Consider the following 121,896-nt stretch of genomic DNA (forward strand, 5'->3'; position numbering starts at 1 on the left):
AAAGTTGAGTTAGGGGACCCTCTTGTTGCATTGAAAACTGAAATTACTAGTATTCATGCCTGTATGAGGAATGTATTTATTGCCAATTCAAATTTGACCCAGTTTCTAAAGTGCATATTTGTCCCTGGCGGTACCAGGTAAAAATCCCCCCCGTTAAATCCCCCCCCCTCCCCCCGTTAATATCCCCCCAGTAAATATCCCCCCCCCCCCGGTAAAATACACAAACGGTATTTATAGAACACATAAATGTGATGATCGATGCCACCACTCACCAACAATTCAAAACATAACGTCGCAAATCAGACTGATTTCAAACTGGTGTAAAACACAAAGTTCTATTTAATTACACATTGTGTCGGACAACAGCTTGTGATATTCTGAATTGACTGACGGTCTTGTCGTGCGCCATTAAATACTGTAGTGTCAAGTATGGGTCATGTACCAACCCCAACTATAGCTGGCCTCACTCAATGGTAATGCAAAGTAACATGAAAAATACTGCTATCTAGTCAATGGTGTGGCTTTAACTAGAGACACCAGTAACTTTGAAAATACTTTATTTTGAAATAATGTTAGATAAACTAGTATAAAACCTCAAATGTATCATTGTTGGTCTGTAAAGGGTTAACATTGTATCTAAATCAGATAGATTTATGATAAAATAAAACAATTCAGGTATAAGAATGAAGAAACCTAGCATCTTCATGATTTATGACAGGATATATTGAGCTATTTATAGGAACTACAAATACCCCGAGCCAACGGGCTACAAATACCCCGAGGGTACCTTGGTCAGAAAAGTGTCTCTGAAAAGTTAAATTTTAATAATTACATCAAATGCCGCATACAACATTCTCTTTACTCAATACTGATCACTTGAACCAAGTTTCAAGTACGTATATCAATGCTCTATAATTGTGGAAAATTCATACTGGCAAAAAGTTAAATCCCAACTTTTTTTGTGCATTTGTCTGATTTGTTTACTTCTTATAGCCAAAGCTCTTACATAACATTTTGCATAATCCCAAACTATTCATGGTGTGATACTTAAGAGCTACCTCCTTCATATCCATGCTTGCGTTTGCTAAATAATTCCAGGGTTACCGGAATATGAATCAAAAACATTGCCAGGGGCTACAAATACCCCGTTTTACCTTATATGGCTATCGTATGGAGGTCAGCGCATGTGCCCAAAAAATATATGAGCCCGCTCCTTGGTACCCAGTCGGGCTTATTTGGTGTGATTTTTGATCGTTTGTGGGATCTGGGTGGTGTCGAAAGTAGCGCTTCCTATTGGTCACAAAACCAATTAGTTGCCTCGCATGTGCAAGAGAGACCTTCCCTAGGTCTCTACCTACCCAAAAACGTGTAGGTTCTTGTATTTAATGTCAAAAATTTGGTCTCTGGATCAATCCAGTACCATGCGTCCCGCAGCAGGAGCACACTTGACGTCACACCCCGAGGTGTCCACCGCACTGGCTAGTGAGACCTTAACAACCACATATGGTCAAATTGAAAGTACAAGGACCGGAATCCACTGGGACATGATTTGAAACCACAGGTAGCCTACAGGAAGTTACCTAGAAACCGATTTAATACCCATGGAGGTATTTATTATGTCACTGGGGCCTCGCCAAGTCGTTGTGGCCAAATCTGCGTTTTTCACTAAAAGTCACGCTTTTCAAAGGATTGTGAGGAGTGCCTAGGCAGGACAAGCATCATGTATTGGAATGCCACTGGAACCCTCCCTCTTGATATATATATCAATCATGTGACATACCAATACCATTGTGCTTGTAATTGCCTCTAGATGTCATTTCTGTGGTAAAAAGTGGCGATATCACCTAGATGTTAAGGTCTCACCAGCCAGTGTGAACGAGGTCTGTTTTGTTCTCCCCAATAATATAACTTTTCAGACGCATGCCGTTTCCATGGCTATGAATGGGCCTGTCCTGTTCCAAATACTATTTACTTTAACGTCATGATACAGAGGATACTTTGGTGATTTTATGAGGCCATCTTCTGTGAGTTTGGGACCAAGCCATCGCACTCTGCTTGGCCTCATACGCGATGACAAGTCCAAGTCGCCGGGCGAGGTTTGTCCAAGTTCACTGAGGGAGAAGTATCTTGGTACGTGTTCTGGGCCATTGAGTGAAAAAATGCTGGGATGGGGTACACATTATGCAATGAACCTCCAAAGTGTATACATGTGGTTTAACGTATGGAGGTCAGCTCATGTGCCCAAAAAAATCTCCTCTGCATGGTATGACCCGCTCCTTTGCCCTAGTCGGGCAAATGTGGTGTGATTTTGACTGTTTGTGGGATCTGGGTGGTGTCGAAGGTGGCGCCCCCTATTGGTCACAAAACCAATTAGTTGCCTCGAATGTGCCACAGAGACCTTTCATAGGTCTATACCTACCCAAAAATGTGTAGGTTCTTGTATTCAATGTCAACAATTCGTCATTTGGGTTAAATCCGGGACATGCCATGCCTCCCGCGGCAGGGGCACATCTGACGTCACGCCCTGAGAGATCCATCGCACTGGCTAGTGAGACCATAGGAGGTTTGGATTGCTGTCCATATGATTACCAGAAGCAAAATCAAAGTTTCATCATCATATGCTAATGATAAAATGACATGTGTTAGCGGGTGACGTCATCGATATTCATGTTAATTGTCATTAACTAATCACGGAGCTTATATTTTTAAATGTGTCCAGGGGTTAACAAGAGTACCACCGGAAGTGGAGAGCGCATTGACCCCTTGAAATAGGAGTTGCATAACTATGATAGACTACCAGCAGGCCGCAGTGGCGCTACTGTATTCACCAACAGAGCACTGGATCTGGTGCATAGACATGATAGATATGAGCATCAGTTTATTTATATCACTATAAGTGGCCATTGCGACCTCGCGCGATGATTGTTTTGAAATCGAATGCCACCTCATCCACCCTGGAAAATCAATTCCCCAAATAGCCGAGCATCTTATCAGGCCATCCAGTTGGCCATGGGAAATAAAAATTAATTTGATAACGTTAGAAAAACTGCGTTGTTGGGTCCTCCAACGAAATATTGTTGCATTCAACTGGTGCTAGGTTCTTCAAGCATGATTCGCATCAAATAAAGAGAAACATGCACTGCTGGTTTGTACTATGGAAAGCGAACGAATTGTAAAATATGCATGGATGGATTTTGTGCGTGCACCACACAGTTACCCGCTGGTTAATTTACCTCGAAATTTACTAGTGCATATGATGACAGTTTTGTCCATGTTACCGGATAGGCACAGTTTACTTCAGAAAATTTACCAACGTCGCACACTTTGGATGTTTTTCTTGCGAGGCTGCCATTCTCTCAAGCCTCAAGGAGCACTATCCAGGACAGTTTGCTCGGTTAGTTGGAAGGCCTGATAAGATGCTTGGCAATCCGAGGGTTTTATTCTCCAGGGTGTCATCAGATAGTACCTCAATACACGCATGGTTTTGATACTAGCAAAGCGGCAAATGGTTTTGCACCTTTAAAACTCGAAACATTTCTGCGTGCTCCAGTAATCATCACAGGGTGTCATGTTCATCTCATGATTATGTATCTTATGAATTCACTTTTCTAATAAAGGCCACTTTGATACTGAAAATTGTATAGAGCTCATAGAGATTCCACGACGTCTGTTAATATTTGCAGCCCCAAATCTGATCACATCATGACGACCTGGCAAACAGTAGACAAAGATATACTGTAAAGTTTGCGATAAGCGGTCGTGGCGCGAAACCGGCAATATGGAAAATCAATAATAACACATGTTCAGGGCCGTTTACATTCCAGGTTAATACGCTATGAGGCACACTGTGACATGAACCTCTGGGCCTACAAGTTCAATGGAAACGAACGAGTAGTTCATAACAAGGCGCTCTTTATTCGAAAGAATGGGTATTACAGCTCTTCGTCGTCGAGAAAAGATCATTGTCCTCGTCATTATGGTCATCAAAGTGTACAATGTCCTGGTCTACGTTCATCAGCCTGAAGCAGGCCACATGCTCGCCAGGCGGTGTGAATTGCCTCAGCGGTTATCCGGGCCCAGGATTCGCCAATCAAACTTAACACTTCACCCCTTGTTATGGGAGGGGAATTCCCTCGCTCATCGTTATGCTCAATCTTCCACGCTTTCCACCTTTTGCGGAGATTACTTTTGAAAGATCTTATAATCGTCTTGTCCAGTGGTTGCACTAAAGGTGTGCACCTCCCCGGTATCATCTCAATGAAACCGGGGGCATCTTCAATTTCCTGACGGATTTATGCATTTCGGTGAGTGGGGAACATGTCCCATATCAAGAGAAATGGGAAGGCGTCACCTACAAAAGGAAGAAGGCATACGTTGACCCAAGAAAGAATAGTCTACCAACTCGCCCAGCCCGTTTCAGATCCGCTAACTTGTACATTTTCAGGAGCGTTTTCCCTCAAATTTTGAATTTCGTCGCCATCTGCGACGAGACCCTTAAAAATGACACTTGCTGTCATTTTTCTGTCATCGAACGTAATTCCAAGTGTTACGGTGCAACCTAATTTAGAATTGCCGCGAGAAGTTCGCACGTCAATTTGCTTCCTGCCCTTGACATCGTACGTGTACTGGGGTGCCATATCCCAAAGTGCAAAAGTTTCATCCATGTTCACGACTTGGTTGATTCCATTTTCCTCAACATTCTGAGCTACGTCATCCCTAAAATTCGCCACAAGTTGCCCAGCGTTTTCTGGTATTGTTTGCGAATCTTTGCATTGCTTCCTGAAGCTAAAGCCATTTCTTGCTAAAAATCCGCTCAGCCATCCTTTGCTTGCTCTGAACTCAACCAGTTGAGGCCTACTATCCCGGTACTCTTGCTGCCGCGCTGCTGGAAGCTCTGCCCACCATTGATTGAAAAACCGTTGTCCCTTCTCCATCAAGTCTTCACCGGAAACGGGTACTCACTGCTCCCGCCTAGTCTCTGTCCACTCTCGTACGTGTCTGTCCACCTCGGGCCAATACGCTGAAAGAATAAAGAGTACTAATTTTCCAAAAAAAACTGATGCTTCCGAATTCTAAATTTTACATAACCACACTCCTCTGTGAGAGACTAGTTTTGGCATTTTCATCGAAGGTAACACTCACCAATCCCTCTCTCTCTTTGTCTCTGCATGTGGCTCTGCCTTGTCGTGGCTACCCGATGTCTATCTCGGAGAACTTCCTCGTTAAGCCATCGGCGCATAGTTGTTGCAGGGATGTTGTGAGCTCTTGCAAACTCTGCCGCAGTCACGCCGCGAGGAACCCTGATGTTTTCATTTTGGTAATCATCGATTAGACGATTTTTTTCTTGAACTGAATATGACCTATGGCGGCGAGGATATTGTGCCGCGGCAAAAACTTCATCATCATCCTCAGGTTCAGGATCAGCATCACCAACAGCGTCACCTCCGTTTTCCATAGAAAAGGCCAATTGTGCCAGGAGGCAAAAAACACGGATTACTTTCTTCAGATTCATGGTACAGTACATGTACTTCACGAAGAGTCGCATGGCATACAGTAGGGCTTACATTTTTCCCTTTCAAATTACGTGACACTAACTTCATTACCTTATCGATTTTTATTTACAAAAGGTGAATAGCCAGTACCCCTAGTTTTACGCAATTGGCCTGGTTATTCCAGTGCATTCAAATACCGGCCCATAACATGAACATTCATAGATCTTCTGTATTGCCGGTTTCGCGCCACGACCGCTTATCGCAAACTTTACATGGGACCACCATAAAAAGTGAAAGTTGTTATCCTATCTAAATTGTCACCTGCCAATGATTTTTCCGGCTCGCATAATCGGCTTACTGGACTTTGCGCAATATTTCGCCAAAAAACTAATCTACGCAACGGTACCTAGGTGACTTTTCCTATTCATAATACACAGCCTGTCCGTCCTAGATCGTGGTTACATGGGGAGTAATCGTTGTAAAATTAGGCCAAACGCAAATACAGTTTACGCGGGTACCACTATGTTTACGATGCGAACAAGCCGTGTAAGTCATTATCCAGCATTTTTTCATTGAACATTTGCGGGTACAGCGTCACAGGGAGCAGCATTGAACGGTAAACAGGTTCACATCATATTCAGACAACGGCTTGTAACGGCCATACAGGAAACGATTCGTATCAAAAACCGACGATCACAACTATTCGCTTGCTGAGAGTATACATTACGCGCATACATTACATTCAGACATTTGAGCTTCCAATAATTTTGTTAATTTACGTGAGTACATTTTCAACCCCGAAAAGTGTGATGAAGTTATGCTTTTATTTAGTAAAAATCGGTAGGTATGTCCAACAAGACATGTGTCTCAGCTGCCTGGGTGGGTGTGGGTCATCACTCAAAAGTCGTTCTCTGCAATGCATGCAAGCACTGCGTGTGTGTTTGATTTGTGTACACAATGTACGTTACCCTCTCTACTTCAAATGAATGAACCTCATAAGGGTTTGATTAATAAATTGTTTGTCGTACCTTCTTCGATCGAAGGCTAGAGTACCGGGGTAAAACATAATGGTCGCTCCCCCATTTCGCTCGTTTCATTTCGTTGCGCAAAGTCCAGTAAGCCCGCATAATCACAGGTCACAGCAACAAAAACCGCCCGTTTGAAGGACGCTTTCGGTTAATAATTTGAAATAGGAGAAGGATTTTATAAACTATGTTTATGAAATTTTTTGCGATCTTATGAATGATTTTGTGTTGTACGCAATATTATATGCACAGTTTACACAAAACACCGGAACTAAATGGTCATAATCATAGCTAAATAAGCCACATTTATGAGTGCCTGGTTTACAAGGTTGTTTTCAGCCCTATGCTGGATGGCTGTGACTTTGAGAGGTGGGAGATGCTCAGAGAGGTTCCTGTTCCTTCCACAGGAAATAAGAAAAGTAAATAATAGATTACTTTTACACAGATTCGAATGCAGACAATCGATGCATGTATGATGATACGCCCGAAGCTTCGTGTTTCAGATTAAGCACTACTGTAGCCTACTAAATGTTATGTAGCAAGTGTGACCCACTTTCCTAAATATGTTATTATAGCCTAAGACTGAAGACCGGATGTGTATCAACTGTATTCATACACTTCACTAAGACGCTAATCTGGTGGTAGTGATTAAAGCTTTCATTGGCACCAAAAGGAATGCCCCAAATTATCGTGGCGTCGGCATAGATCCAACAACATTTAAAATCCAGAAGTATCAAGGTAGAGGGAAGGAGTGGGCGTTTGTGGTTTCTGAGTGTGAGGGGGTATAGTGGTGTGTGATGACTGTGCTTTAAGAGAGACTAGGCATGATGGCAGTTTCTCTTAAAGCACAGTCAACAGACATGTGGTTTCAGTATTAGGTCTTTCATTGTAGCAGTGCAAAAATGTAAGTAATTTTGGTTAGGTCATTTATTATGACCAAGTAGCTTCTAGAGTGACTCAACCACTCTCTTGATTACAGCGGCCGCCTCAGAGCCACCACACGGGGCCTAATGGTATTAGGCTAAGTAGCTTCGTGCGATTTGCACCATTCTGGGAAAACTCATTGAGGAAGTATGCTCATTAGCATAATCTATTCTTAGCTCCAGCTCGGGGTAATCTTGCGCAGTGGTTCTTCGGCCCAGATTCATTGTGGTGGAAAACGTCTCGTACAAAAAACGCCTGGCTTGCGCCAGACTAATAAGTGAAGAAGGTCTGGCTGCGCGAGACGACTGTGATAAAAATGATCATTGCAGAGACTCTGTGACGTTGGCATATACTTTTTACAATTAAAAGTGCTCTCAAAAGACGATAAGGAATGATTATTTATTAACATTTCCTGAACTATATACCTTCTAATTATTACTTCACATAAACAGGTTGGCGTTAGGTCGCGCGCTTTTCTTTCCTCGTGACAATATACAGCAAAATAGTTACAACCCCATAATCGCGCTATAAGTCCATAGTTATCACCCCACCGCGCTCAATAGTTTACAGCTACCCTGTGAATGCATCTTGCATCTTGAACGCTAGTGGGCTCAACCCAACACAAGCGACACAAGCACGCTCCACTTCTATGGGAGCTATATCTAAAATGACCTTTGGCTGTGAAAGTAGGCGCGAAAAATCCGCCCAACTATAATGAACATTCGAAATAAAGTCTCTCATTCACAACTGGACCGTCATTTTGGCATGGCCACCGATCGCTATTTTTTTGGCACGAAAAATTACCGTTTTTTTTAGGCGCGGGCTCCGACGTTTGTGGACCCTCAAAACCGACACTTTAGGCGCTCCGTCATTTTAGGTGCACAGCAAGCGTCTCTGTTACCTATCTCGTCAATAAACTTGTTGTTTGTGTAGTCAAGTGAGACCAGTCGCTTGGTGTCTATCATGCTTCAAGTGCAGTTGGTAGTTGCTTGGTGGTCGGGCGTTTGTCTTAATAAGTTTGCCGCTAGGGGTTTTATGCTTCGCATGTCAGCTGATTGTGGCTACTGCTCTTGCGCAATCGCGCCCAATTAGTGCCTCGCTAGCATTGTATTCTAGGAATTTATATTCAATTCATCACTGTAGCAACGATATCCAAGGTTGCATTTTCATTGGTTGTTATATTTTACCGATAAAATAAACCCGTCAATTCCAAGATACGTAATGCAACTCGATTCTATGATTTCCGACTGGCATTTCTACTGAATACAAATCATTAGAACTACTACGACCAAAGTTGGCAGGACGCTGGCTTAAGTGCGCATCTGTACTTCATCAAATGAGGGGAGATGTCTCAGGGGCATGTGTGCAGGGACGGAGGAACTAACATTAACCCCTGATGATTTCCATCCTCAGGATGAGTCAATCATTTGGAAGTCTCATCCTGATATTAAGGTTTCTGATACTCCTACCTTGTATACAAAATATTTGAAATATCGAGAGGCGGAGCGTATTGAAAACCACTGGTGTAAGGGTGTGAACGTCTCGGTTGTAGGGCTTAAAGTTGGGCTTAAAGTTATGTTTAGCACTAACATGACAAACGCTTTCAATGGTTGGCGGTCTTGGAATATTGTTTGTAAGAAATAAAGCAAAGAGCAAGCCAACCTAACGTAACTAGAAACTCTTCAAAATCTGGTGCAGACCATATTGTATCACGTGTTTTCTAGTGACGTTCTGGACACCACGGCACTATTGACCTGCAACACTTTGCCATTGTAGTCTTCCAGTAGGTCAAAGTCGAGATGGCTCCCAACTGATACAACATCACGTCGTCTGTAAAGTGATATTAAACAATGCTCCACCATTCTACAACCGTTTGCAAATAAGTGATAAAATGATACAATAAGAAATATGTCTGTAGTGGATGCAATCTCAGCGTTAATTTTTTCCTCATTTTTAATGACCATTTTCTACGGAACCTCGCACACGATGCATGCCCCCTCCTCAAGGGCTTCCTAACTTTGGTGGACACTCCTAAAAATTACTTAGAATAGACATTGAAAAAAAATCCCGATTTAGACATGTTGACAAGTAAACATGAGCGAGAACGTGTATCAGCTTGACCGAAAACTTCAATTTGGCACTTCCATTTAAGCAGACGACACTGTATCATATCCTCAATAATCACCTTTGAATCAAGGATTCATAAAGTATTCGTCAGTCGCATTCTGATACTTTTCTTCACCGTCACAGATGGTGGCGCTTGCATCGAAACAGGAAGCGTTTGTCTTAGAAACGTGACATCACTTCCAATATACTTTTTTGCTTGCATTTCGCAGACTATCTTGTGTAACTTGAGTTGTAATTCCTCCATTTCTTTGATAATCCGTTTGACTTCATCTGGGAGGTTTCCAGCCTCCAAAGCCAGTGGTTTATTTTCGTCCAGCCACGACGTCTGCGTCCCACGTTCAGGCAACCGGGACGTAATTTCCGCTTCCTCTAGCGTCTTTTCGTCAACCAGTTTTTGATCGATCAGCAGCTGCTTACCTCGCATTATCAGGCGTTCCTTTGCATCTGGATAATCTGACAATGTGGACCAAAGGGCCTCTTTGGCCAAGCAAAATAGATCTGAATAGCCTTCACTCCGCACGTTTGCAGTTCGTCTATTACCCGTTTTATTTCCTGGTATATCTAGAATACTAATCTCTCCAAAAACGGAGCCTTCAGTCAACGTTGCAAGTTTATGTTCCCCGTCATCACTGACCACACTAAGGCACCCACGTTTTACTATGTACATCTCCCGACCCACATCCCCCTTACGACAGACGTAATCACCAGGACTAAACACCTGCAGTTTTAACCGAAGAACAAGTTCTTGCAGCAGACCGGGTTCGCATCCCCGGAGAATTCTGACCCTCCGTAAGGTGTCCAAGTGAACGTTCATTAGAATCTCAGCTTTTAATTTATCAGGTAACAAAGCCAAAATCACTTCTTCGTCCATCGATTGCCGATTCAACCAGAGGTACTCAAACCACTGGAAAACCCGTTTTTGAATATATTTGCTAACCTTCCTGAATTCCATGTAGCGCTTAATTGCATCCACCTTCCCCTGGAACTCAGTCCTGGCGATGTTAAGATTCCCAATCATGTTGCCAACGCTGCCCACGATGGTTGCAAAGATGAGAACACCGGCCAGAAAACTCGTTATCACAAATAAATACTCCAAATCCGTTTGTGGAGTGGCAATCTCGCCAATTGTGGTCAAGGTCAAGGTTGACCAGTAGAGACAGTAGACATATTGCAGTCCTACAGATTCATAACGAGGGTCAGAAGTATTCGGAAATACCCACGTGTCTGCCCCAGTCCCGATGTACGTGCTCAGTGCAAAGTAGAGACACGCAAACCAATGCATAATAACGAAGATGTAAAAGATGAGATGGGTGATACGAAAAGCATTTGGAAAGTTTGTACGGGTCTCTGTCCTGTCTAAAGCCTCCCTCAGCCTTGGGAACTTCAACAGTCTGTTCAGTCGTACAATAGGGTTGTAATGAGAGGTCCCTTGTATGATTGCGGCCACCACATCGGCGGGGATGATGCACAAGATATCCAACTTGAATAAGTACGTCTTTGCATAAAATGCCATGAGTTTCTTCCTGTCTCGCACCAGCTGGCCCTGTTCGAGGTAACCTGAAACACAGTAAGATTATTCGTTAGGAGATGAGGACAAACACGCTACGTTTGAAACCTGTATAGCAGCTAAAAAAAAGTCCACACATTGGTCAACATTTGACTTATTACATCGCAAGTTATCGCATTTATTGTCGAATTTGAAATAATTTCATATAACACAATGTATCAGTGATCAATCAATATTGAAGTCACCTCCATAAGTTAATGTCATTCCGGGTTGTCGGGCTCAAACTTCTGTGGTAATTTCATCAACATTTGGATTTCGTCTGATCTTATAATGGGAACTATGAGGATTTTCGCATTCAAGTAACCGCAGTTACTAGTCTTTCTGTATTGTTGTACAATTAAGAAGTGCACTGATTTTTACATTTGCAACGCTGTACCGTTAAGTTCCGGAAGAATGTTGATGAAATGGTCCATTCGTTTCTCTTGAAACGCACCAGGTGTCGTGTACACATGATATTATTTCTTTTGCCTTTGCCTTGGTCCTCCCCTCTATCTAGCATCTCAAGTAGATCACTTGCTGTGCATTGCGTGGTGATCAGGGGTCTGAGGTCAGTGAGCGTTGGCCGGGGTGGACCCCGGGGATGGGTTGCTAGGCATCTTTCCTACCGGTAATGAATTCCCGTCCCCAATACTTAACAGTACAGTGGAGATCACACACGAAGCAGGTGACACTGTGGATATCATCAGTAAATATTTGGGTCCAGAATTTCTCCAGCTTTGGTTTGCCATATTCATACTACTTCGTCCACACAGGTCATGTTTACATCGCAGGGTGCACTTCCGAATGCAATGAACACTCATAAACCTGACCAATAGCCGATGCAGGTGCACTTGCAGTCATACCAGACGACAATTTACCCGGGATTACACGTCACTCGAGTCAATTTATTGGCGTCACTTTAGAACTTATTATTGTCAGGATTGCTAGAACTGTGGAAGGAATATCCACCCCCTTGCCTAATAGAAATCTACGTGGAAATTAAGCAAGATCGATTTTGAGTATTTTGTATCGACATCACCCACGTGGTTGAGGCGTTTCCAATCTGAAAATAACCCTCGGCATTGCAATAATCATAATATCAGGATTCCCCCACTGTTGGCTTTCGACATCGGCGTGACTGGATCTCTTTAAGCAAACTTCTGTACGAAGGCTGTTTGTATGTATGTTTTCGCTTTGCCTTTAGTTATTTTGCAACTGTTTTATCTGAGTTACCTAAGTCTAAAAAATGCTACCCACTCTGCTATTTCGCTAGTCAACACAGGGTTGAGTTCATGTCGCATTTACATAGGTGATTTATCAGAAGATAAGACTGAGTTCTTTTCTCGGGTTTAGATTACTGCCCTAGTAACAACAATTGCGGCTCTCTCTGAGATCTAAGATTTGAGTTTAGAGTGTGAGTTTTGATCCTTTCAGATTTGAGTCTACACTGCAAACGTGACTGGACCATCTATACTCTGCAAGTTTTGCATGGTATACACCGAATTTGTCACGTGAAGTAATTCATAATGACTTTCTAGGTTTGATGGGAGTCCACCGCCGGAGGGTCTCATGTGGACTGTGCCAGAATTAAGTTAATAGTGTCCACTTTCTGTATCAATATTTGTAAAATTTGTCACAGCACTGCACTTCCACACCATGCACCATTTAATGTACTGACTGTACTTAGTCTCGGAACCCAGCTAACGAAACCAAGCCAAATTAGAGAAGGAAAATAAGAACGCTTCAATTTCCAAGGCTTACTTAAAGAAATCCAAGCACAAGCCAACATAACATGCACTGCAAATCATATGCCAGACAACTACAAGTCGAAAGATAAAAAATAATCATGATTTTACTTTAAATAATTGGTCCAAAAATGATGTCATATCACTCTGTGGCTAATGCTAAGAATTCCCGAAGAAAGCTATTGTGAAAATTTTATTTCCGCTTTGTTATATTGAAAATTTCAAAATTTGGACGAAATTTTAATGCTATCAGGCTGGGCTCTCACAGACTAATCACATTGACTCCAGCTGATTATGAGACAAGACCACCAATGAATATTCATAGGTTGGAGGATTGATAGGTCTGGATCCTCCAATCAATTAGACGCGAGTATGTTTTTAACTGTCAAGTGCATATTTGGAGAGGTATTGAAAATATATTTGGTGTGGCAAGCCTACTGATATAAAGAAATTATTTGATGAAAAAATTAATTTTGACTTTTGGTAATTTGGCAATAGGGGGGGTGTTTTGAGATTTAACTGCCAGTTGGCTGAAAAACGTCTATCCTTTTTGTCGATTATCAAGAAATTTCCGTGGTCAACTACCAGTTTACATTTCACCATTTACTTGCCCGACTGTCCGGAATATCATATCAAAATTTCAGATTCACAACCCCACGCAGTATTTGATGCAACGCGGTCAAACATTGACAATTTTGCTGCTAAAACTTAATGGTGGTCTTGTCTCTTATCCGGGGGGCCATAGGGGGAGTCCATCATTTGAAAAATTAGAGAAAGAGGTGCCAGTTGATATTTACGATAACTCATGATATTTTCAAAATGAAAAGGACTTTTTATGTAATTTATTTGCAGGATCACTTAAAATTGATCATAAAATACTGTGACAGCAGTTTGCAATCAATTATTTGAAGAAGGAGTCAGTTCGGTTTTTTATGACATTTTCAAATTGTAATAATATATACATGTATATTCATAATACTTTGTACACATTACATCACATCACCATTTTAAAGTTATTTTAATAACTTTAGCTTAAAAGTTAAGCCTAATGTCAGGCAGTCAAGCAAAGAATAGACCAGAATGTTGCATAGAAAAGGAAAAACCCTTTCCTTATGGGGTGTTCCAATACTTTTGCACGCTACTGTATATACATGTATATGCTACTTTCATCCGGGCAAAAAATTGATATTTGTTTCGTTCATGAGATAATAAGCTCTTTTGTTTTACGAGATTATCAAATGACAAAAAAAAATCGTTTCCGGACAACACCATCGTAACCGCTCGGCGGAGAGCACAGCCACTTTCAGGGATGAAGGTGATATGTTGTAGTTGTGCATTTGGGTCTGATTATTTCTGTTACGTAACTAATTTGCATAATAATGAGCTTTAATGGTTTTCGACTTGTTAGATCCCAACTCGGTTATCATTAATGATATTGTCATTCAATTTTTAGGGAAGATGGATCAAACGATTTGAAACAACTTTAAGTCCAGGCAAAAGTTTGATATTTTGCTTTGTTCAAGAGATAATGAGCACTTTTGTTTTAGGTAGTTATTAAATGACAAACATTTGTTTCTGGACAACTCCTCCGTAGCCGCTTGGCGGAGAGCACGGCATTTTTCAGGGATGATATGTGATGTTGAAGCCGCGCATGTGGGGTCTGACTTTGTTCAGTTACGAATACTAGATAATTTGCATGAGAAAACACTCCGGGGAAGCCTCCGAGTTTGCTCCGCGGACGCCGGACACCTGCACCTCCAGTCTGTATTTTCCTTTGTTTCTGGGCAATACCAGCCTTTGGAATAAGCTCCTTTTATTTAAATTTCGTCCTCGAGCCCGTCAGCCTGGATGCAGCATCCGCATTCTTTCTGCTCAAGGGTTATGTTAATAAGTTCCCTTGGAATTGACTTGATGGACAGAAAGAGCGTTTCTTGACAAAGATGAGTCTGACCATGGTTCAGTGGAACCAATCACCTAGATTCGTTCAGAGCAAAGAGTTTTGGCGAATCAAAATTAGTGAAAAAATAAACCTAGTTAGGTTTAAACATCATTACACCATTACACATTGGTAAGATTGATGTAATTCATCCAGTATGATCCATGTCATCTCTTATCTTGTTGGTGAACATTTGACACTTTTCGATCAGTTGAGTAAGGGCTTCAGAAATCTCTATTTCACCGATCCTTGCAAACAATGCAGAATCGCGTAGTTCCGTATGTATTCAGGCAGTTTATAATTTTTTTCAGTTTATTTTGGGGTTTTCTGCCCCAAATTCTCTTTACCCTCAACGTGTGACCCCAACCACACCTTTCTCTAATCTAGTCATTGTTATGAACAATCCAGTAACAGGTCACTTCTCCTTCAGATGACTTCAAAAGGTTACAGACTGGTGCTTGCAAGACTGCCATTTTTGGATTCAGCAGAAAATTCTGCTTCAAGATCCCGCAACCCAAAACATAAATATGCGTGCAGTCCACCGCCCTAGTCACGCACTGATACCAGGCCAAAAAATGCGAAAGCCACTATCAGGCATCTTCTTCGGACCGAGTACCACCGACCAACACTCAACGCACTCGTACAACGTATACACATTCAAAATTCTCTCGGATGAGACGAACAACCGTGGTCCCTTGTACCTGAGTGTCTATGCAAGGGCAACTAAAATACCCCACACACATTGGTGGACAGTAGCCTATAGTGGACTCCATAGCTCCGGCAAAATTTCAAAAGGGTCACGACGCCGGTAATGATACATGTATGACTGAGATATGATATGGCACCATTCGCATAAATCCAGGCGTGCGCTAACCGCATGAGAAACTAGTTTGTATCATTCGGATTCAGGGGACCACATCCATCAGTCTTGTCCCCCTGCAAGTAGACTCTCTATCGATTAGATTGCCTCTTTTATTTATATACTTATCTTACACTACGACAGATTACATTCCGGCAAGGTCTTGTCGGAGCTGTTTACAAACCGAAGAAAATATACTATGGTTACCTCTGAATCAGGGAATATCCAGGTCAGGGCTACATACCGGTGCGAAAGCGGACAATCATGTCTGCGATGTAGATGCCGTCAAACATGTAGTCGAATGTAAACCACATAGGAGTGTAGTCCCTCTGTACGGATTGGAACACGGCCCGAGTGATGATGGTCAGCATGTTATACACTACCGCGATTGAGATGACGATCAACCAGCGGTAGTAGATGTTACCATACGGGTTGACGATCCACCCAAAAATACATGGACAACTGAAAGTTAGACAGGGAAAGTGTTTAGAATGTTGTCAGCAGTGCGTTTTTCTAGTGACCGGATCGCCGTTTTTTTACTTTATATATCGGCCAGATTATTACCCAATTACAGCTGAAAGGATTATGCGATTCAGCAGGATGGAGATTCCTCCTATCCAAGCAATGGAATTCAACGACATACCATGGACATTACATGCATTTGCCTTTGCTGGTTTAGGCCAAGGACCCCACATGAAACGACTTTTATTGCGTTGATGTTATCATGATTGCCCCTAGGATGATTCATTCAATTTGTGTATCTCGGTGATTTTTCCTGCCATCTGAAGAAAAAGGAAACAACATTCTGCTGCGATGCCACGTGGAAAATGAATAAGTTTTTAAATTTCCAAATTGACTTAAAATAAAGTTTTAAGAGTAATCTAGAAAAGAAAGATTGACCGTTTTTACAAACCGTTTTCTATCGATTTATGCCAGCGAGCTGTTCCGACCTGGAGCCTCGCGCCAAATATTAGATTTGGCCTGCGATGCGAATACTTGAGACCAATATTTTTGCCTTATTGATGCGGTATTGACACCTATTTTCTCAGCCATATGACCTTCCTCGGCGTCGCTCAGGCAACGAAAACTTCTTTTTGTTTTGTTTTTAGTTTTATAAATGGATCATATTCTTGCAAAATTGGGCGAAAAAACTGAAACGATCCCTCGTCGTCAATTTTGAAAGAGTAGAACGCGCAATGATATTGTGCGCATGCGTATCCAACCTTAGACACGTCCCATTATGTCAATTGTTGGCCGTCGATTGTTCCCATTGTTGAAAGGTGGCTGGGGAATCAACTGCAGCAGAGTCAGTAGATCGACATCTTGACTTTCATGCGTTTGCGTCACCACTATCGAGCTCCAACAACTCATACGGATTCCATCGATTTTCCTGTTTTCTCTGCACGCTATCAGCGCGTCCCCCAATCACAGCACTGATATAAAAACTTTTAAAGAGGGCAAAGGTCAACGCCGATTGCAGGTGTTCAACATCGTCGCCTGTTTTGGCAACGGTCCAACTAATCCGAGTGTTAATGCATTTTTAGAATCCGCTTAATGGGCGCAGGTTGTGGGCAGAAATTCGTTCTCCTGGGATAGCCAAGTAAAAAACTATCTTTAACTCCACAAATGCTAAAAGTACTTTTCATCTACCTGTTTCCCCTGCGCCATGGCAAAACATGAATTATCTCAATTTTAAATCGTATTGTCGTGGATATTTCAAATCGTATTGTCGGATACTACTCTCTAAATGTAAAATAGTGAACCCAGAGTGTAGTTAGGGACCACTCTTGCAAAAGAGTGAAATTCCACTCTTTTTGGAGTGAATTCCACTCTTTTTGAAGTGTAACTCACTCCGGCAGAGAGTGAATTTTCACTCTGGCCAGAGTGAATTTCACTCCAAAAAGAGTGGAATTTCACTATTTTGCAAGAGTGGTCCCAAACTACACTCTGCAGTTGCCGAGATCGTTCCGTAAGATATCTTCTTATTGGTCCAAAATGGAGGCGACTTGCCTTGGCCAAAAACAGCTTCTGAGGCGGAAAATATCAAGAGTTTGGGTGAGTGACTTAGCGATCTCAAAACATTGCTGGTCAAGATGGTAGATCGAGTGAGACTTGGCAACGATGATCACCATTGACGACGCTTGGAGAATGTGCCCGACCGTCGGTAACTCCATGACGTCCTTCTTAAATTTTACATGGTATGACGTCATTCTTGCCTACACGGCAGACGTTTGTTTTTGGCGCCAAGATGTTTGTCCATTGAATGGCCGATTTAAAAGCCCAACGTTTTTCATGTGGCAATATTTATGCACAGAAATTTGGTCAGTTTTGATTCATCTCGCTAGTGTCTCACAAGTAAACTGCAATTCGAACGATTTTAAATTCTACACATGTATACTAACACTTTAACGGAGTCTCTGATGGTTTCGTTGTCATCTAATGGGATATTCATAACATTTTTTTTTGACCGACGACAACGAGATTTTTAGCTGGTTTAAAATTGTGTTCGTGGTAAAGAAACGAAAAATTGTATGAAAAACTGCAATGTCTTAACTCGTCTTCACAATTATGTGTTTTTGAAGCCCAGTGTTTTTTAAGATTAGGAAATGCCTCATTTCTGATTAATGAGCTTGTTTCGGAAAGCGCAAAGTGGTGTGAGGCATACCGTATCAACATTGTTAGAAACGTTTGGCTTAAACATATTTTATGATATGTACATTAATTTTGAGTCATCTTATAAGATATAATTATAATATATGGGCCTGTCACAAGTTTGCCATACTTTAGAACTTAAATGTGGTCTTTTTATAACAAATTACAAACCGATCAGTGAGTGCACGCTGCTTCATTGCGGCTTCATTGTTGTTTTATTTTTTGCAATAAGCAACTTACGAACATTTACTGAGACAGTTGCCTAAATTGTTAGCTCATTCACATTGATGTATTTTAACAATAATTATTATTGTAGGTATATTTGTTAGCCGATAGAATATAGGTATGCTGCATGTGTATGGCAAGCCGTTCGTCCAATAATTAATAAAACCTAGTTTACTTGAAAAGAACCTGGTTTTCTTCTTGAAAAACCTGGTTTCATGGAAGAAAACCATGTTTTTTTTAATGAAACTAAGTTTTTAAAGAGGAAAACATGGTTTTCTTCCCGAAAAGTGTGTTTTCAACAAGAAAACTAGGTTTTCTTCCAGAAAACTTGTTTTTTTAAGAATAACTTATTCTTTTTAGATAAAGTGTAGGTTCCATGATTTCTCTTCAAAACCAAGTTTCGAAAAAAGAAAAAAAACATGTTTTCATCCAGCCATTTGACTAATAATTAAAACAACCTAGTTTTTTTTCATAAAAACCTGGTTTTCTTTTAAAATAACCTAGTTTCGTTGAAGAAAACCTGGGTTTTTTTCCATGAAACTCGTTTTTTTAAGAAGAAAACCTAGCTTCGAAAGAAGAAAACCTGGTTTCGAAACAACCTAGTATTTTTACCTCAGCACTCGCGTGGCTCCTTTGGGGCGAGATTGCTAACCCGGGTAAGCAAAGTCCAACCTTTCCCCTGCCATGCTTGGGCCAGTCCGGGACGAAGTGAAAAGACTAGGTTTTGAAAATAACCTGGTCTTTTTCATTAAAAACTTGGTTTTGAAAAAGAAATGTATATAACCTTGTTTTATTCCACAAAACATAGTTTTTCTTCCATGAAACTAGGTTTTCTTGGAAGAAGCATAGGTTGATTTTAAAAACCAAGTTCTCTTGTTAAAAAAACAGCTTTTTTTAAAGAAAACTAGGTTTTTTTAATCAACTTATGCTTCTTGCAAGAAAACCTAGTTTCATGGAAGAAAACATGGTTTTCTTCCATGAAACTAAGTTTTTTAAGATGAAAACCAGTTTTTTTTCAATAAAACCTGGTTTTCTTAATTATTAGACAGACGGCTTGCCATACATGTGCAGGGTATATTTTCATCGAATTACGGTCGTTCTATTATTGTTTTGCACCTCAGCTCAGTTTCTAGCTGAATTAAAATGGGCTTCATCATGGCTTCCAGTTAATTGCCAGAGTGAGCAGCTGTGGATGAAAGAAAATGCCATGATCTGACTCTTTATTTGAAAGACCCCGGCCATACGCACCTTTTAAGGTTATTCCAAGTTTTCTCGAGCTTGGTGGGTTGTGCCAGTTGGTTGATCTCCACGACATGGCTTGAGGCTCCGTTTGACTTCGGCTTCATTTTCGCCTACCCGTACATGACTGCTTTCTCCAACCCACGGCGGCTGTAAGATAAAAAGAAAAACACCTGTGAGTAGTCTATTCAAGGATATGATGAGCAAGGACTCTGTTATGCTTTGACTGTTATCAATCGAAGCAACTGACTGGATTATTAATGAACGCTATATTTTCATTGACAAGTCTTTTAAGTTTTTACTACAAAATCGTACGTCAGTAATAATTGGGATGAAAGGGTCATAGGAATTACATTGTTATTACCTCAGGCGAAACATGCACCAAGTATATATAACGAGATGACAGTCATAGGTATTCCTAAACTGAAAGGGCCAGGTTAATCAAAACTTCGTTAATAAAATAGTCTGATAGTATGATGGTTGATAAACAAGCTTCAAACACCAAGAAACTGAGGTGGTTGATATTTTTATTCATTTATCTTCGGTTGGTTTTTTTAGACATTGGCAGTCAGGCAACGAGTACGGTGCCAGAAAGGCCCGGTTGCCATGACTCCGGCCATCTATCTTATCGTCGGAATACGTGTGCAATTAATGCCACATCATAATACTCTCAGCTGATCCTCTTAGCAGAAATGATGCAATGATGAGCACTCCATGCCAATGATATCCTAGATTATGCATGTACGTCGTCAGGGGAACGCTGAGCACTGTGAAACTCAATGTCCGTTAAATTAATCGGTCCCTACACAGAGGTTAGGGGTATGGGACTATACATCCAACGAAAATGAGTTATTTTCAGTCAAAGTTGTTGTTTGTTCACGGAAACAAAAAAAAATGAAGTTTTATTCCCTTCGAACAGCGAAGAGCTTCAGAAATGGGACCTTACATCCTGGAATGGAGCCATACATCCCGGAATGGGACCATACAATGTAAATCCAAGCAATGACGGAAGAAAAATCATTCATGCGGTTTTTTGGCTTGCGTTTGTCCTTCATACTCGTATAACGGGACGATATTCGCAAAACTGCCTCCATCAAGCAAAGAACGTCTGATTTAGTTACATGATGATACCAATAATGTAGCATAACATGTGTAACGGAGAAATCGGGAATCTCAATAGTATTGGCGGCCTCCAAAATTTATATCGAGTGCGTTCCAGTGTGACGAACAGCGAAATTAAGTCATAACTGTGTACATGCGCGTCTGGGTGGAAAAGTGCACATATCAATTCCGACGGGGTATGGCCCATTGGAAAATAGCCGACTCGCATTGAAATACCCTTTCGTAACAGAATAATGTGATCAGTGGACAAAGTCTGGGAGATAAAGCATGCTCGTTTGTACACTGTGGTCATGTAATGCTGTTTAATGATGATTTTAGATGCCTCTTCAATCTCGTGACTCGTTGGCCTAGGCGGTAACGCTGCCAGCAGTTGTTCTTTGGATCGATCTTGAATGGTTGCATAATCATGGGTTCGAGTCCAACCTCGGCCACACTGTATTTTCATCTTAAAATGTAATGTAATATTACCCTCCCCCAAAACTTTGTCATTGTATACTCCTTAATTCTCTGGTTCCAAACTTCACCCGTGCCTATTCTTGTCATTTTTTTAGGGAGCTATTTGATAGGGCCATCAAAATAAAAACACATATTATAGGCATTTTGAGAATAGTTCGATTACCATAAATGTCCGAAAAGCTCTTCTTATTATAGCTTGAACAAAATTCTCTCAAATATTCATTGGTAAAGCCATGCTAAAGCGCCTGTGTTGCCAATGCATGTCTTATCATATTGACATGTATATCCTATACCAGCCAAAAGGGTTAGCGTTATTTTCGATGAAGAGGCCCGAGTAATTTCTTTTCGACTTCAAATTAATCCAACGTACTCTTTTATATTAAAGCAAATAAACTAAAACAGCTGAAGTAAAATGATATGTTGAAAAAATATTTAACAAGTATACCGCAAAGCGGCCGCAATGTACGCTCGTCGCTCCGCAATCCAGAACTAACCACGAGATGGCAAATAGATTGGTAATTTATGGTTACATGGTGTAGGTTTAAAACATTACATGTACTATCACTAGAGAATGTGGCTTGAACATCATACATTATGTCGCTGCATTGATAAGACATGGTGTTATATTTTCATGATGGACGTCCACCACAAGGGCAGCTAGATGGCCATCTCGGATTTCAGATCAGACCCAAAATAATATGATAAAGCACCTTGTTACAAGCTCTGGTTATGGGTAACAAGGAATAAATAACGACGGGCGTAATCGAACGAATGTATTAGAAGAAAGCCATCTTGGTACACAACGAACAGGATTGTGGGCGGTCACTAAGGTCACGTGACTTGCCTGGCGCGATATACAAATACATTAAGTGCATATCGTAACACACCTCTCCCACCCCACCCAATCATGCCACAGAGAATTGAAAGCCGGCGGTTGTCATTTAACAGTAACAGTCCGGAATGCATGAGCCAGGATGGCCACCTGGAATTAAGCCATTGGATATCGGTTAGGGCCAAAATTCGATCGGGCATCTATCCAACCCCTGCCCATCAATCATCAAGCCAAAGAAAATGTCAAGCCCATGAGGCAACTTGTTCTGCAGTTACAGTCCAGGATGTAAAATCAAAGATTGCGCCTGGTAGCCATCTTTGATGTTGGATCGGGCCCAATATCAAAGGTGACCTCTCCCATCCCACCCCCATGTTGTTCTGCTCGGCTTCCCCTTGTCCTGTGAAGCTTTATTACACTCACCGAGTTGACTCCGATCACTTTCTGTCTAAAACTGTGACAATTTTTCTTTCACGGTTTTAGTTTGTAGGAGTGTCCGAAAGTAGGTACCATTTGCTCATTGGGACCATTGTGACCACGTCCGACTATCGGAAAACTGAAATCATAATGCTTAGTTGTGTGTCTGCCCAGAGTCTTTCAAATAAAGAGTAAGGCAACTAGGGAACATATGTTTCAATATCAAGCCACCGACCATGCCGAAAGATGCGCGTTGGGACAGAGCTCTCTTGGGTCAAGTGGTACACCCAACCCAATTCCGCACAACTGGACTTAGAACAATTCTTCGATCAGCTGAACGTGGCCGTTACAAACACACCGTTTTAAAGAAAACGCATGCTTCAAAGTCACTGATACTCTATAAAACTATTTAGATCAAAAGTCAAAGATAACATTTATATTAAAAACGATATGTTTCGCATTTTTCTTTTCAACAGTTTTGAGGAGAAGTGGTGGCACTGGTTTGAAAATAATTTTCGAAAAGCGTGTTTCTACTCCACATCATTACATATTTTTGTGGTTAGCAGTTAAATATTTTGTCGGTGCTTAATGGACCATCTAAGGGTATCACATGGTTCCATTTTTTGTCATCTAATGGGATATTCATATCTTAATATGTAAAGTCAAGGACTTAGTGAGCCCCCCTTAGGTGGGGGGAGCTCCCCCGAACCCCCCTACGAGCATATGTTAAGTGCAATCTCTAACAACTACAGCTGTTACAATGGGGGGACACCCCCAAACCCCCCTCCGTCCACATAGGTTTTTACCAGTGCGTTGGGGGGAAGCTCCCCCCAAACCCCCCCGGTGGACAGTCAACTAGAACTTCTGTGTCATACTGCTGGAGGGGGGGGGTGCGATGGGACCATCCATATAGTTCCTTCCGACACATTTTTGTTTTGGTAATGTAATACATTGTGATTGTCCTTATTCACGGGAATCGGGCGTTTCCAGTGATATACGACACAAATGGGTTGTCCTCATGCATTCACTTTGGAAACGCATTTTAAAATAGATGTTACGTCCTGTTAATGGGGCACGTCATCATCGCGTACATTTGGGAAAAACTCCCTAACGAGACCGGACGGCTGAAAGTAGTTTAATTATTGGCCGCTAGGGTTCAGAATGTCGCTCACCCGAATTTTTCACGCAACTTTTGCTAAATAGAGCTAGTTCTAGTTTGTAATTCATTTTGATACTTCAGATTTGGGTAGTAGACTAAAATAACTTAGTCGTCAGTGTGGTTTTAAGCAGGAAAAACGTATTTGTTTTTCTTAAAGTGCCTTTTTTGGACGGGTGTGTGCGATTATTTTGTTTATGTCACGTGACCTCGACCATGTCGACACAAAATTGAAATAAACCACCCTTTTCTGTCATTATTTAGGACGGATATTTCTCTAATAAAAATATCAATATAATTGGCCAATTTCTTAGGCATATGTAGCGAATTCCCATGAAGATTTAAACTAGATGTTCTCGTAACCTGTTACAACTGGTCTGATTTATAATTCAGCGCTACAACTGGTCTGATTTATTTATTCAGCGCCATTTTGAAAAACCAAAAAAAATTGTTTGTTGGATATACAATAGTTACTCTCTTTATTTCTCTGCATTCATTTACATTATATACTCCCGCACACACGTGTATCTTAAGAGCCCCTCCTAAGAGGGGGGCTTATTAATGTTGACCCACTACAACTAGTTTTATAGCAGGTTTAATTTCGCGTTCGCGGTAAAAAAAGAAAAAAAACATTAACAAATGCAAAACGTCTCGTTTTTTGTGGTTAGATGTTCACATGTTTAGAAATCCTATTTTATTGCTATTAATTTTTTTCTAAATTAATGTAAATGTTATTTAATGGGATATTTGACAGTTTTGCGATTCTGAAGCCCAGTTTCTGGTTTATTTAGATTAGAAAACGGTTCATTTTTCCATCAATGAGCTTGTTTTGGCACACATATAAGCGTAAAGTGGTGTGAGGTATACCGTTCGAATATTGTTGAGCACGCAATGCTCAAACCCTTCAAACATTTATGATGTGTACAACCATTTTTGAGTCACCTCATGAGAAACAATTTCAATATATTTTGCTATTGATTAAACCTGATTATGGATTTTTTTTAAAAACAAATTGCAAACAGATGAGAGTGCATGCAGCTTAATTTTGGTTTGATTATTGTTATGTTTGGCAATTAGCAGCTAATTAACACATCTACCGTTTTCATCAATATAATTTATATTGTATGTATTTGTAACCTGATAAATCAATGTGTACCTCATGTGCAGAGTAAATATTTTTCGTTGAATTTTGGTCGTTCCATCATTGTTTTGAACCTCAGCTCAGTTTGCAGCTGAATTAAAAAGGGCTTCATCATGGCTTCGAGTTAATTGCCGAGAGAGCTGTGGGACCAAAGGAAATTTGCCGTGACCTGACTCTTTATTTGAAAGACTCTGGTCTGCCTTAGTCCAGGTCGCTAATCTCAGAACACCCAAATTTTTCTAGTGCATTTGTATGTATTTGCATACCTGGGTCTTTCAGAGATTGTTTTGGTTTCGTTGCTCTTTGCTAGTGATTATTATTTTGCCAATTCAACTCATGAAGATTTAGAGATGATCTTCTATGGTTCAATTGTTACATTGGCTGGAAACTACTTCCCCTTCTGTGTATTCTCATCTCTGCTTCCAATGTTTTTGGAAATCCATTTGGAATCCAAGTTAACCCTTCGGGTTTCTACACTTCAAAATGTCAACCCTTTCCCTCAAAGGGTATATAATGAGGTATGCATACAAATTTCTTTGGTTTTGGAGCATTCACCATATTACATTGTATTGTTTAGTCCAGACACTTTACAACACCTTTCGAAAGCAATTATTCGCCCAAAATTACAAACATGCACGTTCTGTTCATTTTTCTAGAATGTCCAGGAATTATCGTCCAAAAAGGTAAAGGGCAAAGAAATTATTGGTAAAATGTAGCAACAGTTTTACTTCCAAAAATCCAAGATGGCAGAAATTGCATCAAATGCATCAATTTATAATATACTTAAACTATCATAATGTATTTCTAATTCAAATCTTCGATATCCCTTATAATAAGGTAAGGTAATACAGACAAATTTATAAGGTAAAATGGGGCAATTATAGCCCCGGTCTAATTGTAGCCCCTGACTATGTTTTTGATTTAAATTCCGGTAACCATGGAATTATTCAGCCAACCCAAGCATGGATTTTAAAGAGGTGACTCTGGAGTATCACAACATAAATAATAATAAGTAAACAAATCAGACACATGCATGAAAAAGTTGAAATCGAACTTTTTGCAGGCATGTATTTTCCACACTTACAGAGTATTGACATATTTGAAACTTGGTTCAGGTGATCAGTATTGAGTATAGAGAATGTTGTATGCGGCATTTGTTGTCATTATTAAAAGTAAATTTTTCAAAGACACTTTTCTGACCAAGGTATCCGCCCTCTGGGTATTTGTAGCCCGTTGGTTCGGGGTATTTGTAGCCCCTGTAATTAGCTCAGTATTTCCTGTAATAAATCATGAAGATGCTAGGTTTCTTTATTCTTATGCCTGAATTATATTATTTGATCATTAATCTATCTGATTTAGATACAATAGACACAATGGTAACCATTTATGTACCAACAATAATACATTTGAGGTTTCATACAAGTTAATCTAACATTTATCATTTCGAAATAACATATTTCAAAGTTACTGTTGTGTCTAGTTAAAACCACACCATTGACTAGATAGCAGCATTTCTCATGGTACATGTGCATTGCATTACCATGAAGTGATGCCAGCTATAAGAGGTCCGTCGCGTGCCAAATCGTCGGACGGGTATTGCATGTATGATATACACTAATATATGTCTAACCCTAACCCTAACCCTAACCCTAACCCTAACCCTAACCCTAACCCTAACCCTAACCCAGCAATCTGATTGGCTCCAACAATTTGGCACTAGACACTAGTGATAATTGGGGTTGATACATGACCCATCCCTGAAACTTAAGTTTTTAACAGCGCACGACAAGACCGTCCGTCAATCCAGAATATCACAAGCTGTTGTCTGACACAAGGTGTAATGTACAACAGAGGTGATAAATAGAACCTTATGTTTTTACACAAGTTTAAAAAAAGTCTGTTTTGCGACGATATTGTTTAAATTGTTGGTAAGTGATTGCATCGAACATCACATAATGTGTTCAATAAATATTGTTTGATACTAGCATAATCACGTCATCATCCTAGATTGGATTAAAACTAAATGTTTTATTACCAATAAAGACTATAAACCTGTGAAAAAAAGTGTTTTTATGCACAAAAAACAAGTAATTTGAAATTTTAGTCAGGGGCTACAATCACCCCAAAGCCACGGGGTAATTGTAGCCCTTGACCACAAGTTTTGTATTGTCTCTCAGAAGCATTGTTTTAGATAAAATGCTCTGAATTACAGGCAATATCATTGGAAAAGGTGCCACTACAAGATCCAGGCCAGTTTTTGTGTATCTGCAGCGAAATATCTTGCGTAACCTAACTTATAGGTGAAAAAGGGACTACAGTTTCCCCATTTTAACTTATTATTTATAGTAAAAAATCCAACACCAGCCTGATCTATGTCAGTAAACCTGCTGCCTGACTTTACTTAGAAACCTAACCAAGGCTATTACATAACATGTAAACACAACAGTTAATTTGCTATATCTCTGGACTGGGTGCTTCAATTTTGATCAAACTTGATTTTATGCGGAGCTTTAAGTCCCGTCTTTGAGGATTTGTACATGTCATGCAATCATAAAGCAGGAGTCATGAACTTTAAGCGACGTGGACAGCCCCGAAATTAAGCAAACCAAGATTGACAGATATATGAGTATGCTCAGTGTTAATATGCACAGTGTTGCTGTGGAAGCACGTTGTGTTTTTACAAGTAAGCCCAAAAAGATGTATTGGTGTCCACAACTGCAAAAAATTAAAACCAGAAAAAGACTATGTTGGAATATATGGGTCCAAAACGACCGTCCGAGGAACGGGGTTATCTTTGATTGTTATAAGCCTGTAAAGAAGCAATTTAGACGTGTATCTCGGAAGTGTATTTAGAGATCAGTTGATAAAAATTTCAAATCCCTCTCTTCCATGTTTAGTCTTGGTCGATCGCGACTCTTTTGGAACCGAATAAAACAAAGTCGTCAACCTAGTTCTATGACTCACTCCGTGCTGCATGCCAGTGATTTCTCAATTTTTTTCAGTGGCATAATGCCAGAAGATTATACTAAGCTGACCGATTTTCAACAGATGGCAAAGGAGCATATCATGCGGGTGCGATCCCATTGTAATAAATGTAGTCCATGTTTATTTCACCGCAGAGTATTAACGAATCATTATCTAAATTACGAAGAGGCTGCGTTGCTGGTATGGATGGTATTACAACTGAACATCTGTTTTATTGTCGCACTGTAGTTTCTATGTGAACATTTGTCCTCTGCCTTTTCAGCATTTTTTTCCTTTGGTATTGTACCTTACTGCTTTGCTATAGGGACTATTGTTCCAATACTAAAGAAAGCTACTCTTAATCCCAATCTACCTGAAAGCTACAAACCGATAACCCTGACATCAACATTTGCTAAGCTTGCAGATTGAGCTGTTTTTAAAACCTGATGACAAAAAATAAGGCTTTTCAATAGTCAGTACGATTCAGAGAAGGCAGGGGAACAGCGTTTTATACCGCTATGCTGAACGACATCTCTATATTCTGTAAATCACAGCATACCCCGCTGTATATATGCAGCATGGATGCCGAAAAATGTTTTGATAAAATTTGGCACCCAGGCTTATTACAAGCTACATATGTACATGTAATTGGTAAATCCCTACCAAGGGTGTTTTTATTTAGGTGGTACAGTCAGCTTAAAGGATCGGTTAAATGGAAAGGAGGACATGCCCCTGTGTTTGCTGTAACTTGTTGCACACGCCAGGGCAGTGCTCTTTCACCGGTGTTATTTAACATATTTATTGATGACCTTCTACTTGACTTGGAAAAAAGCGGTAACGGCGGCATCAAAACATGCGGATACCTGTTTAATCTCTTTAGCCTATGCGATGATATTACACTGTTTAGTATCCCCGTTACGGTTCTCCAAGAATTAACTGATATCTGTGATAAATATTCGAAAACTTGGAGTTTTAATTTTGGTATTAAGAAAACTAAATGTATGGCAGTTGGTACTAGTCCCGAAATGGACATTGTCTGGTGACGTAATAAAAAGTGTTGATTTCCTTGATATTTTGGGTGTCGCCTTTAACAAATATTTTACTGGTGCTAGACATGTTGAAAGCAGGGTCAGTGCGTGCTGTAATACCTTTTATAGTCTCGCACAATGCGACATTGAATACCCAAGTGGCCTGGTGGCTGAGGCTAAAGTAGAACTTTTAAAATGTGTGTGTATACCGACACTTTTTTATGGCTGCGGCTCAAATAATTTTAGTAAAGGCTGTATAAGAAAGTTACACAGTTCTCAGGGTGGTATTGTGAAAAAAACGTTTGGTCTCAGCAAGATTTGCACCACTCATCAATTTTAAGTGAAGTAGGCATAGATGAAGCAGCCAAACAGTAGTTTCTCGCATAGCTAGCCGTCTGACCCAGGCCCGATTTGAAAATGTTTCTAAGTCCAGCGATTTTTTACTCTAACAATAGCGATGATGTCCATTTCACACCAACACTAGACATTGATGACCCGAACTATTAAGCGACCTGCGGGTTACAGAATACTCAGTTATGACAGTCCTGGAGGTTACTAATGTTTCAACATGTTACATTGTACATTCCTACCAGAAAGTAAATATCCACCGTTTTTTTTAAATATTACATAGATAAAGTAAGATATTTTAATGCGGTTTTCAGCAGAGTATGGTATATTTAGTTTGTCATATATCTGTTGTATTTGGATGCACCTAATTCCATCCCTTCATTATGTAACAGGCATTTTTAAAAAGGCCAACAAATCATTTTTTTTTTATTTCATGTGCCTTTTCAAAAATTCACATAAGCCCATAACAGTGAGTGCTTTATGACCATCATTTTTTGACACTTGTAATTCCATAAAATGTGTTCAATAGTGACAAATGCACATTTTTCCTCATGATTATTTTGTTATGATTTTAATCTCTTCCATTACCTTTGATAAAGACCCCCAACCTCGAGTTGGCCAAGGGCCATGCAACGTGACTACAGTAAAATTAACTCGCATTAGATTTTCTACTATTCAATGGGTTCCTAAGTAAACTCTTCCTACTTTTGTGTGGCCATCAAAAATTTAAATACGATTGAATCTAATCATCGGCATGTTAGGTTTGTTTGGGAATCAGTTAAACCAGACAGCCCTGAATAACTCTCTGCTAAGTATTGTAATTGAACCATCAATTGTGTTGAATGGCCACATTCATAAGGACCCTGATTGACTACATTGCTCACCATGAGGGAAATTCTCAATGGTCACCAGCTGTCTGAAATAAAAAATCACCAACAGCGAGCTAAAATTAATCTTCAAAATGAAGAATTTGGCAAGCATTTTCAAATGAAAGCAAAAAACCTTTGTTGCATCATAGTTCACCGATACATTGTGAAAAAGAACGAAAATAAAAGAAGATAAAAAAGACAGTTTTCGGACATTTTAAAAATTGCCCGTTACATAATGAAGATACAGGATTGGCTGGCCTGAAATATAACAGATGCATGACCAACTTAATATACCATTCTCTCCTAAAAATCGCATGCAATTATCTTATTCTATCTCTATGATATTTAAAAAAACCTATGGTCATTAACTTTCTGGTAGGACTGTACATGTGTTGTCAAAGCTTCAGAACATTCGGCTTGTGGACTATCCATGTTCGCCTAAAATCCTGCAGCACTCAAAACGCAAAATCAAAGCTGCTCTTAGAAATATTGGTAGTGCGTTGCAACCGTTGAATGCTCACGATGGATGAAATGTTGCTGCGTAAATGAAGGGAAGGCAGATACATTATTTCAATGCCAACTTGCCATTCATTTCACCGGGATATGGATACATTTTAACTGATGAGGCAAAGAACAATTTTGTTTATTCTTGATAATCTAGCTCTTCATCTTAAAACTGTAAATCATCTTCCTTGTCACTCTGTTCAATTTCAGCTAATTGTTCAAGTTCTAATCGTTGACCTTCATTGTCGTCAATAATTGAGCAGACGGCTATCTCCAGCTCCAAAAGTGCGCACAGCATCAGCACTGATCCTCCCCCAAGCTGATCATTTTCACGACCTCTCGAAGTTCGATTTGGGGACTTTTCCAATCATCCTCCGATTTTCCAGGCTTTCCAGATGGCACGTAGTTGGCATTTAAAAGCTTTCATGGTGCCAATATCTAGAGGTGTTCTATGACAATTCTCCCCCCGGACACCCCCCCCCCCCCCCCAAGTCAATTTCCGCCCGACAACTACCCCCAGAAAATTGCCGCCCCCAGTAAAATAACCCCCTGTACAACTGCCCCCCCCCCCACCCGTCAAGTGAAAATTCTCCTTTTGAGCAGAACTCTTTCTTTACAAAGGCCTTTTCTCCTCCGTTTGCATTCCTTAGACTTCCTCTCTCCAGCCAAGTCCTATGCAAACCCAGCTAAAGATAAGCTTTCGACGCCTCATAGTGAACTCCATTTTCCAATATTGTCTATGGCTATGACTACAAGGGATCTTGAAACAATGTGACAATCGGGGGGGAAGATCATCAGGTTAGTGACGATGAGAATTTGCATTCTTTGACGAAGAGTCGGAATTATAAAACCATAAACCAAGTGCAATGTCTTTGTTGTTTCTTTGAAAATGGGTGTGCATTTTGGGTGACATAATAGACAAGGGCAAGCATGAAGCGAAGCGGCTACTTGATGGGTGTATTCGACTCCCCGTTCTCGAACCCAGAACGGTGTTCTCGAACTAGTCGAACACGCGAGAGCGCGGTCTTTACAATAGCACAGTGTCCGTCGTCGTCTGTATCCTGTTTCAAAAACAGTGGCACGTTTCTTAACCGCTAAAGCTATGAACTTGAAACTTTGTACACTGGACCCCCCAAGTCAGGTGACCTCTGACAATGAATTTCGGTCCGATCTGATTCTTGACTTGGCCACCAAGGGGGCCAGAAGCGGAAACCTAACAAGAGACCCAAGGGCCTGGCGCTCAGCTGAGTTAATATCATTAATATCTTCCCGGTGTTTAGTTCATTATGCATGAAAATGGCATGCTCCATGGTATTTGATATCCTTTTGCGTTCACTACGGTACCAATGTTTTTGGTTGACATAATTATGCCACTGTTCATTCCTCAATCCTGACCATAATTCGGGTCAAATCATCGTATGAAAATATTTACCGAAACATGAAGTTTATGCCATGAATGAGGATACTCATTGTCATAGCCTCGTTTACAAGTACGAAGTATTTTCCCGCGAATATTCAAAACTGCTTGGCTCCTTGCCAGTTAAATAACATGTGACTATACACAAAATAGAAAACTTTGATGGAAATTGTAAATCATTTTTTTATCTATCAGGGGAAACAAGCTGATGACTAGTATTGGGCAATTCGCCTAACAGCAAATTGCAGACCATATCCCTGGTGAAAGTATTTTGTCATGTTGAGAAATTAGGTTTGCACCAGGATATAACCAGATAAATCAGAGGCAAATAACCCTGAATAACCAGCTGAATTAGGTTGTGACAGTAGGTGCATCATAAATACTAGAATTAGCGATGGTTCTGGGACTGCAACAACTCAGCATATGGATGGTCAGAATCCAGCAGACAACAAGCAAATGTAATCTGAATCTCAACATCTTTCGTATCTTTTGATGAGTTTTCTGGTCGAGTGAGGGAAACCAGTTGGCCATCTGATATGGCTGGTGGGGATGAAAGCTCCCAATGTTGGGACGACCAATAATACATTGCGTCTCCACAGTATTTATATTATAATACCTCCCTCCATGCACACATGGTTCTGCTGCCAATTTTTTCTTCAAATGATCTAGGTGTCAATCATGCACTTGTGGGTACTGGCACCACGTAGGTAACTTCTGATCTGATCTTAAGTGGCAGGTTTTTGGTGCTTTGTCCTGGTGCTCATTTTTAAGATGACAAAACACTATCACCAGGGATATGGTCTGCAATTGCTGTTAGGAAAGTCACAACCTGGGGACAAAAAATAAATGTGATTTAGACTTCGCATTCCTTTGAAGTGTAGGTTGCAACATCCCAGGCCATTGATGCATGCTTGGTCACAACATAGGGGCAACCGGGAATCATGGCAAGGATTTTTACAACCATTCTTTTGAGGTGTAGATTGTGATGTGAGGGAAGTGTCTTGATCTCTACATAAAATTCCTTCGACATGGTGCAACAAACCAGTCCAGTAGATATATACATGGTCATAGCATACGGCATCGAGACAACCAGTATGCAAGGTTACGGCCAGGCCCAAGGGGTATGACCGATCAGCACTAAGAGTAAAAACGTAAAATGCAATAATATCTTTTTAAACTAACTGCCACAGTAGGTTTATTTATTCAGTCTTTTTGAAGTAAAAGTATTACAGTGAAAAGAACGAAATACGGCTGGAATATTATACTGGTTTGTCTTCGGACGGCAAATTCAGCACTGCACCGATGTCAAGGTTAAGACGGTTATACGACTTTGCCTCATCAGCTCCTCGTGGTCAAGGCTTCTATATCCGTGACTGATGCGGTCGCAGAACAGAGAACAGATGCTGATCATCCCCGTCACTGCGTCAGGCTGTAAAACAGAGCGAGGAAATATTTTAACTTCACCAGAAGTTTTATCATTCATTATTCAGACCAACAGACACTGACTACCTGCTAATAGTCTATGAATTTCATTGTCATAATTCAGAACAAACACTTATCACCTTTGCTGACAATATTTTCAGAAGGTGTGTACATTCGTGTGTCCATTTACACTGCACGTGTATACGTGCTTTACTGTACATTTCTACAGGAGTGAGCAGGATGTACAGAAAAACGATCTCCAAAACTGTTGCTTTCAGCACTCGCGACACATTAAGCGAGGTTTTAGCAATTATTTTCAGTGAAGGTATATCTCATGTGTAGAGTCTCGGTGATTTTGAGACATTCTTAGGTGTTTAAGGCGCACAGTTTGATGAAACTTGCCCGAATTCGTAATTTTTTTGATGAATGTATATCCGCCATTGCGGGGATCTGGAAACTTTCGGATGACAAGTTTGCCTCAAAAGATGGACGTGCTCCCTATAATCACCCAAACTAACAGCGAATATATATTCTTAAGATCCTTTTCTTGACCTCTGATGAGTTAATTTTGTCTGATGCAGTGTTTCAACACAAATTTGAGGGCGATTGCAATCACGAAAAAATCACACTCACCCAGTCTAGAATGCGTAGACGAAATGTCTGTTGGCTCTTCCATGTAGCGGGTATCCTCCCACCTGTTCAGGTCGGGACAGATCAACGTTGAGCAACTTGCCTAATCGGTAAAAACGCGGGAGGCAGTGCTATTACCGGAACGGTTCAGAACCGGCGATTTTCATCAAAAATCACCCGAAAACTAAAAAAGTAAGCAACGGCTGCAAAAATAAAGTACACGTTGTTCGTTAGCAGGTTATGAAACGTAACCTAACCAAATTTCAGGTCGTTCCGTGCGGCAGTTTCGGAGATACGTGTCGAAAACCACATCCCTCGGGTCCTGGCGATCGGCTCAGTAAAAACAATAGACCATATCCACGGAGTTGTGGATATGGTCTAATGATCAAATAAATCATTCATGAGAAATCGTTTTGTTGCTGAAGCTTGCATGACGAAGTTAATGCTAAACCTTTTCTTGTGCTCTACTGCGCCACCGTAGTTTTCTATTTAGACCAGCGATGACGTCATTTCTGGTGATTCCCTACGTTGTCCAATGAGCGCTTTTTAAAATGTTCCATTTGGTATTGTACAGTATGCAATGTATTTTTTCAGCGCTGCCAGTTGCCGAACAGAATGCCGTAGCTCCCTCAATTTCCAATCAATTTTTATGGGAGTGACATTATTGTATTGCTTAGAATGTCTACTTTTTACTCATGAAAGAATCGTAGAACTAAAACATAATAGGCGAACAGAATCATGCCGATTCACTGCACATACTGTGGGAATTCTCCACTTCAAAATACATCGGCGATGTCATCGCGAACAGAGCATGCACTTCCGATATCGTTTTCACAGAAATGTGGCCAAATTTTCAAGAACTAATTTCTGAATTTAGTCCCTAAAGACCTTATGACTACCACTGAAACGAACTAGTGATAATATCGCCTACCAGACTACTTTTTAAGCAGAAAATTGGGTACTTGAGTGTCATTGACATTGAGCTCCAAGATTATTGCACATGGCGTAAACAACATGCCGCCATTTTGTCTCCGCTTCGGTATTTCGTACGCCGCTTATAATGCACCTTCTCAATTAAAACCAACATAATAAGGCCTTACATCGTTGATTGAATAGGAACACCACACAAAACACAATAAAGTGGGGGTACAATCGATTACGAAGCTGAAGTGAACAGTGATTTATTCCTGGAGCTACTGCTTTTGTTGTGCAGCTGCCATGTTTTGAGAACTGGCAAATAGGAGACTTCATTGATGGCTGACGTCATCGGGCGGGAATTTGAATCGGCAGAAATAATTAAAAGGCAGGTAGCGCCCTCTCCTGTTAAAATTTTGAACTTTTTCTCAATAAAATAGATTTTCAAGAATTTTATCTTAATATTAGAGCATATTTCGACTACTTCTGCTGCTCCTAGGCCGATATAGGCCAGTTTCCTTCGTGCACTCTCGCGCGCAGGAAGTAGGTCGAATGGCGACAAATTTTGTTTCGAAAGTAGAGTTTGACCAGAAGTATCCAGAAATGCAAAATTGAAGTCTCTAGGTCTTACGGTTACAAAATGTGCACCATGGGTTTAACGGACGGATGGATGGACAGACGGACGCCACTGAACAACTTATTTGACAAGCTCGGCTGACTTAGTCAGCTGAGCTAAAAAGTGTGATATCTCTCTTATGAGTGACTCGTTTTCGATAAAATGTTTATGGTAGGTTCTCCTAGCATGGATACATCACATACTAGACGTTAAATATAGGAAAGCTCAGTGATGGGACATGGGATCATGTCAATAGCCGATTATTATTTTTGGAAAAGGAGAATAAAGGAAACTATAAATCCTTTTCACTTGTTTCGGTGTCATTTAGAGATGACAACAAGTGGGGGCAAATTGCCCGAGTTCCAGGTTTCAAAGTATTGTTTCCAGCCCGCCCACTTCCAGCTCCAATATTAGCAATCAGTACACATGGAGTACTTCTCATATCTCGCACATGCTACACCAGAGAGGTAACTACAATTATTCATCACTTCCGCATGGTGCTTGGACATGACTGATCGTCTTCTTCTTAGGCTTTCACTCTGCACTTGGAGGTGACTTTCCCCAGGGAGTATTCCAAGGCAGGATGAGTGTTAATGTGTGCCACTGCCAATTGGGTTTATTGGCCGAGAACAACCAAACACCACAGGCCTTATTACAGGTGGTGTGAATACATAAGCGAGAGGTTGAGTTCACGCAAGCTGCCCATGGATCTCTCGGTTCGGCCTTTAAACCGATCTGACATCGACACCATACACAAGGAACCTGGGTTTTAACTCGAAATTTTAGTGCCGGTGTAATGTTTTTGAGTGTTTCTGTTTTTGAGTGTTTCCCCTCATTGTTTGGGAACGCTCAAAAATAGATTGACAAGTTTTTCTGTGTATCCCCCCTATTGAAAAGTCATGGTCTCTCTAGCTGCCTATTGTTTGGAAACACTGACACATGGGAAACAACCACAGATGTTACACCGGTTATCCAGAAATACCATCCTGGGTATTTCCATGGATCGAACCCTTTTGCGTGGTAGTCAGCAGTGTTAAACACTAGGCCATGAGGCCCTCTTAGATCGTATTCAAATTGCAAGATGCATTACATATGTTTCATTATTTCCTCCACTCGTATTGTTGACGGCTTTTGTTAAATCGAATCGTGGTTATTGATTTGAATGCATACAAAATCAAAACGATTTTTTTAATACTTCGACTTTCGATATCTGATACGTTACACTATGTGCATTTGATACACCTATACGTGTATACAGGACGTAAATGTCATAACTTCTTGTTTAAAAACGTTCCTTTTGGGAACTATGCAAACGTCCGTTTTAGCTAGCTTACAAAAAATAAGCCTTCATCTGGACAAACTTCTGCAGACCAACCCCACCCCACACGCACGCACCCGCACACCCAGACCAACACATGCCGAAGGCCTGGGCTATACACATCATTTGAGCATTGACTAGTTTGACTCAATAAAGAATTAGGACGTCTCGTCTAAGAATGCTAATATGAGAGAGATAGGAACTGGTTTGTCATTAAAGGGACAGTAGACCTGCGTAATGAAATGCTGTCAACAATTAACATAGTATAAAACCGTCTTCAAACGCACTCACGGAGCGGCATTCGGTGAACTTCATACAGAACTTATTTTAAGTGATATTATGCCCGTCTTCAAACGCACACGTATTCAGTAGCGCATTTGTGAACGCCATGCAGAACTGATTTAAGTGAACTTATCCCTGCATTCTGGTTGTGACTTTAGTCATCGAAATGCTATACATATACAATGTACTTGCAACTGAACACAATGTTGTTTTGTTCTGTGTTGCACTGAAATGAGCTTCTCCCAGGCCTGTCATGTTATATCTCTGTCCTAACACCGACCGCGGGATACATGATGAACTAATGCTGGGATACTATGAATCGTTTTGATTAGAGTCTAATGCGAACTCGCCGAATCCGGTGTGGCGGTAGAAAACGTCCCCGGCCCTATTCTATTGTTATGGTATGTGGCTCTATAGAGGCCATGGTTGGCATTATAGCTCAGAGATCAAAGCGCATACGGGAATCCCGGACATTCTATCTTCGGACGCAAGGAAACTGCATGTTCATCAGTGGGCAATAAGGTTGCTTGTCAATGAAATAATAGGGCAACTATCAGTGGCTCATCAAAACCGATCTACTATAAACAATAATCATAAAGGCCTATGCCCCCTCTGCCCGGTGTAAAACAAATGCAAGTCCCCCCGGAATCTAAGTCCGGTCATTTCTGTTAAACTGAATAGAGTCGCCGAGTTCCTTTGTTGCAGATTATGTAGCTAACCCTAACCAAACCATTAACCACATTCGATGACAATACACAGCTATTGTATGGGGTCCTACATTCCTAGGGCGTCCATTCCTTGTACACCTGGCTTAAACGTGACATAGGTAGGCCATGGCTTAATATGCACAAGCGGGCGACTCTGACTAATGTCCGTCTTATTGGCGGAAAAAACTAATCCATATTGAACTCTTGGTGTGATAGAGCCATGGTGTAATTGGGAAGTCTGTAATTAGAATACAAGTCTGAGAGGGATTGAAACTGGTTTGTCATCAAAGGTACACTTGGCTAATGAAATGTTGTCAACAAGTAATTACTCTAAATCCTTGAAAGAGAGACTAGACAAAGAAAAGAGGGTAGGCCCGCCTTATCCATGATTATTCAGAGCCCTATATGACACCAATATGACCAGCAATGCCAGATGTCCTTTCTGGGAGGCGATTTCCATGAATGGTTTGGTCTGTCAATTTGGATGATCAATAATGTAGATTTCACAATGCCCGATCATGGTGCCATTGCTATGGGTCATCTTGAAACCTGGTCTTAACAGTAGTATTATGCAATACATTCCTAGGCCCGTACAGTTTTACTACTGGATGAATGTGAAGCTCAGCGTCCACACTGGACGTTTTGGAATATCCGGTACCGCTAAGATGCAGGCTCAGGTAGCTGGGGCATTAGCGAAAAGGTGTAGGAGCTACCACGTGAATGAGAAGTTAAGAAAATTGGCCTTGAGCGTCTAGAGGAAGCTGCTGAGGATGGCTATGGAAAAGTTAGGAAAATTCCTTGTCGAGGGAAGAATCAAGGACGTTGGACTGATGTGGAAAATGATGTTCATGAATGGTTTCTTGGAATGAGAAATCGACGTTTGCCAGTCTCTGTTCAGAAATTACAGGATAAAGCACTACAATTGTTCAGAGCATGGTGGGCAACCTTGGATGAAGGGAGATAAAATGAAGAAATGGAAGCTAGACCGATTCTTCACGAATTTAGGGCATCAAATGGATGGGTGTGGGAATTCATGAAACGCAAGAACATTATAGTTTACGGCAATCTAAAAAAACACCACCACAATACCAGCTGATGCAGCTGAGCGAGTTACAATGTTTCGCGATAGGGTACTGAGAACGATTGGAGATTTCAACATTCCTTTCAATTTCGTCTTCAATATGGACCAGACATTTTTCCTTTTCGACTGTCATCCTTCATATACCTGTCAAACAAAGGGATCCAAGTCTGTTGACATTCGCACTTCGCGAGCCAACAAGAAAATTGGCCGTTACGGTGTCACTGTGCGTCTCCGCAACTGGAACAAAGCTGCTCATGTAACACTCCCCAAGAGGGGTCTTCTGCGTCAGCTGGACGCCTTGAATGAGCATAACATTCTAGAAAATGTTCGAGTTACATCCTCCCAAACAGGATAGTTTCGACAGGATACGATCGGCAGTTGGGTGAATGGAGTACTTGCTCCACATTTGGAGGCAGAGAATTGCGATCAGTACTTTCTTATTGTCGATGTGTACCGAGTTCACGCGGAGAAGCCTTCGGCTATGCCATAATGGAGCTTGGTGGCATGCTGAACTTCGTTCCAGCGGGCTGCACATCTATTGCACAGCCGCTAGATGTCGCAGTGATGCGGTCGTTCAAGGAAGCAGCTGGGCAACAGTGGAAAAGAGGGAAATCAGAAAACACTGACAACGATGGAAACTGTGACCCCATCTCCTTGCTTGAGGTAATTGGCATCATCAGTCGCGCTTGGGAGGCCGTCCCTAACCAGATTGTCATAAATGGTTTCGAGGCAGTTTTCCACCCGCAGCCTGTTGATGTCGGCCCTTTGGACATTCAAGATCATGCTCTAGGTGATGAGGGTGTTGAGCCCGGCATTGAGTTTATTGAAATGGACAATGAGCTTGTTTTTCTGGTTTTCCTGAATGTCAATAGTGCTATTTTGTAGGGACATCCTGTAAACTTTCTTCAATCAATCCGATTAAACTTATGAGAATAGAAAGCATCCTGTCAGTTTTATTCAAGCCGAAGTTCGAACAATAGCATGGAATGTGTCCATTTCAAAAGAAAGCCCCGAGTATAGGCCTTTTATCAGCCAATTGCCAAAGCTTTTGAAAAAAAGTAGGCCTGCCTGAAGTTACTAGGCGTATCTGCAGGTCACATTAATCGTGAGCTCGCTGTTTTGGGGCGGAGCTCCCAGGTCTCTCTTTCAAGGATTTAGAGTATATACAGTATCATACTGTCTTCAAACGCACTCCCGTAGCCGCATTTGGTGATCTTCATACAGAGCTCATTAAAGGGATATTAAGCCTGTGTTCTGGTCAAAATAATTACGAATTAATATGTCTCATTAAGAATGCTTGTCTGCCGAGTATAGGAACTGGTTTGTCATTGAAGGGACAGTACGGCCGAATCGGTAGATGTACCGTTTTCAAGAACCTCGTCGGCAGGTTTCAAAAGTGCGCGAATTTCAAACTGGGTAACTTTTAGTGTCCTAAAAGGTACCAAGGATCGTCCTGGGTAACTTTTAGGGGTACCCAGGTTGGTCCTGGGTACCTTTTAGGAGTACCCAGGACGACTTCTACCGATTCGGCGACAGTACGCCTCCATAGTGAAATGCTATAAACAATTAGCATATACATTGTACAGTTAACCGCCTCCAAATGCACTCTTGTTCATGATCAGTGCCACATTATTTTGGTGAGCGCCATGAAGAAATTATCAAAGTCCACTTTTTCCTGCATTCTGGTTGTGACTTTGTCATCAAAGTACTACGTACTTAAAACCATGATGTTATGTCGCTCTGTGTAACACAGCAATGAGCTTCTCTTAGGCATGTCATGTTATCTCTTTCTCTACACAAATCACGGGATATAAATTAAAGCTGGTACACCGTGAATCATTTTAATTAGAGTCTAATGCAAACTAACAGAATCCATTGTAGAGGTAGATAATGTGCCCCTGGAAAATGTGCCCGGCCCTATTTTATTCTCTGACGGATTATTCTGTGGATGCCATGGATAAACGTCATAAGCTCAGATATTAAAGTGTATAAAAGAATCCCAGACATTCTATCCGCGAACATTTTTTTACTGGACACAAAAGAATGGCCGCAGGGAAACTGCATGTTAAGCATTTGCCATTAAAGGTTTCTTTTCTTTGCAGTTATAGGGCTACTGGTTCATCAATGATTCACAAAGCCCACGTAAGTAGTTACGAGTGCGTAACCTACTCTGAGTGATCACTTAACTGTACAAATGGGGTCAAACAAGGTGACACTTTGAGCCCCCTTCTTTTTTAACCTTTTCATAAATGACGTTCCTACAAACCTGTCTCAAAATATCTATGCTGAGGAACATATTCCTTGCCTAAATGGCCGTTTTATCGACCATCTTTTTTATGCAGATGATTTAATTATTCTGTCTTGAACTGCTAAGGGACATCACTCAATGTTAAAGCAACTTGAACCTTTTTGTAATACTTGGAATTTAGAGATAAATATAAAGAACACGAAAGGGATGAAATTATGTGGAAATGGACATGTAGGTAAAGATTCTTTCTTTTTCAAGGGTGTCTTGTTGGAGAACTGCACTTCTTATAAATATTTGGGAGTCGTATTGAGTTCTTCAGGGTCTTTTACAAATGCTAAAATAAATGCTTCTTGTAAAGCTAAGAAGGCTCTATTTAGTATACGTTTGGGGTTGATCCCAGTATTACGTAGGCACGTAATACTGGGATCAACCCCAAAAGTGGTTTAAGTTTGTTTGACGAACTCATATCTCTCATTTGTACATATGGGGCCGAAATTTGGTTTGCCGAAGATCTTCGGAAAGGCAAGTTTCATGGAGTCTGGTCCACTGAACAGAAGTGGTATGATTCTGTCATTGAACATGTTCAGTCAGTTGGCCGCGCCCCCATTTCCGCGTAATTCTCTCTGCGCTATGACGTCACTGCATATCATTACGAGCTCATTATCGCGTACATTTAGGCGTGAAAAATATGAAGTCGGAAATCGATCCTAAACTTGCCAAAATCTTTCTGAATGACATGTAAACGGAACATATTATTCTGGATGAAGCATTAATTAGTAGTTTCATCAAGAAAAAGGTGTAAAAAGTCCTGAGGTTTGCTGTTTACGTGACTTTGAACATCGGTCGTCGCCCGAAAATTTGCAATTTTTTCACGTAATTTTGTTGAATAAATGCACCTAACTCATCAAAAACATCGCGCGTGCTCAGAAGTAATGACTGATATTTATTGTTATATGTATCTTTGACTGAATAACACGATAGTAAAAATGATTATTTCTGTCGCACGGCTGGAAAATACGTTTAAGTTGCCTTTGATTTTTGTCAGAAAATGTTGCAGCCGGATTTAGGTTCCGACCACACCCGAAGTTGAGCCGAAGAGGCCCGAACACTAGGATCGCCACCATCGCTACAAAACGTGTTCTAGAATACTGATTCTGAAAACTTGTCCAATAGCCCATCCTGCCGTCCCATCCCTCCTTTCATGAGACCACCATTGCCCAAATTTAAATGACAAAATGATGCAAAGAAGAAACTTAACATTAAAGATAACTAATCCTCTCTTCTGCACCTTGAAACTCTTTAACAGTGAAACGCTAACATTGAAACAAGAACACCAATATCAATAACAAACAGACAGTCAATTGTTGAAGGGTGTAAAACACAATGCCAAATTCAAATTCTTGCAAGTGGTGCTGTTGAACTTTTCAAGTGGAAGGAATCAAACTTATTTTCATTCGTGACGTTATTTGCTAATGATTGTTTACACCATTCAACAGCTTGACATGTTCATCAAACCAGATTGACTGAAGAAGTGAAAGTACATGTATTAGCTGAAAGATAAAGCAGATTTTTCCTGAATGACAACAGCATGGATGTACAACAGTCAAATTGATGACAAACTTCAAGTTAAACCAATCACAATCTTGCAGGAAGATGTCCTGTAACAGGTTAAGTTTACACCTTTAACACTGGCATTGGTCATGCTGCTTAAATTACATACTTTATCAGCTTTTTGGTATTATCTTTTACTGATACAGCAACTCTAAAAATGAGATGATGGCAAGTTCTGTGCGCGATGTGTGGCACAAAATAACTCTTGTGGGGGTACTGATGAGGCTATTCCCGGCTTTATAAGCATCATTGATGGCTTGGAAGCCCGTTCAGACCAAGGCCAGGGTCGGAAAATAAACTATCCATCCAAAGGTCGTCCAAAATTACCAGACAATGCCTATTATTGAGCCATGTCACCTAGTAGGCCCTGGTGTTTTGGACCGTGAAGGTCCACATTGTAATGTGTATATGATTTCTTTTCCTGAACTATGGCAGCCTTTTACAGGCAAATCTGGCAAAAAAGTGCCTAAACATAGGCAACTAAAATTACCAAACAAACAAAAGATATATCATTATGAGAAAGTTTATTTTCACAGAGGATATATAGAGAAATTTCTGAAGAATCAGCCGGATTGCCCAACAGTAGTAGTAGACATCTCAGTCACCTGGATCTTTTCGGAAGTGAAGCATCATGGCTCATGCTTTACTGTTTGAGCACATCCACACAAATCGATAGTATTCCTGGTCAATATCAGTGACGATATGGTGGAACACATGACATACCTCCACTCCAGTCTCATAACATAACATAACACTCACTCAGTCACTGTCGCTCTGACATTTCTGACGACTATTCTACCAGTAGTTTTATCAAAAGACTCAAAATCATCTGGTCATTTGGCCACAAGTTGTAGAAATTATAGTCAGACTAAGCATATTCATCAACAGAACTCAAACAGGCTACCATCATGCCATTCTCACTTTTAACCACAATTTTTTTGAGACACGCTGTGCATTAAAATATTTTTACAATATCGCGTCGTGCACGCAATTGCCGCGAAAAACGGCTTGATTAACATCACGTGATCCAAAACGTCATAAATATTAATGAGATTTCTTCGAAAAATCACCAAATTAAGTGCCAAAAAAGAAATATTTAGGAAACCGGGTGCTCAAATGTTTTAAAAGATATGAATTCATTTAGGATTGGTCAACCACTTCGCAAAAAATCAATTTACCAAATATCGCCGCAAAGCTGGAAAATATCTTTGAGTGAGGTATGTTCAGCGAAGATTGCGAAAATATCATCTTTCGAAAAATTGATCAAACTCGGTTGATTTTGCTTGGAATTTGATGAAATAAACACCAATTTTTTCTTTCAATAACTAACAATTTCGCCATCTTTGATCAATCGCTCTCCCCGAACAGTCGTGCATGCTACATAGGTTTTAGTCTCTGCCACAAATATGGCGCGAGTTAGTATCAAACTTTTACCGATAGGTGACAGTAGCAGCGCAACGCAGAGAGAAACGCTCTTTTGGCGCAGCGAACGGGGGCGCGGCCAACTGACTGTGTTAATATTAGCTTTTGCAAATTTCTTCTCGGTGTAAATAAAAAGGCTGGTAATATTCCCACTATGAGCGAACTTGGGAGATTCCCTATTGGGATTGATATAATATGTAAAATCTATAACTACCACACACACCTGGATAATACTGACAATCCAGTTTTAAGAGATGCTTTTACTGAATCAAATTTGTTACACTCCAAGGGCTTTTACTCCTGGTTCTCTTTTTATAAGGAATTGTCGAAGAAAATCAATTTTGATTTATGTAATCCAGACATCTCCTCTAAAACAATCAAGAAACATATGAAGGAGCGTTATAAATCGTTCTGGTTTGAAAAGTTCTATCAGAAGTTCATTGGTTTAAATGAGGGAAAATTTTGTACATATGTAGCTTTTAAAAATAGATTTTGCTACGAAAATTATCTCGATGATATCCAAAATAGGTAGCACAGGTCCCATTTTACCAAATTAAGACTGAGTAATCATTGTCTTTTAATCGAGAAAGGCCGCTACTCTCGTCCTATTATCCCCAGGGATGAGAGATGGTGCCCTCACTGTCTATCATTGGGAATCAAAGAAACTGAAGATGAGACTCACGTTTTGTGTTCATGCCCTTTGCTCTCTAACCTTCGTGATAAATATTTGAGCAAAACTCGAATTGGGTTAACAAATGAACTTTCAAATAGAAATCTATTATTATATCTTTTAACTGCTGAAGACAGTGGTATCTCGCCAAGTTGTAACGCTGATATTACAATCTCTGGCAGGACCTCTCTCTGATCCAATTCACATAGGGCACTTAGAATATCGACGACATTTGCTTCCTCAGCCGACCTCGTCGTCGAGGTTTGTCTCATCGTCTTTTTCCCTATAATGTTCATATCGCATTTGTCCCAGAGTACGTGTTTTGCCTCAATTATAGCGTCACCGTTAAAGGTACCTATCACTACCTTTTTTATATTCTCAATCGATGCGGATTGCATTGCGTACACCACGTATGCTAAAATGGCGTTATTAATAGTCACCTTGGTCGATCTGTTATCGGCATCTTTTTTGACATTCTCACAGTCAATATCCCCGTCATTTGACTGTCCTTTGGCCATTTTATGCTCCGGGCTAATCCCTTGTACTGGACTCAACATGTCCTGCTTTCGTTTATTGGTATCCTCATTCTCTGCGGTATTTCCACCCCTGATGTGCAATTCACCAAAAAAAACCCGCTATGCTAGGACACAACTCCTCTCGCCAGTCCGCACAATTTATCAGTGCAGGTAATAAAATAAAAGTGTCGTAATCACTTTAAGATTAAAATGGAAGGAGAATCAATACATGCCGGTACTTGTCTCAATTAAGAATGAGTGCCGGTACACTTTCAGTGTATTTAATTAGTTTCATTATCAGTAGGTGGCGCCACCTTCAATACTCCCCGAATCCTGCCAGGTGGCCAAGGATAAAGCAAAAAAATATATAGTTCTGCCAAGTCGGCGCCCTATATACTCGAGGGAAACATTGTCTGGCACTTTAGATAGGCAATGTACATTCCGATTTTAGGTTGTTCAAAACAAGTGTTGTCCCTCAAGGCCTTCATATACTACATGACAAAAGTAGAAATCAGCGGCTTGTGGTATTCGACTCGATGACTCGACGACGCGATGACTCGATGACGCGATCAAGTTGGAATCTTTTTAAAGAATATCACTGCCTGGACTGTAATTTATACATAGAATCATAAGTGGAGGAAAATAAAAAAGAACTGATCATTACCAACCCCTTTCCAGCTGTTTTCACCGTATCTAATCCGACCATTTTTCGTTTCCTACAAGTTCGCATTTTTGATAAAACCATGCGCCATGTTGCTATGCAAGCTTACCGTCAATACAGCTGAATACACCTAAATATAGCTGGTTCAGATCAACCTCCTACCCAGGTTCTTTACGAGCAGAAATTCCAATGTTAAAATGACACGCGAGTTCCTGGAGACAAGGTTGGCTCTGGACGCAAGGGCCCAACGCGCCGCGTAGCGGCAAAAAAGCGAAGCTGGCGAAACATTTATAACGGGTCACCGTCACTTATTATTGGACTTATAGCGCATTTACGGGGTTGCAACTATTTTGCTTTATAGTGTCACCAGGAAAGAAAAGCATGCGACCTAACGCCGATCTATTTGTATAAAGTGATAATTGGAAGGTATATAGTAGGAAATATCAATAAAATAATCATTCCATGTCGTCTTTTGAGGGCATTTTTGATTGTAAAAAATATATGTGTACGTCACCGTAGTCTCTGCAATGATAATTTTATCAGAGCAGTCTCGCGCAAGTAGAAGTTCTTTACCTATTAGTTCTTCACTTATTAGTCTCAACGTCTGGCGCAAAGCCAGACGTTTTCCATTACGATTTCACTACGATGTTTGACAAGAAGGAGCAGTGCGCGAGATATGCTAATGAGCAGACTTCCCTCGCTTGAGTTTCTGAAGAATGTTCCATATCGCGCTAAGCTCATCACTACTGATTATGACAGGCGTGCAGCGGTAGGTATCTGCTCCCCAACTTCCACCCTAATACGGTACAATAAGTTACCGTTTGATGGGAATGGGACAATGCCCTCACTGTGTATGGAGTCATAGGGATAAGAAGACATTATTCATTAGTGTTGGTACAAGTGATTTTGCCCAAAAAGCATGCGCATTCAAAAAACAAAATATGCAAGGTTACGGTATCACGTATGTATATATGATACATGACCATGACGACGTGCAGAAAGTGCACTGGCCAGTGCATACCCTATGGCTATGTACTAGTAAACATGGTAAACATGAACAACATCATTATTCATCGGCAGTTCATTTTACTCCGAGCTTTTCCTGAAACATAGCCATGATGATTAGGCCTACCATGTACCATGACCAATAACAGCACTAGATCATGTAGATGTCAACAAGTTCACATGAACCGTATAATCCCGCATGGCGCATGTGGGGCATGCGTCTAAACCAAAGCCCCAAAATCACTTGTTTTGGTCTATTTCACTTGTGTTTCCCCCGTCTCCCAGTCCATAATACATTTACAGTTTACAATCCCCGATCATGGCCCAACAAAAGGTCATCGGTTGACTAAAGGAACACAACTGTTCAATGGATTTATAGTTGAATGCGATCAAACTACGTCTTTTCAATCGTGGATTGTAAATTTAACCCCATGGGCCTAGGGAAGGCCCTATAACAATACTTTCGACACAGTTATTATCTCCGCTGCCTCCACCATGTTACACACAGTGCTCACTGCTGATTCTAAAATGCGCCACCTAGTCAAAACAGGACATATGTTCTTCTAGGAATAGATCTCTTTCCAATATTTCGTCATTCCACTATCGTCATCACCTCATCATACTTTCATTGATATTACAGGCACACATCCACAGAGCACTCTTCAAATCATCTACACAGTGGTTATCCAACTAGGATTATAAAGGTAATTTCTTAGCCCTAAACAGTGGGTTTCAGTCTTGATAAAGGGGCACTATTGCTAGCAGCTAGGTAGGCAAGATAAAGTTAGACGAAGTAGCCGATAGGGGTCTCTCACCCCTCAAAGTCCGTCAAACAACTATTCAAGCTTGTACAAGGAATACATGCAGCGCTGACTCTAACAAGACCCAATGGGAATGTCGCACAGTCATCTGTCAAAAACAAGACCTATGTTGCAGTATGATCTCTTGCCAATATTTAATAATTGCACTATCGTCATCACCTCATCATACTTCATTGACATTACAGGTACACATTGACATAGACCACTGTTGCAGTCAACGACACAGTCGCTATCCAAGTAGCATTATAGAGGTAATTATCATTATCATACCTCATTAGCATGTGAACCAATCACGTCGCGTCCTTTGCGATCACGGCAAAGCCTCATGGAATAATGTCTTTCACCGTTGAATAATTTTTCATATTCCATGCCTACAACTTCAATTTCTTCATATTCCATGGCTAGAAGTTCAATACTAATATAATATCCAAGATAAAGTTACAAGAAGTAGTCAATAGGGGTCTCTCACCTCTCACTGTATGTCCACACTATTCACGCTTGTACGAGGAATACATTCAATGCTGAATCTAACAACACCCAGGGCCCTTACTCTGTATATTAGTCACTGGAAGATGGCCCATTTCACTCCTTGCTTCTACTTCACCTATAGTCTCATTGCAAACGCCTCAGTTCTATGATATCACATTCACTTTCAGCTGTCATGCAACGCAACAACTGTGCTATCTGCCATCGCACATCAACGAAGAAGTGCAGCCGCCCACATTCCACCTCACGTCTGTCCGACCAGCTGCAATCCTCGAGGATGCCCCACTGTACCACGATTTCACTACGATGTTTGACAAGAAGGAGCAGTGCGCGAGATAGGCAAATGAGCAGACTTCCCTCGCTTGAGTTTCGGAAGAATGTTCCATATCGCGCTAAGCTGACCACTGCTGACCATGACAGGCGTGCATTGGACTGGTACAGGTTGGAACTGAACATTAAATATGCTGGTGGTGACGCTTTCTGATGAGAAGTTGGTCGTGACTGATGCAGTATCCTTGGACTTGTCCACAGCATCGTTCAATCATTGCTCTCTGTGCTGCCTTGATTCTGTACTTACCCAAATACTAAGACCAAATGCCTGTTGACTGTGCTTTAAGAGAGACTGGCGCCATGCCTAGAGATATGACTGACCCCTATTGGCAAATTTGTATGACTTTATCTTGCCTACCTAGCTGCTGCCTATAGTCTCCCTTTAACTGCGGAGCACTTCAAAGTCGATAAAATGCCATGTTCCACCTTTTAATGTGTTCAGACCGCCATTTTCAAAATAATCAAGTCAGGACACTACCTTCTAGTCTCATAATAAATTTTGCTTTCCTCAATAATAACATTTCTTCTTCTTCAATGCTTTCATCATTCCAAACTTCTCCTCCTCTGACTTTTACAGGGGTACAGTCATGGCAATCAAAACCCAAATACTGAGACCAAATGCCTGTTGACTGTGCTTTAAGAGAGACTGGCGCCATGCCTAGTCTCTCTTAAAGCACAGTCAACAGACACCAACCCCCTCAGACTCAGAAACCACAAACGCCCAACCCTTCCTGCTACCTTAATACTTCTGGATATCCGTTCAGCACGGCAATATTAAATGTCCTATACACCTTTCCAGAAATGGGCCGCTGAGTGTCCGAAATAGTGATGTCATAAGGGGAAACTAGGCCTGTGGTGGAGGGACAAAGGAGATAGTCATGGTTGACCAACACACTTGGATGCCTTTAATGACGGACAAGGGGGAAAAAGTTAGTTCCAATGCAAGCCACCAATTTCGGAAAGCATGTATAGGGGCTGATGTATTGGGGGGGGGGGGGGGGGGGGGGCAGATGTCAAGGGGCGGAAGAGGGACTGAGTGACTGAGTCTAAAAAACTGCACATATGCGAAATTCCGATTGTTGACAGACTACCACATGACATCTGACATTGGCCACTAGAAGCTTGTTTGTCAATTAAATCTCCGGTCATTTTGCATGCTATGAAACTTCCGCGAGTCCTTTAAATATCAAAATCAATCGCGGGGACCAATCTTCAGTGGCCATGGCTGGGGGGGGGGGGGGCACATCCTTCTACATACCGTAGCTGGGTATGGGAAGGCCGAGCTAAAACCTCTGCTGTTGCAGCGGTAGCCCGGAGACCAGGATCATGGGATTCCGTATTTTAGCAAAATCCATAGCAACGATCGCGTCATCGAGCCATCGCGTCGTCGAGTCATCGAGTCGAATACCACAAGCCGAAATCAGCTGCTACAAAAGTCACCTTCGACATTCCACAGAAGTCGAAATTTCTCCACACACTGATAGACATGTGGACGTGCAAAACGCAACTGCGACATATGTTTCCAGGTGACACTCGACAATAGTCAATAATGTAGCACACATTTGCTACAAAATGATCCCGACAGGCCACAGAAATCACCATTTGCCACATATATTTTTGTGACTTTTAACAGTTGTTGACTGGTCACTACACATTCATGACATTCCACGTCAACAATGACCAAAACTCTTCTACACCGACGTCACACTTCATAACCATGGCATACATCGAACTGGTCGCATCGGTATGTCTGTCTCTCATTAGGGAGTTTCCGCATCGCTTACGATTACGATTACGATTACGATTTCAAAGTCGTAATCGTAATACTCTCAAAACCGGCATGAACCAGAAATTTTGTTTCCGCATTCACACCAACGACTTGGTGTACTGTAGTATAGGCCATATACTCTACTCTCATGCTCTGGGTGCACTTTTCTCGGCGCTAAAACATGATCAAAATCGCCGTTGATCACATTAAATGCAGTTCCTATGTTTGATAGATAGGTTCTAAAGTATTCTTCAATGAATATTTCACCTTGAATTTGATATGTAGCGTGGAAAATAGGCTTTTCGCTAATCCATGTGATCGTTTTTCGACTTACGAAGATCAGCCGGAATCCTCGTAAGAACGAGACGAAAGTACCATCGACGATTTTGCTGGGGATGACGTAGCACCAAAAATCGATGACGTCAAACACAAATCGTAATCGTAATCGTAATCGTAATCGTAAGCGATGCGGAAACTCGCGTCATCTGCTGTTAGCATAAACAACGGCGGGTATTAAAACAGTACAAGCACTCAAGTATAATCAACATGAATGAGATTTACATTTTGCCTCAGAATATTTGGACTATGGGACTGTAGCCTGTGTACCACGCAAAGGGAAGTGGCTCCGCGTGCGATTTGCTCTGTCCTCATTCTAATTTAAACGACCAACATAGATTCATAAGTAGTGGATGAATTGCAATCCAAATCACAGGGTTTACACCCAATTTTCTTGTATTGTCTTCCAAGCAAATAATATTAAACTGGATATTGATATATTTTGTTCATTTATTTCTTGGGTAAACGTGTATTGAAATTGGTCGGGGCATATTTACCAACATTACCAATGTGAACCTTACCGGTGACGTCCAATTCAGTAGCGATTTCGGCTATCTTTTTCCTCTTTTCGTTCCTAGCGTGGTACAGAGGGCATTTGACGTTGAAAAGACATTCTTGCACCCCCCAAAGATCACAAAATCTTGATCATCATCATCATTACCGGTGTTGTAACCCTTTTGGATTTTTGCCGGAGGTATGGAGTCCACTATAGGCTACTGTCCACCTATGTGGGATATTTTACTTGCCCTGGCATAGACACTCAGGTACAAGGGTACAAGGGACCACGGCTTTTAGTCTCATCCGACAGACCCTCAACTATTTCATACGTTTTTAATGTACGTGTTGTGAAGAGCCAGGAATTTTAGTTCCATGAAAGCCACGCCGGTTCATCCGGAAATACAATCCTGGGTTCTCCCCGGGATCGAACCCGGGCCCTATTGCGTGGTAGCCAGCAGTGTTAACCTCTAGGCTATGAGGCTGGAGCGGCCACCTGAAACGCGGTCACAATAGTCGTAATCATCTACACACCTATTGACTTTTGTGGTTAACGTTTTCAACTTTCAACAAGGCGGGACATATGGATACTTCGTAACAAAAGTTCCAATCGTATACACATTGCAAAATTTTTGGGGAAACAAGCCACAAAATGACTTTTGTCATGCAGTGTATGGAGGCCTTGGCCCGTATTCATCAAGCTACTTAAGTCAAAGTATGGTGCCTAATAAGGTACCTGAGTTGAGTACTATACCTAAGTGGAATTCTCCAAGCTACTTACCTAAAGTATCGTACTCAAATCCACCCCTAAATCTAAGACACCTGTCGGTGTGTCCTAAGTCGAAGTGTGTTGGCTTTTAGAACATAAATGCTAATCATTTCGTAAAGAAAGCTACTTCGAGATGGCTGCGTTAATGCTGTTGGCGCAAATGGACATAAATTTGCGGCGCGCTATGAGGCGGGAAAGTGTATTTCGGGACATAGTGCATCCATTGGAATCTTGAACTTTATCAAAGATATCGGTTTGATCATGGTACTATTTTAGCCCGTGCGTTCATTGCCTCTGTGATTCGAACCCATGCTTGGTGCTTTTTCTGAGATGTGACGTTCGGCCCGAATTTGGATACAATCAAATCAAATTCCTTTTCGTATTCTTCCATCAATCTCAGCTTTTCAGCCTCTGTAAAGTTTAGTTTTTATGTCGACTTATCCATTGCGTCTATACCGCTCTAAACTAGTGGATACCGGCCAATGCACAGTTAGTATAGGCCTATCACCAAAGCCTCACCCAAGATGAACTCGGAATCGTAATATTACACAGTTCACCATCGTGGTCATTGAGGCGCTCGACCCAGAACTATCCCCAATCCACAGTAATGTACATAAAAAGCCTGTGAAATGTGACATACACCCTTGGAATTGATATTTGGACACATCTAGGCACCATACCTAAATTTGAGTATACTACTTAGCCATGTAGGTACTTAAGTCCAGTTATGAATTCCAACTTAAGTACGGTACTTAGCTCAGCATGGTACTTAGAGCTTAGGCATTCCTAACTTAAGCTGCTTGATAAATACGGCCCCTAAACGCTGGCGTTAACTTAACTTGGCATTAAGTCTAAAGGGCTTAACTGAAGGAGATAACGCCATGTTAAGTTAACACCAAAGTCAGTGACAAAATTTGTTTTTAACAACCAGGCCCTGTGTCAAAACGGCGCAAATCGGTGTATTCGTCCGTTGATTCAGGAATCCCTCAAAACACATCCGTCATTTTGACGAGCCGACGCCAGGCTCTGTGTCACTACACACCATAGCCGCATCACGAAATTATTGCGGAGGCAAATCTCTGTTGCTCTACCTCACTTAAGCTGCTCTGCATAATAAACTAACTCGATTTGTAGACATCGCACGGCCAATTCAAAGGAACACACCCTTTTTATACGTACATATATAGTAATTTTCAAAGCTAAATCGGCACAATCCACTCGCTCACGAACGCTTTCACACCCAAAAAGTTCCATGCAAGTCAGTCAAACCGTGAAATTTTCGCTGTACGTTATGTTTGATTAATTCAATATTGGGGGAGGGGGTCTGAACATAGGCGGCGCTTTTCTCCGCGTCACTACTTATTGAGATGTATGGTTCAAAACGCCAGTTAGCAACATGTGCGTGCGTAGTGATACCCGATATAAATTTAGGAGACCGACACTATCATGACTATTGAAATTCCCGTTTTCTGAAATGCACGTACGTAATTGACATTATCATAGGCTCAATACGACATTTCTTGTTTGATGGAGCCAGAATGCGAGAAGGAAGGATAAATGCAAGCAAAAACCTTATTAATATATTTTTTTCGTCCGCAATTTTTTGATGTACGGTCCCATTCCGAGATGCACGGTCCCATTCCAGGATGTATGGTTCCACAATTCCTAGATCTCTTTGCTGTTACGAAGGGAATAACCATTTTATTTGCTTCCGTGAGCAGACGAAAATGCCTCGCTTTGACTGAAAATGCCTCTTCTTCGTTGGATGTACGGTCCAATACCCCCCCCCCCCCAAACCTTCCCCCACCACCACCATGTAGATGCTGGTTCCACAACAAGCAAGTTTCACGGAAATGAAGTGATCTGAGGATTTCCGTTTTAGATAATGTTTCCATGACCAAGAACAACAAACTTCAAGGTGATGACAGATTCTGAAAGAGCATCCTCGATCACCTCAGTATACATGCTGGTTCCAGGCTTATACTAGTTTCGTGCTAATGCTCGACTGCACTTCCCTTTAAGGCGACATTCCACGTGAGAGTTTTCTCTCAGAAGTTCACTCTCAGACACTCTCAGACACCAAGTCGCATGTGGACAAGACGCTGCGAGCAGCTGTCCGAGAGCGATCAATAAATGTCAGAAGTGTTTAGCTGGGCGATCTTATGTCATGTGGACGGACCAAAGGTAGGTCATTTCGGACACTTTTTGTGATGTCAGATAGTGCTCTCAGTAAATAGGACTGGTTCTATTTTGCAATAAACTTCCAGCAAGTATTCAATGCATTGGTCATTTGGCGCATATGCATAGCTACCAGCAACATGGACGCAAGCAAAGAGTGGAGTCGGAACGACACGTTCCAACTGATAGCTGCAACTGATAGCTGTGTTTGAGGGCAACCCGTGCCTAAGGGATGTGCAATCTAATCTCTACAGAGACAGGGGAAAGAAGGCGTTGGCGTGGAAAGAAATTGGGGCAGTTGTGGAGAGAGATGTTATAGAATCCCAACCAGTATTGCCAACTCTTCGAAATCAGCTGCTGTCATGCGCAGGAAATTTCGAAGATGCTTCGGATCTTCAAGGAGTAATTCCTGCTGAAGAGCATGATAGGCCCCATAGGTTTCTCTTCTCATCAGCCACTTGTGAGCCCAGATCTTGTGTTTCCTCTTCGGTTTCCTCTTCGTTTGTAGAATAATGTACACCGCAGCCGCGGCTGCTACCTCCGCGGCTGCTACGCTCTCTTCGAAGGCAGCATACTAAATGACCTTTCCCAATAGGCCTAACTAGCACGTGGAGGGATCAATGACCGTCCGATGGCTGTTTTCTAACAGTTTTACTCTCACGTGGAAGAAGCTACGAAAACATTCTCTCGAGAGAAACTCGCGATAGCTTGAAATCATCTCTCCGATAGGAACTGTCAGTACGATTTTCTCGCACGTGGATGGATCAACTATATTTATGTCGACAGTCACTGAGAGAAAATGTCGACACTTTCTCTCACGTGGAATGTCGCCTATGTTAGGAGCTGTTCTACCTTGACCTTGACCGGTATATTTGCCTGTAGCTAACCCGTGTGTGCAGTTGTTCCAGTTATTTCACACCAACACAGTCTTTTGATATCAAAATAATCGTCACAATAATATACTCATCAAAGAAAGTTAAGGACCACTTTTTATTTTTAACATACTTGTTTTACAGCACATATTAAGGACCAGAAAATGCCTAAATATGAATGTCCTGTATGACCTCCAAGACACAGTAATCAATTCCACATGTGGTTTGTTCCAGTTGTTGTATAACTTCTTTCTAAACTTGTCACAACCTGAAAATGGGTGTTTTGGTGTGTCAAATTTTTCACAATTTTAGCCTAAATGTCTTGTCATCAATGTCAGCATGGTCAGTAGCGAGTATGACCTCCCCCTGCTGCAATAACAGCCTGACACCGCTGTCTCATTGAGTTTATCAGACGATTAACCTCCCTGACATCAATTGCGTCCCATGCAGCCTCCAAGGCCACACCAAGCTGCTGCAACCCATTTGGCTGCACCTCAAGCGCTTCAACACTCCTTCCAATCATATCCCAGACATGTTCTATCGGATTCAAGTCCGGGGATTTGGCTGGCAAGTTCATACGCTCAATTCCATGATCCGCCAGGTACTGTGTCACCACCCTCGCTGTGTGGGGACGGGCGTTGTCGTCCATGAAAATTAAATTTTCCCCAGTGTTTTCTGCAAACGGAACCACAAAAGGTTTCACGATTTCATCTCTGTACCTCACACCTGTAATCGCTCCCCCTGGGACCACATAGAGGCGAGTGCGTTGGCCGTAGCTGATTCCGCCCCACATCATGATGCTGCCTCCACCATAGCGGTCATGTTCAGCGATGCAGGCATCTGTAAATCTCTCTCCCTGTTGTCTCCAGACTCTAACACGTCCATCATTGTGGTCCAGGCTGAATCTGCTCTCATTTGAGAACAGAACACGGCGCCATTGCTGGTGGGTCCATCCCACATGATCACGAGCCCAATTGATTCATTTGAGAACAGAACACGGCGCCATTGCTGGTGGGTCTATCCCACATGATCACGAGTCCAATTGAGACGGATTCTTTTGTGAGCATGAGATGCATTGCAGTGGCCTCCTGGCATGGATGTCGGCTCTGTGAATTCGGTTTATACGGATGGTTTGATTTGAAACAGTCACCCCAGTTGCAGCAGTGAATTGGTTATATGAGTCTGCGAGCACTACTGACGCGGTTGCGACGACAAAGAGTCACTAAGTAGCGGTCATCCCTCGCAGTTGTTGCTGATGGGCGGCCAGTAAGGGGTCTCTCTGAGTATCGCCCTCTCTCCCGGTGTCGTTGGTTAGCACGACTGATGACACTGTGAGACACACCCATCATCTCAGCTACTCGTCGCTGACTGAAGCCAGCTTCCAGCATCCCTATGGCTCGTGCAACCTCTACTTCACTCAAGTGGCATCTAGGCATCTCTCTTGTCAGAATGCTGCCTAAGCTTGGTGGGAAATGCAATAAAAAGCACTTGCATGGACTTTTGTACCACTTTGTGTGGTCAGCTGACATACCATAAACACCTATTTTCAGGTTGTGACAAGTTTAGAAAGAAGTTATGCAACAACTGGAACAAACAACATTGTGAAATTGATTACTGTGTCTTTGAGGTCATACAGGACATTCATATTTAGGCATTTTCTGGTCCTTAATATGTGCTGTAAAAAAAATATGTTAAATATAAAAAGTGGTCCTTAACTTTCTTTGATGAGTGTATATTCCTAATATCACGTAACACATACACACGTATTAGAGTGAAGATATCAGGTGGTAATACAACCCTTTGACGGTGCCAATTGATTAATGGGGTCCATTAACACTTGGTTTGAGCTTTTTGCTTGCCGAGAAGCAGTGTCACTGCGAGGGGGTACATGAGCTGCTACAGAGGCCGAGAAACAGGGTGTCATAGACACACACACCCAGTGCCATTATCGAAATGACTGATTTACACTATAATAAACAGTACTTGGCGGTAGGTGATAAAGCTTGGAACCAGTGAAACCTTGAAACCAGTGATAAACCTTGGAATCAGTCCTAAAAATGCATAAAAACATGAAATAATGCCATTTGAACCTAAGGTGGTTACGAATCAATATTTGGAGCTTATTTTCACATGATCAGATCGGAATTTGACGGTAGTTTAGAAATCAGTCGCATATCCGATTCAATAATCTATATTTTAGAACAACCCAGTCATACCTCGCCTCCAGTGTACATTACTGATCTCCTAAATATAGGCATGCACGTCACGACACGCCCACCACACACCCATAATATGAACCAATCAGCGCTCTGCTTACTACGCCACTACTCGGGGCTTATTTGAACTACGGAGCGGTGTGATCATACAGGGTGATACAGAAAAGATTGACTACATCATGCAGTACCGGCTGGCACTTATCCGTAGAAACGTAGATGAAGGTTTATTACCGAAGGTTTAAGCCGGGTTGGGAGAAGAAAAATGTGAATAAATTCCTTCGCTGTGAGCGATTTCGTACATATTCATGTACGCATCGAGGGATGTAGATATATTTTCGTGATATAACCAGTTCTAAGCGGACACATTTTTTAGTGATTCCCGTGTGCATGTTTGTCATATCTACTGAGCTTTATCAGAGCATTTTATATACAAATGATTCTTCTAATAAAAACGTTTTATTTTAGTATATGGAATACAAAACAATCACAAAAGCTTACTTTTGCTTTCATCGAAGAGCAATAATTAGATATTTGCAAATGGCGGCCCGTCATGAATATAAGTTTATTTTTTAACGACAACAATACATTTCCGATGCATTCAATGATGACGTCATCCTCCACAAAAAGGTTGATTCTGGAACTACTGGCAAACTGCTATCAATAAAGTCAGCTGGGACGAGATTGGCAGTTGGGAGGGTATAAATCGTGGAAGGAACGCGCCCGATTTCACGCGGTACTTGCACAGTGATTACACGGTTTAGTACTGACTATTCCAAGGTTTATCACTGGTTACATGGTTTCACTGATTCCAAGCTTTAATTACTACCGTACTTGGCAACGACACTATGAGTCGGAGATAAAGAAAGACTGGAACACCAATCAGTGGTACATCTCTAAGGGTTATGTTATCGGACGCATTATTCAGGGCAATATTACCCAGCTGTCGGCTGCCCAGTCACCTCCTATTCTACTGAAGTAGTTTCCATCAACAGATAGCACACAAAAAGGAAAAATTCAAAATCTGATTAAATTATCGCGCTTTTCCGATGTTGACACCGATTTGACCCGATTGTACGAAAGCCCAGAAGGCTCATTCGACAAAACTTACTTCGACAAAACTCACTTCAACAAAGACTTCGAAAAAATTGATTTCGACAAAACTCACTTCGACAAAATCGACCAATCAAATCGTGTTTTACATACCTACCTATGTGTTTTACATAGGTAGGCCAGAGGTCGGTATTTAGGTCATAGGCTAGTAGCTATCATGGCGGTCAAGGATCCACCCAACACGAGGGTATCAATCTCTGATGAGCAAAACTCTTTCGTATATATTTTCTGCTTCACTACATTTCTTGTGGACATGTATCTTACATAGACAGATGCTTTATGTGTATGGTAGCATATCATGATACATACAAACAGACATCCGTGTCGTGATTTTACAGTAATGACAGCGTCTTACAATTAACGCAGGCCGTTAGGCCAGGCCCTTACTCATAAAACTCATTTATAAGTAGTGTACTTAACAAGCTCTTCTACCTTTAGTGACTCGCGGTTTCGGAAAATAAATACGAACGAGTTTTGCTCATCAGAGATTGATACCCTCGTGCTGGGTGGATCCTTGACCGCCATGATAGCTACTATGACCTAAATACCGACCTCTGGCCTACCTATGTAAAACACATCGGTAGGTATGTAAAACACGATTTGATTGGTCGATTTTGTCGAAGTGAGTTTTGTCGAAATCAATTTTGTCGAAGTGAATTTTGGCGAAGTCAATTTTGTCGAAGTGAGTTTTGTCGAAATCAATTTTGTCGAAGTCTTTGTTGAAGTGAGTTTTGTCGAAGTCAATTTTGTCGAAGTAAGTTTTGTCGAATGAGCCTTCTGGGCTTTCGTACGATTGAGCTCTCCACGTAGAACGATGCACTAGTAAGGCGTTTCCTGGAGCAAGGATCTACCCCTTGACGTCATGGTGCTTATATCGAATTATCTGACGTCACGCTAATGGCGCTTGGATTACCTGCTACGAATGGAAATGACGTTGCGTCTTAGGTCGCATTAGGGACTTTTTTGTATTCATGCGCGGCCAAGCCCTAACCGTAGTTCCTAAAATCATTGATTCTTCGATCCTCACAGTATGTCAGTGTTGATTCAGCAGTTGTTTTGACAAAGACCTTTTTTTTTGAGTTTCTGAAACCTAGAGCACTACTCAATAGGCGGCTAACAAGAAACTACCCATTTACTGTTGTTGCCGACGTATGTGTACACTGAACTTGGGATGTGCGTCGTCCCCGTGTTGGAATGCCGTCCAGTGCAAGTTGGTGCGTTTTTCGCCGATTTGTGCAAAATTCAACATGTCGCAAAAGTTTAATGGTTGACCCTCGATTTTGTTTGATTTTTGTGTAGCGTAAACAACTGTCTTTCATGGGAGAATGGTCACTGTAAGAATTTTTCAGGAAGAAATGTATAATATTTGGGGGTTTTCGTGATTGTCCGGCCCAATTGGCAATATTGCCATTGGGATGGTGAACAGAGCTAGGAGCAAATGCGACGCTTATGATTTATTTAAAGAAATAAAATGCCCGATTTAACATCCTGCAGAATCAGGGGAATCAGGGGAAGCAGGGGAATCGGGCGTTTCCAGTGATATACGACACGAATGGGCTGTCTTCATGCATTCACTTTGGAAACGCATTTTAAAATAGATGTTACGTCCTGTTAATGGGGCACGTCATCATCGCGTACATTTGGGAAAAACTCCCTAACGAGACCTTTAATAGCTGGGTGACGTGAGCTCAGATCTCGGCGTGCACTCACGTCGCGGGAAAGATCTTTCGCGTCAGGGAGTGCCTAATCGGAGAGCCACGAGCCCAAGAGCCCAAGAGCCACGAGTCACAACGTAATATGTCATCGCTCTTCACCGCCTGGAATTAATAGATGTGAAATTACGACTGGTCTCCTCTTCCACCCATACACTTTGCATAGGAAGTTTTGATTTCCTGAATCCCTTTCGGTTCTCATCACCTACATGAATGTTATGAATAGCTGAATAAAGACATCAATATATTTTCTTGTCATCTTTGGTACATGTAAATCCATAATGATGTCTGAACGTCAAGGATCAGTATTCAAGTATTCAAAATATCAATCTATTCCCAGCCCTGATAAGATTCCTCTCCTCACAACTGAATTGGCTGGAGGTGACATGGACGAAAAATGGAGAGATGCCTGTCTACTCCAGACCCTCCGATGTTACCACGGTTAAAAATCCAGTACACCGCAAGTAAAACTGCAGGGAACTGGAGTTCCAACTGTCCATGTTGGCATTGGTGTGGGTTCGAGTCCCGCCGAATCTTACTAATATTTTTTCTCTAATCCTTCTCACACACCAAAGGCAAAGATTTTGGTAGAGTGACTCTGCTTCATAGGGACTACATCCCCTTACGCACCAAACATTTTGGTAGAGGGACTCCGCTTCATTGGGACAACATCACCTTACACACCAACCAAATTTCGGTGTAGGAAGCAGTCTACTCAAAAATCAATAACGGTTTTCCAGACGGTGCTCGTAGCATTTTTACAACTCATGACTCTCACATTAGGTTTTACTTAGGTGGCTCGTGGCTCTTGGGCTCTTGGGCTATTCGGCTATTCGGCTCGTGGCTCTCAGATAAGCACTCCCTTCGCGTCAGGACTTCCGCGTACTGAAAATAACGAATAACGTGCTTTTCTACCATCTAAGAGCTGAAAAAAAATTGGAAAAGCATCAAACACGTCCAGAAAAATAGTTTACTGATGAACCAGAAGCAGAACAAACATTCTGCAATAAAAAGCCGACTATTACTTTAATCATGAAGTTTTGAAAGGAACCAGTTTTGAACCCACTGAAGGCCAATGTCCAGAAACGGGCATTGGCCTGTGTCCAGTAATGGACATTTGCCTACAAATTTGTATGCTAAGCATATGACCCTTATTCACGCATTGGTAAGGTTTTGGCAGAGTTTGGCAGGTTCGCTATATAAATGCTATTTGTATGTATGTATGTATGCTTATTCCTCGCCCCAAAAGAATTCATTTGTTTCTCATAATAAGGAAGATTTGTGAACCTGAAAGATTGTTCCATATCTTCAACATTGTTTACTGACGCCAAATTGATAAGCCCCCCTCTTAGGAGGGGCTCTTAAAGGGAACTGCCCGGGAAAAAAAGGGGAGTTTTGCACGGCCCGGTCAAAACCTTAGGCGGGAATAAGGTTTCATTGATAAATATAAGGAGTTTCAAGGCCCCCAAATCACTTGTAAGGTTCAATAGATACTGGCCTTTCATTGGTTTACCGTTTGCGTATCATTTACATACTCTCATTTTGAAAAATATGACAATATTTACGATCACGTTATTGATTTTTGCAACATTTTCGGTAGCGCGCCCCTTGCGGATCTGTAAGGTACCATTCGGATGCTTGACAACTGCCTCGTCTCGTCGATTCGCTCGCGGATAAACGCATCAGGTTGACTGCAGCAACTTTTAATTGTTGGAGACAGAGAAGGAAGGAATATGATTATCAGTTTGATGAAAACTTTGCAAAGTTTCTTCTTGGGACTCGAAATCCATACTACTATTCTCTCCATTTTCCATTTTCTCCTCTCTCCAACTTACTACTATCGCTATTGACTGCGTAACATACACTAACATTCTTTCGCTATCATTGCTAACTTCATTTACTAGAACACTGGCTTCTTTGTAGCCGATTATGTAACCCATAGTGGAAACACCTGACAGCGCCGCCCGGCATGATCCACGTGCTACTGGCATATTTATAACTCGTAGTAAATAAGGTTGTAAAAATATGCAAATGAGATGCCGTATATGGAAACCATGACGTCACTAAGCAGTTCTTATTTCTGCTACGGGTGACGCTGTTGCTTGCTTCTGGAGGCGCTATTCAACCTCTTTAAGATACACGTGTGTGCGGGAGTACATAATGTAAATGAATGATGAGAAATAAAGAGAGTAACTATTGTATATCCTACAAACAATTTTTTTTGGTATTTTTCTGAATTAACTCCGTTGAGTTTACCGATTTCTCCGCGATCTTCCGGTGGTGGTTGCTATCCCATTGGTTGAAATTAATTTAAATTAAATTTAAATTAATTTAAATCTTCATGGGAATTCGCTACATCATATGCCTAAGAAATTGGCCAATTATATTAATATTTTTATCAGAGAAATATCCGTCCTAAATAATGACATAAAAGGGTGGTTTATTTCAATTTTGTGTCGACATTATCGAGGTCACGTGACATAAAAACAAAACAATCGCACACACCCGTCCAAAAAAGGCACTTTAAGAAAAACAAATACGTTTTTCCAGCTTAAAACCACACTGACGACTAAGTTATATTGGTCTTCTGCCCAAATCTGAAGTATCAAAATGAATCACAAACTAGAACTAGCTCTATTTAGCAAAAGTTGCGTGAAAAATTCGGGTGAGCGACATACTGCACCCTAGCGGCCAATAAATAAACTACTTTCAGCTGTCTGCTCCGGTCTCGTTAGGGAGTTTTTCCCAAATGTACGCGATGATGACGTAACATCTATTTTAAAATGCGTTTCCAAAGTGAATGCATGAGGACAACCCATTTGTGTCGTATATCACTGGAAACGCCCGATTCCCGTGAATAAGGACAATCACAATGTATTACATTACCAAAACAAAAATGTGTCGGAAGGAACTATGGATGGTCCCAACACGGGGGGGGGGGTTTCCCCTCCATTGTACTGGGTAAAAACGTTACGCTATCGTAGGGGGGTTCGGGGGTGCTCCCCCGACCTAAAGGGGGGCTCACCAAGTCCTTGACTTTACATATTACTTGATATGTTAGCCAACAGCATTTTTCGTTTTATTTTATGAATTAGGTTTCAGACTTGTAAATATTCACCCAGTGTCTCTCCGCCTTAACCAAAGATGACAGCAATGAAATATCCCAGACACATTGTGCTCAAATAAGGCAACAATACACAGTAAACAGCTCTTGGAATAATTAGCGTGCTACCATCCTGAATGTTTAAAATCAATATATCTAAATCGACATCGGCGCCTCGAATGGCTTGCTACTTACATTACCCGAGTGGTAATATCACAGACGACTCCGAATTCCTTTTTTATCGATAATGTCCTAGAGGAAAGCACTCGAAGAATCAGCAGAAGGCTGTCATAATCGTTAACTGCGTTTACACTGCAGTGTAATCAATGTTAGGTTGCAACGTTTAATGTGCGAGCAAAACACAAAGACTGTGGCATTCGGTCCGTGGCTGCAAAATAATCCATTTGCCGAAGCTCCGGAGCCAAATCAACATGCATTTGCATATATCAACGCGATGACACAATCTCCGATGGCAAGGTTATGAGTTCGTTGTGCTTAGAAATGTTCCTGGCCGAATCGGTATCTAACTTGCACCGCGTAGAACCCGGTGAAGTTGGTATTTAACGCCATGTTGTTCAGCTTTGTTACATCAGGCCAATGGGACTTTGTTAATCGGAACAAACCTCGCCCTAGGACTTTTCCTAGAAGTGCCCAATTAGGATTGCAGGAAAAGCAGTAAAACAGGTTGCATACGATAACAACCAAGGCCTGAAAAGTTGGATTGATTTTCCATCAAAATCTTGTGTTCCACTCCGTTCCGCAAAGTACCAATATCCAGCAAGATAACGGTACTTTGAGGAACGTAACAGAACACTATACAACAGCACAGGAAATCATATAAAATGCTTTAAAACATGTTAAATACGACGATTTGGTGTTGCTATGATAGTGAGAATGGAGTGACGGAGAATGTAAGGTAATTAACACAGGTAATAAGGTAATTTTATGTCTTGCATCGTATAACTAATGAGTAGCAGTGGGCATCTGAGGAGATCGTCAGTAACAATAGTTAACGGAACGGAATATAGACAACAGCACAGGAAAGCACATAAATTGCCATGTACATTTTTTGACGGAAAACCCTCATGCCAAGCGTTATATTGAGAACGGAAATCCCTCAACCACGTATATATACACGTGTGTGTTGTCACTACAAAATGCTCCATACGGATTTATTAATAGGCAAGCGGAAGGAACGCCGATAAATTACCTTCTTCGACGGAGCCTCATAGCCTGCTGGCTACCACGAAAAAGGGCCAAGGTGTGATCCCGGGGAGAAATCAGGAATGTATTTCTGGATGAACTGGCCTGGATATCAAGGAAGCCACACCGGTTCATCCAGAAATAAGAAACTAAAATGTCTGCCTTTTCCCAGTCCTTCGAATGAGACTTTAACCGAGGTTCCTTGAATCTGGTGTCTATACCAGGGCAGGTTAAAGACCCAATTGAGAAACATGAGTAGCTTGCGATGACTAAGCCTCTCGCCGAAGTCGGAGTCACTAGGCCAATAAACCTGATTAGCGCATAACCGTAGTGGCACGCATGAACAGTCATTCCGCCTTGGAGGAGCAATACTCCGTGGAGAAAATCATCTCCAGGTGCAAGACTTCTTTGGCTGGGTGACTGCGTAATCCCGGGTAATTGTCGTTTGCTACTTTAGTATGATTGCCAGTGCACGTGCCTCGGTTACTGGTCAGGGCCCATATTCATAAAAGTTCTTACATACTGTGCCATAAAATCCTCAGTGGCCAACTTCCCCGAGTGTCCCACCTAACACTAGTGTCCAGTGCCAAATCGTCGGAGCCAATCAGATTGCTGGGTAAGGGGTTAGGGTTAGGGTTAGACATATATTAGTGTATATCATACATGCAATACCCGTCCGACGATTTGGCACGCGACAGACCTCTAAAATGGGGTTCATAAAAATACTCATCTGTCCACTTTGCCAGATTGACCGCTTCAGGTTAGAGTGCACCACAAATTTTTCTTCAAAAGACACAACACGTACTCGTGTCATATTTCTCGCTGATTTGTGTCATTAATTAATTTCATTTTTTAATTTTTTTCATTGATTGTCGGCATTCAAATGGGCAAATAACAAAGCATTTTCTGTACATCATTGTATCGTCGTTGCCCGAGAGTGGTAAGGTTAAAAGAGGGTTCACCAACCAAGGCCGCAATGGATACCCGCCCACTGTTACCGAGGATAACCCCATCCGCTTTCTCAGAGCACACGGAGTGGCCGTCGGTGCTATTTAGACAAAACAATGATAAACCTAAAATGTGCCTAAAAACAACCTACACATTAATGGAATACTAGTTTTTCCTGGTCCTAGAGTCCAAATATGCGTTTTATCGACCATACTGATAACACCGGGAAAAAGAGCAATCTAATAAAAGTAACCTGTTGGAATCGCAGCGTTAAACCGAGCAGTCACAAAGCAATTTCAACTCCAGGCAGCGCATAATTCCCCTCTGTTTCCGATTCGAGGTCATCTCTCACAAGATCAATCAATCGAAGAATTGTTTGCCGATCAAACCTATATCGTTGAAACAATTCTATGTCGAGGTCCAGTGAATACGGCGATCCGATGCGGTCACAATAGCTCTTTTTCAGGTGAACTGGAATTATTTGAGGTTGAACTGATATCATTTTGAGTTAAACCAAAATTGTTTTACGTTTAACTGAAACTTATCCTAGCATAACACTGTTACTGGAATCATTTCCTACTAAAAATATAGCGACTGCTAAAGTTCCTTCCCCAAAATCTGCTATTTGGAATCTTCTAAAAAAAAATACTCGAACAACTTCCGACGCTGGAGATAATCCCGAGAATTTAAGTACAACTAGATGCACAGTCAATCGCATATTGTTTTTTTTAGTGAAATATATTATTTTTAGTTGAACTGAAATTATTGGGAAAGTCTACTTATATGGGCGGTTATTTCCGCATAAATAGAGGTTGTCTGAAATAGACATTTTATGTCGTGTTATGACTGGAATAGACGTTTGGTGGCGCTCGTTTTAACGGAGACGTACCTGAAATAAACATATTGTGTCGTATCTCAAATAGACATACACTCAAATAGACGTTTGGTGGCGCTCGTATCTCAAATAAACATATATTGTCGTGTTTTCAGCTTTTTGTTAATAACTCAAATAGACGTTTGGTGTCGCTTTTCAAATAGACATACACTCAAATAGACGTTTGGTGGCGCTCGTTTCTCAAATAAACATATATTGTCATGTTTTCAGCTTTTTGTGTAAAACTCAAATAGACGTTTGGTGTCGCTTTCCGCAAAAATGGAAGTTCCCCAAATAGACGTGGTGTGGCGCTTACCGCAATGATAATGTGCAAAAAAGCCAGTTGAGCAGAGACTATGTTTGAACTGCGAGTATAATAAAGTAGAAGACGAGAAGCATCTATTACTGGAATGTTCCTTGTATAACCAAGAACGAATTGAACTCTTTTCCTCATTGAATTCGTTCACATCTTTCCAGTCCCTTAATAACGAGCAAAAATTCTCCTTTCTTATGTCATACAATCACGGGGACTCAGAAATTGGTAAATCTGTTATCAATTTTATCATAGCCTGTCTCAAAAAAAGAGCACTCAAGAATCCTACCTAATAATTCTAGTTCTCAAAAATTCTACCCGGTATTCTAGTTAGTCACAGGATAGATCGATTCTTTCTGACTAGGCCTACTGGTACTAGATAGTATTTAACAATATTATTGTAAATTATTGTATGGCTTCCCTTGGAGTAAATAGAACGTTCTATCTACTCCAACATTCTGTTCACTCCAAGAGCTTCCGAACAATTTCACCGGTCTCCGTCTTGTACATTCATGTAACGTTAATTTGTTTATCATTGTGTGTTCTACTGTTGCATTGTCTATCTTGTTAGATTGAGCAATAAAATTACTTACTTACTTACTTACTAATGTCAGTATCGCTGTTGCCGTCGTTAAAATTGATTCCAGCGCCACACAACGTCTATTTGGGGAACTTCCATTTTTGTGGAAAAGCGACACCAAACGTCTATTTGAGAGTATGTCTATTTGAAAAGCGACACCAAACGTCTATTTGAGTTAAACACAAAAAAGCTGAAAACACGACAATATATGTTTATTTGAGATACGAGCGCCACCGAACGTCTATTTGAGTGTATGTCTATTTGAAAAGCGACACCAAACGTCTATTTGAGTTATTAACAAAAAGCTGAAAACACGACAATATATGTTTATTTGATATACGAGCGCCACCAAACGTCTATTTGAGTGTATGTCTATTTGAGATACGACACAATATGTTTATTTCAGGTACGTCTCCGTTAAAACGAGCGCCACCAAACGTCTATTCGAGTCATAACACGACATAAAATGTCTATTTGAGACAACTTCTATTTATGCGGAAATAACCGGGCATATACTTACCCGTCGTTTGGTTTGGCTCATTATCATAATGCAATTTCGGAACCGAGGAGCGCCACTATCGGTTCTGAGACAAACCAGGCTGCTGGGCGAGAAATTTCGCAAGGTTTTTTTTGGCGGGAATAATTTGTACTGTGCAAGATGTGATATGGTCATAAAATAAGAGAGAAAAGTTAACCCGCCTGGTAAGGGCCGGTGCTAGAGGTATGGGAGTGGGGGGGGGGGGGGGGTATGGTGATATGGGGTACGGGGGTATGGGGTGGCCAATCACTGTCCTATAATTACAGATTTATTATCTCTTTATTACTGCATTAGGGGCAAGAAGAAACTTCAACTGTCTTATTATCCGGGATCAATTGAATCTTAATTATAGGCACATGTTTTTAGGGGTCGATGAAGGGGCGGGGGGGGGGGGGGGGGTACCTGCTGCGTGTTCTCGCTTCAAAAAACTTGATTCAATTTCCCAAACGTGTGATTTCTAGGCCACGTGCTTGATGTAAAAGAAAAAAAACCCTCTCATTAGTCAATGGCTTTGGCAATCATCGGAAATATCCGAACCAAACCAAACGACGGGTAAATAACTCTTCCCGAAAATATTTTAAGTTAAACTTATAATATCAAGTAATTGTGACCCGATTGAATCGCCAGAAATGGATGGAGGCGATAACGAAAAACCCTTTCCCGGTAAATTTTCCCCCTTGAGTACTACTTCAAGTTGCCAAGCCAACATCAACACAGCCACCTCCGACGAGCGCCATGCACAAAATGAACTGAAAGAACCAGTCCACATTGAGTTAAGACTGCCTTGGAAGTGTGTCAAATCTAAGATTCGATTTGAGTGGTTTATAAGTAACAAAGACCTGACAGCGTCCTCGTTCATTTGGAAATATACGAATCTTGGCCAGATTTTGACAGAATAAATCGAAATTAATGCTGTCGGTTAAAAGAAATCAATATCTTTATTATTAGGCCAAGAAAGCGTAGATTAGATAAGATGGCGTATTGCTTTATAATTATCTGAAGAAAACGTCCAAATTACGTAATTCTAAGTGAGACCTTTATGTTTCCTTCTGTGTATCACAGCAATGAGCTTCTCCCTGGTTTGTCATTTATTATCTCTGTCCCTTCACTAACCCCGGGAGATATCAAAACTAAAGCTGGAACACAATGAAATATTTCGATTATAGTCTAATTATGGAACACACAGAATCTGGTGTAGAGATAGAAATTGTCCCCCAAGAAAGAAGTATCCGGCCCTATTCTAATCTGACGGATTATGGCATGTGGTTCTATAAAAACCGTGAACGTCATTAACTTGGAGATGAAAGCGTATTAAAGAATCCCATGCGTTCTATCCTACGACATTTCAGATGTCTACTCCTTGAACACATAAGGTACTGGGAAACTGCATGTTAAGCAGTGGTCACTAAAGGTTGTTTGTCTTTGCAGTGATAGGGCTACTGGTTCGTCAAAACCGATCTACTATAAAGACCTAGGCCCCTCACATACCCAGGACTACACATCCCTGCAACATTGACTGGTTCCATATTGAACCGTTCGTGTGAATACGCAAGCAAGCTGATATATCAATGGTGTAATTAGAAGTCTTCTTTAAGAAAGCTAGTCCGAGAGGCATTGGAACTGGTTTGTCATTAAATAGACTGTACAGCTGCCTCATGAAATGCTGTCGACAATATTGACAGAATGTACAGTAACTTCTTGCAGAACTTATCAAAGTAAACTTATCCTTGTACTCTAGTTGTAACGTATTCAGTATGATACATGTATATAGTACTAGTCAAGTGAAGATTATGATTAAACACTGTGTAATATGACTGTGTATATTGTTCTGTGCAACACCACAATTTTTGAATAGGGAATGGCGGCAATTGCAATCTTGCTACGGCCCTGTAGAGTATAATTTTCCATAGATCTTCTTCTATTTCCAAGTGTAAATCAGAACAGCATTTAAGGTGATGACAGGCAATTGAAATATATACATGTAGTTGGTGTCCAAGAGTAAGCTTGTCTTTTGAGCTATTTACACCATTTGGCTACAATCAACTGTGTTGGGCAATTCATCAAAATACTCGCTATGCCAGGAGGCAACTGTGCTTGCCAGTCTGCAGAGCGACAGCTTGAAAGTGCAGGTAATTATGACATAAAAGTGTCGTATACACTTCAAGATAATTTATTGCTAATTTATAGCCAATAAAATATTAGCTAATTTAATTAGTAATTTAATTGGTTATCCCAGGTGCACGGACACAGTACGGCGAACGGCGGTTCAGCGTTTTCACCGCCAAGCTCTGGAACCAATTGCCAAAGGGCTTACAGAAGGCACCCAGTCTAAACATCTTCAAAAAAATGCTCAAAACACATCTTTTCAACTAAGTGCCTTCTGTAAGCCGATGTAAGCCGCAAATTTGTCTCATGGATGGATTCTCCATCATTTCTTAACGAGAAGTGGACGCGTTTAGGGATAGCTAAATGGCAATACTACCCCCCCCCCCCCCCCCCCAACCCAACCACCACCATCTTAACTTATGTTAATTATTTGACCAATCAGCAGTGAAAGGGTTCATCTCAACCTTGGTGCATTGCTGCCACACATGAGAAGAAGGAATTATAGGAACCTCCTATTTTTTTTAATTTTTCCTGGTGGGTCTTAGTTTATTGAAGTCTACTTTATATTTAAATATTGTCAAAAAGCTGTCTGCCATAGTTGTGCTGCCGTGGACGATACCTGCTCGGAATGCTGTCGTTGTGTGTTATTACTTGACTCGTGGATGAGCCCTACCTTAGGAAATCAATTGTTTAAGCAGAGACGTGGATGAGCCTAAATGGGAATCAGTTGTGTTGTGTGCTAGTGCGCCTCTCCTGATACGGTCGATAGATGTCTTTTACGTTATATAATCGTGGTCATGACAAGCTTTCTCGCGTCGTCACTCGACTGTTTCAGGCACTCAGGATTGTGTAGCTGTTACTTTCATGAGCTGAGTTGAGAGATATTTTGAGAGTTGTTGACATTGTGACATTGAATTTTTTTCTGGTATGTGAATTTTGGCTCTAGGAAAATTCGTCCCCGGAAAATTCGTCCCCGGAAAACTCGTACCCGGAAAATTCGTCCCCTAGGAAAATTACTCCCCGGAAAATTCGTCCCCGAGGAAAATTTGTCCCCGGATAATTCGTCCCCGAGGATAATAATTCGTCCCTGGAAAATTCGTCCATTAGGATAATTCGTCCCTGGGAAATTGGTCCCCGAGGATAATTCGTCCCCGGAAAATTTAACAAAAGTTGAACGTTTCTGACATTACTTTCTAGTATTAACTACTACTTACTACTTTCGACTTTTCACATTCAGTGTTATATCTCTATTTACTACCCTACTAGCTAGTTATGGCCCTGTCACACTATTGCGTATCGTACTAGCGTACGGCAGCGTATGAAAAATATAACTCATACGCTGGTATACGCTGACATACGTTAGGCATCGGTTGTATACGTTGCAAGCACGGTCGCATAAGGTTGCATACGCTGGTATACGGCGAGGCAGACAATTATTTTTAAGCATGCTTAAAAATGTTGTGCGTATTCGGACGTACGGTTTATACGCTACCAAACGCAACGCATACGATCTGAATACGCGAGAGTTTTGCTAGAGGTACGTTACTCATAGGTCGAGTACGCTGGTCATACGCTAGACATACGTTGACATGAAAGAGTACCGTACAGCTAGCGTATTGACAGCGCATAAGTAACGTACATTCAACGTATGTGTGACGTATCTGCAACGTATATTGACATCTTGGCGTACGCCTGACGATTGAGTAACGTATTTAACGTACAACTAGCGTATGATTGGCGTATGGCCAGCGTATCCCCAGCGTATTGCCAGCGTTTTGAGAAAATGTTTTTATAGGCTCCCATTTTGAGATCTTCTTCAGTTCTTCGTGGACCTCAGACGAGAGAGGATGGAGGTAGCTCTTCTTCAACATCAGTATGATCTGATCGATTCGGCTGTTCACCACATCCGATATTTAAGAATAAAAAGAAGGAAGAGAAAAAGAAGAAGACGTGAAGTCTGGATGAGACCATGTATCGGAAGGCGAAGGCAGTTTGGCCTCTATGACCAGCTTCTAGTGGAGGTCCGAAACGAGGACCAAAGATCCTTCAAGAACTTCATGCGGATGCCTCGATGAGTACATGCCTGAGGTGATGACCTGTCCCAGCACTCCTGAGGGATGGCGTGCCATATAGATCTGACAAGTTCCTTCAGAAGTGGAACTTCCCCCATTAATGTGGTGCACTAGATGGGAAGCACATTGCCTGCAAGTGTCCTCCAAAGAGTGGTTCCCAATACTTTAACTACGATTTTACTCTGTTGTACTCTTGGCCCTTGTAGACGCGGAGTACAAGTTCATCTGGGCAGACCTCGGTGGTACAGGATCAGCATCAGACGCACAGATCTACAATAACTCTGAAATCAAGGAATTTGATGAATACGGTACCATCGGATTCCCTGCCCCAGATCCTTTACCCAATGACTACCAGGATGATGATGGGGTATTCTTGCCTTTTCCTCGGCCTCGGGTAGACGATGTCTTCTTCTTAGGAGGCATGTTGACAGTTCGACGTCTACTGCAACAATGCTCCAATGTGGAAAGGCCGCCATTTATATGGGCACTTTGTCACATGAAAGCGGTACGCTGGTCATGCGCTGGTCATAATGCTACTCATACGCTAGCCATATACAGACTAAGCTGGCCATACGATGGTCATACGCTGGACATACGCTGACACACGCTGGTCATTCTCTGTCATACGCTGACATTCGTTGACATTCGCTGACATTCGCTGTCATACGTTGGCCATACGCTGGCCATACGCTACTCATACGCTACTCATAGGTTAAATACGGTAAGTATACGCACAATTCTGCATTTTCAAGGGCTTTTTTGTGCGTATGAAAGTTATTTTATGAATTTTCATACGCAACTCATACGTTCCTCACATACGCAATAGTGTGACAGGGCCATTACCTACTCCACTTTTTTCATAGTAGGTAGAGGTATTTCGCCTGCCTACCTCTACCTACTATGAAAATAGTGGGGTAGGTAACTAGCTAGTAGGGTAGTAAAGAGAGAATGTTACACTGAAAGTAGTAGTTATTATACAGTCCATTCGAAAAGACTTAAAGCGAACTGGAACCGCCGAGCGATTTATTCAACTTTTCGACTTTCACCGCCCGAGAAAGTCGAGTTTAGATTTGTAGCTCCGCCCCCAGTGCCCGAGCATGCGCAGTTCAATTTGTTATTATTGAGAATCATGTGAGAATCACGTGAGTCATGCGATCTTTCATTCATGAATTTTCGTAGTAAATTCCATAGTAGTGACGTCACTGAATGATTGACAGCTAGGCGCCATGTTTCATTCATGCCTCGTTCTGATCACCAGATACGCGGGAAATGAAAACGAGGTCATACGAACTGGCTTGGCGGTTCCAGTTCGCTTTAAGAGTCTTAGAAAGTAAAGTCAGAAACTTTCAACTTTTTAAAATTTTCTGGGGACGAATTATCTTCTGGGACGAATTTTCCGGGGACGAATTATCCTCGGGGACGAATTATCCTCGTGGACGAATTTTCCGGGACGAATTTTCAGGGGACGAATTTTCCTTGGGGACGAATTATCTGGGGACGAATTATCCAGGGACGAATTTTCCTGTAACCGTGAATTTTACCCTAAGTGGGTTGAAAGTATGAATACTATTTTCGGGTACAGAAATTAAACTCATTTTGTATTAACCAGTAGTCATATTTTCTTGTTCTTGTTCTTGTGGAGCTACGGAACAGCTACGAGCTAACAAGGTAAAACACAATAGAGCTCATTGTTATGCAAGTTAGTTAGATAACTGGAAAAAATCAAACCCTTCAACACATCGCCTATCAGCCGTGAAAGTTTCAGTGCTCTCCACCAAGCGGATACGGAGGAGTTGTCCACGGAAACAAAAAGCGCTCATTATCTCATGAACAAAGCAAATATCAATATATTGCCTCGAATGAAAGTTGTTGCAAAGCATCTGATCCACTTCCTTGAAAATTGTATGACGATAGCATTCATAATTAGTGAGCTACGAGCTAACGAGGTAAAAAAACAATGGAGCTCATTGTTGTACATGCAAATTAGTTCCATAACTGAAGAAATCAAACACTCATTATCTCATGAACGAAGCAAATATCAATATATGATGATGATGATGATGTTGGGTTCTTGTTCTTGGGAACGGGCAAAACATAAATGCGAGTAAAACATATCGGTCATTCTACTCCGTTCAAAATCAACTTTTTATGCAATTTCAACGGGCAAAATTAAATTTTAGTGCAAGTTTAACGAATCGGAACGTGACAGTGTGGTAATAAACTAACGAGGAGTAAGGATAGATACGGTATCGAGGGAAATTAACGAACTTTTGAAGTGACTAAAAACTTGTCGGACATTTGCCTGTGCTATGCACTGAGTGTACAGGTAATATAAACACTCTGCACTGTAGGGTCCTATACATTGACTATAGACACTTCATATTAGTATTGTGCGTCACACCTAGTGAACAGTATGAAGGTGTGTGCAGGAATACCGAATGGGCCTTGTCCTCACGAGGACGAGGACAATGGGCAGATCGAATGGAGTTTGTGCGACCTATGGCTGTGTGCAAAGTGCAATAAGTCCCGCTTCCCTGAGCATGGAAGGTCAGTGACGGGGGCCAATAAGAAGAAGCCGCTAGATCTCTCGGAGCTGTTGAAGCTAAAGGACAGTGCTGACTTTGTTGATGTGTTCATTCAGTCTATCGAGACTACGTTTCAATATAACCAGAATTCCGTACGGGAGGCTTTGACTACACTAGAACTGAACACTCTGACGGAGATTGGGAAACTGCTGTGTGAGGCCTGTATTGGCCTTATTCCGCAACATAAGGAAAAACGGCTCATAAATAGGCAGGTGAAACATAAACTTGTTGAGGATATATTTCATCTGGGTTACAGCGTGGTGAACCAGATACCCTCTAAGGAACTTGATAAGATCTACAAAGGGGAAACGGTCTGCGCTTCTGAGGAACAGCCCGTTATCCAACTTGCGGACTTGATATCGGAACTAACAGACTTAAAACAGAGAGTCGGTCAGCTGGAGGTTGAGACCAGAAACTTGAGAGAAGACAATAGGCGTTTAGAGCAGGCGCTCCAAGATAGCAACCTCAATCCTGCAGATGTGGACGAGGAGGTTACTGATATTGTCTCTACTGTCCCTGGTCTACCAGTGGAGACTTGCGAAGATTCCTCTAATCTGAGGAATCTTCTGAGGACCCCATTCCCGACGAGGTTGGTCCCAACGACTTTACCATGCCAAAACGTAAACGCAACAGGAGAAAGAAGAGTAAACTGAAGAGTGTACTGAAACCTGCGGTTGATAAATCCAGTAAGAGGCCACTGGCTACCAAGGAGCCTACGCTGCCACCGACGAAAGCAGCCTACCTTGGTCGAGTGAACCCGGCGCATTCTATACAGGATGTCGCTGATCACATTGTCGAGATCGGGGTGAAAAACTGTGGAGAGAAAACGATGGATGGTGCAGGGAATACGATCCACGGTCCACTGGCTCTTGGGGTAGGGAATATGATTCCTACTACACCCAGGACTGTGACTACGACCGCGGACACTGGTATACCCAGGTCGACAATCCGTGGAGAGAACGATAAGCATTCCGAAGAAGTTATTTGTGAAACTTTTAACTGTCACGGGTTTAAAGCTAGTGCACCCTATATAGCCGAGAGGCTTCAGAACTGCTATGTCATGTGTTTGTGCGAAACGTGGCTAACGCCCAGTGAACTGTCTTCGATTCCGGATGCCCTTGCTGCGGTGGACTCGCGCTTTGAGCCATCATCCTATGTGGTGTTTGCGAAATCAAGCATGACGGACGTGGTGCAGCATCACTCTGGCCGCCCATATGGTGGGGTAGCTGTTATATGCAAGAAACTCCCAGGTCTCTCCTGGCAAGATATTGCTATTGACAATGATAGAATTATCGCTGTGTTACTGAACAACCGAGCTGGTATACGGCAGACCATTGTGAACAACTATATGCCCTATTTTGAGGTGCCCGGAGCTAGCCTAGCCCCATTTATTGAATGTTTAGACGGGCTGCAGTCGTGTCTGGATAAATATGGTCCTATTTCTCCTATTCGAATATGTGGTGACTTTAACGCCCAGTTGCCTCATGGTGACACCCTTTCGCGTCACTGGTACAGAACCAGAAGCTTCTCCAGGCAGTCAAAGCTACTATATGACTTCATCACCTCGAATGACCTCACAGCAGCTGACATAGGAACGCCGCAGTCAGTAAAGTACACGTATTCTTGTATTAAACGTGGTGTATACACCTGGATTGATCATGTGTTGACGCCTAGATACGATAGTTGCGATTGCGTGATCGTGCCGCTGGAAGATGGGAATGTGAGTAATCATCTCCCCTTGCAGTTTTCCTTTAACGTCCACGTTGATGATTCTGGAACGCCTGAAAGCTGTAAGCATAGTGGCCAAACGGGCCACTGTAACTGGAAAGTGCTGTAATCGTATTGTATTTCAATGTATTCACCTTGCATTATTCCTGTTAACGAACAGGTAGGCCCTATGCAGGACCCAAATAGGTACAGGTGAGGGGATTTGAACTGACTGCGGCATTGCAGTCCGCTGCTGGCCTCCTGATTGGTGGCGTATTCGTGGTGCAGTGGCGCAGTGACGTGTGCGTGGTGCAGTGGCGCATTGCAGTTCATTCCCTGTCTCCTGGTTGTTTTGGTCCTGGATATAAAACTGCCTCTCCCTTAGCAGCGAGAGTTCCATCATAAGTTCGCTCTTGGGTAATTAAAAGAGTACGTATAACATCTTAATCTCGTGTGGATGTTCTTCCCTGATTGATCCCGGAGTAAGTCCCCAAGACTGAAACCCCCAGGAGATCAGTAATGGAGCCCCCCCCCCCCCCCCCCCCCGATAACAGTGCCGTCCAATCGTCTCAAATATCGATCGATTCTTGAGGACAAGCTAAAATTTGTTAATGTATGCGCTCCTAGTCATCCGGACAGAAAGTCGGCGCAACAGTACGTTGATAGCATGTTTGCTGTCCTCAACGATAGCATTCACACCGCAGCTCGAGAGTCAAAATGCTGTGCGGCAAGCGCATTTCGTCCTAAGGCTCATTGGTCTGCAGACCTGAGCTATCTCCGCGATATCAAGTCATTCTGGTGGAGGCTGTGGGTGATGAACGATAGGCCTAGAGACGGTGCCGTGTTTGATTGTTGGAAACATGCTAAGAAACAATTCCGCAAAGCGTCTGGAGTAGCCATCCAGAATGTGTGTAATAAGACCATTCGGACATTGAATGGGTTTTTCCGCTCCGGAGACAGTGGAAAGTCCTGGAACACTCTTAAGCAGACTTATGCCAAAAACTGCTCATCTACACTCACTGCCAATGAGTTTGGGTCTCATTACAGTGTTATAATGACTGATACTTTAGATCTGGATGAGGAACAAACTGAGATCAGTAACTGTGTCAGAAATGAACTTCGTTCACACTGCAATAACTATTTTGAATGCGAAATATCTAAATTTCAAGTAGAAGCAGCTATTTTGTCTCTGAAAAAGGGTAAGGCAGCTGGTGTTGATTTAATCAGTTCAGAACATCTGCAGTACGGACTCTCACCAGTTCTCTGTAGCTTTCTTGGTCAGATTATTACTGTGATGCTTAGCCGGCATGCTGTAGGTGCTGACATGCTAACTGGATCTATTGTACCAGTGTTAAAGAAGCCTACTTTGGACCCTAATATACCGGGTAATTACCGTCCAATAACTGTGAGCACTTGCTATTCCAAACTGCTGGAATGTCTCATCAAACCCGACTGTGATAATTGCTGTGAAACTCAGTTTGGGTTCAGGCCTGGCCTTGGCACTGATCAGGCATGTGTTTTCTTACATGATACTGTAGCTTATTTCAATTCCAATTCAAGTCCTGTTTATGCCTTTGACAGGATCTGGCATGATGGTCTCATGTTCAAGTTATTACCTCGTATTCCGCTTAATTACTGGCTAATTCTGTATGAATGGTATTCCCGCCTGAGGGTGCTGGTTGTATTGAACGGTCAACACAGTGTTAAGTTTAGAGTTACCCGAGGTATACGACAGGGTAGTATACTGTCACCGCTCCTTTTCATAATGTTCACTGATGATCTACTTAAGGAACTCTCCAACTCTGGCCTTGGACTGCGGGTATCCCAGTATCTATTTAATGATTTTGCATATGCCGATGACGTTAATCTGATGGCCTTAAGTGCCCCAGGGTTATGTGGCGGTTCCTCTTTGGTTTTAAAGGGGCACCTGGAGTATAAATAGTGTGGGAGGGGATGATAGCATGCAAATGTCTGCCTGTTACTATCATGAAGAGAGCTCCTGGGCTTTTCACAATGTTTTTAAAAAATTCTTTGTCACTATCAAACACATTTGAATGAATTTGATATCAGACACTTTTGAATAACATAGGAACATGATGTATTAAAATCAACCTGAGAAATCGTCTATGTTATGAGATTATGGAACTTTTTTACACAGCACTGTTGAAAAGCCTTGAAGTTGAATTTACCAGCTTGAATCTGATTGGTTATAGCCCTGGTGATGCATTATTTACAAACATTGAGCACATGGCTAATAATCATGAGTGAGCATGCAGGAAAGAACTAGATATTCTAGAGATCATGCATAGAGTTTCCTACCAAAGTGATTTTGGTCTGTTTTCTGTATCCTTTAGTCCTTATTATCCTTATCCTACTGAATAATATATATTCTAATCCTACTGAATAATGTACATTGTATATGATACTAATAATCCAAGTCTATAACTATGTGATGTCACAATCCTACTGAATATTGTTTTGTTTAGATGTATCCATGTCTATGATAGGGTAGTCTACACAATTCTATAATTCTAAATTTGCTAATCCGCATAAGTATTATGATAGATACCCATGGTATCTATGATGGAAACAAGGAGCAAAATCCTAGTATCCTCGAAAATTAAAACTGTCACAAATTTGTCAAAGTGCACTGTAAATTTCAAAATCGTCCAAAACACCTTCTCAAAAAAATAATGTAGTCTATCTATCAGTGCTGCTGAAACCTATTGCCACTTATGGCCCTGGCGGATTTGGATAAAGATTTCTCACAGTCTCCAAAACACAATCTGGCATCACTTCACGACATGTCCAAACTATTGATGGGTCATCTGCCATATACTGCTGTTGCATCTGCTGTTTTTTGCCAATATAGATAGGATGGTTCCAGGATCCCCGGTCCTCCATCATTTTCCAAACTTTTGGGAAGTTGTTTCCTGATCACATTATTTCCATTTCTGGGTGCTTGTCCATTTCCCAGCCATCTTTGTGGATGAGTAGTCACACATGGAGAAGAATTGCAATGTTGGCACATATCTGCCCCTGGCACAGGAGCAATAACTGGTTCGGATAGTTCATGGTCCTCCTCCTGTGGTTGTGGTGGGGGTGGATCAACTACACCACCAGGCACAGGCGAAGGTTCCAGCTCATCATTATCTCCTTGAATATTCCCCTCATTCTGTATATCATCTTGCAGTGCTTGATTCTCCTCATTTGGAGGATGGTCTAATTCAACATAGTCCCAATTATAGAAATTAAAAAAGCATGTATAGCTTCCCTTTGTTCAGTAGTAAGTGCAAGGGAAACAACCTTCAATTCTTCTGCCATGGTGTGATCTACAATCTACTGACTTGAACCTGGAACAGGCCCGCCAAATTCACTATGAATGGGACAGTCCAAGCGTGGGGGGTGCATGGATGTGTGCATCCACCTATCCAGAATCTCATCACGGTAGTCATAAGTTTTTTTCACCAACACCGGCTTCCCCACTTGTCGCCTTGGTGTCTTGGCATCAAACACAAATTTGACGGAGGTATGGTCACGGTTAACATTCGCGTTCCAGTCGATCAAAGCCAGATTTGTCCTCAGTTTGTAGGACCTCTCTCCAAAGATAATCCTTTTGTCGTGAAATTGGAGGAGGGCGTTGTTGAATGATTCTACGTACAGTGAGTCTTTTGATCCAGCATAATTTTGGGGTCTTTTATATATGTCCAATTTGTAGAGATAGTCTTTTAGCAATTTCTCTGCGACTGTGTCCGTAATCAGTTTCTTCGAGGGCTCGTAATGTTCCTCCTGGCATCGCGAATCTTTGCTGCATTTGCTGTGGTTGCCTTGATAATGGTCAATGATATTACCAATCCAAGCTCTCAGTTTCTGTTCATCTGCGTCACAGTTTTTGATGCACCAGTACACATGCGTCTTAATCGACGCAGCTTTGTCAGCTAGCTGTTGATGCCATTTTTCGCCATGTCCTTTTTTGGGCCTTGCGTTATCTTCCTTACACTCTTGGCAATACCCTTCGTGGTATGCCAGATGTCTTCGGCGTTTCGTGTTTCTTTTCTCTCCTCGGTAACAAACTTTGTTATGCTGTTGTTGTGATCATGACTGTGATAACGTACAGGAACTTGTTGGTCATCGAGTACTTTATAAATCTCTTTTACACCGATTAGCTCATGTATTTGTGTCACAGGATCATCCACCGTCTTCGAAATGGTAGCAATGTGGAGCACCTTGTGGCTCTGGTCGCCAAGGCAAACAACATCACTAAATTCGGCATTCTTGCGCCAGCAGTGGCGAGCATCTGTCGAAATATCTATCGCTTCTACACGATAGCATCTTGTTTTGACTCTTCAGCCTGTTGCTGCACAATCGGACAATAAGTGTCCATAAATCTGTTCAGGGTTTCTGATGATAGTACTCCAATATCAGAGCTTTCCACGAATTTGGTGTATTGCACTGGCAGTAGTCCTGATGTAAAAACGCAATGGGCTAGCCTCGCATTGACTAGAAACCTGCCACCATTCTCAACATGTGGGGAAGAGGTCCAGTGGAGATTGTGCTGCTCCGTTCCTTGGCATGCTAAGGTCAAACAAGCTGTGTGACCATCCCTTCTGAACTCCTTCGTGTGCAGATTGCCCTTGCAATTTAGGGAATGGGTCTGTACCCTGCCAATCAAGTTCCTGATAGAGGACCCGGTACAGACAAAAAGTGGCTGCTTTATATCTTTCTTGCACAAAGCTGGTAATTGGGTGTTACTTGAGGCACAGTTGTGCTGGTCATTGCTGGTGATGAAGCATCATCATTTTCATTGTGAGTCACATTATTTTCCACATAAAAGTCAATCACTTCATTCAGGAATTGATAGTTGGAGACCACTGAACATTTCCCTCCACCAAGTTTTGCCTTTATCCTGTCCATTTTGTTAAAAAAGTTCACCTTTTCTTCATCGTTAGCGAAATAAAAATTCAGTCCTCCTTTCACAAGAGCTTTCTTCGTCTCAGTTGCCTCATTTCTCGATCGATTGGTACTTTTTCGTTTCCTCGAATGCTGTTGGCGGTTCTCATCACGGAATCTCGCCAGGCCTAGGTCTACATCCCGGACGCCTTCACTACTAGCAAGAATGTTCATTTCACTTTCCATTGTTGTCATTTCAACTTTTACTGCAATTTTGAGGGCTTCAGTACAACACTTCTGTAAATTTGTAATGTGATTTTATTGCTTCTTGTCCAATTTTAAGAAAATTAGATTAAACAAAAACAATGAACTTTTACATTGATGAACAAGGCAAGAAGCTGACAATTTGCTTGACATTTTTTTGGCTTTTGAGTAAGAAAGTCTGGCCACATGTTCAAACTATTTCAAAAGCTGTTGAACTAACTGAACATAACCACACTGCTCAAATGCAAAACCACTCAATAAATACTGTAGCCATGTGGAAATTTGGCGGGAGTGACATCACAAGATAGCATGACAGATACTCATCAGCTGTGAATGGCCAGGTCAGGTAAGATACCAAATGCTGTGTTTATAGAACAACCTCCAGATTGTCTACTAGTCACCAGTACCATATGGCCCTTTAAGAAGACACGTTGTATAATATTTGGTAAAGAAATCTTATCCAAGACTCCAGTTTGGTACTTGGATGGCAATGTAATTTCTGTAGATGACGAGGTAGACATTCTTGGTGTTAAGTTCTGTACAAGCCTGCTATCATCATCTCATGTAGAGCAGAGGGTCTCTGCTGCTTTCAGTCTGTTAAGTGCAGGTTTCAGTTATCCCGGCCTATGCTCAGCCGCAAAAGTGTATTTATGGAAAACCGCTGTTCTACCTATTGCAATCTCTGGATGTTCCAGCGTGCATATGAACAAACACGATATGTCTATTTTAAACAGTTTTCAGAGTAATAATTTTAAATGGGTGATCGGCTTACTGAAGCGATCACACCATAGCAAGCTTCTTCAGGCCATTTCTGTTAATCCTGTCTCCTCTGTGATCCTCAATAGTAAGCTTTTACTTTTTAACCGTATTTTTAAACGCCGGTCCCCGGCCAGTGCTCTTAATGCTGCTCTTTTGGCTGAATTTTTAGCTGGGCGGGGTTGTACTGTTGGCACACTGTTACACGATGTTTCTCAAAATGTGTCGCCTGTTGTTCTTGCGTTGTCGGACCGGCCCAGCTCGCTCTGCCCCGTTGACGTGGCCTCTGTCGGCGAGGATGGCGTAGTTGACTCTCTCCTCCTCGACGACAGATACTGCTCCCCGGGGTCGCGTGAGAGGGGGGCTGGTCAAACTTTTGGTGCGAGCTTTTTAATGTTCTTTTATATATCTGTTTAACTGTATCAACTGTATTGTTCTCCTGTTTGGAGGTTTTAAATAAATAAAAAAAAAAAAAAAAAAAAATTCCATGGTTTCCCACCTTGCTCAATGCGCTTTCGGGACAATTTATTATCCCGGTCTCCGCAGAAATCAATCTTAGGTTTCAACAATTAGCTACAAAGCGCTTAATCGAACTCGACCAGTAGGAAGTTTCTAAATGGCAACTCAGCCGGGAATCGAACCCACGACCTCTTGGTTATAAGACCGACGCTCTACCACCTATATTGCCAGAATGAAAGTTGTTGTAAACCATCTGATTCACATTCCCTGAAAATTGTATGACGATAGCATTAATAATAAGTGAGCTACAAACTAACGAGCTAACAGTTTAACAGCAATGGAGCTTATTTTTATGCAAATTAGTTACATAACTGAAAAAATCAAACCCACATGCACAGCTTCATCATACCTTTCATCCCAGAAAATTTCGGCACTCTCCACCAAGCGTTAAGGAGGAGTTGACCGGAAACCATTGTTTTGTCATTTGATAATTACGTCAAACAAAAGAGATCATTATCTCATGAACGAAGCAAATATCAATAATTTGGTTTTTGTAAATCATTTGATTCACCTTCCCTAAAAATTGTATTACGATAGCATTAAAATAATAAGCAAGCTACGAGCTAACGAGGTGAAAAATAATGGAGCTCATTATTATGCAAATGAGTTCCAAAACTGAACAAGAGGCCCAAGGGCCTGGCGCTCAGCTGATTTAAGTACATCGTGTATGTGTACTAGGGAAGCAAGTGTTAAAGAGGTCAGGGTTCCTGCCAGAGTGAAGTTAAGGAGACATTTCTTGTATGTTGGTGTAATACATGTAGTTATTACTAATGATGTCTGAAGCAGAAGATTAGGCCAACTTTTTACAATCGATTTGGAAATCTGGAAATGAGAGATATGTGAGCATGATTACTTCTGATAGAAACACTGGCATAATAGGAATTACCGGGTCCAGACAATCTAAGGGCAAGAAAGTGCTAGTAACTCAATTTTTTTCCATTTTCTGAAAATGTATGGTTGGCAGATTCATAATCCAAAGACAGTTAGCTAGCTCTACATGTATATCAAGACCACCGTTGGGACTGGTCTTGAGTGAACTCAGTAGGGAGGTGTTCTTATTATAGAGGTGAATTTGAATAGATGCTGTCACGTTAGCGCTGGTGTATTAGCTGTCCCTAAGAGAGGTGTCCTTTAAAATACCAAGGTGTCCTTTTTAAGGGAGGTGCTCTTGTAGTATTGAAAAGAAGGTGCAGCCTCAGTGGCAAGAACTGAAGAGTTATACATGTATAATAAGAAATATATGTATTTGGAGAATGCAGAAATGAAATTATTACAAAATATTTTCCTGTCCAGCAGGTGATTGGAATTTCAGAATATTGTACAATGATTGAAAATTGAATGAGGTAATCAATGTAAATTACAGTGTATGTGTCACCAGAGGACCCCCTTAAGTAAGTAGTGTGGTAAATACAGTAGTGTTGATATAAAGATTATGAAAATGAATTTACACAGTACAAGGTTCAAAGATATACAGTAAGTTCACAGTTCATTGGTGGTGGTGAAAAATTTCTAAGTCCCAATGAAACCCAAAATAAGAGGCCCAGAATGGGTGCCAAGTTATAGGCCTATTATTTGGACACTTTTAAAGTTGACCACAACATGCAACCCCCATGCCCTGATGATAGGCCCTAGTGGCATAATCATTTTTGACGTTGCCTGCTTATTCCCTGCATCACATGACCATGGATGAGCTGGTTAGAAATGGTGTAATCATAACGCGACCTACTTTAAAAGACCAAGACCACAACAATTACTATGACCTGTTCAAAGTGTTATTAATCCGTTTACCTCAACTCTACATCAGTTCCCCATCAGATTCAGTATCAGATTCATTACCAGCATCATTTCCAGCATCGTTACCAGCATAGTTACCAGCATCGTTAGGAGCATCTGCAAATTCTATGTCAACATCTGCTTCAAATTCATCATCATGTTCAAGGAGTTCATCACCAACATTTCGAAAATTACCCTCATTATCTGGCGTCAGCCCAGCCACCTGAAACGCCCTAGCTGCAGAGTCTGCAGGAACATCCTCCCAAGCACGACTGATTATGATCAAAACATCTGACAGAGGAATTCGACGACAGACACCGTTATCATCAGTGTTTTCTTGTTTCCAGTTTTTCCAGTGCCGTCTCATGGTAGATTTGAAAGCACGCATTATCGTCAAATCTCTCCGTTCTGGTTAGCACATACGACAACTTGAAATCCTCATTGGCAGCTTGCGCATCCTTGACCTGAGAATGGACTGGTGTCCCGTCAAGAAGGTTGTTTTCAATAACGGCAGGTGTTCAATGTACCACAACAAGTAGGAATTGCCTTGTACATTTAATTTCGGCTCCTTTGAATTGTAGACAGTTATTGAAATAGTCCCGAAGATAAGTTCACTGTCCGGAGATGGTTCGGCACAAGCGCTGTCTGACGATTGAAACACAGATGAGGAGAATCTTGCAGAAAACTGATGGCCATTTGTGCCCCTGTCCACTTGAGGACCGTATACGGATGTGCATAAGTCCAGCCAAGCCTTAACGCTACTGGCCAGGGTCTTAATTACAATACAGTTTGTATTTTCTTTCACATCAATGACCGAGTCCACTGATTGATTGGGCTCTACATCACCACCATCAAGACTAGTGTTCATCAGCTGTACGTATGTATTATTTAGAATCGTAAAGTCTTTCGTTGCAGTGAGAGATTGAGTTTCAGACACTTTGTCCGGATGGTATAACTTCGCTAACTTTCTATACGCAGCACAGACTTGTTGTTTGTTTGCAGTAGATGGTAGTTGTAACACGTCGAAAGGAGACATGTCCTCGTTCAGCTCTGTCATGTTTATAGTTTCCGTACTCGAGTCCGCCGTATTGGATGTTTGTTGCTGTTTGTACTTCGAGGTCGATGGGCTGTCGCTCTTTCGAACCATTTTCTGGGATCGTATTAGCACATATTTAGTAAAACTACCCGACAATATCGGCTATAGCATATCATAGTTCATTACCTACACTTAATTGTCTTTTTGCACTGCCCAATGGGCTGAAATTACTGAAGAAAAGTCGGAGCAAAAAATTTCGATTGCATAATACGTGATTTCTTTTCTTTTGTATCACTTGATATGGAGCGAAAACTCACTCCGAGAGTGCACACTTGTAGTAATATGGAGTGGAAACCTACGCACTATATATATATATGGAGTGACAACTCACTCAAAGAGAGTGCAAAGAGTGGTCATCTTATGGAGTGGATACCACTTTATATGGAGTGAAAACTCGCTCCAAGAGAATTAAAGAAGCCATCGTCGGAGAGAGTGGAAAGCCACTAGATATGAAGTGAATACTCACTCCAGGAGAATGAAAAGAGAAGTCACCTTATGGAGTGGAAGCTCACTAGATATAGAGTGAAAGGTCACTTCAAGAGAGTGAAAGAAGTAGAGCTCTTATGGAGTGGAAACTCACTATAGAGTGAAATTCACTCCGAGAGAGTGAACGATATTGTCATCTTATCGAGTGAGTCATGTTCACTCATCAGAAAGAGTGGGATTTTCACTCCTATTGAGTGAAAATGTTCACTCTTAGGCAAGAAAAAGTTAATGTCATGTTTCTGGTTTCATGGTCAACTGAAAATGGATGCGGTCATGCGGGGTTTTTTTCTGTGATAATTTCTAATACTTTTAGTAAGCTAATTTAGCGATATCGAATCTACTAACACAGAGGTAAAAACAGCACAGATTCAGTAAGAATGAAAATTAGCTGACGTGATATAATGAAATGCTCGCGTGGCGTGTGGCCAAACAATACTGAATAATGTATACAAATCAATGCACGCCTAGAAGGAAATTCAAACGACGAGTCATGCGTATGATAGGGTAGTTTAAATAAACGCCACGTGGCGCTCAGATACAAGATATCGTCTACTGGCTACTGAATGGGAAAATAAAAAGATATTGACCCGCAGGGGATGGACTTGCCTAGGGCGGAAATCAGAAACATAACATTAACTTGTTCTGGCCTTAAAAGAGTGAATATATTTCACTCTTTCTGAAAAGTGAATTTTACTCTTTTTGGAGTGGTCACTGGCCCACTCCGAAAAAGAGTGAATTTTCAATCAATTGGAGTGAAATTTCACTCTCTACTTTTTAGAGTGTACTGGTTACGTCCCAGTCGCATCAATGACCTTGAAAACAGCGACACTGCTACACATTTCGTGCTGAACCTGTTACTCTATGTACAATTTTTTCTCTTTTACTATGTGTGGTTTTTTAAATTGTACAGTGCTTTGCAAATGATTTTCATTCAAAAGCACTTTTAATATAATAAATTATTATCATTATTATTATTATTATTACTTCGCACAATTCTCAGTGCGAGAGTGCAGTTTTTAAGTCAATTTCAAGTTATTATAATTATCACCTCTGGAGCCTACAGTTGGGGGGAAATTAAGGAAAATACCAATGTCCTTTTTATCACCAATTTGCCTATTTATATATATGCGTATGATAGGGTAGTTTAAATAAACGCCACGTGGCGCTCAGATACAAGATATCGTCTACTGGCTACTGAATGGGAAAATAAAAAGATATTGACCCGCAGGGGATGGACTTGCCTAGGGCGGAAATCAGAAACATAACATTAACTTGTTTTGGCCTTAAAAGAGTGAATATATTTCACTCTTTCTGAAAAGTGAATTTTACTCTTTTTGGAGTGGTCACTGGCCCACTCCGAAAAAGAGTGAATTTTCAATCAATTGGAGTGAAATTTCACTCTCTACTTTTTAGAGTGTACTGGTTACGTCCCAGTCGCATCAATGACCTTGAAAACAGCGACACTGCTACACATTTCGTGCTGAACCTGTTACTCTATGTACAATTTTTTCTCTTTTACTATGTGTGGTTTTTTAAATTGTACAGTGCTTTGCAAATGATTTTCATTCAAAAGCACTTTTAATATAATAAATTATTATCATTATTATTATTATTATTACTTCGTTCAATTCTCTGAACCTGTTACTCTATGTACAATTTTTTCTCTTTTACTATGTGTGGTTTTTTAAATTGTACAGTGCTTTGCAAATGATTTTCATTCAAAAGCACTTTTAATATAATAAATTATTATCATTATTATTATTATTATTACTTCGCACAATTCTCAGTGCGAGAGTGCAGTTTTTAAGTCAATTTCAAGTTATTATAATTATCACCTCTGGAGCCTACAGTTGGGGGGAAATTAAGGAAAATACCAATGTCCTTTTTATCACCAATTTGCCTATATCTATTGTTTTATGGCAAATGTTGACCGAAAAATCGCTCTGGACAACTCATCCATAACTGCTTGGCGGAGAGCACTGAAACTTTCAGTGATGATAGGTGATATGTTGAAATTGTGCATGTGTATTCGATTACTTCAGTCATTTAACTTATTTGCCTAATAATGAGCTCCATTGTTTTTTTTTGCCTGGTTAGCTCGTAGCATGCTTATCATTCAGGCTATCAACATGTAATTTTCAGGGAAGGTTGATCTGATGATTAGCAGCAACTTTCATTCAATATCACGATATTTTCTTCGTTCATGAGAAAATAAACACTTTTGTATATATATCCAATGACAAAAAGTCGTTTCCGGACAACTCCTCCATAACCGCTTGGCGAAGAGCACTGAAAGGTTCAGGGTTGATAGGTGATATGTTGAAGTTGTGCATGTGGGTTAGATTTTTTTCAGTATGTTACTAATTTAAGCAATTCATTAGGGAATTGTTGCTAATTAGCATAATAATGAGCTCCATTTTTTTACCTCGTTAGCTCGTAGCTCGCTAATTTTTTAGTGCCATCGTCATGCTATTTTTTCGGGAAGGTGTTTCGAAATATTTGCTTAAGCTTATATTATATGAGGCTCTTCAATATATTGATATTTGCTTTGTTCATGGGATAATGAGCACTTTTCTTTCAGGTATTATCAAATGAAGAAATAATTGTTTCCGGATAATTTCTCCGTAACCTCTCGACAGAGAGCACTGCAATTTGATGATAACTTAAATGGTTATTAGCTTCATTGTTTTTAGCCTGGACTGTTTTAAGATCGATTATTATTAATACTATTGTCATGAAATTTTCAGAGAAGACTAATCAGATGACTTGCAACAACTTCCATTATAGGCAAAATTCTATGATTTACCTTGTTCGTGAGATAACGAGCTATTTTGCTGTACGTCACTATCTAATGACGAAAGTCGCTTCCTTACAACTCCCCCATAACCACTTGGCGGAGAGCAGAGGTTATATATTACAGTTGTGAATATTGGTTTGATTTTTTTCATTCACGTTAGTGTTTTGCATAAAATGAAACGGTCAAGGGCCATTGTGCTCATCGTATAGATATTTGATGGTTAGGAATTCATCCCGGTTAAGAAACATGCTACATATATAGTATATAGGTCAAACCAAAGCCGGCAGAACATTTGATGTATCGCTGCTTGGAGTATATATAGTATATAGGTCAAACCAAAGTCGTCAGAACATGTGATGTATCTCTGCTTGGAGTACCTACCATAAAAATATCACCGAAACCAAGTCACTATTAAGCGAGATATTGCACTTTCTACCTTTTTTAGTTTTGGCCCCCTGGGTCGACAATCGGACCAGACCGAAACTTGGTGTCAGCTGTTATATGATGTAAAGAGTCATGTGTATTAAATTTCAAGTTCATACCTTAAGCAGTTAAGAAACGTGCCATAGTTAAACCAAAACGGCCAATTTACACCATTTGACCTCTGTGACCTTGAAAAGTAGGTCAAATCAAAAGCCCATAAGATATATGATGTATCCTTGTTAGGAGAACCTACCATAAATTTTTTCACAAAAAACTCACTCATTGGACAGATATCACACTTTTAAGGTTTCCTTTCTGGCCCCCTGGTGGCCAAGTAAAGAATCAAATCGGACCGAAATTCATTGTCAGAGGTCACCTGACATGGGGATCCTGTGTACAAAGTTTCAAGTTAATAGCTCTAGCGGTTAAGAAACGTGGCACTATTTTTGAAACAGGAAACAGACGAAGACGACGACGACGACGGACGACGGACACATCGGTGTTGTATACACTCCCCAACGGTGAGCCAAAAAGCATTTTGGGGAAGCATGCGAGTTGGCCTCGCGAACTCAGGACCCCTCTAGTTCTGATTGTCTTTTCATTACCTCCACATACATAATGAGCACACATATCGGATGCATGTTGAGCGGCCAGGAAGACAAGTAACGAAATCGAGGAGATGAGGCAAGCGACTTTTTATTGCCCCATCTCTGCCTACTGAAGAACAGCTAAGGGTATTCTAAAATAAATCTGGACCAAGTACGAACTGTCTTTGTTTTCCCAATTTTACGTCAAAATAAAAAAATTAACCATGCATTTTAAGATTGTTTGGGAAGCGTTCAGGCTGCTGTCGACTGAAGCAAGAGCCTGCGGTGTCATTACATTGCTGCCTATTTATTTCTTACCTATCACAAGCCGAAAGCTGGAACAGTGAGCAGAGAAGGCTTACCCAATCGTACAGGCCAAATAGTGTCAGAATGGATTTAGGGTAACAATAGGCACGCCCGAACGTTTGTGACTGGCGAAATTGATCGGTACACAACTCTAAATTTCGATAAGATCGCGCACGTCAAAAGTAGCCGGAAATCTAGCCGTAACGCATTACGGTTGTACAATTCGTAAAGAGCACAGCATACTGAATTACGACTGGGAAATATCACTGTGCCCATCGGCGTTCCTCACCGCAACATGAGCAATTCTAGTGCCATTAGAGAAATAAATGAACAGAATGCACCGTCCTGATCATATTGGTTGCCATGGGAACCATCTACTACAGATACCACTATCATTACCATGAAGGATGTGGTGATTGTTTATTACGGACTGAACATGATCATAAAGCAAAGACATGGTGTCAAAATTCTCGGACTTGTATTGCAAGATATGCAAAGGGGAATATTAATCCCCGGTCTTTATTTAAGCTCGGTTTTAGTCTTATGACCAACTAATTCAAGTGGCCACATTATTCATCGAGACTAAATTATATGTGTGTGCCTAGACTCTGATCATTGTATTGAGGACGACCTGAGAAGCCTGGAGGAAACGTGCACGTTGTAAACAAAAGTTTAAGAAGAGGACTATTCATAAAATTTACGAACAATTTAACTATTACCTTGACTGACAAATGACGAATCATTAAGAGCACAGGGTTTCCGCTTTGATCATTCTCATGATTGGCCAGGGGGCTGTGCGGAATGGTGCGCATATCGCGGCCTCTTGGCAAGTATGAGTTTTTTTGTGTGAGACTACGGAGACAACTGAGAAAACTGATAATGGATAGATCATTAATTTACACTTGTGCATAATTTTGGCTTCATATAGCTCTGGTTTTGGCTTCTTGGATCAACAACTCCAATTCGCAACTCAATATGAGCTTTGGAGTTAAGAAGGCCTTCGACTTGCTCATCAGGGCTATGTTTGCCATCCCCTAAATTACGGTCATACGATAGTCACCACAAGCTAACGTGCTTTAAAGCTGAACTCACTCCATAAACGCACCCACTGCCAGGTTTAAATCAGCACAGCAGGCAGTTGCCATGTTTTAAACGCCCTCGTGTAGGCACCATGATAGATTACCGGCCGCAGGAGGTGGCGCAATCGTATTCACCAACTGTTACACGGGAAGTAAAGCATCGATATAAATTGCATTTTGCTGATTGATATTAATTCACATCTTCTTAGAACTGGTTCACTTCGGGTGAACTGACTCTTAGAAAAAATATTCCCATTCATTGCAAGTGTCAACATAGCGGACAGACATGGCAATGCACGAAAGTAACCTTAGCGGACAGTCTGCCATCTATCATTGCATTTTAAGTCACTTTATAGAAGTCTTTGAGCCAAGTACTTGTTATCTATATATTCTGAAATACATGCTACAGAACACAGCACGTACAATAATCTTCACAACTATAAAGCAGATATGGTAGAAAGAAGCGCAATTTGTACCCTAAATTAGGCGTAGGGCTACAAAAACACTGATTTCTCTATTCATTCAGGACAGCCACACCAATCTATATACTCTACCGCCTTAACCACTGGATGGATTCTCCTGATTGTTCGTATGTGCATGAAGATTTTACTCGTGAAGCCATTCAGCTACGTCTCCAATCAATATTTATAGCGCAAAATGTGTTTTGCGTGTGTTTTTTCGTATGAACATCCTGAGAGCGTGTGTTTTTCCGTATGAATATGTAATAGACGGTGCTGCCCTCTAAGCCCGGCACCTGAGATATAAACGCAAGAACGTCCCAGGAGTTCTGGGAATTCTGGTGACACTGGCCTAAAACGCCAGCGACCCGAGTTCGAAACCCGCACCGGTCAGTTTTTTTCCTTATTTTTTCCGCGATTCTTATTATTTTTAACGGTCAATTTCTTTACCTTTTTTTCCGTGATATTAAATTACAATTTTTAAGTGAATATATACATATATTAGTGAATCGCACTTTTTGTAATAAGCAAAAAGTTTCAAAATATGGCTTTTCTGATCGCGCAGATTTTTTTACTTTATACGTACTGTTACATTCAATTTGAGGACGGAATTCGACATCGTTTGAAGTGCATAAGTGCCCATATAACCAGATAAATTTTACTTTTAAGACGAAGAAAACGACAAAGCCAAGCCGACATGACACGCTCGCGCCGCCTGTTGTTAGTTTAATAAATTAATGTAATATAAATTCCCAGCCTCGACCAACACCATATATACGCAAAGTAGTTCCTACAACTCCGAAACGAACATCTTTAAGTACATATACAATAATATAACGGCAACTGCATAATCCCACTATGTTCGCAGATTCTATTCAAATTCCATCGGAATGTCACATCTAGAAAATGCCAAGATTGTCGATGCAGTCATCACAGATTTGTCGCGGGGATTTGAGCGACATAGGCATAACCCAAAACAATCGCCAACTCACGACTTGATCCTCAAAATCAACGACATGCTCATAAGTAACTTGCATGTCTCCTCCGAAACGCATTCGATTGCATACAGGCCAGTTTCTGATGATGAAACGTAATAGGACAGCTATCCCATTGGATTTCTTACATGTTATTTAATTACTCTGACAGCATGTCAACCGTTCGTCTCATCTTGAAATCGGATGCAACCGTCATGCATCTCCGCACCATGACATCCCAAAAGGTCTATATATGGAAAACGCTTTTAAACTTTCGGTTAAATTTTCAGGGAGAAGTTGTTTCAGTTAAAAGTATCTAATCAGCATATTTGTAAGTAGCCAATATATAGTGTTCTTTTGAAAGGGCAAATAAAAGCCAAATTATAATCAATACGAACTAAAAATGTTTCTCTTCTGTTAGTTATTCCGATCCTTTCACCAAGCCCCCCCCCCCCCCCACACACACCCACGCACAAATATGAAGCAGCTTTACCAAACACTCCATTCCCCAAACTCCGTGCGGAACACGGGTAATTGCTGGTATCAACCTAATGACAGATGCGTTCAAGTTATCATCTAGAAATATCTACAGACAAATCTACGTCGAGTGCCATAGAACAGGAATTATTCGCTGTTGAATCTGTCCGAGTTTTCAAATGTGTTATTGTTGTTTGCTAGCGCTGTGGTAGAATCCCAACACGGAGTATTCAGAAAACGATGGCACCGACGAAAACGTTTCAACCTCGAAACTAAGGGGTCAATGCGCATCTGCCTGCCCCCTGGAAATTCCTAAAGCTAAAAGCTTTGTGATTAATTAGAGGGAAGGTCGCTTGGAAACTCTTATAAAATGGGGAGTTTTTATTGGCCCGGTAAAAACCTAAGGCGGAATAAGCTTTCATTGATACATCTAAGGAGTTTGGAGGACCCCCAAATCACTTGCAAGGTTCAATGAATACTGGTCTTTCATTGGTTTACGTTTTCGTATTATCTACACACTCTCATCTTGAAAAATAAGACAATATTTACGATCAATGCGATCAATTTTTGCATTAATTTCGCAGCATTGTCGGTAACGTGTCCGTTGCGGATTCGTAAGGTACTATTTGGATGTTTTGAGAAAAACTGCCTCGTCCAGTTTCTCCGCTTGCGGATAAACGAATAAGTTTCACTGCCGTTTCTTTAAACTGTTAGAATCAGAGGAGAAATGATTATGTGGTTTTATGAAGATGTTGCTGAGTTTCTTCTTGGGAGTCTTAGAGGCCTGCCACTACCAAATACATCCCGATGAAAATTGATGCTCCACTCGGCACCCCCAGGTATGTGAACACATGAAAGCAGTTACAGCACACATAACACGTTAAAAATATACACGGCGTTTTGTCTGGTAACAGCTTTCCGCTACCATCGCAAACTTTATTTATATACCAGACGACTGTGGCCTCTTCGTAGCCGCTTATGTGACCCGTAGTAGAAACAGCTGACAGCGACCGGGGAATCCACGTTCTGCTCGCGAATTTTCAATTCGTAGAAAACAAAGTTGTAAGGTTATGCTTGTAATATGGAACTAGCATATGGGACGAATATTGGATATGGGACGACACACAGAAGTTAATAATTTCGCTGCAGTTGTCACTACATAGGCTTCGGACTCGCGGTTGGATGATAATGTCATAATGTCATAATGATGTTCCCCAAGTTATCTATAGACGTAATGACGTCATTTTCATGAGCTCAGAAACTATTAATTTCAACTTAACCACGTAGCTATGAATGATTTGAATAATTTCCAACAGAAATCTATATGAAATATGCAATATTGGTGAACAGAGCGCCGTTTGAAACAACAGTGCGTCATCGTTTTCTTCAACGCATTTCCAGTAGGCCCGACGTGAAACTCTGCCCTTTTCACCAAATTTAGTATCTCCTGACAACGGAGGTGTCCTCTCAGAGAATCCAGTCAGAATGTGTGCACATATTACAAAGGAGTGCCTTGACTACCTGAAAATACAATCTGTTCGGCATTCCCAAGGTCAGTTTTGCTTGCAGCGCGAATGCAAAATGACCAGTTGAGCTTAAAGGGGTACCTGTTTTAAGTGCAGTTTCCGCCAAATGTGAACACTGCGGTGGCACAAGGCATGAATTGCCTTGCCCAAGGAATAAACAAATATGCTTCTATATGAGATAATGATGAACATATGAATAGCTTGATGCTTTCCGGATCAGAATATGCATGATGTGCAGTATGTGATTGACGCTGAACGTGATTATTTTGCACAATTGAGGCGTTCGTTATATTTCGACGTATGGGATGCTAAGTATGACACAATTTGAGCAGATTGTCATAGTACATATGATATTTCTAGATGGTCGTTCCAGCCTTTCCTTTTGAAGAAACCTGTGTTGTCGGGTATCAGGAGACTTGTAGGAGGCTGCAGATTTAACATATGTTAAAATGAAACGGCAAGGGGCCATTGTGCTCACCGTATAGATATTTTGTGCTTCGGAATTCAACCAGGTTAAAAAACATTGTACATGTATAGTATATAGGTCAAACCAAAATGATGTATCGTGATGTATCATTGCTTGGAGTAAGTACCATAAGAATATCATCAAAAACAACAAGTCACTAATAAACGAGATTTGCACTTTTTATCTACTTTAGTTTTGGCCACCTGGTGGCCAAGTTGAGTACCAGATCAGATCGAAATTCGGTGTCCGAGGTTACATGACGTAGGGAGTCATGCAGCAAATTTCAAGTTCAGCTTTAGTGGTTAAGAAACGTGCCATAGTTACACTCAAACGGACAATTTACGCCATTTCACCTCTGTGACCTTGAAAAGGAGGTCAATGTGTCCTTACTTGGAGAACCTACCATAAAAAGGTTATTGAAAACGAATCACTAATAAGCGAGATATCACACTTTCTAGGTTTTCACTTTTGGCCCCCTGGTGGCCAAGTCGAGAATCAGACCGGACTGAAATTCAGGGTCAGAGGTCACCTGACCTAGGGTGTCCTTTGTACAAAGTCTCAAAATCATAACCTTAGGGGTTAACAAACGTGCCACAGTTACACTCAAACGGCCAATTTACGCCATTTGACCTCTGTGACCTTGACAAAGAAGTCAAATCAAAAACCTGTGTCATATGTGATGTATCCTTGCTAAGAGTATCAACCATAAATTTTTTACCAAAAACTAATCAGTAATAAGCGAGATATGGCACTATTCAAATTTTTGGTTTTGGCCCCCTGGTGGCCAAGTTAAAAATCAGACAGGACCGAAAATCAGTGTCACAGGTTATCTGACCTAGGGGGTCATGTGTACCAAGTTTAAAGTTCATAGCTTTAGTGGTTAAGAAACGTGCAATAGTTACACACAAACAACCAATTCACACCATTTGACCTCTGTGACCTTGATAATAATGTCAAATCAAAAACCCGTAAAATAGTGGATGTATCCTTGTTCTGAGTACTAACCATAAAAATAGAATTGAAAACAAGTTACTATTAAGCGAGATATTGCACTTTTTACTTTTTTTAGTTTTGGCCTCCTGGTGGCCAAGTCGAGAATCAGATCAGTCCGAAATTCGATGTCAGAGGTTATATGATGTAGGGAGTCATGTGTACCAAATTTCAAGTTCATAGCCTTATTGGTTAAGAAACGTGCCACTGTTACACTCAAACTGCAAATTTATGCCATTTGACCTATGTGACCTTGAAAAGTAGGTCAAATCCAAAACACGTATGATTATGTGAAAACAAATCACTAATAAGTGGGATATCACACTATTTATATTTTTAGTTTTGGCCCCCTAGTGGCCAAGTCAAGAATCAGACCGGACCGAAATTCAGTGTCAAAGGTCATCTGACCTAGCGGGTCATCCATACAAAGTTTTGAGTCCATAGTCCTAGCGGTTATGAAACGTGCCACTGTTTTAGAAATAGGATAAGACGACTACGGACGACGGACGACGTACGACGGACGACGACGGACGACGGGGAATGGCCACTGTAAGAATTATTCAAGAAGAAATGTATAATATTTGGGGTGTTTTGTGATTGTCCGGCCCAATTGGCAATATTGCCATTTGGGATGGTGAACAGAGCAAGGAGCAAATGCGACGCTTATGATTTATTTAAAGAAATAAAATGTCCGATTTAACATCCTGCAGAATCAGGGGAATCTGGCGTTTCCAGTGACATACGACACAAATGGGTTGTCCTCATGCAATCACTTAGGAAACGCATTTTTTAAAATAGATGTTACGTCCTGTTAATGGGGCACGTCATCATCGCGTACATTTGGGAAAAAAACTCCCTAACGAGACCATAGACACGTAAGCATAGCCGCCATGACACCTCCTTGAAACACTCTTGATCTAGCCTCACCCGCGTTTGGAACTATTTCATGGCAATTTACCTAAATATCGATGACGTCACTCGTTATCACATGTCATTTAAACATTAGCATAAAAACTAAGATTTTGCTTCTAGTAAATCATATCAACATCAATCCAAACCTCCTATGGGTTAAATTCTTACTCTTGATCTTGGTCTATTAAAAATTTTAATTTCCGCCAATGCGGCAAATATACAAATCATTGCATTGAAGTGTTTAAACGACACTTCCGAGTATATCAATAACAAATATTTACCATTTGTTGCATGGTTATTGTGAATTATAACTGCAACGAAAACATACCATCAGGATTAAATGACAGCCACGTGGACTTGGTGGTACTATTTTTAGTAGGTGACAAAATATCATATCGAAATTTGCGACAAAGAATGTGTTATTGTTCGAGTCAGGTATCTCTATTCATGTCTACCGTGAGACGTGTTCCCAATTCAAAACTCATTTGGTGGGCCACAAAAATGTTTTTGCCAATTTGGAAACAGTAGTGACACGTAACGGCCTACTAGATGGGTCAGAGGTCAGACATACTACACTTCACCTCCAGAATCTGGGGGTGACGCGGTGTAGAGGTGTTACGAGGGACTACGGTGAAGCAATTTTAAATTCCTTATCAAGTAGTCCCCTGATGTAGAGGTTGAAATCTGAAGAGTGGTGTAGTAATCGGCTTTTGATGATCTATGCTTGCTCATTATATCCATGTGTGTGATTGGCCAGAGTGCATTTTATGACCAATAGGGACCATGTAAAGTGCAGGGAGTGTGACGAAATAAAGTATGGTCAGCTTCCCTTATTTAAGGTTGACAATAACTCAAGAATTATAAAATGGTTCAAAGAAGTTAATAGTATAGTATGCGAAGAATAATTATTAACGATGAATCCTAATGGGTGTTCTTAAAAAAATGTCAAGTGAAGATGATAAACATACACTATTTTGGCATAGCAAACCATGGTCAGGGAAAAAGGAGTATTACTTTCTGCTCGAACAGGTAATTATTAGAATTGTAGCTGTGTGCAAGAAAAGGATCACTCATCTGCAAGTAAAACCGGTATTAATTGCTGGATTTGATGTGACCCGCAGATGCACTAGTATCCCAAAAAATGGCCAGACCAATCAAAAACCTCGCGTTTTGGCTCATTGCAGCGCGTTTTGTACAGAGAAAGGCCCGCTGTAGCGCGTTTTCAAACGCGTCAGAAACATTCCATCTTATTTCAAGGCTCAGTGATTTGGCTCGCACCCAAGGGCACACACCAAAAGTTGTCCCTAAATCTTTAAGGGCTTACCTGTCAATGCAAAGGAAAAAGGAAAATGTTGGTGGTCTTATCATGGTGAGTAAAGGTATTGGTTTGTCTCGACCGAAAAGAATATGGTTTGTCTAATTTCCCTCGATAGCAGACGACTTTTTTGTTGCATCTAAAAAGGAATATTTTTACTCCATAAGGTAGCTTTAAAAAGTCCGTTGATTCATCCACCTTGCAACCCGTAGTCCTAAAAAAATATTGGATCTCCTGCTGTCTATTATATCTAGCACTGAACTAGCATCTGTACGAGTCGGGACATGGCATGCAGAATTTCTGAAACCGGTTGCACTGTTCAATAGATGGTTTAAAGAATGAATACATTATCGTAATGATGGGCGGCGTAGGCGTCACTAGATTGGGGTGTGTGTCGGCCGGGTGATCCAGTTCTGTGTGTTTTTTCCTGTTATGGACAAAAATCAAAATAATTCGAAAATGAGGTGACTAAACTACATAACGCGTTTTTCTACTATCTTAGAGCTGACACAAAATCTGAAAAGCATCAAACACGTTCAGAAAAATAGTTCCGATGAACCAGAAGAAGAACAAACATACTGCAGTAAAAAGCCGCCCATTCCTTTACGTAACTCAGAGAGTCTTATAAATAAAGAGTCAGGCAACAAGGGAACGTATAGCTTCAACATCAAAGCCACCGCCCGTTTCGAAAGACGCGTTGAGACAGAGCTCTCGCGGGTCACGCGTTGACCCAACAAGCCAATTCCGCACAACTAGAACTTGAGCAAATTATTCGATCGGAGGAACATAAACATACAAAAGCTCTGTTCTAAAGCAAGCACTAGCTTCGAATTCACTGAGTTCTATCCTATTTAGACATATTAGATATACACGTAGTGTTAAAGACAACACTGATAAGAAAAAGCGACATGTTTCGCCTTTTACCATTTGGCAGTTTTGAGAAATAGTGATGGCATTGTTTGAGAATAATTTTAGAAATGCGTTTTTCTTCTCTTCATTATCACATATTTCTGCGGTTAGCAGTTAACTACATGTATTTTTATCGGGTTTAGCAGGTTTAATTTCGCGTTGGCGGTGAAACACGAAAATGAAACGGCCAAGGCAGAATGATGAAGATCACATGGTAAGAAAACGTGCCATGTTTGTTGATATTTTCACAGTTGACCTCTTTGACCTTGAAAAGTACGTCAAATGAAAAACCCAGGTATTATGTCATGTATCCTTACTAGATGTACCTATGATAAATATTTGGAAATTTTCCAGCCTAGGGTGGCCCAGAATTATTTTCCCTCATGCAATGGACACATAATATAATTCTATTGTCCAAAGGAAAATAATTCTGGGCCACCCTGTAGTTCAGGAGAAATAGCACTTTTTGTGTTTCGAGTTTTGGCCCCCTGGTGGCTAATCGATGAATCTAATCACATGGAAATTTAGCATATGTGGTCATTTGACCTAGGGATACAAATGTACAAGATTTTAAGTCAGTAGCACCAGCGGCGTCGAAACGTGCCGTTATTACCTAACGGCGATGCCGATAGCGAGTATGAACCTCATAGGTCAAGTTGTTAAGAAACATGCCACTCTTTTGTCAAAAGTTAACGACGAACGACGACGAACGACGGACGACGGATGCCACGATATCATATAAGCTCCCCTCAAAGGTGAGCTAAAAGCCCTGAAAAACTGCAAAATTCCCACCAATGAGCTTTTTCAGGCAAACATACGCGCAACGTGTATACCAATCCAATATTTTGGAAAGGCCATTTGGCTTAAACCTGGAATATATATTTTATTATGTGTGTACTCAGGACCCAAGTCTAACCAATTAAATTACAATTAAATGAGCCATTTTTGGTAATAAGAAATATCATAGCAATTAATTTCTTAGTAACTTACTAGTACATTGATTAGTCAGATGAATCTTAGTAATTAAAAACTGGTTATTTTTTTAAGATAAAAATTTGAACAAAAAAATAGTTTTTTTGTTCTTTATTAATGAATTACCGATTTATTACTTAGCACTCAAAATTATTGATGCCGTCATTGCAGTGGAGGCAAATCATGCATATGATAACATAACTATAGCCAAATCTGCTGTTAATAGAACAATCAAACATATCTCGGCCGGTATTCCCAGGGCTTAATGTTGATGTATTTTTTGTCTGGTTTTTTGTCCCGATGCTTTCTATCGACGATTTATCAGTAGCACATTTTCTAAGAAAATGTTAAATCACCGATACAGTGTCTGTGATTTTTAGTCCAACAAATGTTAGTACTGACTTGTAATTGCAATATCCAATGTTCTAAAATTCACACAAGATAATACATGTATGTTAAAGGAATAGGCGGCTTTTTACTGCAGTATGTTTGTTCTCCTTCTGGTTCATCAGTAGATTATTTTTCTGAACGTTGAAAGGATCAACGCATGGAGAGCTAACTCGGGTTAGATCAGAAAAGCGTGATAATTCAGTAAGATTTTGAAGTTGTCCTTTGATTTTTGTGCAATTTGTTGATGGAAACTACTTATGCAGAATAGGAGATGACTGGGCAGCCGACAGCTGGGTAATATTGCCCTTAATAATACCAATGGTCCTTTAACACGTCATCAAAGATGTGTACAAATTTCGGACACTTTTGGTCAGTCACTCTTCAAGGTCTGGAACTTTAAAGACAAGCAGTATTTTCTGAATAACCCGATATATTGATCTCTGGACGCTTTTCCCGAAGTGTACCCTACGGTGTTTCCAGAAAATGTTTTGTACCGGTAAATCCAGTCGGAGACCTCAATGCATATCACGAACATTCCCGAATGCTCGGCTCCGACCTTAATCATGTTAATACTCGGTAATGTATATCTGATCCGCACGCTTCAGTATGATATATATTTGTAGAAGCTCCTGATGCTCAGACGAATGCTCGTTCACAGACCTAGCATTTATATGAAGAGACTGAGATATTTGCCCTTTATTTCCAAAATGAGCCGCAAGAGACTAATCTACATTTTTATTCATTTGGAATTTTTCTCAGTTTGTTTAGGACATTTAATAGGCACACAGGGCCAGCTGAGAAAAAAATGTTAATCCAAATCTGATCATGGTGCATAAAGATATGTGACCCCCCCCCCCCCCCCCTCCGGACAATAAAATGACATTTCGATCAACATGTACACCTACAACGTATGATATCTCCTGAACTATTCAACTTGCGTTCAGTTTCTCGTTTCTCGATGATACCTCATCGACTAGAGGCTTGATCGGCAATTAGTGATACAGTGCAGCATGCGCACACACGTAAGATGCACGGTGTAAATCATGGGGGTCGCAAGTCAATAAAAACACTTCCGATTTTGAGCATTTGTAAGAAGTCTACAAATCAACGATTTTTTTATTCTGAAGCCATGTATTAGGTTAATTCGTGAGAATTTTCTCACGGAGTGTGTTTTCTGAAATACACTCTCAAATATAGGCAGGAAAATATAATCAAAGTTGCAGAAAGAATGAGAAGTGTACATAAAATTAAGTAATATCGCAATCCTAGCGTACACCAGATTTGTTCAGAAGATGATAGATCATTGCTACTCACCGGACAAATCGTGTACGTTGACCACCCTCGAGCCGATGTATTCCCACATTGATATCAAGTGGCATAATATTGGGCTAGCTAATGAAATCCTACTAGGCATAAACATGATCGGGCACTAAAATAATTGATCATACGGCTTTTATTATCCAAACCATTCATTAATTTACGGCGACATGTTCATGATTTAATTGAATTCCCATGGCGTATATTCTATTCATCTACAGATTGCAGATTATTACATCCGACCAGAGGATTTTAGTGAGACAAAATGCACAGTCGTCGTGGACATATGAACAAGTATTCAAGAGTTTGAAAATTGGCCTTAGACGAACGGTTGCACCTCCAGATTAGAGCTTGTCTCCGACCAGATTAGACGGAAGTAAAACCCGCACATAGGCCACAATCTGGCCTTCACGTAATCGCAACAACAATGGCGTGATAGGCTACCCAGTACCATGTAAGCATTGTGCCTGCAACGAACATAAAACAACAATGGAGCGATATCCTCGCTCTCGGATATTTGATACAGGTACTAAACCAAACATCAACCAACATAACGTTGAATGCAGACTGACCTTTTGTTCTTAACAATCCTCATCCACTGAGTGCCGTACATGACCTATTCCGTGTGTTTCAAAGGTGTTAGACATTGCTTTATTGATCACAGTTATGCGTCGATCAAAGTACACATCCGAACAAGAATCATTCAGTTAATCCGCTGAAATAACCAGAGAAATAAATAATGTAAAAAACCAGCCTGAATCTAGCCCACATTTTTCAATTTCATAATATTTCCTTCATTGAGACACGTTTTCCATTCTTAGTGGGTAATATGCCTGACTTGAAATGACCCAAGTGTTGCGTCTCGTCTGATCGATGTTTCGACCTTACGAATGATAGTCTCGCCAAAACAAAATCGCGTTACGTTCTCGTGAGAAAAGGTGGATGACGTTATGTGATATTTCTCATTTGCAAAGGGCTCAATGGTTTTGTGCAGATTGATCGATCAGCGATTGTTGTCATGACAATCGTCAGAATTTGAAGCAGAAGCGCTGGTAGATCGAGCTGCCGCCTGCGGTGAAAGAAAAAACTGACGGCCATTCGTTTTGCTTTCCCAATGTGAAGTTATCGACTTTAAAGGACCATTGGCATTATTAAGGACAATATTACCAAGCTGTCGGCTGCCCAGTCACCTCTAACAAATCCAGTCACCTCAAACAAATTGCACAAAGAGGAAAAATTCGAAATCTGACTAAATTATCACGCTTTTCTGTTGACTCCGATTTGACCCGAGTCAGCTCTCCATGCATCGATCCTTTCAATGTGACTATAATTATATATAGTAAGGCGCTTCCTCGAGCCATGGATCTACCCTGCGACGTCTTGGTGCTGATAACGATTTTTCCGACGTCACAGTGATTGAGCTTGTATTGACCCTCTATTACGACGATGATGGAAAAGACGTTGCGTCGTAATAGTGGGGTGACGTGAACTCGGATCTCGGCGTGAATTCACGTGGCGGGAAAGGTATTTTGCGCCACGACTGGCGCTTACTTAAAATAACGAATAACCCGTTTTCTACTATCTAATAGCTGAAACCAAATTGGAAAAGCATCCAATACGTTCAAAAAAAATAGTTTACTGATGAAACAGAAGAAGAACAAACATACTGCAGTAAAACGCCGCACATTTCTTTAACGAGGCAGGCGCGGATCAAGGGGGGTGCTGCGGGAAAATCCAACTTAATTACCTCGACGCGTGTCCATGTCATAAATATTTTGTAAGTTCTCATAATACCATAATATAGTAGGGGTAGCGTATGTAATGGTAGATTGAACATCTTCAACACATTATAATGAACAATATCATCACATTCGTAAGGTATCATATAATTCGTAGTTGGCAACAACATCAGATGGTGAAAATGGCGGCTCATCATCCGAAATCACCGTCCCCGTCGAGATACATGCCCCGTCGAGATATATGTCGACTGTGAATGATACTTCCAAGCTGAGCGAACATGTCTGGCTAATCAATTTTAGGTAACCGGAAAAACGCCGACCGACCGACCGACCGACTGACCGACTGACCTACCATCATTCATAATACTGTAGATCCATGCACTTGATTGGGACCAACGTTTACGAAAACGTCGCGTCACGTCACGTTACACTAATGTAAAATGCATGGTGACGTGACGACGGCCAACACTACGTCATGTAAACGTTGTTCCAAATCAAGTGCATGAATCTAGTGCTTTTGTGGGTAACCGGAAAAACGCCGACCGACCGACCGACCTACCGACCTGCCAACCTACCGTCATATGCAGTATCCCTTTCGCTTTTCTATAGCACATGTATCTGTGTAGTGCCCAGCGCAATTCACGTGATGGATTCGGACATGTCTGACAGCAGCATCTTCAGTCAATTAAACCGGGAAAACGAGCCCACGCGGTAAGGAACTGATAACGATACTCTAAAGATTTAAAAGATATGCTTTTTCTACATGGTCGGTGGATATAAAAACATGATTTGGGCCTAATCTATGCACTGTAGTTCTTCTGCTCGAGTGTCTCGACCGATGCAATGCATGAACTGCAACGCGCAATATGCATTTGTTGTCATTTGAACAGCTTAGGTGCGCTTGTTTACAATTTCATTTCACATGACCTGCTATCGTGGATTGGATATATCACATTGACTTATGAGACCTGAGACTCAAATACGAAACTCCTTGGGTTGGTAGGTCGGTAGGTTGGTCGGTCAGCGTTTTTCCGGTTACTAAGCAAAAGGGATAGGTAACCGGAAAAACGCCGACCGACCGACCGACCGACTGACCGACTGACCTGCGAACCTACCGTCATATACAGTATCCCTTTCGCTTTCTATAGCACATGTATTTGTGTAGTGCCCAGCGCAATTGACGTGATGGAGTCCGACGTGTCTGACAGCAGCATCTCCAGTCAATTATGGTAGTTGATAAAGTATGGAATTAGTGAAACCTTGGAAACACTGATAAACCTTGGAATATTCAATGTAAACCATGGAATCACTGTGCAAATAGCGCGGGAAATCGGGTGCGTTCCTTCCACGATTTATACCATCCCAACTGACAGTCTCGTCCCAGCTGACTTTATTGATAGCAACTTGCCAGTTAGTTCAGAAGCCAACATTTTTAATGTGGAGGATGACGTCATCAATTGGCAATGCGCTGTGGTCGTTAAAATATTTTATTTCTCTTCAATGGAAGCAAAAATTAGTTTTTATGATTGTTTTGTATTCCATAGACGATAAAGTATTATGCTCGGTACTAGATGCACGAGATCATAGGACAAACACACACGTGAATAAAAAAAACCGCTTAGAACTGGTGACGTCACAAAGATCTCTGCATTCCTCGATGCGTACTGGAAGATGTAAGAAATCGCTCACGGCGAAGGAAATTTTCATCCGCAAACTTCGGTAATAAACATGCATGACTAGGCTTCTTTTATTCATCGTTTGTTATAAAATATCAGTCAATCATAGACAATTAGGCCTAGACCTAGTCGTCAACCTTATCCATGCATAATGCATGACAGGCCCCCAATTTTCTCTGTATCACCCTGTATGAACAGACCGATCCGTAGTTCAAATAGGCCCCGCGTGGTGGTGGCGTATTTATAAGAGGAGCGCTATTGGTCCATATTATGGGTGTGTGGTGGGCGTGTCTTCCCATATTTGGGAGATCAGTACTGTACACTGGAGGCGAGGTACAACTGGGTTGTTCTAAAATATAGACTATTGAATCGGATATGCGACAGATTTCTAAATTACCATAAAATTCCGATCTGATCATGTAAGAATAAGCTCCAAATGTTGATTCGTAACCACGTTAGGTTCGAATGGCATTATTTCATGTTTTTATGCATTTTTAGGACTGATTCCAAGGTTTATCACTGGTTCCAAGGTTTCACTGATTCCAAGCTTTATCAACTACCGTCAATTATACCGGGAAAACGAGCCCACGCGGTAAGGAACTGATAACGATACTCTAAAGATATGCTTTGTCTACATGGTCGGTGGATATAAAAACATGATTTGGGCCTAATCTATGCACTGTAGTTTTTCTACTCGAGTGTCTCGACCGATGCAATGCATGAACTGCAACGCGCAATATGCATTTGTTGTCATTTGAACAGCGCACGTGCGCTTGTTTACAATTTCATTTCACATGACCTGCTGCTGTCCGACACGTCGGACTCCATCATGTCCATTGCGCTGGGCACTACACAGATACATGTGCTATAGAGAAGCGAAAGGGATACTGCATATGACGGTAGGTTGGCAGGTCAGTCGGTCGGTCGGTCGGTCGGTCGGTCGGTCGGCGTTTTTCCGGTTACCATCATTTTAGGTGGGTGTTAGAAGCGGGAACATTCTGGTCGCCAGTTTTAATGAAGGCAGATTCGAGTCACGATTCACATTAAATATTCGCTACGCGGCCGATTACATGAATATTTACAATATTAAATTTGTATTGACCACATACATGTACATCCCCCGGTGAGGAACCGTTGATTATCCGGTATTTTCCTGATATATTGGTGGCTTGATCGACCTTCGTCAAGTTTTCTCGCTAAGGCATTTACAAATTATGTACCGTACACATTACCTGATACTGACCTCGTTCATTGTTTCACCTTCAGGGGACAGCAAGCACTATAGACTACCGTACAGCGGATGCAGCGTGCTGCTACGTGCATTTGACGGAGGAACATACATCCATGCAGTTAATAAAGGGTATTAATAAACAGAGAAACAGAGAAACGAAGAAATCGAGAACTTCCCATATCGAGTAGTTAGTTGTCTATAATGTACGGCGCGAAAATAGACTAATAGGCTAGCCTGGTTTCTTCTCCCACGATGAAAGTAGTTCGTCCCTTCTCAAAGCACCGATGTACACCTGGCACGGCGAAGTTGCACCCCCACTTCATAATCTCATTTCAGCCTTGTTGAGTATTCAGCATAGTCCAGTCTTAATTAGCAAAGTCTGTATTTTAGATCTACCTGGTGTAACAGTAGATCGTAGTCCGACGTGAGAAATAAAGCATTTCATCTCCGATATTCTCGACTCTGTTGCCCTGCCAGACGCTACCCGCCTTACGAAACAAGCCTCGTCCCCAGGACCAAACAAGCAGGAGGGACGAGGTTACCAGGTCTAAAATTGCCCAACTAAAGTCTTGGTTGATTGGTTTTTAGTGGTTGTTTTCTTGGTTTTAATAACCTAATACACAGTCAAAACTGTCCAAGCTAGGTCAGGATTGCTACATGGCTATACGCCCCTTAATTGTTTTGAATTGATGCTACTTCATTTTGAACAAAACAAAATGGCTGTTGGCACACAAGTACTGATTTTGTGCAGCAATGCATTGGGAGACGAGGCCTAACTAGTCGATGGGGGAAGTTCTCGATTTCTTCGTTTCTCTGTTTCTCTGTTTATTAATACCCGTTAATAAATGTCTGCACAGCCAGCTTAGTAATAGGAAAAATGTCACCCTCGAAAAAGTGTTCGGTCATATTGTTCAGTGTATTTATTATTATAGTGACAATCTAGTGTGTATAATCTATATACTCTAAAACCTTGTTTTTATGGGTACAAGTGTCCACCTGATTAAAATCTTGCGTGACCGGCCCACTCATTTCACATGCATGGTGTCTTTACAATGGGACCTTACCATGATTGGCTAAGGTCGGGTTCTCTATGAATGTCTGAAGGAACTTCGCTCAGTCGCTTGTCGGGTCGTGAAATCGACATGTAGTCTGGATTTGAAATTGATCCCATTTGATGAGAAGACCTATTGCAACCCGCGGTTTTATACAGGGTGGCTCCAAAAACTAATCGGTGAATTGATTTATTGGGATTGGAAGGTTTGGGGCGAGATCTGGGATAAATGCGAGTTTTAGGAAATCCTAAGACTAACGTTACCGTTAGCGCTTGTAGTATGGACTTGTCATGTAAGAGTGCTTTCACGAGAGGTTAAGAACTGGCTCCGATAACACAATCCCTAGCGTTAACACCACCTTTTACACTAAAAATGCACATGAAAACCCGTGTTAACGTTAGCGAATGCTAGGCTTACGGTGCTAGTTCCGAACATAAGAATTACTCTAGAGTTCCACAGGTTTTGGATAGGGTAATTGTCGAAAAATCAAGTAAACAAGATTCTCCTTTCATAGTCATTTATTCTACTTGAATGCTTACTTATCACAATTAAGATTGCTGTTTCTACTATTTATCCATAGATTACGAGAACAATTCTGAAACAATAATTAAGGGCTCCTGCAGTAGTTACCAAATCCTAAACGGAAACTTTAAGTTTTACATGTCATAATGCTCAACGTCCAAATGATAAGAGTTCAGTCCATATTAATTTCGTCCCTTTCAACCTGTACGAATTCCAGACCCGGTTCCTCCTCTTCCTCATCCTCCTCAAGGTTGGGGAATGGCCCAGCTTTAATAGGGACCGATCGCAATGCCATCTCAAAACCTTTTTCAATCACGGCCCCATCAACAGCAGCCCAAGCCTCACTTACAATGGTGACAACATCCATCAGCTGAATTGGTTCGCATCGGCCCTCTCTATCCGTGTGGTTCTTTTTCCATGCTTTCCACCTCTTGCGCATAAGGTTCTTGAGGGATCTCATGACAGTCAGGTTCAGGGGTTGGACAAGTGATGTACAACTGGCGGGAATGAAATCGAGGATTCCCCCAAGGTTCATAGTTTGCACACCGAAATTTTCCGTTCGATGAACCAGGTACCGATCTACCAGTAACAAAAACTGTTCAGCCTCTTCTGCGGTTAGATACGGTTGGAAGGCGTGTTCAAACCAGTGTTCGGCTGTCTCCTCCTTCATCCAACCTGTTGCTGATGAAGTTATGACCACGTTTTCTGGTAGCTCTTGGTCCGCCAAGGCTGCAAGCTGCCTGACGAATCCTTTATTTGGGAAAGTCACGTGAGCCGCCACTTTTCCGCCGGTTGCAGTGATTGCAAGAGTAACTGTGCATCCAAGTTTGGTGTTGGACCTTGGGGTGCGGATGTCCACGGACTTTGCTCCCTTTATGCTGCATGTGTACGTTGGTCGTAGCTCAAACAAGGCAAACGTTTGATCCATGTTAAAGAGAAGTCTCATCGGAATTTCAAATCGGTCGATCGTGTCCGTGACGTTGTCTCTGAACACTTGCACACGATTGGCGGCATCAGCTGGGAGGGTGGTCGTATTTTTGTTAGCTTTCCGGAATGAAATTTTCTTCCGGTCCATAAAGTTCGCTACCCAGCCGTTCGAAGCGTGGAATTCGTGCATGACTGGTCGAGTCCGGATGAAATCTTGTCTATCGTCAGCGGGTAACGCGTGCCACCAGTCTTCGAAAATTGACATAGCTTTATCTTGGACGTCTTCGACGGCGACAGGCAGCCTTTTTTCTCTAACCCCTCTAAATCAGACGATTAGTCTCTCTTCAACATCAGGCCAAAGACCAACGTTCCCCTCTTTTACATGTCGGACTTTGCCTTTTCCTTCACCAGCTTTTTCTTCTAGTTCTTCCAAATTCCATTTCTGCATTGTTCGGACTGAGATTCCATAGTGTTCTGCAAATTCACGCATGTTGTTGACGGTTCCGTCCAACAGCGCAGCCTCATGGTCCTGCAGGTAGGCTATTTTCTCTCTAACTGTATAACTTCTCCGGCGTTTTCGCAATGGCTCTTGACCATCCATCTTCACAATTGGCAAAGTGAGCAACTGAAACTAGATACCCGCTTATACAGGCCTAGGATGACCTTGAGGACATATAGGAAAGAAGACACGATATCTGTCTGCCACTCTTGCGCAATTTGTGACAAAACCTATCAGTCGAAACGATCGTCGTAATCGGCCGCGGACACCTTGAAATTGACCATACTGAAGTCGGCCAGATGTCATTCTGCCTCGGTGGTAGGCCCATTGGCCATGCCTTTGAATAGATCTTAGTAGCCCTTTTATAGTGTGATTTGGGGGCGGGATCTATTCCATCGACTGGAATATTGGATGTGTACCCATAAAAACAAGATTTTAGAGTATATACATGTATATACATATATATGGCTTCCAGCTCCATGATTTATTCGCCTACCGTGATACCATTGCATCATAAACCCTGTCGTGCTTTTAGAGGGCCTTAAGCTTTATGTTTAATATGGTTTCGTGGGTTTCATATGCTCTGTTGTATGCTTTTGGGGAAGGCTTCCTGGTCCTACAAACGCCCACCCCTTCCTGCTACCTGAATACTTCTGGATGCACGGCGCATAATGACAGTTATGGTACTTAATTAAAGAATCAATACATTAAAATTGATATATGAAGTCTGTTTGACAATGTTCAAGTATGAAAGCATACTCTTGCCCATGATAAATGAGTTTATTGTATTCCAAATTTTTTATTTTTTTTTGGAAAACCGGTTATATTTATTTTAGAAGCCAAATCGCACATCTAGAAAGTGTTATTTGAGCTTATTCATGAAGTGGGAAAACAATATCAATGCCAAAATTAACATAGACCCCCCCCCCCCCCCCCCCCCCACAAATATGGTCCAATTTTGGTTTTATAGACAATTTAGGCAAATGTATAGAACTTAGTTAATTTTTCAAATTCGATTTCTTTTTACAGAAAATTGCATGAAATGCATCAATTTATACAACACTTCAACTATCATAATGTATTTCTAATTCAAAGCTTCGATATACCTTATAATTAGGTAAGATATTACAGACACATTTATACTATTTATAGTAAGAAATTCAACATCAGCCTACATAATATGTTAACAAAACAGTTAATTTGCTATATCTCTGGACTGGATGCTTCAATTTTGATCAAACTTGATTTAATGCGGAGCTTTAAGTCCAGTCTTTGAGGATTTGTACATGTCATGCAATCATAAAAGGAGGAGTCATGGCCTTTAAGTACGGTTATTAACTTCATGATTACTATAATTGCATTAACGAGTTTTTTGTGTATAAGTAAGCTTAATTTATAATCATAATATGATTAGAAGATGTAATTAGAAGAAATTCGGTTAAAAAAAGGTAACTCGCCGTGATGAACTGTGGAAGAACAGTCCAATTGCGCTTTGTGAACTTTTATTTTTCGATACTTCTTAATGAACTGTGCAACGGCTGATTAATTTTTGCTGAACTTTATGATATTGTGATTTCTGGGTTCAATTATGTTGCATACCAAATGCAGCAATTTTCTTGTAACTGATTCCGGAGCAATGGTGAATTTCCAGGTTACCGCATGGTGATTGCTGATTTCAGGCATGTGCTGCCATCTGGAAAACGAAACCTCTTCCTATATATTGTGTGGTATTGTGCTGGACTAATAGAGAGTATAAAGGGTAGTGTTCACGAAAAGATATCGTCCAGGTATCATGAACAGACTGTAAAAAAGTCCTTAATAATATGCCATCAGCCGAAAATCGACATCATTTCCTTACATCAAAAATGTATCCCAAATGTTTTGCACTCGATCACCAGAAATATTTTTCTGCATGGTATATATGTGTGACATGCATTTTCAAATTGCGATCATTTGAGTAATTGATGAATTATGAATTCATAATTATTTGCTTTAATTCATTTCTGCTGGTGCGTCTTTAAAAAAAACTAATACCAGTATCAATAACTACTACATTCTGTCGAGAATTGTCATCCCGAATATACTAAAGTACATCAAACGTCAATTCAGCCCACGCTAGGTCCTGGCGACTGGTACAGAAGACATCCGTTTCTGGTACATTTCACCAATCTAGGGATGGTCACTCGGGTTCTGTTTATCTTAAAGGCCTTCCCACACCAAGAAACAGGAAGTGACTCATGCTTTCTTCAGAAGCCAAGGTTTGGCAAGATTAGTATTACAGCAAATAAAGTTAGTTCTCTGATGGTAACCAAAGAGTTTGCCTCGTTCTATAGCATCATATCCCCAAACTTCCACACATTCGTGTGCCACCAAAAACATTTTGGGGAAGTTATGTTTAAAACTGTTAACTCGGAAATATACAGGTAATCCTTGCCTATAAGGTCTTCTATACCTTCTTGTACAACTGAAGATGTACATGTACCATACATTTAATTAGGCCCACAAAAGGTGTATCACTAGGAGTGGGTGTGAATACCTAAGAAAATTTTGTAGTAAACTCCGCCCTCTAGGCCTAGTCTTGCCCGCCAAGAGTCGTTTTTGCACCGCCCCCGAGCAATAATCTTCAAAACATTTGTAACTAAATAAATTAATAATTTTCCCCGTCCACAGACCGTGACAGTCTGGCGTAAGAACATTTGACCAATATCGTTGGGTTTCATAACCACGTGACACGACATAGTCAGGCCTACACATAATCGTTATATACCACATGTTGGGGAGAAAAGTTAGTTTGTCTTCGGCCACCTCACGGCCCAGTCAGAATTCGGCGACTGCAACAACGCCATTATAGAAAGAAGAAGCTGACACAATAATAGCCGATTTAATGATGAAAATATACGTTTTTTATCGTTCCTAATGAACATTGTGGTAGCAGAAGTGTAAAAGGATTAAAGATCTACGAAAAACGGAAAAAAGAGCTTTAGAAACAATTAGAAACGAACAATTGTTGATTGAAGTTACGGTAAAAACTCGAACATTCCATGAACGCACGAGGTGTACGTGTATCAATGCATGTGCATGTACAGCGAATATAGAACCAAACGAAACCAGTTGCAGTCCCGCTGTACGTACATATAAGTGATTTGCTAGGCCTGCGACAGACGAAATAATATGATGGAGGCACGTATTGGTGGAGGGAAGACTAATGGTGGTAATGGTGAGGAGGATGTAGACCCATCACAGCCACAAAGCCCAATGCCAAGGGATGTTGAAGTCGAAGGAAGTTCACCTGCTGCAGCTGATGTAGGCCTACGGGGCGAAGGGACCTGGCCGAAGACCAAGGGTGACCAGTCAACGGAGACGGAGGGTGATCAGTTGCCGGAGACCAAGGGTGACCAGTCAACGGAGACCGAGGGCGTTACTGATGGTAGACCAAAGGTGCCAGATGAACTTCTAAACCCACAGTATGGCACAGAGAAACGTGAGGGTCAACGGCTCCTAGAGAATCTCTCCCATTCCAGAAGATCAATGATGACGACAAAGGAAAAACCCAGAAATTGAAGGCACTGCTGAACTGTTTGAACACTTCAATCAGCTTTATGGAGTCAGTAGAACGTCAAAGTGAACTGGGGATGGGATGACCTATACGCAAGATCCCGGAGAAAGAACTACTGCAATATTACATGTGGCAGAGACAGAATCCATGAGGGATTGGCTAGACAACCTTGTCGAGATGAAAATGATGGTAAAACAGTATCTGGGATTGAGACGACACACAGGTTTTCTGAGAAGAAGAGCAACTACAGCTATGACAAAGAGAAGAAGCCTTGGCAAAAATCAACCAGAACATTTGCCTCACCAGGAGATGTCAGTTGCCTAGTTTGTAACCAGAATCACGGAGTCCCGAATTGCAATCAGTTCAAAGGAATGTCACTTGGTGGTAGATGGTTCATAGTCAAGAAAAAGGGACTATGCAGGCTATGTCTGGAACCAGGACATATGGCAGTGGATTGTGGAAAAAAGTGAGATAATAACAGTCCACACCACCCCTTGCTGAGTAAAGAAGTCAACAACAAACCGTTCGCGGGAAAAGGTCATGACACGTCCAACAAACGAAAGGCAGGAAACTTCCCACTGAAGAAAAAGAATCCTCCTGGGTCTAATGGTACTCAACAGACTCAACCTAAAAAATCTCCCCAAGTCAAGGATTGTGATGATAAGGGAAAAGCAGACCAAGTCCAAGTCAATGCTGTTGGCCATGTTTCCCTGAGAACCATCCCAGTGCTGTTGAGACACAACAACAAGTTGGTACAAACCTACGCCATGTTAGACGATGGGTCGTCGGAGAGTTACTTGTATGAGGACTTAGCTTATGAGTTGAACCTGCCGGTGCTCAAACGGTCGAAGAGATGGTATTTGGAGATAAGGCTGAGGAATATAATACCATGGAAGTTGAAGGTCTCACTATCCAGGGAGTAGAACAACCGGAGAAATTTGAAATCCCAAGCATTTGGACACACCCCACATTGGTCGGCAATGCACCCGTTGTAGATTGGAGTAAAAAGGCGGAAAATTGGGAGCACTTGGCTGAAGTACCCTTTCCGACACAAACCCGCAAGAAGAGGACAGGTATCTTGATCGGCAATCGGCATGCCCATTTCCACAGATCACTAAGGGAAATCACAGACGAAGATGAGCCGGAAGGAAAGCCGTTGGCACGTTTAACCTCCCTGGGATGGACCTGCATAGGGCCAGTTACTGAAGACGCACAAGGGGAGGAGAACCAAACCAATTTTACATACGCTAGTCACATGGTGGATGAAACAACCGAGTTAAAGACTATGGTGAAGACAATATGGGAGCTGGATGCAATTGGAATGGGTCAAACTCAAAATGGATCCAAGCTTGGAGCAACGTTTACTCCTGATGAACTAATGGCGGACGAGAAAGTCGTCAAATCAAGTGGAGACCCCTTGGAGACACAATGAGCCACGACTACCCAACAATAGGAATGCTGTGGTGCGCCGACAGGAGAAAATGGAAACTAACCTGGAGAGGCGAGATGCTGAGTTTTACGCCAAGTGCGGGGCGGTTATCCAATTAAAGCCAAGTTAGCAAGGGTTACCTTTTACCGTTGGGACCTGTTGACCAAGAACCAAAAGATGGATTCCTGATTCCCATTTTTCCAGTGAGAGACGATAACCGATCAACGACCAAGGTACGCATGGTCTTAGATTGTGCAGCAAAGTTTGAAGGAACTAGTCTTAACGACAATATATTACCTGGTCCCAAGTTAATCAACAAACTAGTGGATGTCCTTCTGAGGTTCAGGCGCTACCCAATAGCAGTCGTTGGCGAGATCTCAGAAATGTTCTTGCAGACTGGACTTGCTGAACAAGACAGGAAATACTACAGGATTGTCTGGGGTGGAGAAGTATTTGAGTATTAGAGGACCATATTTGGCGACGCTTCATCACCGTTCAAAGCTAATCGAGTGATAAAAGAACACGCCTGAAGACACGCAGAAAAATACCCCGAAGCAAAGGACACAGTGGACAATGCCATGTATGTCGACGATACCTTGGATAGTCGCTGCACCACTAAGACAGCGAAGGAAACGGTGGGAAACGGTGGGTCAGTTGACCGAGATGTTTGGAGAAGGAGGCATGGAACTGAGGAAAATACTTTCCAATGACCCAGCACTTGTAGAAGATATCCCAAAGGAAGATCGAGCAGCTACCATGGAAATAAATGGGAAGGAGACGCTCCCTACTCAGAAGACATTGGGCATTTTATGGATTGCTGAGGAAGATGGATTTGCGTGAAGCCAAGATCAGTGGAAGAAGCTTATCCTGCCACGAGGAGGGGTGTTTTGAAGTGTATTGCTTCTATGTTCGACCCCCTAGGTCTAGTGGATCCCAAAAGGATTAGAGCTTGGATCATCTTCCAGCGAACATGGGTCAGAAATGGTGATTGGCATAGTTCGCTAGTGGAAGACCTACTCATGGAATGGTCGTCATGGATAAAGGAACTACCACTGCTAGATACTATAAGGATTAGCCGACATCTTGGCATGAATGATGGAGACGAGTCGGAAGAGTCACCTCCTACCACTGAACCCTACTGTCGACGAAGAATCAGATTTGCTCCGCGTGAGATCACGCCTTGAAAAAGTCAAGTACCTAACAGACGGAGAGAAATATCCCATTATTTTGCCGAGAAAGCATTCAGTCATCCAGGACGCTCAACGAGATGTAGGAAACCCAGTGGGGAGAGATGCCACCGTCGTAAAGCTGAGACTAAAGTACTGGGTGATTCGAGGAAGAGAAGCAGTACGGGAGGTGGAAAACAGCTGTTTGAGATGCAAGATACGCAATACGAAGCCATGAACCAGAAAATGGCGCCCTTGGGCCAAGTTTTAGACTAAACCCCCCTCTGAGAGCATTCGCCAAGACAGGAATGGATTTTGCAGGACCCTTTCTGACGAAGCATGGTCGAGGTATTACCAGAACAAAGCGGTATATAGCCGTCTTTACTTGCCTTCAAGTCCGAGCGGTACATCTAGAACTAGTATACTCCATGGATACGGATGGCCTTCTTATGGCCTTTTCAAGAATGACTAGTAGAAGATCGGTTCTGGTGGAAGTTGTTACTGATAATGGAAGTAACTTTGTAGCAGGTGAGAATGAGCTAAGACAGCTAGCCGAAAGCATTGATTGGGAGCAAGTGAAGAAGAAGACAGTGGGCCTGGTTGGATCAGAATACTGGTATAAAATGGAATTTCAACCCACCGGCGGCACCAAACTTTGGCGGAATTTTCGAAATAATGGTGAAGGCGGCAAAGCGGGCCTTGAAGACCATCGTTGGAGATGCATACCTGACTGATGAGGAACTGCACACCTTCGTCGTTGAGGCTGAAGGTCTTATCAATTCCAGACCACATACGCCACCTAGCGCTGACTTCAATGATTCCTTACCTTTAACTCCCAACCACTTCCTACATGGGATGTTAGGGGGTCAACTAGCTCCACCCTCAGTCGATGAAGAAGAACGAATCAACCCTAGACGTAGGTGGCGCCGTGTACAAGAACTCCTGCGTCACTTCTGGGGACAATGGCAACAGGAATTGTTACCACTGTTGCACAACAGAAGAAAATGGGTCCATCAAAGTCCATCAAAGAGTCCATCAAAGAACCTACAAGTTGGAGACGTTGTAATCATGGTCAATGAGAAATTGCCTCGAGGGCAATGGAAGCTTGGTCGCGTGCTGAAGGTGTTCCCTGGTGAAGATCAGTTGGTGAGGGCGGCCCAAGTGAAGACGGCTGATGGTGAATTCCTGCGACCAGTGAATCGTCTTTGTACACTCGAATGTCCACCGGAAGATTAGCCCAGGTGTGATAACGAGACGTCGATGTCTTCGAGTCGAGCACGAGGAATTCTTGAGATGGTGATCGTTTAAAACCAGAGACGTAACGTATTATCGAGTACTTATCACGAGGAAGTGTCGATTACAAGGACGATCAGTCGAAATACTAATTTGGAGGATCAATTGTGAAGTGCAAGTGTAGAGACATACAGTGAACTTAAACTCAATAAGGGCTGAGAAACTTTGATTGGTAGAAACCTCTATAATCTCGCATTTATCTCTATTCGATGAGATACAGTAATTTTGACAGTCCTTGCTTGGTTGAGTTGCCTGTATTTCTAAATTCGGAATTCAGTGATTGGAGATTCAATTAGAAACGATTCCCTTCAGGATAATGTGTGGAAAAATGAGGTGATTTGGATATTGGAAACTTTCTCGAGCAGGACACCATGAGGTCATTCATTTGGGTACATTTTCATAAAATTGTTAAGGGTGAAAACAAAATAAAAAATCTTAAAAAGTAATTATCTGGATAATTTACTCAGTCCTTGCTGAGTATACGAAAATATACGTGTTATACATAGTCAAACACACATCTTGTAAAAATATCAAAATATTCAATTCAAGGGGAAGCGGAGCAAATTCTGTGAAGATAATTTAATTCACGGATGTTGAGTGAAATCTTATGTTTTATTGGGTTTCATATTTATTATTATTTCTTCAACAGAAGTTGTCAAATTTTGACAGTGTTTTCTAGTGAACTTCTATTTGGCTGAGAAATATCTTATAATCTAGTCTTGCTCATGCCATGTTGAATATAGTTTGAGATAATTTAGTAATTGACAGTATTATACACTTCAGAAAGAAGGAAAATTCTGAAGTTGAGACATTTGTGTTGTGTTCACAAGGGTGGGACATCCTATCATATTCATATTCAGTTTTTTTTAGTGTGATCAGTATTAGTTTGGACATTGTGATGTGTTGGCCAAATCCCTTTAAGCAATAGGACCAAGAGGAGGGGAATGTTGGGGAGAAAAGATAGTTTGTCTTCGGCCACCTCACGGCCCAGCCGGAATTCGGCGACTGCAACAACGCCATTGTAGAAAGAAGAAGCTGACGAAATCAAGCCGATTTAATGATGAAAATGTACGTTTTTTATCGTTCCTAATGAACACCCCATGGGGCCTCATTGCAATGTCACCCAAAGACGTTATAGACAAAGATAACCTGTATAATATGCACTACAACATTGAATAACATAAAATTTACTTTGTACTGCAGTGAAGAAATAAATAGAAGAATGTTCCAAGAGTCTATTTATTGTAAAGTATCAATATAAGAAGTTTGCCAATTTAATCAAACATTTCGAAGAATGCGAACTTAAATGTGACTCCGATACTTTCCATATGCTATCTTTGTGCCAGGGCATCCTATGCAAAAAGGCAACACCTGCTGTCTATTGAATCCGCGCAGTTTTTAAGACTCTGTGCACAAACATGGCCTGGGAGGCATTCATCAGTCGATTGAACAGGCAATCCAGACCGATTTCCACCTGAAACGTTGATGGAAAGATAAATGTATTTATTTTTATTATGTACACTCTTAAAGTAGGACTAGGCAGGAGCAGAGGGGTAACACTGTCCTTTCGAAAGCAAACCGTTATTATCGATGGGAGTAGATCTCAGGCAAGTGTTCTTAAGTGTGGCGTCCCACAGGGCTCGGTGCTGGGCCCCCTCTTATTCTCCATTTACATTCAACCACTGGGTGAAATCATCAGCCGTCACATGTTACGCCACGGCTTTGCAGACGATGTGCAACTCTATAAGTTTTTTGATGGAACGCCCAAGGGTCTAAGTGATGCAATAAATGCAGCTGAAGTGTGCACAAAGGAAGTTAGGGAGTGGTTGGCTCCGAATCATCTTAAGAGAAATGATGAAAAGACAGAATTCATGATAGCCGCCTCAAAGCACAAGATGTCTAAACTGCAGCCACGCCCAAGCATTCAAATCGGCTCGTCCACTATTCAACCTTCCTTCCACCCAGGTGCGAAATCTTGGGGCCGAGTTCGACCTCTGTATGTCAATGTCTAAGCAAGTGTCTAACACAGTCAAATCACTATACTTCCATATCCACAGACTTTCAAAGATACAAGTTTTGAATGCATTGGTCACGTCCCGGCTTGACTTTCAAAATAGTCTGTTGTTATGTCTGCCCGATTGTGAGGTTTCTCGCCTACAGAAGGCCCAAAACTCTGCTGCAAGTTTGCTCACCAAAACTAGAAAAAGTGAGCACATTACTCCAATCCTGCAGCAACTGCACTGGTTCCCTGTGAGACAGCGCATACATTATAAGGCACTTATTCTCATTTATAACTCGCTGCACAAAGAAAACAGCTCATCATATTTACGGGACATTTTCAAGGTCAACAAACCAGGTCGTTCCCTACGCTCTTCTGACGATCCCTGGCTGCTGTAGCTATTCCACGCTCCAAGGGGGCATATGGCGACCGATCAATTTCCGTTCTGGGCCCAAGACTTTGGAACGATTTGCATGTAGATATGCGCTGTCTCACATCAACTGAACTTTTTAAGAAAAAATTAAAAACACACCTTTTTTAAATACTCAATCTGATGCCATCTATTGTTTTATCAAATGTTCTACTAATTTGAATTTGTCACTGCTTTTAATAATTTTATAAATTTTCCTTCCTGCACATGTACAGTGCTTAGAAAATGTCGATTTTACATTAGAATAAATTAATATTATTCTATGATATGTATATATTTTATCTTTTTATCTTTTCAGAAAAATGCCGCTTTGGGCAGCCGGTCTATAACCGGCCGTGACCCCATTCTCCAAACTCCCTTAACAATAATATTAACATCTTCAGGACCTCGACAGTGTGAAACCTTCTTCACTTGCACACTTTCCATAATGACTTCTTGCCATGCCTCCATCAGAACCTTTCTGATTCAGCACTTTTCCATTTTCTAACATACTAACTCACCTATATAATACCGGAAATGATGAATAGTACGAACCAACTAAATTGGCTCTATCTTCCCCGTACTATCCTGATCCAATACCTATTATTATTATTATTATTATTATTAGTATTATTATTATTAGTATTGTTATTATTATTATTATTATTATTATTATTATTATTATTATTATTATTATTATTATCATACTGGCCATCATCGGGTGACTAATTAGCTCAGTAAGGGCAAAATGTCATGGTTCACCACTACATAATAACTAAGACAAGCGTGAATAGTTTGACGTAATTTGAGATGCGAGAGGTCTCTCTTGGCGACTTTGTGTAACTTTACCTTGCCTGCCTAGCTGCTACCTATAGTGTCCCTTTAAAGCTTACATAAAAAAGAGTGCGCGCAAATGGCACATAAAAGAGGTGCAACGTGCAATGCATATACAACTTCTAGCGGTATACATGTTCCCTTATCCGAGTATCCACTTAATGTGAATATACAATAAGAAGTACAAAGACATTTGATAGTCTTGAACAGTTCATTTCTATTTACAAAGGAACAGTCCCTATTAGCTCTCCAGAGCATCAGGTCACGTATCACACCAGCAGTTACGCAGATATGAATTTCTGTTTTATTATAAAGGATTTCAGTGATACGCCGGTAATTATTTACAAGCAAGGTTTCACTTAGTAAATCAGCTTTAAAGTCCATTCCGGTGCGTAATAGCTCAAAAATATGCAAACGCAAAAAGTTTATAAATTTTACTCACCCTCTTTTCTTGAGCGCCTGCATTTGAAAGTCGCTTTCCATTTCTGAAAAAAAAATTACAGTTTCTAATTCATGCATGGGATCAATATCATAAGCGTTGAAAGCAAACTAGATTCACAAAGTGTAAAAATATTATTAATACTATGTCATCCACCTGGGGTACAGCACTATTTCGGCTTAACTTACTTCCGTTACCCCATGCAGGCCATAAAGAGCAATAACATGTAAAATGATTCATTCTTTTTGGGACCTTCGGTACTTTCGATCGTGTAAAACCCGTGCAATGTTAATCCGATGCTTTCCCAGCAAGAAGTAATACGTTAGAAAAAAGTGCCTTTTATGGGCATGCAGATGAGCCATCCGGCGGTCACGTGAAACAAAACGCTTGGGGTTAGGATGACCCATGGCACACTCCAGCCGGCAGATGTATGAGGTGGAACAAAACGCCAGGGGGGATGGATGACACATGGCACAGTCCAGCCGGCGGAAGTATATATAAGGTGGTACAAACCGCTGGGGATTTGGATGACCCATGGCAAACTCCAGCCGGCGGAAGAATGAGGTTGTAAAAACCTTTGGGGGTTAGGATAACCCATGGCACCCTCCAGCCGGCGGAAAAATGAGGCGGTACCAGGCGGTGCCAGCTGGTTTCAGAATAATTAACGAGTCACTAGCGGTCAATGAGCGCCAGAGAAACGTACGGTTACACACTAGTGATTTGATTTGATTTTTGAATATACGGTTTCACTCGACAGTATGGATAAGTTTTCTTTATCATGAACCGTATTTTCATGAATTTTGAATTTATTCTGTATATATGGGGTAAAATGATGAAGTTTTAGTTCAAGAGCCTAAATAATGTTGAATCATGGGTCAAATGAATCAGTCACGGCCTAAAAATCGATTCACGGATCAAAATTGGTTTAAAGGTCACACCAAAATGGTCAAGTCTCCCAAATCCTGAAATTATCATGGCCAACCCAGGTACAACGAAAATATGCCATCAAATAAAAGTGCCATTAAATATTAATGGACTTCTTTTAATTAAGGTATACGTACATGTCCATCTTTCTGCGGTGGTCCTTTAAATGGTTACATTCAGGGTCTACTTACCAGAAGCTAGGCTTTGGACAACCAATGTAATGATGACTGCAACAACAAGACACTTCATCATGAACCTTGAGCTGAAAAAAGG

General features: G+C 41.3%; 1 protein-coding gene across 2 annotated transcripts; it reads right to left on the reverse strand.

The window, feature by feature from the left end:
- Positions 1-8,128: 8,128 nt before the first annotated feature.
- Positions 8,129-120,721, reverse strand: LOC135492342 (cyclic nucleotide-gated cation channel alpha-3-like). 2 transcript variants are annotated; one of them, XM_064778751.1, is made up of 5 exons: positions 103,096-103,166; positions 102,501-102,643; positions 19,780-19,920; positions 15,899-16,116; positions 8,129-11,125 (listed from the first exon to the last, which is right to left on the reverse strand). In XM_064778751.1, the coding sequence occupies exons 3-5, from the start codon at positions 19,875-19,877 to the stop codon at positions 9,642-9,644; spliced, it is 1,800 nt and encodes a 599-aa protein (XP_064634821.1). In that variant the 5' UTR covers positions 19,878-19,920; positions 102,501-102,643; positions 103,096-103,166; the 3' UTR covers positions 8,129-9,641. The 2 variants fall into 2 exon arrangements, with proteins under 2 accessions (XP_064634821.1, XP_064634823.1); XM_064778753.1 differs by lacking the exons at positions 102,501-102,643; positions 103,096-103,166 and adding an exon at positions 120,703-120,721.
- Between the last annotated feature and the right edge of the window lie 1,175 nt (positions 120,722-121,896).

Source organism: Lineus longissimus, chromosome 8, assembly GCF_910592395.1.
Source record: "Lineus longissimus chromosome 8, tnLinLong1.2, whole genome shotgun sequence".
Taxonomy (NCBI): domain Eukaryota; kingdom Metazoa; phylum Nemertea; class Pilidiophora; order Heteronemertea; family Lineidae; genus Lineus; species Lineus longissimus.

Coding starts and splice junctions, on each gene's coding strand:
- LOC135492342 (XM_064778753.1), bottom strand. CDS start 19,877: ATGAAGCCGAAGTCAAACGGAGCCTCAAGCCATGTCGTGGAGATCAAC. Junction 16,117..19,779: donor ACTTGGAATAACCTTAAAAG/GTGCGTATGGCC, acceptor TCTAACTTTCAG/TTGTCCATGTATTTTTGGGT. Junction 11,126..15,898: donor GATTGTCCGCTTTCGCACCG/GTATGTAGCCCT, acceptor ACTGTGTTTCAG/GTTACCTCGAACAGGGCCAG.